This window comes from Camellia sinensis, chromosome 3 (assembly GCF_055761805.1).
Source record: "Camellia sinensis isolate YWXY chromosome 3, ASM5576180v1, whole genome shotgun sequence".
NCBI lineage: Eukaryota > Viridiplantae > Streptophyta > Magnoliopsida > Ericales > Theaceae > Camellia > Camellia sinensis.
This window is the reverse complement of record NC_138963.1, coordinates 14,482,671-14,625,895: the sequence shown is the minus strand read 5'-3', so window position 1 is coordinate 14,625,895 and position 143,225 is coordinate 14,482,671. Positions and strand designations below refer to the sequence as shown.

Below are 143,225 nucleotides of genomic sequence, written 5' to 3'. Positions count from 1 at the left end.
GTCTCGGCTGAGAGCCTTGCCTCTGGACTTCAGGGCTCTTTTGTGCTTTGCCTCGATTTGCGAACCAGGTCCTATTTTCTTTGTTTTCTCTTGCCGAAGGGAGGGAGAGGTCTCGTAGACCATCTCTCAGTGGCCATAGGCTACATTTCGTGGTCGTAGGCCATTTTTCCCGTTTGGAGACTAGTTTTCGATTTTTAGAGCCGTCGGCCGTGTGCCTCGATTCGGGACCGCTTAACTACATCCGTTTGCTCCGGTTTTTGGCACAGACCTTGTTTCCTCTCTTTTGAGGGACACTGTGGCCCGAGAGATCACCTTCGTGGTCGCACGCCACTTCCGGTACCTAACAGCCAATTTTCGAGGCCCCGAGCCGCGTGCTTTGGCCCCCGAACCCTCGTTTTGCATCGGTTAGGATTCATTTTTGGTATGGATCCTATTTTTATTGTTTAGAAGGTGGTAGGATGGTGGGAGACCAGCAATTCTTTTAAAAAACATTTTCTCTCTCCTCCAACCGATTTTCTTGACAGAAAGCTGGTTTTTCTCACTTTTGGACCTTAATTTCTGGTCTCCCATACCACCATTGTGTTGTACTCATCTGGGAGGCCACCAATATGGGTAGGCCGACCAGTTTTTCTTCTTGACCCTTTTGAACCTTGCTAGAAAGCTGGTTTTTCTCTCTCCTAGGTCACATTTTCTAGTCTCCCACCATACAGCTGTATTCTACTCATCTGGGAGGCCACCTTTCTGGTATGGCCGACCAGCATTTCAGCTTGACCCTTTTAAACCCTGGTCGGCCGACCAGGGTAAGTGGTCGGCCAACCACTTGAACTGGCAGGCCTACCTTCTGCTTTTTGGCCTTCCTAAGTGCAACACAGCTGTGCCAGCCGTGAAGCATTTGACCCTCTCTCCGAGATTTCACCCTCTTGTTTGTCTTCTTAAGGAAGCTTTGGTCCATTTGCTTAGCTTCTAGGAGAAGCTTGACCCTTTTGGTTAAGCTTCTTTGAGAAGCTTTGACCCTCTCTTGAGGCTTCTCCAAGAAGTCTTGGCTCTTCTCCTCTATAAAACCAACACTCCTCCTCCATTTGCAAGGGTTAGAAAAACCAGCCAAGGCATATACACTCCAACCTCCATATCTCTCTCATCCAAGCTCAAATACCCCATTGTTCTTGGCCATTACACCACACCTCATAGCTTACCACCTCCACCATCCATTCAATCATCTTGGAGCTATTTTTTAGAGGTTGAAGACTCACCTTCTTGGTCCAGAACTTGCTGCATTGCTGTGCCACAAGGGTAAGTCCTCATTTCCCATTTTTTGCATTATTTTGCTTCATAACTTAGCCCTATTTGCAAGCATTTCTGGATTTTGGTATAAACTGAAAAGTGTCTTATTTTGAGCTTCTCTTTAAGTTTGATTAAGGACACTTTTCTGTTTGAGGTCATATACCTCCTTGTATGCTCTATCCCTCTTTGTAGGCTTATTTGCTTCATATCTTAGCCCTACTTATGAGCATTTTCGAGATGTGTCATAAACTGAAAAGAGTCTTATTTTGAGCCCCTCTTGATGTTTGATTAAGGGAATTTTTCTGTTTGAGGTCATTTACTTCCTTGTATGTTTGTTTGCCTCTTGTTTTGAGCCTTGCATCTAGGCCTTTGTTACATGCTTTGTTTGGCCTTCTAGCCACTAAAATCCAATGGATTTTCAGTGGCTAACACACTATTTTGAGAGACAAAATCATAGGGGGGTGACCCCCTCTCTCCATGTCTTGTTTGTTGGCCCTTTTGGCCTTCCAAAGGGACCCCTACTTGCATGTTGTGAAGTCACATTTCAGGCCCTATTTGGTGAGTTTTTAGGTCTGCCTTAGCTTTGTCCGGAGCCCTTTTGGCCATATTTTGTGTCCCTCATGCATGTGTAGAGCAATCCTTCTCAAGGCCTTTCAAAGGGACCTTTCATTGCATGCTTCATTGACCCATTTCAAGCCCTTTTTCAGTGAGTTTTAGGGCTTTCATAACCTCTTTCCAGAGGTAGTTTTGCCACTTTGTATGTCCATCATGTATGTGTAGAGTAATCCACCTCATGGCCTTCCAACTGAACACTTCATTTTTGCATGCATTGACTGAGTTTCAGTGGTTATTTGGGCATATTTTGGCATGGCATACTTCTGTTTTTGGCTGGTTCGGTGAGCCCTCATGTGCTTCACATACTTGTAGTGTAAATCGTGGTTCACTAGCTTATTTCGCATGCTTTGTTGACCCTTGATTTTAGCTCTTTTTGGCCTTACCTTAAACTGATTTTGTGCATATTTTGGACTGCCCTAGCTCTGTTTTTGGGTCATGTGGTCGAATGATGTTTGTTTTGTATGCTTGTAGTTCAATACCCATGCTTAACTTTGAGTTTTGAGGCTCATTACTGTAGACACCCCATTTTTGACCGACCTTAAGACTCAGATGTCACTGATTGAGCGCTTGGTGATGTTGCATAATGTGCTCGTTCAGAAGTTTCAGAGTTGCGGCCGTGAGCTCTGCCTCCGGACTTCCGAACCCTCTTTTGTACTTTGCCTCGGTTTGCGAACCAGGCTCGATTTTCTTTGTTTCTTTTCCTGAGGGGAGAGAGAGGTCCTGTAGACCATCTCTCAGTGGCCGTAGGCTACATTTGGTGGCCGTAGGCCATTTTTCCCATTTCGGAGTCCAGTTTCCGGTTTTTCGGGACCGTTGGCCGTGTGCCTCGGTTCGGGACCGCCTAACCACCTCCATTTGTTCTGATTTTTGGCATGCATCTTATTTAATCCCTTTTGAGGGACACTGGGGTCTGAGAAACCCACTTCGTGGCCGAACGCCACTTTCGGTGTTTAACGGGCAGTTTTCGGGACCCCGAACTGCGCGTTTTGGCCCCCGAACATTCGTTTTGCAACGGTTTTCGTTCATTTTTGGCAAGTACCTCTGTTTTATCACCGGGGAGGTCACTGAAGAGTGGGAGGCCAGCAATTGTTGCAGCAACCAGTTATACATCCTCCGACGCCCTCCGGCGCCCGTTTTTCGCACTTCCGGGCTAATGTTGAACCCCTTGGGCCCATTTTCTTGAACTTTGAACCACATATTTGTGATGTACACACATGGGAGGACCCTAAAAAATGATGGCCGGCCATTAATGCTACTTGACCCTTTTGACCCCCTCCTTCCGGGCTAATGTTGAACCCCTTGGGCCCATTTTCTTGAACTTTGAACCACATATTTGTGATGTACACACATGAGAGGACCCTAAAAATTGGTGGCCGGCTAGTAATTCCACTTGACCCTTTTGAACCCCTCTTTCTGGGCTAATGTTGAACCCCTTGGACCCACTTTCTTGGACTTTCAACCACAGGGTTGTGTTGTACACACATAGGAGGACACCATCAATTGGTGGCCTGCCAGAAAATCTGATTGACCCTTTTGACCCCTAGCCGGTCGGCTAGGGGGTGTGGCCGGCCGGCCACCTGCAGCAAAAGTACCAGGCCGGCTGAGCTCCTTGTACTGTTCCCTTTACAGCTGTGGGGCTTTATCCCCCAGAAAAGATCTTTATCCGGGGGATATTTTGTGGGGGAAAGTTGCTCTCCTTTTCCCCCACCTTTGCACCCCCTTTTTGGCCTTTATAACAAGCAAACTATATCACATGTTGGGGTTAGAAAAATTCTTCTTCAAGCATCCATACACAACTCCATCTCTATCCCTCTCATTTCCTTGAAAATTTCTAAGCCCCTAAACACCATTCCTTCTACACCACCAAGCTCTACCACCACCACCTCATTTCCAGCAACAAGGAAGGCTTCTCAAAGGCCAAAGAAGCTGCAAATTGGTCCAAGAAGCAACAAAAGTCTTAGTCTTCAAGGGTGAGTAACACTTCTCCTCTTTGATCCTTTTTCTTGATCTATTTGTAAGCCCCACATCCTTTTTGTTTCAAGCTCCGGCCCTAACTGAAAAGGGCCCTCTTTTGAGCTCATCTTCACTTTTCATTAAGGGCTCAACCCTGTTTGAGCCCTCCATGATGCACTTGCTTCATTGATCCTCTTATATGTCATAATCTTGCATGCTATTTTTGGCCCATGAGTAATCTGTTTTTGAGCATGTTGTAAACTGATATTAGGCTTATTTTGAGCCCCTCTTCAACATTGAAGAAGGGCTCAACACCATTTGGGACTTCCATGTTGTACCTACCTTTATACTCCTCTTTTCTTCCCCATTCTTGCATGCAATGGCAGCCTACCATGCTTTTGTTTTTGGCCATTTTACAGTTCTGAAAAAGTGCTTATTTTGGTCCATTATTCATATTTCATTTAGGTCATTTCATGGTTTGGGGCCTCCATATGCCACTTCATGTTATATCTCTCTTTTATTCCCCATTCTTGCATGTTTAGTTAGCCTACCATGCTTTTGTTTTTGGCCATTTTACAGTTCTAAAAAAGTGCTTATTTTGGCCCATTCTACATGTTTTATCAAGGGTCTTTGGCTGTTTGATGATTATTTTGCATACCTCATGTTATAGCCACTTTTGAGCCTCATTTTGCATCACATTTCTATCATGTTTGTATACTGATTTGAGGTTTGCCATATACTGTAAATATTCATATTTTTGGTCCCTCTTCAATGTTTTAGAAGGAAATTTTTCAGTTTGGGTTTTGCTTATATCACTTGCTTCATTACCCCTCTCTTAGCCCCTATTCTTGCATGCCATTTTTGCCATACCTATGCTTGCTGTTTGGCCATGTTTATAACTGTGAAAGTGCCTTTTTTGGGACTTTCTAGCTTCTGTCTTTGCATTGCATGTCCATGTTGTGCATGTTTGGCATAGCTATAGGCCATTTCGGGTGCCTAAATTCGCATTTCGGGACAATTCCATGCATTTCATGTCATTTCGCCTCATTTCGGGACTGTTTTCCCCCATATTTTAGTGCTGAAATTCCATTAGAATGATTGCTATCCATTTCATGTCATTGCATCGCATTCCGCCATTGCCTCGGTTTGCGTGCCCGTGTGCACGCATTTCGAGGCACCTCATTTTTATCCGCCGGCATCCTATGTGAGTGTGGCTGAGGCTCACTCATGTTGGTATAAGCCCATATCATGTTTTCATGTCATTACATCGCATTTTGCCATCGCCTCGTTTGCGTGCCCGTGTGCACGCATTTCGAGGCACTTCGTTTTCATCCTTCGGCATCCTATGTGAGTGTGGCTGAGGCTCTCTCATGTTGGTATAAGCCCATATCATGTTCCCATGTCATTGCATTGCATATGCCATTGTCTCGGTTTGCGTGCCCGTGTGCACGCATTTCGAGGCACTTCTTTTTCATCCATCGGCCTCTTATGTGAGTGTGGCTGAGGCTCTCTCATGTTAGTATAAGTCCATGTTGCGTTCTATATGCCATTTCCATGCCATTGCATTGCATATGCCATTGCCTCGGTTTGCGTGTCCGCGTGCACGCACTTCGAGGCATTTCATTTTCATCCACCGGCCTCTTATGTGAGTGTGGCTGAGGCTCTCTCATGTTAGTGTAAGCCCATATCCTATTTCCATATCATTTGCATTGCGTATGCATTTTCTCGATTTGCGTGCCTGTGTGCACGCATTTCGAGACATCTCATTTTCATAGCATTGTGCATGCTAGGCTGTATCTTAGTTGCATTCATGCATATCATGCATATTGCATCGTGTTCGGGATAGGAGTTAGCCCGGGCACGGGAAACGAGGTGCATTTCGTACTCCGAGTGACGGAACGTGTCTCAATTCCCCAGTCACTGACACTCCGGATTATCCATGATGGAGTTAGGTTTTAGCTGTAGTTTCATGTGCATTCATCCTATATTGAGTTGTGCATTTCGGCCCCTCGGCCATTATGCCTCGGTATGCGTGATTGGTGGCACGAGGATCGAGACATGCATATATCTGTGCAAATACATTGCTATGCCCCTTTCCTGCTCTCTGTTGCAGCAAAACGAAGAATCAGCAACTTTTCGGGGCTTGGCACGCATTTCAAGAACAGGTGTAAATAGAGGCTAATTGGGGCATTCCGGTGGATTTCCGCGCAAGACAACCCGGACATGCATCATCCATCAGAAGCAAGGCAGTCTCTGGCTTGCACACCAGTTTTATTTGCTTTCTTAGTTAATTCATTAATTAATTAGGAATCTGTAATATTTGGACTGTAATATTCTTTCATTCGGGACTGTATATTTATTCGGACACTTTGCGCGAGGGCACAACTGTAATAAGTGTGCGTGAGTGTGATGTATGTCTTCCAACCCCACGTCTTTCTTCCCTTTTATTTATCCGCTTATGATGGTTAGATTAGGGCATATTTAAATTAGCATACAGTATGACAGCATATTTGCATTCATTCATCTGTATTGCATGCACCGGGCTCGGCGCATCATACTAACTGCATTGTACTTTCAATTTCAAAGTTGAATACATGATAGTTGTAACATTTCATATGCCATCTTAGAATAGCCGAGCCTGCTATAATTGCATTTTGCATGTGTTGCATTAGGCATTTCTGTATAGTTAGGATCATGCATGATTTCTAATGAATTCCTATTTTGGCTTGGAGTACTCGGTAAGCTTTATGCTTTAGCATCCTTGCATGCGTGTGAGTGACTGCCATGAATAGCATGCTTACCATGAGGCTATGTGCTTATCTGATATAACTGCCTGAATGCCTGTGGGTAAAGGTTGGGTTACTTAAATTGGAATAAATCATCAAATGTTTTAAAACCTACCTGCGGGTAGCAAACCATTTTCAAAAACAAACATGAAATGTTTCGTTCCAATTCAGGCGACCCGGTCTATATTTGTATGTTGTGCGCATCACATAGTAAACCTAGGCTAATAACCGGAATAAGAACTCACAATGTTTTCAAAAATTGATATCATGGTTAGTAGAGGCCGGTCTATGACCGGGCGAGCGGGGGTGCTCACGAAGTGACCTTCCCCAATCGTACCCAAGTTCCCGAGCCGAGGCAACTTTGGTGATGACGGACACGTGGCCTTTTGGCACCGAGTCAGGGTTTCCTAAATTTCCCAAAATAAAATATTTAGGTGGCGACTCTGTATCTGGCAAAGCAGTCCATGTTTGGCACTTCTTTCAAAAATCTGTTTTCTCAAAACGATTTGCCGGATTTGGACTCTTTGGTTCAGACTTAGAACCGTGACAACAAAAGTCGAGTCCGAGCTGTAGCGAGGCCCCCGCGGGCTTGTTACAATTACATGTATATACTGAGGTGTGTTCATGTTTTGGGTCCATTTTACATCATATTTCAGAGCTTGTATCAATGCCATATTGCCATGTTTTATACTCTTTAAATGCGTTTGAGAGTCGGGCTTGTATGCCCCGTTTACCGACCATTGAATGAGCTCCATTTCGTTGCACTCCGAGCCATCATTTTAGGCCATTTCCCAACCGTTTCAGACCTGCCTAAGGTTTGTTTGCGGTTGATTTTGCTATTGGTGCATTGCTTTGGGTACCTTTAGTGTAACGTACTTCACTAGTTTCGGTACCCAGGCCCCCCCTAGCTTGCATTGTGTGCTATGTTTGCATGTTTCGGGACCATTTTGTATCATGTTTCAGAGCTGGAGTTTGTGTGCTTGTATGCCATATTGCATCCTTTTCCATGCTTTGGTAGAGTGGCATTTGATGCCTTAGGATCGATCCCTTGCATCGTGCATGTTTGTATGTGTTTCGGTTGTCTCATTTCCATCATATGGCCACTGATGTGGGTGTGGCTGAGGTCTACTCATATTGGTGTAAGTCCATCTTGCATTGAGCATGCCAGTTAGTTCATGTTGTTGCATGTTTGGCCTTTGCATTGCGTATGCTAGGTTGTTAGGTGCATTGTGCATGCCATGTCATTCCTCGCATCGTGTATGCTAGGTTGTTAGTTGCATTGAGTATGCCTCAGTTCATAAGCGTTGTGCATGTCATGTAGTTCATAGTATTTATGCATGCTAGTCGTGTTTGCATCACTTAGTCGCATCGCATTAGGGTTGCATGATAGTTTTGCATTGGTGCATGCCATCTCATTACATTGTGTTTGGGATAAGAGTTAGCCCAAACATGGGAAACGAGAGACGTTTCGTACTCAAAGTGACGAAACGTGTCTCAATTCCCGGTCGCCGACACTCCGAATTAATCATGATGGAGTCTAAGCCTTGTTGTGTTTATACTTGCATTCATTCCATTGAGTCGTACAATTCGACTTCTCGGCCATCATGCATCGAGATGCGTGATTGGTGGCACGAGGATTGAGGTCTACACTCCCTTGAACTTGTGCAAGGACGGGGAGAGTGGCCTTGCACACATATGTTGAAAATACCTTGCTTTCTCTCCCTCTTGCCTTTGTTGCAGAAAAACCAGGATCTAGGGGCAGAAAGTGGTCGACCGACCAGGTTTTCTGACAGGCCGACCACCTTTTTTGGTTTCCACCACAAAGGGTGGTCGGCAGGTGTCTCCCAAGCCAATACCTGGTCGGCAGCCTTCCCAAGGTGGAGTTTCAACCTTCTGGAGCTTTGTGCAAGTTTCTAAAATCAGTTGCAAACAAAGGCGAGACGAGGCATCGCGATGGAATTTCCCGACGAGGCGACTCGAGCATGCATGCATCCATTGTCATCCAAAACAGAGCCGAGGCAGTCCATTCTACATAGTTTGTATGCTAGTTTATTGCTTACTTAGTTGATTTGTTAATTAGCTAGAATTGTGTAATAATTAGCTGTGAGTTATTTTTCATTTTGGTTGTGTAATATTTATTCGGATCCTTTGAGCGAGGGCGCAATTGTAATAAGTGTGTGTGTGTGTGTGATATATGTCTTCCAACCCCACGTCTTTCTCCATTTTATTTACCAGCTTATGATGGTAAGTTTAGGACATGTTTCAATTAGCATACTTATGATAGCATGTTTGCATCCATTCATCTGTCTTGCATGCATCGGGCTCGGCGCATCATACTAACTGCATTGTATTTCAATTCCGAGTTGAATATGTGTTAGTTGAAGCATTTCACATGCCATCTGTAGAATAGCCGAGCCTATTTTAGTTGCATTTTACATGTGTCGCATTAGGCATTTCTGTATAGCTAGGATCATGCATGGATTTCTAACATAGCTTTTGTTTTGGCTTGGAGTACTCGGTAAGTTTTATGCTTTAGCATCCTTGCATGCGTATGAGTGACTGTCATAATAACATGCTTACCATGAGGCTAACTGCTTATGTGATATAACTGCCTGAATGCCTGTGTGTAATAACCCTCACCACTGCTTACCGATAAACACTGATTACCGTTAAACTGAACTGATTATGACTGATATAACTGAACTGATAATAATCTGCTTAACGAACTAAACTGACTGACTGAAAACCGGAACTGAATTGACTGAGTATGTATGTTAATTTGCATTCTATCTGTGGATTGATTATTTGATCTGTTTGTGTTTTATGTTTAAACCGTTAATGGAAGGCCTTATCGGCGGCCGAATCCGGAAGTGATTGAGGTTTTCTGACCCTCATAATTAATGTGATTTTATGGTATAATTATCTTAAAACTGATTAGGTATGATTAAATTAGATTAAAATGAGTTAATTATATGAATTGGACTTATTTACAACCTTGCCCTTGAGTGGGCCACTACCTATACACCTTTGAGTTCATTAAATCAAATGTTTTCCTCAGCCTTCTTCCTTGCATTACCGACCTTAGAGAGAGAGAGGAACTAGAGGAGTGAATTTCATCTCATTTGCTTGTAAATTGCTTGGTAATTGAAGGAATTGGAGTATAGGTTGCAAATTAAGCTTTCTCACCTTGTAATTGAAGCTCTAGGTAAGGATTTCAACCCCTCTTTGTTGTGTTTAAGCTTATTCATGCAAGATTCTTGAGCGTCTAGTGAATTAGTCTAGAATTGGTTCATTGTTATTGATATAGAGCATAACTCATGCATGCATGTTAGTGTTGTTGGAGTTTGAGTTGAGTTCATGGCAAAATATTGCATGCATGTTCACAATTATGTTCAAGTCCATGATTTCATCATGTTTTGGAAACACTTGGCTCCTTAGAGCATCAATTTGGAACTTCAAAATGATTTGAATTCATGCATGTGTGCATGTTCATATTGTTCTTGAAAAATGGTTTGAAATTGGGTTTCAATTAAACACCCTTGGGCTTTGATTTCTCAAATTGAGTTTTGAACTATGACATTCTATATGTTTACAACTGTTTTCTGAAAATTCAGCCCAAGAGGATCGGTTTTGATACATTTAAACTTGGTTTTTGGCTTGGAGGTGCAATCTGGAATTCCCAGATTTTGCACTTCCGCTCGAGCGGGGGAAAGTGGTGCTCGAGCGTGGAATCCGAGCATCCAGTATCTCTGCACTGTTTTACAGTACGCTCGAGCGGAGGATTGGGCGCTCGAGCGGAGGATTGTGTCTCAAGCTCGAGCGGGCGTTGAGCGGAGATTTCACCCATCCAGTACTTTTACAGTACGCTCGAGCGGGAAAGTTGACGCTCGAGCGTGTACCTTTGTTGCATGACCGCTCGAGCGGGGAAACCTGCGCTCGAGCGGGACTCTGTTTTTCTGCTAAATTCTGAAATTGCTTTTTGAGTACATCTTTGCATCCTCATCCCATTCTAGGCATTCCTAGGCCTAGTTTAAGTCATCTTCTTGAGAATATAGATGTAGAACACACCGAGGCAAATTAGGGATTAAGTTGTTATCTTTCCCAACTGTGTAGCTTAGTGTGTGTTCAACCTGTGAACTGTGTAGGGCTGGCGACTGGGGAGACACGCTCTAGCATACTGTAGCCCAAACTCTGTGAGTAACAATTGTGTAAAGATATGTTCAAATGATTATCTTTTGAATACTGAACTGAACTGTTTACTGAACTGATATTGTTTACTGAATGAATGTATGTCCTATCTTCTGAACTGTATTGTGGCATCCTTAGCACCTACTGTTTACTGTTACTGTTACAGAGATCTCTGTCGGTTCCCTCGTGGGACCACTACTGTTTACTGATTGATGGCCATCATTACTGTTCGGTCTTTAAGACCTACTGTTTACTGCTATGCTAATGGATGTACCACATATAACTGAATAACTGTTCTGACTGAAAGACTGAAGTATTGTTTAATGAACTGATTTCAATAGTGTAAGGACATTTCATTCTTAACCCCTTTACGCATTATGTTATTCACTGGGCTTTAGCTCACTGTTTATATATATATGTAGGTGCTCAGCCACCAGATCGGAGCTAGGAGCGTGGGTTAGACTCCAGTTTTGTCAAGCCAGCCTTTGTGCCTCACTGAGAGGTTCCGAGTTGCCACGCTATGGCTTTGGGGTGTCTTGTTTTTCCCCCGTTTGTCTCCATATTGTTTGGATTACTGTATAGACTGTTAACTGCTAACCGTACTGTTATCAAGGGATTAGGTCCCTGTACTGTGTGACTGTAAATTTTGTATAGACTGTACTGTTTGTATATATGAATGTATGAAAATCTTTTTGGCATACAGACTGACACAGCTCAATGGACATTATTCATTTACTGTATTGGCTTCTGCCAGGCCCTGTACTCTGTTTTACTGTACTACCGTTCTGCAGGCCTTCGGTAATCTCGGATTACTGGCCGGTTATGGTGCTAAACCCATAGGGCCGGGTTTGGGTCGTGACACTGTGGGTGAAGGTTGGATTATCTGAATTGGAATAATGTATTGACTGTGAGTTTTAAGCCCACTAGATAGTGGCAAAACCATCTTTTTTAAGCCCACCCGAGGGTGACAAAATCTGCATTTTTAGCCTACTTACGAGTAGCAAACCGCTTTCAAAAACCAAACATGAAATGTTTTGTTCCAATTCAAGCGATCCAGTCTATACTTGTATGTTGTGCGCATCACATAGTAAATCTAGGCTAATAACCGGAATAAGAACGCATAATGTTTTCAAAACTAGATTCCATGGTTAGTAGAGCTGATCTTTGATCGAGCGAGCGGGGGTGGTCACGAAGTGACCTTCCCCAATCGTACCCAAGTTCCCGAGCCAAGACAACTTTGGTGATGACGGACACGTGGCCATAGGCAAACGAGTCAGGGTTTCCTAAATTTCCCAAAATAAAATATTTAGGTGGCGACTCTGTATCTGGCAAAGCAGTCCACATTTGGCACTTCTTTCAAAAAAAAATAAAATCTGTTTTTAAAAACGATTTGCCGGATTTGGACTCTTTGATGATCCATCGGTCTTGCATTGCACTCTGCGAGATTAGATACAGGACCGTGACATTTGAGTTCGAACTGTAGTAAGCCCAAATGAACGAAACGGGATTCATTCCTCCCGGGGCGTTCGGGGACGTCTACAGTTTCTGGTGACTCTGCTGGGGTGTTAGAGAACTTGACTCGAACTCATGATATCTGGTTTTGACTACGCTTATGTGTTTCTTTGCATTGCATGTGCATTGGTACGCCTAGGACACCGTGTTTATCGTATGTTATTCCTAAACGGTTTGTCGGTGGCTAGCTTTGAGAAGCGTGCCATAAGGCTGACCGGTTACGGGCTCTGCCACGACGGGAACACACACTCCGGTTTTACCGGGGCACCCTTTTTGACCATTCGACCTAGTACATATTCGGAATCCATAGTGACCATTCCACGCTAGGACAGGTTACTTACCCGATCATAGGTTGTTTGAAACCGCTGCGTGCATAGTGAAACCCTAGCTCCTGACAAAATAGGACAGGGAAACCCTACCCCAATATAGGGGTGTTTTGGCTCTCACTTGCTTGTTATGTGCTTTTAGAGTGCGTCTCTATAGGAATGCATGTATCAGTTTGCGAGTTTGGGACATCAGGCCTGCGAGCACCGGTTCAGTATTTTGGGAATCAGTTATCTGCGGGTATCAGATTCAGTTTTAGGGGCAATGATTTGGGGATAATGATCAGTGTTTGAGAACAGTATTTTTAGCTTATCGACTGTGTGTTGTGATGGCCGACTGTGTGTCGTGTATTTATTTGAAGCCGTTATGCTGTCCGTTTTTTTGGTTGTTTATTTCCTTATTATTGCTTTATTTATCTTTTTGCTAGGGTAGTTTAGCACAATTGCTTCAGACCAAGCAGATATTTCCCAAGCACTCTGGACAAGAGGTCGCCAACTCAATCGATCTGAGGATCTGGTCGACGGACAACCAGTGTTCCACTCTCTACCCCCAATTATCAGACAGAGGTTGAGGAAACGCAGTGTATCTGAGCAAAGATTACCAGATCAATGGACTTTGAACAGTCAGGTTGAGCTTCCTGAGGCTACTCCAGAGTTAGACCTACCGGTAGTTTAGATAGATCAGGGTAGTATGGCAGGAACGACAGGAGTTGAGGAAATGATGCGTCAGATGCAGGAGACCATGAGAGCTATGCAACAGGACGCTGTTCGTCGAGATGAATTTTCCAAACAACAGGCTGAGATCATGGCCCAGCAGGCAGAGTTAATTGCCAGGTTACAACAACAAACTGGGACATCTGCTTCGCACCAAGCTCCTCCCCCACCAGGAATTCCGCTACCAAGGGAGGTGCCAAATGTCCAGGGAGAGACGAACATTCTGACAGGGTTGGCTCCGCCCCCGATTCTACCTCAATTATCCAAGGCACTTACGCTATCAATCAACCGGACTCTCCCTTCGAGTTCGAGGTCGACCCTACCGCGTTGAAACTGAGCAAGCTTGAGAAGTTGTTCAAGAAATCCCAAGGGGTGAAGTCTATCCCGGACATTGAAGACGGGTACACCGACGTGGCTGTAACGCTGCCAGATAGGTTTAAAATGCCACAAATTGACCGCTTTGACGGATATGGGGATCCCATGGTGCATCTCCGGTTGTTCTCGAATGTACTACGGCCGATGGGCCTCACCAGACCGCAGAAGCTTTCATTATTCGGCTGGACCCTGTCAGGTGTGGCCGCTAACTGGTACGCAAAATTAAAAGATGATGTTAAGCGAAACTGGGATGAGATGGTCGAGGCTTTCATTGCACAGTACTCCTATAATACGCAAATTGAGATTACAACCCATGATCTTGAGACAACAAGGCAGGAGCCTAAGGAGAGTTTTTTAGAGTTCGTAGCCAGGTGGAGGGCGAAGGCCTCAATGATGACCCTAAGGCTTACCGATAAAGATCAAATCTGGATGATTGTGCGCAATCTCTAGCCTAAGCTGATACAGAAAATGATCGTGCTCCCCTTCCCTACCTTTTCAGATCTGCACGAGATGGAAGTACAGATTGAGGATGCCTTGAAACAGGGCTTGATTGATAATGATAGAGAGCAACCCAGAAGAACCTTCAATCGCAACAACAATACAGGCACCAGCAATGCCGCAAATACTAGAGCTTCAGAAGTAAGCATGGTCACCACCATTCCCCCTCCAAGACCCATGGCAACTACACCTTTCTCCGGTGCGTCCAGAAGCAACACGCAAACCACCAAATACCATCCTCGAGGCCAAAGAACCTTCACCCCATTATATATGCCCCTGTCCAAGGCTCTAGGGGTATTAATCAGGAAAGGGCACTTAAAGCCCTTAGAGCCGAGGCCATTGCCAAATCCACTCCCTCCCTCTCATAACCCAGCAAAATACTGCGCATATCACCAACAACATGGTCACGACACTGACCAATGTTTTAGATTGCGTCACGAGATTCAGGATCTCGTTGACAAGCAGGTGATTGTGCCTCCAGAAAAACCCAATGTCACAACAAACCCTCTCCCACCGCACAACCAAGCTCTACTCCCCAAACGTATCAACTTTATCCAGACTGGGGTCGCGTCTTACGATCCTAGCATATATATTACCTCGTCCCACCTACCCAAGCCGGAGGTGCTCCTTCTTGACTGCACTAACTTGTGCATGTTAAACATCTCCAGAACCCAACCTGAACCAATGGTGGTGACTGGCAAAGACAGAACAGGGGAGATTTCAAGGCAGAATGGGATTGTTGAGTCAGAATCTGAGGAATCTGGGAGTTTTGTTGAGGCGGTATACAGTCCGAGTGACTACATTCTATCAGTAGGCCAGGTTGGGCCAAATGTGAAATTGCCGGCAGGGGCGGAGCTTTGTGTGATGCAGGGGGATGAATTTGGTCAGAGGATAGATGACTTGTCAGCTGTGGAGGAGGATTTTGCTAACCTCCAATTTTCAATGAACAAGATCCAGAGGGTATGGTAGTCAACTGGTCAGATTTTGAGGAGTCAGCAGAGGTCACCGGGTGGCTTGATGACCTACCAGATATTGTCGACGAAACTCAGTTGGGACAGGGCCTGGCAGGAGCAAGAACATCAATTGTGGCCGGAAGGACCGAAAATCAAAATGCATCGCCGGAGAGCGCTAGTGCTAAGAATTTCGCTCAGGATCTAGGCATTTTAAATACAGGAATTATTTAACAATTAGCTGTACTGACGCAGTTGGAACAAAAAAGATTTGGGGATTCTGAGAGAATCAGGAAAGCTAAAGCCCTCGTGGGGACTGAAAGTGTCGTGTGCACGGGTACAGAGAATGCTGCGAGCATGTGGACGGAAAGTACTATGGGTATAATTGTACCGGAGCTGGACAGGTGTCTGTTGGCTGCCGATGGAATGTGGTGAGAGGGCGATGATCTATGTCTTGCCCACACGGATGAGGATTGGGGGAGCAACCAACCAGACGATACCTGGTACATCGGCGAAGTCGATCATATGACTAGAAGCGGGTGTATTTCAAGCCCCAAATCTGGATCCACCAGAGGCATCTGGAAAAGATAAGGAGGCAGAGAAACAGAAAGAGAAGCAACTCGAAGAAGAGGATGTACTGAAGCAGTTGAAAAAGATACAAGTAGACATCTCCATCTGGGGACTACTTATGGCATCGCGAGTGCATCGACAAGCTGTCTTATCGGCCATGGACAAGGCCAAGCTCTCAATAGACACCATGCCCGAACAGCTAGTGGGCTTAGTTTTTCCGGGAGGGGCTACCCCGATATTGACTTTCTCCGACAAAGAATTGCCACTTAAGGGTGCGAACCATAACAAGCCACTCTACATCTCTGTGGAGTGCAGAAACAAATGGATACCCGTGGTGCTCGTCGACATAGGGTCCGCCATCAATGTGTGCCCGGCAAGAACTGCATATGCAATCGGTTTAAAGACCGCGGACTTTGTGCCGACAGCCCAGGTAATTCGGGCATATGATAACACAAGCCGGGAAGTAATGGGGACAGTGAAAATTCAGACCAAGGTTGGGCCGGGACAGCACGAGGTAGACTTTCATGTCTTAGAAGTTCGTGCAACCTTCAATCTACTTTTGGGACGGCCGTGGTTACACCAAGTAAAGGCAGTTTCGTCCACCTTGCATCAGATGGTGAAATACCCCCATGGGAAGGGAGTAGCCATCCTTTTTGGGAATTCATCAATCCATCTACCGCCGGAGGTGTCTACACCAGTCCTGGAAATTGAGCACGGTATGGAGAATGTGTTCTTATCCGGTTTCACTCTGGCTGAGGCCCGAGTAGTGTAGAACATTTTGGCTGTTAATGAGGGGGCGTGTGTCAGTGCTCAATCATATACCTCATGAACAAGCTGCAACACATCCCCAAGATGGGATTGGGAAAGAGCGGCCGAAAGGGCGTTGCGGCGTTAGCCGAAGTGCCACACAACCCACACACCTTTGGCTTGGGTTATCTGCCCACCAAAAAGGAATGGATAAGGAAAGGTAAGGTAAGGAGATGGCTGGGAGAGCCAGAGCAAAAAAGGCAGGAAAGCCATATGAGTTAATGCACCGGCCCATCCAGGATACCCTAAACGGACGCTTTGTCTGGGAGGGGGAGGACTTTCCATTCTGTGGCTTCCCGGAACCATGGTTGAACGCAGAGAGGAAGCACGTGCCCGGGTTTGAGATCTTCTTTGACCTGCAGTTATCCGGGGATGACGTTGCCAAAGAGCAGACAGTCCCATTAGGTGAGGCTGAGCAGAGCAAGAAAGTGGAGTCTGAGGACGCCGAAAGTGAAATGGGGGTAGCCCTGGCGTGTCTACTTTCAGATCCTCCGATCGAACAGAAGTGCTTGGGGGATAACTTTTCGGTATGCGTGATCGGGAATGAAACAGCTGCAAACCTACCAGCAAACATTTTGGATGCATCTATCGCACCCTCTCTCATTTGGCAGTATGAAGAGGGATTTTTGTCAAGCAGCATCGGGTCAGGTAGTGAGTCGGAATCTGATTCCACCACGTCTGTTGAGTCAGAATCAGGTTCCAGCTCAACTGAGTCTGAGTCCAGTATTCCAGGGGGTGATAACCCAGATATCACAGTCCTGTCCAGGTTGTCTTTTTCTTTCTCTTTTGAGTCTGTTGTAACCGAAGAATCGGACGATTTGGATGTGCTTAATGAGAATGATGTGGCTGTGGTTTCTGAGTACTTTTCTGTGCCGTTGATTTATTGCATTAACTCAGACTTTCAAAATTTTGATGAAAACGACGAGGAAGAAATTCCTCCGGTTTTGCAACGCTTAATTGAACAAGAGCAGGAAAGATTTGTTAAACCCTTAATGAATGAAATCACTACTGTGAATATTGGTACTGAGGAAGACCCGCGACTGGACCAGATCGGGTCCACGTTGTCTTCGGAGGAACGCGAGCGCTTAGTCTCTTTATTAAAAGATTTCAAAGATGTTTTCGCGTGGTCCTACGAAGACATGCCTAGATGTAATAACCATCATCACTGCTTACCGATAAACATTGATTTCCGTCAAACTGAACTGATTATGACTGATAATTGAACTGATTAAAGTACTGAACTGACTGACTGAAAACTGGAACTGAATTGACTGAGTATGTATGTTAATTTGTATTCTATCTGTTCGATTGTTTATTTGATCTGTTCACGTTTTATGTTTAAACTGCTAATTGAAGGCCTTATCGGCGGCCGAATCGGGAATTGATTGATGTTTTATGATCCTCAAAATTAATGTGATTTTATGGTATATTTATCTGAAAACTGATTAGGTATGATTAAACTAGATTAAAATGAGTTAATTGCAAAGTTTGTCGTAATTACCGTTTTGCCACCGAGTGGCCCACTACCTAGTTACGCCAGAGCCTTGCATACTTGACTCTAAACATCTCTTAAGCTCCATTTCTTGCACACAAACCGACCATAGAGAGGCGAGAGTGAGAGATTGAGTTGTTCATCTTGAGTTCTTGAAGATTTGGCTTAGACAACTTGGAGAATTGAAAGTTGATTGTTGATTTGTGGTTTTACACTTGTAATTGAAGCTCTAGGTAAGAGAATTCAACCTTTATTGATGTGTTTGAGCTTGTTCTTGCATGATTCATGTCAAAATTGAGAATTGAGCCGTGATTTAGTGCTAGCATGTTGTAATAGAGCATAATTCATGCATGCATGTTTGTATTGTGAGATTTTGAGTTGAGTTCATAGCAAATTGTCACATGCATGTCCATAATTTTGTAATGGTCCATGTTTTCAACTTGTTTTTGGATCAATTGGCTCCTTAGAGCATCAAATTGAAGCTTTGAATTGATTTGAATTCATACATGTTTGCATGTTCTCCATGTTCATGAAAATGGTTTGAAATTGGGTTTGAATTAAACACCCTTGGGCTTTGATTTCTCAAAATTGAGCTTTGAACCATGTTATTCTATGTGTTTACAAATGTTTTCTGGAAATTCAACCCAAGAGGTCGAGTTTTGAATTGTGAAAGCTTGGTTTGAGCTTTGAGGTGCAATCTGGGTTTTCCAGATTTTTGCACTTCCACTCGAGCGAGGAATTGGGTGCTCGAGCGGAGAATCCGAGCATCTAGTATTTCTCTGCACTGTTTTACAGTTCGCTCGAGCGGAGGATTGGGCGCTTGAGCGGAGTCTTGTGTCTCAAGCTTGAGCGGGCGTCGAGCAGAGATTTCACCCATCCAGTACTTTTACAGTACGCTCGAGCGGGAGAGTTGACGCTCGAGCGTGTACCTTTGTTGTATAACCGCTCGAGCGGGGAAACATGCGCTCGAGCGGGACTCTGTTTTCTGAAAATGCTTTTAAAAGTGCATCTTTGCATCCTCATTCCATTCTAGGCATTCTTAGGCCTAGTTTAAGACATCTTATTGAGGATATAGATGTAGAACACACCGAGGCAAATTAGGGATTAAGTTATGATATTTCCCAACTGTGTAGCTTAGTGTGTGTTCAACCTGTGAACTGTGTAGGGTTGGCGACTGGGGAGACACGCTCTAGCATACTGTAGCCCAAACTCTGTGAGTAACAATTGTGTAAAGATATGTTCAACTGAGAATGTTTTCTGACTGTTTAACGAAACTGTTTTCTGAAGTAATTATTGTTAATTGTTTGAATGTATGTCCTATATTCTGAAATGTATTGTGGCATCCTTAGTAACTGTTGTATACTGTTACTGCTACTGTTACAGAGATCTCTGTCGGTTCCCTCGTGGAACCACTACTGTTTACTGATTGATGGCCATCATTATTGTTCGGTCTTTAAGACCTACTGTTTACTGCTATGCTAATGGATGTACCACCTATGACTGAATAACTGTTCTGACTGAAAGACTGAAGTATTGTTTAATGAACTGCTTTCATTACTGTAAGGACATTTCATTCTTAACCTCTTTACGCATTATGTTATTCACTGGGCTTTAGCTCACTGTTTATATATATATATATATATATATATATATGTAGGTGCTCGGCCACCAGATCGGAGCTAGGAGCGTGGGTTAGACTCCAGTTTTGTCAAGCCAGCCTTTGTGCCTCACTGCGAGGTTTCGAGTTGCCATGCTATGGCTTTGGGGTGTTTTGTTTTTCCCCCGTCTGTCTCCATCCTGTTTGGATTACTGTATAAACTGTCCGCTACTAACTGTACTGTTATACAGGGATTAGGTCCCTGTAGTGTGTGACTGTAAATTTTGTATAGCCTGTACTGTTTGTATGTACGAATGCATGAAAAATCTTTTTGCCATACAGACTGTCACAGCTCAATGGACATTATTTATTTACTGTATTGGCTTCCGCCAGGCCCTGCACTCTATTTTACTGTACTACTATTAAGCAGGCCTTCGGTAATCTTGGATTACTGGCCGGTTACGGTGCTAAACCCATAGGGCCGGGTTTGGGTTGTGACACTAGAATCGATCCTGAGATTGTACAGCACCGGATCCCTCTTGACCCCGAGGCCCGACCCGTTAAACAAAAACTCAGAAGGATCCGCCCAGACTGGGCTCTCAAGATTAAGGAAGAGGTCACCAAACAAATTGACGCTGGTTTCCTGCTGGTATCCGAATACCCAACTTGGTTGGCCAACATCGTTCTGGTGCTGAAGAACGATGGTAGGATCCGGGTATGCGTGGATTTCAGGGACTTGAATTAAGCTAGTCCGAAGGACGACTTCCCCTTGCCGCATATCGATGAGTTAGTGGACTTCACAGCGAGGCATGCTTTGCTTTCGTTCATGGATGGCTTTTCAAGCTACAACCAGATAGTGATGGCACCTGAAGATCGAGAAAATACTGTATTCACCACCCCGTGGGGGACTTATTGCTACAGGGTAATGCCATTTGGTCTGAAGAACGCTGGAGCTACATATCAACGGGTCACGACCACAATATTGCATGACATGATCCACAAACAGGTTGAGGTGTACGTGGACGACATGATTGTCAAGTCCAAAGAAAGAGAGGGCCACTACACCGCCTTGCAAAAGTTCTTTCAAAGGATCAGAGAATTTCGGTTGCGGCTTAATCCTCAGAAGTGTACGTTTGGTGTTACAACAGGGAAAATGCTAGGGTTTCTGATTGCACAGAGAGGTATCGAAGTCGACCCTTCCAAAATCAAGGCCATCTTAGAAATGTCACCACCAAGGACTGAAAAGGAGGTACGAGGCTTTCTGAGTAAAGTGCAATTCATAAGACGGTTTATCTCAAAATTAACTTTGACTTGTGAACCACTTTTTGGCCTCCTGAAGAATGGAAAGAAATTTCAATGGGACGGCCGATGCCAAGCTGCTTTTGAACAGATCAAGGAATACTTACAGAACCCACCTGTGTTGTCACTACAGGAGCCGGGGAGACCGTTGATATTGTACCTTTTAGTAACTGAGACTACAATGGGTTCGATGCTCGCGCAAGAATCAGAGGACAAAGTGGATAGAGCCATCTATTATCTGAGCAAGAAGATGCTAGAGTATGAAACCCGCTACACACCGTTGGAAAAGGCTTGCTTAGCCTTGGTATGGGCTACCAGAAAGCTGCGGCACTACCTGTTAGCTCACTCCGTAATGTTGGTTTCAAGATTAGATCCCATCAAATATCTCTTTGAGAAACCAGCACTTACGGGTAAGTTGGCTCGTTGGTTGCTGTTGCTTTTCCGAATTCGATCTGAAATATGTGACGCGCAAGTCAGTCAAGGGAAGAGCAGTAGCAGAATTCTTAGTCGATCATCCCGTGGAAGGAGGTGAAACAGTTGAGTATTTATTCCCAGATGAGGCCATTTTGCATATCGAAGATGAAACTTGGATGATGTACTTTGATGGAGCGTCAAACCAATACGAGTATGGGATAGGGACGTTGCTGATAGCACCAGACAATTCCCGTATCCCTTTAGCATTTAAACTCCGATTCAAAGTCTCGAACAACGAAGCAGAGTACGAAGCATGCATTGCTGATTTAGAAGTAGCCCTGGAACTAGGGGCAAGACGGTTGGACACCATTGCGGACTCGAACCTTGTTGTATCCCAAGCTAAGGGGGACTGGAAAGTCAAAGAGAAAAAGATGATAATGTACCACCAAACCTTGGACCTGCTGATTCCTCGGTTTGAGAAGCTAAACTTCACTCATCTATTAAGAGAAAACAACAGGTTCGCAGATTCACTAGCAACTCTATCTTCCATGATAGACATCCCGTTTGGAGCCCAGATGCGTCCGGTCATTATCAACCAGAAATTTATGCCCGCTTACGAGTTGATCGCTGCTATAAACGAGGTTCAAGATGAGAACCCTTGGTATTACGATATTTGGAATTTCTTGGAGAAGGAAGCATATCCACCAGGGGTAAATGCCAAGGATAAAAGGGCAATCAGAAGAATGGCCGTTCAGTTCATCATCTGCGGAGGTAAATTGTATAAGAGAGGTCATCTGGGAATGCATAAGCTGTGCATTGAAGCTGAAGAATCAAAACGCCTGATGGAGGCCATCTATGGAAGGGAATGCAGTGCACATATGTACGGGGTAATGCTAACGCAAAAGATCCTCAGACAAGGTTATTATTAGTCCACCATGGAGGAGGATTGTATCGGCTTTGTTCGGCGATGCCACAAGTGTCAGATCCATGCAAACCGCATGAACATTCCACCGTCGAAGCTGTACAATATGACTTCGCCATGGCCATTTTCAGTTTAGGGAAACGATGTGATCAGGGCTGTCACTCCATAAGGGTTGAATGGGCATGAGTTCATCCTAGTCACGAGAGATTATTTCACGAAGTGGGTTGAGGCCCAATCTTATGCGGTGTTGAAGGCGTCGCATGTTGCAAAGTTTATCAGAAACAACATCATCTGTCGTTATGGGATCCCAAACGAGGTCATTTCAGATAATGGTTCCCACTTCAAGAAGGAAGTGATTGACTTGTTGGAAAAATACAACGTGACTTTTCATAAGTCATCCACATACCGACCGCAAACCAATGGAGCGGTTGAGGCCGCCAACAAGAACATCAAGCACATACTGCAGAAGATGGTGGAAACATATCGGGATTGGCCAGATAAGCTGCTGTTTGCTCTGTGGGGTTACTAGACGTCAATTCGAACTTCTACTGGGGCAACCCCGTATTCATTGGTTTATGGGATGGAGGCCGTTCTACCTATTGAAATTGAGGTTCCGTCTTTGCGTGTACTGGCTGAGTGTCAGATAGCCGAAGCAGATTGGCAGCAGAGCATATTTGAGGAACTCATGCTCTTTGATGAAAGAAGACTGAAAGCACTGTACTATGTTCAAGATTATCAGCACAGAATTGCCCGGGCTTTCAACAAGAAGGTTAAGTCCAGGAATCTAAAAGAAGGAGATTTGGTGCTCAAGGACAACTGAGCTCCCATTCATGACCCCAGGGACAAGTTCAGACCTAATTGGACTGGTCCTTACATCATTAAGTCTATCTGGTTAGGTGGAGCTGTTGTTCTGATGGACCTAGATGGCCTAGAGTTCTCCCAACCGATCAACATGGACAAGTTGAAAAGATATTACCCCTGAGAGGCTCGCTAGGTCGAAAACCCGAAAGGGCGACCTAGGCAAGAGTTAGAGCATAAAAAAATTAAAAAATATAAAAACTGAGCTCGTAAGGTTGAAAACCCGCAAAGGGCGGCCTTGGCAAAAGTTAGAGCGTAAAAGGAGAGTGAAAATACTCGAGTGAACCCAAGCCTAAACTACGTAAGGCTTGATTCCCATCTTTGGGATACGTAGGCAACTTCATCATGAAGTTCAGCCATAAACTTTTTCCCGATCAACTTTGTCCATTTGATCATCTCGGCCATCTTTGTCTGTGCAGCATTCAAGAGTTCGATTATGATCTCTGGTGCAGTGCTTTTCAGACTAGGGACAACTTTCCGTTGCTGTGTAGTGCCGCGGTACTATTCAGACTAGGGGCAACTTTTCAGTTGCTATGATCCGAGGTTGTGCATCTCAGAGACAGATTTCAGGCGTGTCCAGTTCTGATCCATATCAAAAATGGTTTTGAAAAGTTTTAATAAGAGTTGACTCTGTTCAAAATTAATCTTTTTACAACTTAGACCATTTTTGGACTAAAGTAGAAAATTTTCAGTACCCACAATCTTCAATTTCATTGATTTCAATACAGAGTTCTCCTGCTCTTGCATACAAATTGAAGTTGCTTTTTATTACATTCGTAAAGAAAACTTGAAAGTACTAATAAAGCAATAAATCCAGGGCATAGATAAGTCAGGTGTTCCTGCGCCCCCTCCCAGAGCTAGTCGAAGCCTCTGATGCCAAAGTGGGCCCTTCATGTGCCTCTTCATTAAGCCAATCCAAGCACTCATCAAACAAGGTGAAACTGAAAGTGGGAGCGGGGGCCAGGAGTTTTCTAGTCCTCCATGCTGTGGCATACCGGGCAAGCTGTGTGCCTCGGGCTGGGAATGCAGCAGGGTACTCTATCCCCTCTGGCGGGCAAGTCTGATCATGCTCGAATTGGCGTTGAAACCGGAACGGAAAGTAGAAGACACAGTGGTGCTGTTTGGTGTAGCTGTTAAAACAAATTATAGATTATAGCTTAAGAGATTATAGATTATGACTTTAATCAGAAGTTGTTAATCTGTTTGGTATAGCTGTTGGATTATAGATTTAAGTTACTGAGTAGTGTTTGTTAAATAAGCTGTGAAGTAGCTTTTTCAATTAATTTTTATTTTTTATTATTCACTATTTGTCTACATTTTTCATAAAAAATAATAATAATATTTAATAGTCTATTTGGGTCTTTTTCTATTTTTAAAAAAATAAAAAATAAAAAAATCTAAGAGTATAACTGTGAATTAACATGTCCACAGCAGAAGCTGATAATCAGAAGCAAGGGGTGAGAAGCTTCTCAAAATCAGCTTTTTTGACTTAAAATAAGTTGTTAGAATCAGAAGCTGTTTGAAATAAGTTTAACCAAACAGTCCAAAATAACTTTTTAAAAGCCAGAAGTCATAAGTTGGCTTAAAAAAGCTCCACCAAACACCCCTAGTGTATCATACCAATCAATTGAATCCCAGGTTGACAGGTCATGTTGTAACTCATTGCCGGCAGATTGAGCCAAGGGCAGCGCCAAGCGATGCGGTTTGCAGACAAACTGCACATCCAGTTGTACCACCACCCCTCATCCAGTGCATCAACCAGGCGTTGTCGAAAAAAGTAGCCGCGAGCTGAGTATGCTGGGCAAGGCTCCACAATCTGTAACTTGTCCATCAACCACACCTGGGGAGGGATGAAAAATGAGAGAATAAAGAATAGAGAGATGTACGATGAGAGAAAAGAAAGAAAAGGGTTTTGTGAGAAAAACCGAGCCTGAGGGCCGAGGGATGTGAGCTATACATATGTGAGATTGGGTAGGAAACATTACCTGCAATAGTAGTGGGCTCCCCGTAAGCCTAGCCGTCTCCCGGCGATGAAAAGCGTCTAAGCCTATCAATATCTCAGCCAACGTCATGGCGATATAACTCTTGCCCTCCTTCAAACCTTGGGCAACCTCGATCAACCAGACACTGAATCCACCGGAGCCCGGGGCAAGCAAGAAGTGAGATAGCAAGCATAGGCAAAGCGCGTGTCTCCGATAGCCCTACCAATGATGGTCGCCGCGGACACCAGCATCAGAAAACCAGCAAACCAAGCTTGGGATGTCCAGCTTCCCGTCGTGAACCAATGATCGAGCATCATGCAAAGTGAGGCCGCACATTCGTCCTAAGGCTTAGACGTGGCTAAATCGGAGTTGAGGCAAGATTTCGTCGTTGCGCTCGAACTCCATCAAAACTCAGAAATTCTCAAAAGTAGGACACATCTCTTGCCCGCTAAAGCTAAAGACGTATGTTACCGGATTCCAAAACCTTGCCGCGGCATGGAGGAAAGGAAGATGCAGTAGAGTACGGCCCAGTGTGAATAGTGCATTCAAGCCGAAGCCCCGGAAGTTCAACTTTTCTGAGCCGTCTAGAGAAGCAATCCAAGCTTTGAGATTTTGGATGAGAAATGCTTCCATTTTGATGCAAAACTAAGATGAAATGAAAGAACCACGAAGCTAGGAATTTTATAGAGGATAAGGCACTGTTCGGGGGGCACGTGTCAACAATTTGGTGGTTGCCAAGCCAAGTGATCGGCCGACCACCTTTTCTGGTAAGCCAACCACCCCTTTGGTCTCTGATGAAAAAAGCTGGTCGGCCAGCTCCCTTGGGTGGTCGACCATGGAGAGAAGTGTGGCTTTGGTCTTGTCCTAGCCTCTAGAAGAGAGTTCCTAGTATTTCCATGCATTGGGAGTGTTGAAGGTGCGAGTTTTCCTCTGTTTCGGATGCGTTCCGTCATCCAGATCGTTCGAAATACATTTTGTTTATCAAGTTGTTGTTAAGTCTTGCTTATCGAGTTGTCGTTTTGTCTATCGAGTTGTTGCTTTGTTTATCGAATCGTTGTTTTGTTTATCGAGTTGTTAAGTTTTGTCGAGTTGGCGAGTTTTGTGTATCGAGTTGTTACTTTTTGTTTGATCAACATTGTTGTGTCTTGCTTATCGAGTTGTATCGAGTTGTTACTCTTTGTTTGATCAACATTATTGTGTCTTGCTTATCAGGTTGTATCGAGTTGTTACTCTTTGTTAAATCAACATTGTTGTGTCTTGCTTATTGAGTTGTAAACTTGCTAAGGTTTCATTGTTTCTTAGTAAGTTAAGTTGTTTAGTTTGTTATGTCGGTTCATTACCTGACTCGGCAATTTTCAGTGCACAATTCCATTCAATCTCATTTTTGTGCAAAATAATGTGATGCGATGCAAGAACATAAAATACAACACTTTTTCAAAAAGCTGTTTCATTCCATCATGCTTCCTTTGTTACAACATTTTACAACAAGTGTACAAGTTTTACAGAAAATAAAACTGCCTAATAATGTACAAATGTGCTACAACTACTAGTAAAAAAGGCAAATAAGGCAAGAACGGCTGCATCAATGCTATCAAGCACAGGAATAAGAGGCCCTCTACCTTTTCTTCTGCGGAACAACCTCTGCACCATCATTATCATTGGAATCGGAGTCGCCGCCCTCGGAATCCTCCTCGGCATCATTTCCACTACTGGGACCAGAACCAGAGTCATCCTCTCTGCCAGCGGATGTCTCTGATTGGGGATGGGCAGGCTCCTCCTCCTCGCTGGACTCCTCCTTTACGACAGGTGCTCTGTGTTTGCCTCGACTGCAAGTCGAACCCCCTCTCCCAACTTCCCGGGAAGGCCTAGATTGTCATGACCCGAACCCGCCCCATGGGTTAAGGACATAACCGGCCAGTAATCCTGAGATTACCTACGGCCTCAATCCCAAAACAGACATAACTCATTAGAGTAAAGGGGCCAATCGGAAGCAAAAATTTAAAACTTTGTCCATAGAGCTGTGCTTATATGCACATCAAAACAAACCATACTCATCTACGTTAATAACCCACGCCAAGAGTACAGTACCAAAAATTCTTTACAGACAGGATCATCCGACTAAGTCAACCCATGACAGACTATATACAAATATACATAAAGTCCTTGCCAGCAAGACGAAATATAGTTACATAACAAAATGGCAAGGATATGTCTCGTGTGTGAGACACAAGGCTGACTTTCTCAAAACTCATGTTGTTCCTGGCAGACTTTACTGGGGCTAGGTTTGGACTTCCCTCGGCTCACCTACAAACACATGAATGAGCGTGAGGAATAGTCCAGTGAATAATATCAAATACGGAATTTACATAACAATGTAGAACAACAAGTTCCAAACAGCCTTGGGCCCAATTCATATTTCCAATTAGCAGATATATATATATATATATAACTATGCGAATTCCAAATCAAGTGACTTGTAGTTTCAACATTCTGGCCTTTGGCCCATTTAGATTTCCATTCGTGTCGAAACGGCCTTCGGCCCACTCATCTATGTCAAAACGGCCTTCGGCCCATTCATTTATGTCAAAACGGCCTTCGGCCCATTCATTCATGTTAAAACGGCCTTCGGCCCACTCATTCATGTCAAAACGGCCTTCGGCCCATTCATTTATGTCAAAACGGCCTTCAGCCCACTCATTCATGTTAAAACGGCCTTCGGCCCACTCATTCATGTCAAAACGGCCTTCGGCCCACTCATTCATGTCAAAACGGCCTTCGGCCCATTTATTTATGTCAAAACGGCCTTCGGCCCATTCATTTATTCATGTCAGATTTTTGTCCACAATCCCAATCAACAATTCATAAAGTTCATAAGGGAATAAACAATTGGACATTGACAAGCTTTCAAATATTGATATTACTCACAGTGATCGGCTTGTGGATTTGCCCTGGAACTTGACCCTACACATTTCATGAGAACAAAAGGGTCACTAACAGTTCAATCCGTTCTTTAATTCACATATCTCTCTTTAGGCTTAATTCACATTTCATTAGCTCATTTACAATGCTTAACATATGCCAAAGAGTGCCTGCAAGTGAAAGAGAACGGGAAAACAGAACACAGAATGCATTTCCAGAACTTCAGAAAACAGGGTCCCCGCTCGAGCGTCAACTTCCCCGCTCGAGCGGAACTCCAAGGCCTGCAAAAGTACTGGATGGGTGAAATTTACGCTCGAGCGTCAAATATAGCGCTCGAGCGGAAGGCCTCTCGACATAGCTCCTCGCTCGAGCGTGAACTTTCCCGCTCGAGCGGACACCAAGCCTGCAAGAACAAAATACTGGGAGCTCAAAATACCCGCTCGAGCGTGAAATGCCCCACTCGAGCGGACATCAAAATTCTGAGTTTTCCCAGATCGTGTTCTTGAGCTCCAATTCAACTTTCCAGCTACAATTATTGCATGCAATGGCTCAAAACTCAAACATACACATATTAACATGATACCAATGCAATATTACAACATTATAGAGCTCAATTTCTTGATCTATCTACATGCATGTCCCAAAATATGTCAAACTCAACACCAACATAACAACTCATGCATTCAAGCTCATATATTCTCAAATTGTATATGCATGTGATGAATTAGCCACACTCTCAACTTAGGTAACACAATGGTGATCAAGACATGAGTTTCCTTTAACATTTCACATGGATTATACACATTTGTGCTCAAACATACAATATTAAGGTGATTTCCTACATGCATGCACATATTAAGCTTCAATTCAGCAAATACAACCCAATTTCATTTTAACCTTACTCTTGATCACCAAATTAACTTGAACACACAAACTAACAAACTATATTCCAAGAATTACTCACCTAGAAGCCTTGATCTCCTAAGCTCTAGTCAATTCTTGAACTAAATCTCCAAGGTTCCCAAGCTTTAGGCCAAATTTGCACAATTTTCTCCTTTCTCACTCTAACAGCCGGCCTTGCCTCTCTCTAGAGAGTTGATCAGCCCAAATGAAGTTAAAAGAAGGGAATTGGGTGTATCATGCCTTTACATAAATCCCCACTCAAATAATAATAATAATACTAAAGTAATTTGGCATTATTCATCAATTTAATCGATTTAATCTAACATGAATCAATTTCTAATTAAATTTCACCGTAGGCTCTAAAAATTATGCCAATCACAATGGCATAAACAGTTTCGGGTTCTGTGGCCGATAAGGCCCTCAATTTAATTTCCAAAACAGATTATTCAGACAGGTATTCCTACGGTGAACAGATAAGACTTCAAAATCACAAACATTCACATAATGGCACATGAAATCATGCTAAACTCATAATCTTACTCGAATTAAGGACCAATTAGCATATTACGGGACATGGGCATCACATAGATGGCCCGGCCTGTGGCTCAGTATATAGCGGAGGCATCTGAAAAGAAAGAGTGCAATTCGAATACATCAGCCAAAATATGTATATCAGATGCACAGACAAGAAAGCTACATAGAGTGGATGTATGCAGATATAGTACATGAATGTGGTGTGTGTCAGATGTGCTCTACGTATACAGTCAATCAATACAGTGAAATGTTCAAGTTCAGCATGTCATCAGAAGTATGATAAATGCAAGAAAATTAAAGAGTACCGAGACACCGAGGATGGACAACTGTGCCTCCCTCCGCAAGACCATGCCCTCAAAAGAGGCCACCAATCCGAGCATCCCCTCCATGTACTCTCTGGGTGGCTGCAGATACAAGCTCAAAATCATCAATGAATAAACGAATGCCTAAGTATCCAAGTGATAAATGAAAAGCAGTGGAGCATGCCGGTGGTGAGTCAGGATCACTAACGTATCGGTGATCAGGCATAGGAGGCTCTATCGGAATCGGATAGGAAGTCCCGTATCGCTATCCTGTCAACTTGATTGGGATATCTGGCCATCCAGCATGATGATAAGTCGGGGGAATCGGGGGGACCAGTCCAGCCCCACCTCTCGATGTGCCGGCCCTGCTGGTCTAAGGAATATCTGCAGCCCAGGGTCGGCTCGATGATGGCATGCCAGTAAGCCTCCTCGTGGGAGTACGAACACCTGTCAACGAAGGCATCAAGTATGTATGACGGTAGGTCGCATAGTCCCCCTCCTCTAAATGTAGCAATACGTTTGTACCCAACATGGCACTAACGACATCCTGGGGAGTGAGCCCCTCAGTAGACCGCATATCGACCGGAGGTGCTGAGGGGATATCCTAAGGTAGCCCATCGTCTGGCGGATAAAGCGTTCCCCCAGGAACCAGGCCCTACCAGCTGGCCCCTCAAATAAGATCCTGCACCGGGTAGCGACCCATCCCCCGGCATACTGAAATCGGGTGTTTCCACCTAAGGGCACCCAAGGATACCATGTGGTCTGCAGATAACCAATGCATAAGCTGATTAAAAATCGTAAGTGTGCAAGATGAATCAAAGATGTAAACACGGAGGACTGAGAGTTCTGAATTACCTCTGTCGGCCACACTGTGTCGAAAAACTGCCGTAGGTAGGGCAGAGTCTCCCGAGTTCTCAATCGATACTGGCCTCAAACACGAGCGAGTAAGGGATCACAAGAGGCACCTCCACCTCAAGCTTCGGGGCTAGTGTGGAAAAGTATGCGAAAACCCATAGCTGTGGAAAACAGGGCAATAGCCATCAGAATACAGAATGCTGAGTGCAGAATGTACAAAGAATGTAGAATGTTGAGAGCAGAATGCAAAGTACAGAATGTGAAGTGTGCCGTGCGTGTAGTGTACAGATAACGAAAAGCAGAAATGTAAATCAAAGAAGGCAGAAAGTACCTCCCGGGCTCTCCAATAATCGCCAACTATGTTCCCCCATCCGCGGGAGGTCGCGCTCATGTAGCAATAGAGGGTAGCTAAGCCGGCGCCACCCCAGTCATACCGATTGACCTATGATAGGCCTACCAGGGCACGTAGCAGATAGAGTCTGATGGTGTTCCCCCTATCGGAGAACAGAGTGGTCCCGAGGAGGAATATAAAAAAACCTCGAGTGTACTGCGCTGTCTCCTCGGGAGTCTCGGGCTCAGTCCCCCTGAAATGTGTGGGGAACCTAGTGTACCGGACCTTGTCCGATGCTCTGTCAACCGGTGGGCGAGCTCCTAATAGATAGATCCAAGCGGCTTCCCACTCGCCCATATCCTCATCATAAGATATCGCCTAGCCTCCCACGTCAAGGCCTGTCAATACAGCAAAGTCGAACGGGGTCATAGTCATGTCCCCGGTGGCTGAGAAATGGAAGGAGTTGGTGGTGTCCCACCATCTCTCTACAAGAGCCCCCATCAATGTCCTGCTAGCAGGATAACGAGATATCCCCATGCAAAAGGGTCCGAACCCTGCCTGGTCAACCCAATCACGAACGGCCTCCGAGAGCTCTGTGTACCAGTCCCTCACAACGATGGAGCCATATCCTCGTGTAACACGGGAAGACACCTGCATTCATAATGAACACATGTATTCAGTTTCAGAATGAAAGGAATAAGCTACGTGCAAATGAAATGTACGAGCTGTGTGAAAACCAAATCAAATACAATGCTGTGAGCTGTGTACAAATACAAGTGCGGCCTGTGTGTTCACCTCAAATTTGGGCGGCGTGTTCAGAAACTCAGAGTTTGGGCTGCGTGTTCGACTTTCAACAAGTGTGGGCTGTGTGTTCATCTAAAAGAATGGGCTGTGTGTTCAGATTTCAAAGTTCGAGCCGTGTGTTCAACGTCAAGTATTTGAGCTATGTGTTCAGATTTCAAAATCAGTGGGCTGTGTGTTCATCTCAAAGTTCGAGCTGTGTGTTCAACGTCAAGTGTTTGAGCTGTGTTTTCAGATTTCAAAATTGGGCTGTGTGTTCATCTCAAAGTTCGAGCCGTGTGTTCAACGTCAAATGTTTGAGCTGTGTGTTCAGATTTCAAAATTGGGCTGTGTGTTCATCTCAAAGTTCGAGCTGTGTGTTCAACATCAAGTGTTTGGGCTGCATGTTCAGACTTCAGAAATTCAAAGTTTGGGCTGTGTGTTCAACTCTCAACAAGTGTGTGTTGTGTGTTCACAATCAATATGCGGGCTGCGCGTTCAGAAATTCAAGTGATTGAGTTGTGTGTTCAAGATGCAAACGGAATACTGTGTTATAGACTAAGTGTTCAGAACAAGCTGTGTGCTAGAATGAGCAGATAAACATAGCGAAAGCATGAAATGCATAGAAAATGCATAATACATTACGGAAAACGTAAAAATGAGGTGCATACCTCCCGTGCCTGATGAGAGAGGTGGGACTCCGGCTCCCATAATAGCAGATCCACGGGTGCTCGATCATCAAAATTGGTAAAATGGTAGAAAACGGCCCAGGAAAGGATATGCTCCTGAGGGTGATACCTCTCGGGATCGAATGGCCAAATCCTCAGGGGTAAGGACATGATGTCTGGATCACCTCCGGCACCGGGAGGACCTCTGCCATAGGAGAAATGACCCGACATCTCAAGAAATCTGTAAAAATGAGCAAAATGAGCCAAAATTGGAAAAAGTCAACAAAAGTCAACTCCCGGGAAATACAAAAGTCAACAACAGTCAACTCCCGAGAAAATCTTCTAAATATTGAGACAAAATTACCTCAAGTGGTGAAAATGAGGGGAAGAGCTCCGAAATCAAAATCTAATCGATTCAAAGTGAAGAAAACTGAAAGATTTTGCGAAACAACTTTGTGTGGGGCGTTGGAAAACGCGTATAGAGCGCAGATCTGAGAAGGAAAATGCTCTAGAGAGGGAGAGGGACTGATTTTGGACTTGGAGTTGTGAGCAAAAGAGCTTTGGCCGAGTGTATTTAAAGAAACAAGTGTGAAAAGTACCAAACAGCCCCGGATTTGGGCTAGGTGGTCGGCCGACCACCTTTTCTGGTAGGCCGACCACCCCCCTTTACCAAAACCTGGTTGATGGCCTCCAATAGCCTCCAAACCTGGTCGGTGGTGTTCCTAAGGGGGTCTCCAAGGTCTCTTTGAACTCCCTGCAAATTTTGGTAGTGATCGGAGCCTCCGGCACTCGAGAAAGTACAAAGAAAGTGCACTTTTCGTCGCGAAATCCCTCCGTGGGAACTTCAACTCCAACTTTCGATGCGTGTTTCATCGTTACTCATCAAGAGCGAGATGTGTCCTTTTTGAATATGTTGTGACCCTTCCGGGAGGTAAATCGGAGGCCGCGATTGAGTCGCCCTCGTCGAAACTTGCATTTCTTTGCCCGTTGTTTTGTGTCAAATGTGCATTCGAAGTTGTACTTATTCTGCATTGTTATGCACGTCACTTGCATTCTCATGCACACCACTTGCATTGTTGTGCACGTTTCATTGGTATTGTCATGCCTCCATGCTTAACTTGCGTTGTCACGCACGTTTCTTCTTGCATTGCGATGCACTCTCTCATCGGCACCATGTTCGTTTGCGTTCAACATAATGTTGAACATATGTTGCTAACTATGTTGTGCTTGTTAAGTTTCTCTCTTTTACAGGCACGATATTGTATGTATGGTTCATTTGAGGCTGGTGCGACCAGACGAGCCGCGCAGGTATTGTATCTTCTCCGTGTGAGACGTGGCGAGAATTGAATAATTCTCCGCATTCTTAAACTGCATGAAATGTAGTTGTTGCTTTGCATTCTTGCTTAAAACTGTTGCATCTATTGTAAATACTTGCCTCATTACAGCTTGCTGCTTTGCATGATCATGAGTTACGTCCGGCTTGGTGCATTTCATTCTGCATTTTGCCCCCGCCTGCGGGCATGCCTACAGGCACATCTTTGTTTATCTCGCCTGTTTGTCTAAGTCTTCGGCCTTGTCAAAAATGGGTCGTCTCTAGGCTTTGACATTCACTCCCGTCATTTATGACTTCCGAGTTCTGTCAAAGAGGGGCAACTGTAGACACCCCATTTTTTGACCAGCCTTAAGACTCAGACGTCACCGATTGAGCACTCGGTGATGATGTATATTGTGCTTGTTCTGAGATTGCGGAGTCTCGGCTGAGAGCCTTGCCTCCGGACTTCGGGGCTCTTTTGTGCTTTGTCTCGGTTTGCGAATCAGGTCCTGTTTTCTCTATTTTCTCTTCTCGAAGGGAGGGAGAGGTCTCGTAGACCATCTCTCAGTGGCCGTAGGCTACGTTTCGTGGTCATAGGCCATTTTTCCCGTTTGGAGACTAGTTTTCGGTTTTCGGAGCCGTCGACCGTGTGCCTCGATTTGGGACCGCTTAACTACATCTGTTTGCTCCGATTTTTGGCACAGACCTTGTTACCTCTCTTTTGAGGGACACTGTGGCCCGAGGGACCACCTTCGTGGTCGCACGCCACTTCCGGTACCTAACAGCCTGTTTTCGAGGCCCCAGGCCGCGTGTTTTGGCCCCCGAGCCCTCGTTTTCAATCGGTTAGGGTTCATTTTTGGTATGGACCCTATTTTTATTGTTTGGAAGGTGGTAGGATGGTGGGAGACCAGCAATTCTTTTGAAAACCATTTTCTCTGATACAGATCGAGGGAGTGAACACGAAGGAAGAGGTGGATTGGTACAGATAGGTGGATTATTAGATAGGGTGGCTCGGGGCTCGTTCTCGGTTGGGTAGGATATCTTGAGGTGGTGAAGGAGGTATGGGAAGGTCTCTTTGAAGCAAAGCATTGATTAGGCCTTGGTTTTGCTCGGCTAAGCGGTTGATGCTGTTGGTGAGTTCTGTAAAATACTGCGGGGGGTTGTTTGGGTTAGGAGGGTCGGCTTGGGGGTTGGCAACAGTGTGTTGAGAAGCCATGGATCTAGTTATGACCATCCACCTTGGTGGGTGGCAGGTAGGAATATTGAGAATGGGTCTCCAGCGACAATGAGCACAGTTGCCGCACGGAGCAAAAGGTTTTCCACAGACGGCGCCAACTGATGATACTGAGTGTTCCAGATGGAACGGGTCGGATTGATCTACGCTTCTCAAATTGTTGCCTGAGCATTGAGCTCGCAGAGAGACCTGCACAAGAGTTCAACGGGCAACGGGGAGTCCCCTAGCGAACCCTCTGACGATCAAGTTAGAGAAGGGAGAGGATGATGGAATGTAGAGATAGAATGGTGATAGAGAACTTAACATTTTCTTCGTCTTAGAGGCCTGCTTACATCTTTTGCTCATCATTTCCTTATCCACTCTGAGCCGTCATGTTGGCCGAAAGTCTATGTTCTAACTTACCTTGTTCATGGTGAAGCTGTCATGTTCCAACGTGAAGGGTTATCGTAATAAATACTGCAGGGGAGCTCATTAATAGCTGATGTGTGGTGCAATAACTTTGTAGGATCTTTGTCTGCTGATATGGCTGGTTCTGCACTTTCTAGGTGTTTAGATGTCATTGGCGCTTGGTGTAGCGTCGAGTTCCAAGAATATTGAGTTTTAATATTTGAGTCATGGATTGGGCCTTAAATGGTGGGCCATATCCTTAATAGGCTTACCCATGTCAAGTTATAAATTATAATTTAATAGATCATAGATTATGATTTTAATTAAAAATTGTTAATTTATTTGGTGTAGCTATTAAATCATAAATTTAAGCTACTGAATAGTATTTATTACATAATTTATGAAGTAATTTTTTTAATTAATTTTTATTTTTTATTATTTATTACTTGTCTATATTTCTCATAAATAATAATAATAATAATCTATAATCAATTTAAATTTTTTTTAAAAATAAATAAATAAATAAATAAATCTAAAACTATAATCGTAAATTAATATATCTACTGGAGAAGTTAATAGTAAGATTTCAAAGTTATAAGTTAAAATGAAAAAATAAATAAATAAATAAAAATAAAAAATCCCATATCTACACCCTAGTATCCTCATCCAATATATCACCTACCTATATAAGCCTCCAAACTCTCGAATTAGGGTTTTGCGTCTCTCTTTCTCTCTCTCAACTGTGTTTTGCAGCTCAGAGAAGAACAATGGTGAAGGGTCGCCAAGGAGAACGTATCAGGTCCGATTCTCTCTCTCTCTCTATATATATATAGATTTGATTTTCATAATCGTTCATTAAATTCGTAATTGATCCAAACATTTCTTCAAATCTCATCTTTGTTCATTTGATTGCATTTGTTCACACAGACTCTATGTTCGAGGAACGATTCTCGGGTACAAAAGGTAAACAAGAGCTTTGAATTTGCCTACTTGGTGGTTTTTTTTTTTCTTTTTCCGTCTTTAGTAATTTTTTGTAAAATTTTCAATTTTTTTTTTTTTACTTCTAGATTCAACTCGACGAAACGATTGGAAAAATTAAAAAAATTGAAAAAGAATTCAAAGAAAGTCCAGAGGAGAAAAAATTTGGAAAAAGAGGTGGCTTTTGAATGTGTTGTGGAGGTTTGGTGAATTTGGGGGGTTTGATTGCTGATATGGTGGATGGGATTGTGTTTTTAGGTCGAAGTCAAACCAGTACCCAAACACGTCTCTGATACAGATCGAGGGAGTGAACACGAAGGAAGAGGTGGATTGGTACAGAGGGAAGCGAATGGCGTACATTTACAAGGCTAAGGTGAAGAAGAACGGCTCTCAGTACCGTTGCATTTGGGGAAAGGTCTCTAGGCCTCATGGAAACAGTGGTGTTGTTCGCGCCAAGTTCAAGTCCAACCTCCCTCCTAGATCCATGGTATTCTTCTTTACCAGCTCAATCTTATTGTGTTAGTATTTGTTTATCTATCTGGGTTAGGTGTGCTGATGTTGATTGTTTTTGTTTCTCAGGGAGCTAGGGTGAGGGTTTTCATGTACCCTAGCAATATTTGAGGTACAATTACTATTTCTTGTAATTGTTTTGTTTAATTTTGGGTTCAATTTATTTATTTTCTCAAATGGGATACTGGGTTTGGTTTGTTTGTTTGTCGGTGCTCTATTTGGTTCGGTTGATTGAAATGATTAGTAGGCTTTTAGGCCATTTTAGGTGCTTTCCATTAATGATATTGTGGACATGGAACTCTAGAGTAGATGGTGCTACCTGTGAAGTTAATTGATTGATAATGTGGTTATATTTTGTAGTTAATTCCTATGTGCACTGCAAATCATTTTCTGTCAGGATTTGAAGCTTTTAGGCAGTTAATTAATCTTGTAAGGTTATAATTAAACATCATGTTAATTTTCATTTTATAATGAGTGTTGGCCAACTTATGTCATATTCTGTGTTATTCTAAAATAAATTTTCCAAATGAAAATTTTCTTGGGTGGTGAGTGTTTGCATTAGTACCATTTGGTTTTTGGAACATGCAAATAGGATTGGAACTTTAATGAACTCGTGAACGATCCAGTGAACAGCTTCGGCTATGTGTGGCTAATGTAGTTCTAGTCACTTATGCAGGCTGTATAATTAATTTAAACCTTATGGTGAAATAAGGATTTATTCGCTAGTATGGTTTGTTCGTTTGACCATTTGGAGCTTATAGTATTATATGCAAAAATCACTTTTTGCCCTATTCGTACCAAGTCCAGGTCCTACTTTTGGGGTCATGGCATGGGCTTCTTTCATATCCCAACATTTACTACTTTGGCCTGTAGTTTTTGTGCCGTTTCTATTCTTTGACAGTGTATTCCTCTTGAATTGTTTTAATATTAGTATCATCACTGTTATTTGTTAATCATTTTTATTATATATATATATATATAAAAGCAAGAAAGAAAACAGTTTCACTCAAACTCTCTCTTGCATCCCTCGTGCTATCTTCGTCAAAAAAATAAATAAAGGAAATAATTTGAGTTGAGGGATTTTGATCAGCCGTTCTGAATCTAGGTGAAAGAATCAAGTCACTTGCCAAAAAAAAAAAAAAAAAAAAAACTAGGTGAAAGAATCAAGATTTGATTCGACTCCAGTTGATTATTTTTTCAGTCTACTTTACCTTCCGAACTTGTCACACGTCTGTTATTTTTTATTTCGGTTGGGGGTGGGAGGGCTTTTCTGGTGATAATTTATCAGTATCATTTACTTCATCTTTTCAGTATGTCTTTTTGAGCTATTAAGGTTTTTGTTATATGTTTCTCACATAATTGTTGTTTTTTCTCATTGCAGTGCTTGGTTCTGGTAGAATCTCAATTAGGGCATTTTAAGTGAAGCAGAGTTTTCAGGTTTTTCTAATTGTTGAATCTAGTTCAAAGATTTTGTACTCTGAAAATGTTAGCTGGTTATTTTGGTATTGGTGCTTTAAGTTACGAAAGTCAACGGAACATCTCTGATGATGCTTGTAGTTAGTTTTTGATGTTGCTACTCTCTTTTCCTACTTGCGAAATTAAAGTGTTTCAAATTATAATATATATATTTTTATTTTCATCATCTTTGATGTAACATGATATACCTTTAGTCTTAGTTTATCTGTTGGATTATAAGCTAGCTTATGAGCTGTAAATAGTACAACTACTAGAATATCCCATATTTTCAATATGGGTGGTGGACTTTAACTCTTGACCTCCTAGTGAGGTTCAAGGATTTTAGCCAGTTGGGCTAGCCCCTGTTGGTTAGGATTTTGTTAAGTTGTGCCCGTTAACAAGTTTCAAAGTGTGTGTTCTAATTAACCAATGCCTTGGGGCATTCGTTAACAAGACCCTAGATTATAATTGAACTAAATGGAACTGATATTAGTATTGTTGAATTCTATGTGATATGGACAATTATGGAGCCTGAGTGTGTGTTCACCTAGGGATGGCCTTTGGTCGTGTGGAACGGCAAGGGGGTGGGGGTGGGGGTTGAGCAGTGAGTGGGCTTGTCCCTAGATAGTGTTGTATATTTAACAAGTGGATGATACAGTTAAATCTTTTAATCTATTGGTTGGCAATGTGTGCTTCATTCCAACTATTCTCTTTGTTTAGGGTCCAGTTAAAGTTAGTTAATCTACCTAGTTAGTGTCTTGAGTGTTGAGTGGTTTGAGGCAGCAATGAATCAGTAGGAGCGTTAAAGGGGTATGAGAGTGGGGAGCTCCATCGAGCTCATGACAGAACACTGGAAGGAACAGGTGCACCATTTGTTTCTTGCCCAAACCATAAATCAGGTCACATACAAGCTATACCTATAACACCCAAATCTGTAAATTCTGTGAAGCTGGTTATCTGAAAATGGCCGTGGAGCTGCTTTGCAAGCCTCAAAAGTTTGAGTTTGCATTGCAACTAATTTGTTCAATCTAGCAGCTCTGTGATGTTAAAGGCTGTGTTTGGATCATGAATTTGGGAAAAGATTTAGAAAAAGAAAATAAAGGTAAGGTAAATATGAAAGAAATATAAGTTCAATTTTTCCGTCTCCCTCACATTTTCCTTTCCATTTTTATATCTCTGCTCAAATCTATGTTCTAAACACAACCGAACCTAAGTCTGTGGGATGATCCAGCTATTGTTTCTAGTGGTTTTGAAATCGACAGCATTTAAGACTCAAACTTGTTTTTATATATCTAAGTTGTGGAGATTGTTTGAAAGGTTTTCAACAGCATTGCCAATGTACTCTTGAAAGAATACAAGAGCTGATTGTTTGATGAATTGACAGAGATTTTTGGTTTACAGAGGTGAGGTTGGTGTTTGTATATGCAGATTGCAATTGAAAATTTTCATGGAAAACCCATCTTATTGCAAGGTAATTTGTCATAAAACAACTCAAGAAAACTAGTTGTGTTACCAAACAACTTCTATAAAAGCTAACAAAACAACAGGTGAACAAGAACATTTCAACAAGTTACCAAATGTCTTAACACAACTGTTTTTTATTGGCTTGCTTTTCAACTACCTCTACAAACAAAATTCATCAGAACCAAACAGGTCCTATGGGAACCCTTCTGTTTTATCCAATTTACCTCTTCAGCTTTGAGGTGCTTGGTGGGAACTCAAGCGCCTCAAAGTAGATCCAACTATAAAGTAGATCAAGCCTGAAATGGTGTACTTGGTAGAATTGGCTAAATTGGCTTGTAAAGCACCCAACAAATTCATCAACATTATAGCATGTAGAACATTCCATGTGTCACTGGCCAACGACCAGTAATAGCAACCATTCAGCAGGTTTGAAATTTCTCAGTTTCCCACTTAGCCATAGATGGGTGAACATGAATCAGATTCTTCCCAATTAGGCGGCTGGCTAACTGGCACGTAGCTTACAGTAATCATGCCCTTTTGACATTAAGGCCAAGTTTAGCAATTCAAAAATAATTTATCTTTTTAATTTTTTTTTATCACATCACCTTTTTATTTTTTTGCATATTTTTTTATAAAAAGATAAAAAGTACACTTATTTAGGTCATCTCAAACAATCCTTAAGCTTTTGTTTGGGTTGTGGGTTGACTTTTGATTATTTTAGTTTGGAGTTAAAAAGTTTCGTTTGACGTAGATTTTTTTGATTTTTTTGACTTTTATAAGAGAAAAAATGAAATGATTATAAATTGAATGTAACATTTTATCTTATTTAATTAAAATAATCAATTTTATCCAATATAACTATTTTCGCCTAAAGTAGTATCCCAAGAAAATTTGGAAAAAGCAACACTATCTAGAAGAGCACATACCATGTATTTTTTAGGATAATTTATTAATATATATACATCTCATCTTTGTTGAAAAAAAAAAATGATAAATTATACTTGCTTCTCGAGTTTTAAAAATAAATATAATAAATTTTATAATTTTAATATAGTTATACTAATTTCTCTTTTAGTAAGGTTAAAGAGGATAAAATTAACGCAAATAATACGAAAATATAAAAATATAAAATAAAATATACATTTAAATATAAAAGAGATGACGATATTATTTTTATTTATTTATTTATATAACTAACAAATTTGTGACAAAAAAGTAAGCAAACTTTTATACGAGTCTAAACCTTAAAAGAGCTCAATATAATTATGCTAAAATTTTAGATTTTACTTTTCTTTTTTTTTTTAAAAAAAAGAAGAAAATCTTAACTCGGTGTAATTTATGTTATATGAATTTTTATTTTTATTTTTATTTTTGGTGATTTGTTCTGTGAGTATTGTGATGTATTGGGCAATTCTGGCCGACAGACGCGCACTGTGCCAATAAGAAAGTGATACAAAGGGTGAAGGCTAATTTTATTATTATTATTTTAAAAACACCACCCAATTCCAATTTTAAATTCATTTTGTGTTGTTTAAAATACTATAAAAAAAAGGGGAGGGGGGGGGGGGGGGGGGGTTTCATGCTTTTTGAATGGTTGGTATGGTTTGAAAGTCAAATTTGAAGTTTTTTTTTTTTTGTTGGCAAGTTTGTTTAATTTTTGGTGAAATTTAAACAATTTTAATAATTTATCAATCTTTATCCAATTTATCCAAGTTATCACAACGTCTATATGATGATCAATTGTCAACAAATTCAGTTGAATTAATCACACTTTCTCAAACAACTTATTTTTTCATCACCTCTTAAATCCCTTTCAAGTCATTATGTTGAATATAATAATGGTGATAATAGTTTGGGCTAAACTCATATTTAACTCATTAAAATCTCATTCGAGCTTGGTTTAATAAGTGAACAAGTCTATTTTAAACACATTTTGGTGATCGTTAAATTTTTCAAATTAAATTTAAACAATCAATTACATTTAGTTCGATTCGATAATCTTAAAAGTATATAAAAATATCAAATTATTCAAACTCATTTGACAAAAACTCTTTTGGGATCAACTCGAAAATTTTGAAAAAATTTTGAATTGTCTATTTTAAAAAATATATTTATCTTTTATTTGTATAAAAACAAATACAATAAAATAAAAAGTTATGATTCTTAAATCGAACTTTTTTTTTTTATAAATGATATATATACTAAAGGTTTTACAAAATAAATAATTTATATTATCAAAATGTGACTCGTGAAAGGAAATTTGAGATAAACTAAACCCATAAATCAAATCAATAAAATGAAATTCATGATGAACTTAATATGTTATGTTATTTTTTACAATGCCTAAAAAATTAAAATAAAATAGAAAAAAATTATTTACTATTTTCTGGAAAATCATGATGGAAGTCATTAATGCTATAGAGAAATGCCAACAGCCACAGTGATTATGTACGCATACACTCTCTCTTTTTCTTTCCATTCACGTCACTCTTTCTAACAAGTTAGGGTTTTGCTGATTTGTATACACATATTATATATACAGTTACAGACAACTAAATTATATGTGTATATGTATCGTAATTCGTCACTACGAAGCCAATTCAGGTTGAGAATTCTGTATCGGAATCGAGAATTCCTTAACTACGAAGGTACCTCTTCACTTACTATGTTGTTACTATGTTCTTGATGTTGATTGAATTTATTAAAACTTCTTTCTTTGTGCTGCTGCACAGAAAGAGTTGGAGCATCTCTAATTTCATCGATTCTTTTGTTAAATTCAAATTTGATGAACAAAGAGCTAAAAAAAGTGAGCTCCAATGGTTTTATCAAACTTATATCAAATCAAGAGAGAAAGTTATATTTTTACTCGTGTTTGGTGAGGTTTTGAAAAGAGTAAAGATTGGAAATGATTTTCTTTCATTAAAAATGTTTAAAACAGGTTATTAGGATAAATTTAGAATTTTTCGAAACGATTTGGCACACCAAAGATCAAATTTTTAACCAAATTTTCACTCATAGAATGGTTATGAGTCGCTTAAATTTTCAATTTGTTCATCAACTCTGAGCATTTCGAGTCGAGTATTTCACTCAAGGTTTCATGATATGTGTATCAGTTGGGTCTGATTTTCCTTGAAATCATTGTATAAGTGGTGATTGATTGATTTTTTTGGCAGTGAATTAATAGTATGTTGCATTTAATCAACAGGAATAAGCTAATTTCTGATATGATTTGGTGATTTGAAAGGTCTGTTCAGTTAAAGATGTATTAAACTGAACAAGATTCAGATATTTATTGGATTAGCCTAGTGTCAAATTTGCTATTTATATCTGAACTCATTAGATTTGTTATTGGATATTTGGAATTTTTAGTTTCAGAATCTCATTGAATATTTCTGCATGTAAAATGATTTCAAGTTGGATTTGGATTATAAGTTGACAAACTGATTAATTGGGACCTTTTGTTGGTTTTTTGTCTTCCGATGTGTAGTTTTAGCTTACTAGTACATGGGTTAAGACTCTGTTAATCTAGTCAAGTTGTTTCATACAAGTCCAGACTTTCTCTTCCGAGGGGAAATGCCTCCTCTTTGTTCTTTCCTTTAGAATAGATTCATATGCATAAGGTTTCTGATCATAGAATGCCTGAATGTGAAACCTGACTCTGCTATTTTTCTTTTGGAGCTTTCAGTTAGTTTCTAATTTTCAATGCAAAGGACTTCAATAAAGGGTGTGCAAGAATGGTTCTAATTAATATGTAGCTTCAGTTTTACTCACAAAGGTAAATAATTCTCATCCATATCATTACTATTATACCCTCAAAAAATGTCATCTTGTTCTCAATTGACAAAAGCTTAACAAGTGCTCACATGGATTGTCTTTTTCTTTGGCAAAGGATGGAGATAATTGTATGAGGGATAGCCCTTTTTTTGCAGGGGCATTATGGTGATGTTTTCCCTGTTATCTGGCTTTGTGGGGCGAAGATCATTGACAACTATGTGGTTGTGGGGCTTCCTAGTATGCATTATGATACTTAACTGTGGGAAACCACTATCAGCATCCACTTACTTGATTGGCCTTGGAAGCTATGACATAACAGGACCTGCGGCAGATGTCAATATGATGGGATACGCAAATATGGAACAAACCACTTCCGGAGTTCACTTCAGGTTGCGAGCTCGTACGTTTATTGTTGCAGAACCTCAAGGAAACCGCATAGTGTTTGTGAATCTTGATGCCTGCATGGCCTCGCAGCTTGTTACGATTAAAGTTCTTGAAAAACTAAAAGCAAGGTAGATAAATCTCATATTACGTTTTTGGTGACATGTATGATTTTTCCTTTGTGTGTAACTAAGACAGAATAGAAGAAGTCTATCTGGATCTGCAAAACCTTTTCAATATCTGAAAGGTGTTTAATAATCTTTTCGATATTCCATAGTGATTCATCTTTAGGTAATTGAATTCGGTATTCCATGCTGATTCACCTACTGGATGGTTTCAAATTTGGGATTGAATTTTACAATTTTAGAGTGCCCCAAATTCTAGCTAACTAATACTTATTATTCCTTTCTTTGAAGGTATGGAGACCTTTATAGTGAACATAATGTTGCTATCAGTGGCACTCATACTCATGCTGGGCCTGGTGGTTATCTCCAATATGTGATATATCTTGTAACATCTCTTGGATTTGTACGCCAATCATTTGATGCCGTTGTTGATGGAATTGAGAAAAGCATCGTACAAGCTCACGAGAATCTTCGCCCAGGGTCAATTTTTGTGAATAAAGGTAAGGAAGATGATTTATAGTTCATGTAATCTCTGTTATCTGCATCTCACCTCAACAGGACTAAGATCTAGCTTTGCATAAAATCCCTTAGTTCGGGATGGATTGATGTGGTTCCTCTCTGCCAATCAAATGATTTACTGGCCTGCATACCATACCATATGCTGGCAAAGAAATCCAATAACGGAGAATCTGAACCCAGGAAGAATGAAATGTAAACATGACCCTAGAATAAGCTCTGAGACTAGGGCAAATCCTGGTGGAAGGTTTTTAATCATTCTTTGGGATTAGCTCAGAGGAAGGCGGCTTTTTATGTGACATGTTCGCAGAATGAACCGAGACTCTATAGATGGCTATTTCCCTTGTGGAAAGAGCCATTATTCAACACTTACAATACAGATAAGGCATATTAAAAGCAACAAAGTCTTATGAACTCTGGTGTTTTATTAATGTCATCAGAATATCTAGTATGAAAAGAAATGCCTGAAGCTTTATATTTCAAATCTAGCAAATCTCTTAATTTTGCGTCCAACGTTTACATGCTTAGAAGTAATTCTGCATTGTTTTGAGGAGTATTTCCCTCGTGGAAAGAGCCATTATTCAACACTTAGAATACAAATAAGGCATATTAAAAGCAACAAAATCTTATGAACTCTGGTGTTTTATTAATGTCATCAGAATATCTAGTATGAAAAGAAATGCCTAAAGCTTTATATTTCAAATTTAGTAAATCTCTTAATTTTGCATACAACGTTTACATGCTTAGAAGTAATTCTGCATTGTTTTGTTTGGTGAGTGCTCATTTTCTTGAATTCATTCTCATACATTGTCTGAAGAATATCTCATTTTTTTTTATGATCTAGAAGTTTGCTCCTTGTCATGGCTTGATATTCTTTTATTGCGGAGTCATGTTATGACTAAGGAAAATGTGTCAAAGCAGAATAGGTCTTTGGGGTTGTAATTCAAACCAGCCTGCCAAGTGGGCTAGATCTGATCTTTCTTTTTCTTTTCTTCTTTATACATCCACACAAAAACTGATTTTTTTCTTTTTGTTTGTTATTTTATAGCTATGCTAATCATCCATCATGATTCCACAGGAGAGCTCATAGATGCTGGTGTAAACCGTAGTCCTAGTGCATATCTCAACAACCCTTCAACAGAGCGGAGCAAATATAAGTACAATGTTGATAAAGAAATGACTCTTTTGAAGTTTGTCGATGATGAATGGGGCCCAATCGGAAGCTTCAATTGGTTTGCAACACACGGAACTTCTATGAGCCGTACAAACTCATTGATTAGTGGTGACAATAAAGGAGCTGCTGCACGTTTTATGGAGGATTGGTATGAAAAAAATGCTATTCAGAATGACAATGGAAGACTGAATCCTGAGAAACGCGAAGTTGTCAGAATCCCCCGAAGAGTGTCCAGCGTGATACCTAGCCTTCATGAAAACCGTAAGTTTAACGCCTTTTGTCTTGCATTCATGTTTACAACATCTAGTTCAGGAAACTTGTTTGGTTTCGTAGTTATTTTGTCTATGTTATTCTTGTTGGGGAAGAGTTTGGTTTGTGTCTACAAAATTGCGATGGAGTGTGAACCTAGGGCAACTTAATTTACCAATAAAATTTAAAGTGAGTTATTTTAGGCTAAAGGTTCCAACTATTATAGGTAATTTTGTTACTGTTATGCATATTTTACACCATTTTCAATCCTGTTCAGTAACGATATCATATTCTGATTCCAACCAGAAAACCATATAATGAGAAGAACATATACAAAGAAGTAGATGTATTAAAACCGAGGAGGTTGGCACTTTGAGTAAATTACCACATGAATTGTTGGATGAGCAGTTGCACAGTATATCATCTTAGAAATTGCCTTTTCTTTCATTGACAAAATTGATTACTCATTTGTAATTTAGATCTTACCTTACAGGTAAAGAGTTGATGGAACTTGCATCTTCCTTCCAGTCTTCTCCAGGAAAACCCACAACAAAAATTTCTAGTGTTGCAGGAAGGGTCAGAAGTGCCCTTAGGCAAGCCGACAGGCCTCAGTTTGTATCTGCATTCTGTCAGTCGAATGTTGGCGATGTCAGCCCGAATGTACTCGGTGCATTTTGCATAGACACTGGGTTGCCTTGTGATTTCAATCACAGTACTTGCAATGGAAAAAATGAATTGTGCTACGGCCGTGGCCCAGGGTACATACTATCAAAAAATTTCTAATTTCTTGAAACTTAACATTTGGGCATTTGGTACTATGTATGTAGACTTAAAAACTGTAAAACAATGTTTATGTGGCAGTTTCCCTGATGAATTTGAAAGTACACGTATCATTGGAGAAAGGCAATTCAGAAAAGCTGTTGAACTTTTTAATACAGCATCTGAGCAAATAAAAGGGAAGGTTGGTTACCTACATGCGTATGTGGACTTTTCCAAACTTGAGGTCATGATCCCAAGGGAAGGAGGAGGGGGTTATGAGATGGTGAAAACATGTCCAGCTGCAATGGGCTTTGCTTTTGCTGCAGGAACAACTGATGGACCTGGAGCTTTTGATTTCAAGCAAGGAGATGATAAGGTTAGTTGGAAGTTTTCATTGCATAAGCAAAACTTTGAATACACTCTCGAACTGCCTTGTGTAAATCATGCATTCTGTTTTCTGGACAACTTCAGGGAAATCCCTTCTGGAGGCTGGTGAGGAATTTACTAAAAAACCCAAGTGAGGAACAGGTCAAGTGTCAGAATCCAAAGCCTATTCTTCTTGATACTGGTGAAATGAAGGAACCATATGATTGGGCGGTGAGTTGCAACAATTCATTTGGATTTACTATATGTGCATAGAATCTAAAGTCGGAACCTCTAGAACTAGATTATATAGATATTATAACTGGATTATATAGATTATGCTGAATTATATCCAGTGTTTTAAGTTGGATAAATGTGTTCAAGATATAAATGTGGAGCTCCAATATCCTAATTGTTTTTACTCGCAAACAAAGTCCTGTCTTGCATCACATCCCTGATACTGGTAAACATGAAGGCAAAAAATAAATTGCACCTGCTGGAAGTCTTTTGCTGGATAAATTAGCTTGTTTGATGATTCTCTCTCTCTCTCTCTCTCTCTCTCTCTCTCTCTCTCTCTCTCACACACACACACACACACACACACACACACACACAAACACACATGCATGCATGCATGCTCACACACATGCACGGTCTTATACTTGTGGTAGTACGCAAAATCTAGTTAGATGGGCTGAAAAAGAAGAATTTACATGCGTAGGAATTGACACCAGGGTGATGTTTGGTTTGTTTTCTGGCCCAGATAATGGATTGTAAAGTTCCAATTTTCAAAATGATTGCTTGAAGCGTCTTAATTATTCCCTAGTGTACGATTTGACCAATGCATTGAATTTCTGAATAATTACCTGGTAGTTTGATGCAGATACTGACCAACATTTCTATAATGATTTTTGCAGCCCTCAGTACTTCCAATTCAAATCTTGCGAATTGGGCAACTTGTCATTCTCAGCGTACCTGGAGGTTAATGCAATCCCTTTGTGTTGTTGCTAGCATCTTTTTCACTCTTAATTCTGCCCGTTCTATTTAAAAGCCCCCACATTGTTTAGTAGCATTATTGCTGGTAATAATGTAAAATTGGAATCTTATGGACTTCGATTCTTTCTCGGTAAATTGTTATCACCATTAGTTAGCAAACTACTGAGTTTTGTTCACTGGTCTTTGACTTTTTGATTGGTATTTCCATGTTCCTCTCATTACCTTCCCTTCTAATGCTTGTACCCCCTTGCAGAATTCACAACCATGGCTGGCAGGCGCCTCCGAGCTGCTGTTAAGATGGTTCTGACTTCTGGGGGCAATAAGGAATTCAACAGCAATATCCATGTTGTTATTGCAGGGCTGACAAATACATATTCACAGTATGTGACCACTTTTGAGGAGTACCAGGTGCAGCGATATGAGGTCTGTATCACAAACTCCCCAAAATCCATTATTGAATGAAGTTTTGCAACAGAACCTACTTTCACCTTTTTTTTCCCATTTCTAGTGCATAGTTTAAAATGACTTGTGTCTGATCAAAATTTTGGAATTGGATCTAGGAGCAATGTTAATGAATGATCAAAGGTCAAAACTGCAGTGTCCTTTTCATTTTGAATTTCATTATTTGAACCCTTGCCTCGGCAGAAATTGCACAGATAAATAACTCTTATCGATATGGATGATTTTGATTTTCAGGGAGCATCTACTCTTTACGGTCCACACACACTCAGTGCCTACATTCAAGAGTTCAGGAAACTAGCTGTGGCTCTTGTTACTAGTCAAGCTGTCGAAGCTGGCCCACAACCCCCAGACCTCCTCGACAAGCAAATCAGCTTTCTTACACCAGTCGTCATTGACATGACCCCTATTGGTGTGAACTTTGGTGATGTTAAAATTGATGTCCCTTCAAATTCCACCTTCAAGAGGGGAGACACAGTTACTGTCACTTTCTGGTCTGCTTGCCCGAGGAACGATCTCATGACTGAGGGCACATATGCATTGGTTGAGATTCTTCAGGGCGCAGACGAATGGACTCCATCATACGATGATGATGACTTTTGTTTGCAGTTCAAGTGGTCAAGGCCTGCTAAACTCAGCCCTCGAAGCTATGCAACTATGGAATGGACAATTCCAGATTCTGCAGTTTCAGGAGTGTATAGAATAAGGCATTTTGGTGCTTCGAAAGGGATTTTAGGTTCAATCCACCATTTCACAGGTTCATCTAGCGCTTTCGTAGTGGCATAAGAATATTTGACCTTATAATTCGTGTTTGATATATCATTAGATGACTATGCTTTTAGCATAAGCAGACCTTGTCAGAGTCAATAGCGTGTTGTATCAAAACAGGAAAGCAAAATGGAATAATATAAATATCCTGTATTTTTTTTTTTTTTTTGGTGGGTAGAAAAACACTACAGAAGACTGAGAGTCTCATAAACCAAGAAATGGGGAGATTGATTTGGCATGTGAGATGTGCCTAAAACTGCTGACTTTTAAAGTTATAAATGAGGTGATCCCTGAATGGTTCAGCCCAATCACTGTCTATTTTAAAAAATTGAGGTCAAGAGTGGGTAGTTGCCTAAACGAGGTCAAAGTGGCCGTGCCAGCAATGACTTTTAACCTCTCCTCGTGTATGTGTATGTTGCATTTCCTGGAAAGTTATACCCAAAGGTGAACATGATATGTTGTGGGGGGCAACTTATGTCACCATGATCATTTATACATACATGTATGTATGTATAGCTGCAAGGAAAATTGTTTCAAAATATCATGTAGCATTTTTAATATTGTTGATATAGTGCTCTAAACTAATCACCTAACAAATAAATTTTTTGATGGGATATTGTTGATTTATGTTTGTTGAATTGTTGAAAGACGGAATAATTCACTTTGTATGTTATGATCTCTCATCTATCAAATGTTAATGTTATTTATCATCATATAAGGCCTAGTTTGGAAAGACTAAATAAGTGTATTTTTTGATTTTTATTGTATTATGTGTAGAAAAAGTAAAGAGGAAATGTTGATTGATGTGACCCAAAAAAGATAAAAAGATGAAATAAGTGCACTTATTTTGTTTAGCCAAACTTAAGTATCAAATAATTTTTCCTTATCAGCGTAAAAAATGTGTGACATCAATATTTTGATGCTTGACCTTAATAACAATGGCCTTGTTTGGTGGGGTTTATTTCTAGCTTATTTCAGCTTTTAACTTAATTTAAGTTATTTTGATGTGTTTGGTTTAGCTTAACAATACAGATTATAGCTTTTTGTAAGTCAAAAATTAACTTATTCTTTGAGTGGGGGAGGAGAAACTTAATTTATAAGTCAAAAATCAGTTTATGTTCACAGATATAAGCTATAATTTATTAAGTTATATAATCACTTTCTCACACCTTTATCAAACGGGGCAAATATATAAGTTTGGAAAATGAAAGGTTAGTGTGTATTCAATGCATAAAATTGTATGGAAAAATTACCACAGTGCTACATCTGAAAAATTATTACGAGTACATGAAAAAACTTATGATTTTAATAATTATTAATATTTATAAAATTTATCACCTATTTGTAATTATATTTTAGAATTTGAACTAAATTAAAAAAAAATTCAAATTATATTGATCACATAAATTTAGTTAAATTTTAGTATAATAATTATATCACATCATCTTGGTTGACATATAGTATATCAATTAATAAATATAGGGAAAATTAGTTTAAGGTCTCTCTCTCATTTTTAATAATAAAAAAGATTTTCAATATTATTTTATAATATCTAAGGTCTCTCAATCTCACACTCATGTATCACAGAGAAATTTGATATATCTCACGACTTCAAACCCTTACCCCTCTCTCTCTCTCGTCGATCTCAACAACCAGGTTGACTTCACCTTCCCGTCGATCTCTACCAAATTTATCTTTATCTACTAGTTCAAAACCCTAGATCTTTCTCTCTCTCATTCTCTAGATCTATCTCTCTCATCCTCTCCTCTTATCTTCGACTTCTCACCACCGCCGCCGTCTTCATTATCGCCTCAAATCACCATAACCATCATTGCCTCAAATCGTGATCGTCGTCGCCGTCTCCATCATCGTCTCTTCTTCTTCTCTCTTCTTTAGCCATCACCAACGTTCTTTACTGTTGCTGTTTGCATCTCCATCATCGCATCAAATCTGAGATCGACCAAACCCCTCTCTCTCTCTCTCTGTCTCTTCTTCTTCTTTATATCTGACATGCGATGAAAATGGTCAAAGTCGTCTAGATTGTGACTATCACAGAGCTTCTTCTTCATATCTGACATGCGATGAAAATGATCAAAGTCGTCCAGATTGTGACTATCACAGAGAGAGAGAGAGAGAGAGAGAGGGAACACACCTTCAGTTTCTGAGCATTCAACAGTCATGGCAATTGAGCTATGTGTGTGTGTATGTGCGTGAGAAAGAGAGAGAGATGAGATAAGAGGGTTTTAGTTAAAAAATTAGCAAGAACTCAAGATGTGGTTCAATGTGTGTGGCATGGCGATTGACGATCTCCGACTTGTTAGTATTTTGTTCTGATCAATTTTCTTTGCGCAATTTTCTCTACCCTGTTTAATTTTCTCTGTGTTGTTCAGTTTTCTAAATTTCTCTAGTTTGAACTTAGAGAAATTTCAATTTTCTTTAGGTAATTTTCTTTGCCCTGTTTAATTTTCTCTGCATTGTTCAATTTTTTTTGGATTTCTCTAGTTTGAACTCAAAGAAATTTTAATTTTCTCTATCTTATTTAATTTTCTCTGTATTGTTCAATTTTTTTTTGGATTTCTCTGGTTTGAACTCAAAGAAATTTTAATTTCTCTGGATAATTTTCTCTACCTTATTTAATTTTCTCTGTATTGTTCAATTTTATTTGGATTTCTCTTGTTTGAACTCAGAGAAATTTCAATTTTCTCTGGTTTGAACCCAGAAAAATTCTTTAGGAAGTCCAGAATTTCTCTGGATTGAAATTTCTCTAGATCAATATTGAGGGACTTTAGATATTATGAAAATATTGAATGTCATTTATGCTATAAAATCTTAGTATCAGGAACCTTAAAAAAAAATCCCATAAATATAATCAACAATTTAATAACTTCAACATCTATATAATAGAATTAATTACAAGGTAGTGCTACATATACCAATTAATGTACTAATTAGTATACTAACACTAGTTATGATATTGTTATTGACCTCACTCATTAATCACATTGTAAATCTCAAAAATTTCTTAAATTATATCACATCATCAATTAGTACACTATCAATTAGTACACTAATTAATACATATAGCATTATTCTTAAATACATCTACATAATAATTTATTATTAAACAGTTAATTAATAAATATAATTAATAATTCAAAAACTCCAACATCTATACAATAGAATTAACTACATCTCCATAATAATTTATTATTGGACAGTTGATTTTTTTTAACATACAGTATATATTGTTTAATAAATTTGGATGATTATGATGTTGTTGAAGATGTCGGTGGCCAAAATAGCCGGGAAAATCAGTGATTGTAATTGCAGTTGGAGGCTAATCAAAAAAACATGAACTTATTTCTCGCACGTGGCGAAAAAGCGATGCAACAAGGGCCGGCAATTTGGAACTCACGTACGAAAGTTTCTTAACACGTGTCTGATATTGGTCCAATGTCGGAACGTTCACGGCACGCGCCACCGTGGCGAGTGTTCACAATTAATAAGAAAATTCTTCTGATCAAAAGTCATTTAATTAATTGACAGCAACCCTTTAGATATCTAATGACCTTGTTTTGTCGACATTTCAAATGTTGTTTTTTTTTAAATAAAAGTTAAAACTAGTTTTATATTAAAAAAATGATTTTCAATTTTTAATTTTTTTAAAAAAATTATATTAAAATGATGGGAATATTTTTTTAAATTTTTTTTAAGGCAATACATTGACTTTTATTTTTTTATATTTGAAGAAAATATAGTAATTTTTATAACTTTGACATAGGTTCTATTTGGTGCAACTTATTAAAAGTTAAAAGATTGATAATTAGAAAATTAAAAACACATTTCCCTTAATTTTTGGATAATTAACTTTTTTCGCCAATCCTTAAATCGTGGGACGAAAAGACAGAAAAGTGAGTCCATTCAATTATGCTATAAGTTGTAAGTAAAAATTGTATCAAACAGTTTAGTACATATTTTTACATTAAAATAAACTATAATCACATTTTTTTAATTTTTAACAAACGCCTCCATAAGTACACTTGCATCTCTTTTAATAAGTTTAAAGATAAATAAGAAAAAATATATATTTCAATAAAATAATACGACATTATCCTTTTTTTTATTCATACAATAAACATGAAAAGAATTTAAGTGTGATTTAAATTAAAACCCAATATAATTATGTTTAATTTATAAAAAAAAAATTATATTTTCTTCCAACATTAAAAGAAAGTTAATTTTAAAGTTATTTTTTTAATCAAATTAGTTTAAATTTAGGAACAAAACATTTTCTTTTTTAAAAACTCAATACTTCATAAAATCCAATCCAACGGTCAATCTTAACCTAACGACACTATAAATCAAGTAGACCCCACAAAAAAAATTATTTTTTAAGTGGCCCCCATCCAATAAACCAAATGCAACTTGCGTGAGTCCCCCCCTCCTCCCCCTATTTGTCACACGACAGGTACTTTCCCACCACCGCCGAAACAGTTGCAGACACCGTGTTTCTCTCTCTCTCTCTCTCTCTCAACTTTTCCTTACCGTTAAGTCCTGAAAACGAGTTTTGCCTCTCTCTCGCGCTTTCTCTCATACAAAAGAGCTTTCAAAGTGTTAAATTTGACTTGTCTTCAGATCCATCAAAGCCTCTAAAAACTATAACCCCACATTTCTCCAGATCTAAACTCCTAAATAAATTTCTCGAATTTCGATGAAGGGCTCGAGCCAGTGGTTCACGATCGGGCTCGTATCGGCCTGGTACGCATCGAACATTGGGGTTCTTCTTCTCAACAAGTACTTGCTAAGCAACTATGGATTCAAGTACCCGATCTTTCTCACCATGTGTCACATGACTGCTTGTTCATTGTTCAGCTACGTTGCTATCGTGTGGATGAAATTAGTGCCTCTGCAGACGATTAGGTCTCGTGTTCAGTTCGTGAAGATCGCCACTCTGAGTCTCGTGTTTTGTACTTCGGTCGTGAGTGGGAATGTTTCTCTACGCTACCTTCCTGTGTCGTTCAATCAGGCGGTTGGGGCTACGACGCCGTTTTTCACGGCGGTGTTTGCTTATATTATGACGGTCAAGAGGGAGGCTTGGCTCACCTATGTCACTCTCATTCCTGTGGTTACTGGGGTTGTCATTGCTAGTGGGGTAAATTTTCTATTTTTATTATTATTTTATCTTCCTAGTGTGAATTCAATTGAAATTTGATCTTGTTTGAGCTTGGTTCTTGTAATCGGGGATTCAATTCATGATTGAAATCTGTTTGAATTACAGAATTCATTCAATTTTTTACTTTCCTGACTAAGTCAATTTGGAGAACTTGTAGTATATATATTGGGTCGTAGGTGGGGGGATGACTATGCAGAACTAGAACATTTTTTTTGTCCTTTTATTTATTTATTTTTTTTTGATAACTGGGTGTTCGGGTCAGCTTATGCACACCTCGACTAATGCTAGGGCCCTGATGTTAATGACTAGGCAAAACTCCAGTGGCCCCTTGGGGTGACTCGAACTCAAGACTTTAGATCTTATACTCAAGTCTTTATCACTCAGCCAAGCCAACCCCTTGGGTTTGCAGTACTAGTAAATTAAGAGGATACATTTCTTTCCAATTTTGTTTTTTTAAATAAACAGATCTCAAACCGATAGTTCTTAAATCTTTTGTGTGCATACTATAGTTAAAATCCTTCAAATATGTATTTTTGTTAATCGCTCTATCTTATATGAGGAATGGAACACTGCAGAATTGTAGAAATTGTTTTAGATTTGTGTCAAATTTTCTCATGGCTTTCTTATGTGTACCATTGTTAATTTATTTTTGATGGGAAAAAGGGGAATAGGTAGAAAGTTCAGAAAACATCTGAAAAGTATCACAAACATGCTTGAGAGCCAAAATTTATCTGCAAATAGTGCTTGAGTCTAGGAAGTGTTGGGCACTCATGCGTCTATGAGTCTCCTAAATGTATTGTTTATTTCAAATGCATTACTCCTACTTAGTTAGAAGTGCATCCTTGCTCCATAGTTCAGAACCAAAGCAAATGGATAAGAGTCTAATGTTGACCCTAATGGAAGCGGTAAGCCCCTATCATGATTCAAAACTCTCTTGTCTTGGCTCTAATTGTTAACGTAGATCTACAGGTCCATGGATTTCATTGACCATTTTAAAATAAGTATCAGATCCTTTTTTTGAGGCAAGTGGTAAACCCTTATTTTATGTTTCTTTTGTCATGAGAGAGAAAGTTTTGTTTATCTAATGACTAAGAATTCATATGGTATGCACAGTGAAGACGAGAATGTTTAGATGTAGAGTGGGGCTGTGCACTGGCTCTAATTGTGCACACATTCAGCTAAACCTGGCCTTAAATAAGAAAAAGTGAACAATTTTAGGATGGTTTGGTCATTTCTATCTTATGCCAGTAACAAGATTTCAGTTCATAGAATCATATTGCATAAGCTGGTTTGGAGTGGAACACAATATTCAGTTCTTTTTTTTCCTTTTCTCTTCCTTTGGTGGGGATGATATGCGTAAATGTCAATAGTGGTTCCTAGCCATTTTGAGAGGAAACACTAGAAAGTAGTCTTATTTATCTCTTTGTTATGTGACTGCAGGGTGAACCAAGCTTCCATCTATTTGGGTTTATAATGTGTCTTGGTGCTACAGCTGCAAGGGCATTAAAGTCAGTGGTTCAAGGGATTTTGCTGTCCGCAGAAGGGTAATTAACTACTCGTGTTCATTATTTTTCATTGTAACAAAATTGTATAGATGTAGAGGCCATCATTTTGGTTACACATTTATGTATCTACTTTCCTTGCTCAAAACCCGGACTGAACATTATTATAATATATTTTTCAGGGAAAAATTGAATTCTATGAACCTTCTGCTGTACATGGCACCAATAGCTGTTTTATTCTTACTTCCCGCGACACTGTTTATGGAGGAAAATGTGGTTGGGATCACAATAGCTCTTGCCAGAAATGATATCAAAATAATCTGGTATCTACTCTTCAATTCTGCCTTGGCATATTTTGTGAACTTGACCAATTTCTTGGTCACTAAACACACCAGCGCTTTGACTCTCCAGGTATGCCCCTTTGTTCTAGCACAGCTTCTATCTTGTTTTAGTTTGTTTGTATGTATCCGTCATGCAGTAATTTTAGTGATATTTATAAAGAACAGAGGACCTTTTCTTTATAATTTGAATAAATAAATAAATAAATAAACTTTCTTCGACTCCTTTCACTTTTGAGGATGGATGCTACTTGAGTAATTGTTCACATGCATGTCCAACTTTTCAACATTGCCTTGTCCAGATAACTTTTATCAAACTCGTCTTCAGTGATTTGTTAAATTGGGTCCTTCAAGTTCTACCAGAAGCGGGAAGGAGACGAAAAAAAAAAAAGATGGTAAGGAAGGAGGTGAAGGTGGAGGGATGGATGGGAGGTGGTGGTGGTGATGGGGTGGTGGGTGTATTGGGGTTAGGGTTTTGAAATGGGAAGAAGATGAAAAAGAGAAAATTTGTCCGTTTCCTATGGAATTTGACTTTCAATTCTCAAAGTCAGCTTGTATTGCACAAATTCTGTCAATTTTGACAGAATTAATAATGGTAGGGAGGCTAAGTGTACAGTGGTCAAAACCATATGGGGCCTCTCTGGCTATTTTTACCCTAAAGTTTATTTCCTCCTCAAGTCAAAGAAGCACATATATGGTGACAACACTGGACATGGGGGGGACACACCAATCGTCCATAGCAAGAAGTATCTCTGTCATTAAAGCATGAATAGTGGATAGTAGGAAGCTCAAGAAACTTAAGGTAGGCAAGTAGCTGGGTGATCATGGATGATACTTGCGTCCAGGGTAATACTTGAGGTTGGGTGATGTAGTTGGTTTTGTAGAAATAAATAATAATTTCATCTTGACAAAAAAGTAGAAGATGAATTAGAGTTACCAGGAAAACTAATTAAAAGCAACTTCACATTGGCAATTCCAAGTGCGTGCTAAGATTTCTTGTTGACCTATTCTTACATGAAGAAATGCTATTGAAGGCATGCGTTATGTGACGAAGTTATGCAGATAGTTCCATTTTGATTTTGTCTATTTTTTTCCCACTGATGTGTATATCCTTGTTGACAATTTACCTGCTAACAACTCCTCTGAACTTGTGTACTTCAAAACGATTGAAATTTGACGATGTTTCCAGGTCCTGGGAAATGCAAAAGGTGCTGTTGCTGTGGTTGTCTCCATTCTAATATTTAAGAATCCCGTCTCAGCAACAGGGATGCTGGGCTACATGCTTACTGTCATTGGAGTCATTTTGTATAGCGAAGCCAAGAAGAGGAGCAAATGAAACTCCTTATCCTCAAGTGAAGAACTTGCCGTTAGACCTTTTTAGAGCCAAGGTTGTTGTAACACATGCTTGAGCCAAATCATTATGTGGTTACCCTTTTATTCGTTTCTTGGAAACTGCAAGGAGAGGTGTTTCTACCTGTTTCAACGCTTCGAAGTGGAGAAATTTCCACGGAAGAGGTTGTTGGTCTTTCTGATCGCAGTATCAGCCATTCTTTTGGGTTAGACTTGGATTCAAGCCTATTCAACCTCTCTCTCTCTCTCTCTGTGTTTTTAGACATAGTGCCAATATTTTATTTATTTATTTTTTTTTTGTGGTCAAATCAGGAAAAGCATGCCAATATATCTGTACCATTAAGTGATCATTAAAGAGATGATTATATACTGTTGTATAAGAACTATATAATGTTTATCATTGATTGATCATATATAGCATTAAAATGTTTCCTCCTCCATACTTACTAGGTTTCCCTTAGATAATTTTCCTTTTGAAATCATTGAATTGTTACTTGATTTAATCACACTATGAAGAATTCTCATTTCAGTCTAGAAATGCCCATCTTGTAATAGGAAGCACAAGAAACTTCTCATTTAAAGAGCTTAACGAATCTCTCTTCAATTGCACATATCTTTAATCATCTGCAAATTATAAGAATTAGTTAAGCTCGAAAGACACTAATGAGGATTGAACTCGAGATGTTCAAGTTTACTGCTTGCTCATATCTGAGTTCGCAATTATCTATGTGGGTTATAACATATGTTAATTTTGTAAGAGGCGATAAAATAAGCAATCATGAATCTAAAACCACAACCTTGTCTTTTGTCTTTGGAACCTGACAATGTGACCACTAGGCCTATCAGAAACTGCAAGAGAAAAAATTTCTAACAAGAAACTCGAAATTATTATTAAAAGATTCTTTCTTTTAATATTTCTCATCCTACAGTTTCAATTTTCTATAATTTCTGGACAACAAAAACAACAGAAAAAGGGTTAAAAGATCCAAGAAAGAAAGGGTAGAATAGAGAAAGGACAAAAGGTGGCATTGTTGTTGATGCATTGGTGACTTGAGTCCCACCAATGGAGTGGTGGCCTATTGTTCCCCCACTTTAGTGTATAGGGTATATAATTCTCTAGAATCAGGTGCTCCTATTGCATTTACTATCTTCTACTCAAATCACATGATGATAAGTCTATACTTTTTACAATCGATATAGGCAGAGACGGAATTAGGAGAAGGCTATGGGGGCCCATGGCCTTCTTGTTTTTGTGAAAAATATGATTTGTCATAACATTTTAAAAATAAAATGACCTCCAGTATAAGAAAATACATATATCATTTTTCTCGTATATTGCACTTTCTTTTCATTTTGCACCAAAAAAAATTTCATCCTATTAGAAATTACTTGTATGATATTTGTATTTTTTTGTGTATATACATAATTTATATATCATATTGTATATACATGCATGCATATGTATATGGTGAAGTTTTTTATTTGTCTTTTGACCCCTCCAGTGATGTAACTCTGGTTCCATCCCTGGATATAGGGATGACAACAGGATGGATTTGTCATCTCCTGCCTCTGCCTCCGTCTCGTTTTATATTGAGGACTGAACAAATCGGATAGATAGTAGAGACAAGACATGAATGAATTAATTTTGTAATTTAAAAATTAATAAAAATTACGAATAATGATTTATAATTAATGATAATTAAAAAGATGTTTAAAAATGATGAATAAATGAATGTTAAATGTTACATTTTAATATTTTTTCTTATTAATTTTAAAAAATTAAATTATATATATTTTATATCCATATATATATATATATATATATATAAATAATAAATAAAATAGGGACAAGGGCGAAATGGAACAATACAGGAAAATAAAATTCATTCACACTTCACTTTCTCAATAAGATCAAGAAAATTCGCTTCACTTTCTCAACAAGGTCGAGAAAACCCGACTGAGACAAGGCGCAAGATTGAGGGCTTTAGGGGTGGTGGTGAGAAAATTGTCACCACTGAACCCAAGCACAATTAGGATTACAAATGAATCGAACTGTTTATGAAAGAGATGGTGATTGTATTTTGAGCTTGACTCGTTTACTAAATGAACGAGTCCGAATTTAATTTTTAGGCTTGTTTATTAATCGAGTTGAGCTTGAGGGGTCCTAAGTTTGACTCTATAAGGCTCGTAAATATAAAAATAAATAAATTAATATAATTTTTTAATAATATATTAAATAAATTTTCAATAATTCGTTTCATTTTTTATTTATATTTGGTGTTGGTGTAAATTTATATATTTGATTAATAAAATTTATTATTAATATAAGTATATTATATATTTTACTTATAATTTTGTATTTTTTTATCTTAAAAAGTAAATTAATTTAAATTTAATTTTTTTTTCAAGCTTGAACTCGGCTCGTTTATGTAATCGAGCTCGTTTGAGTTCAATAAATGTTTGACGAGCCGAACTCGAACTCGATTTTTGAATTTTGACATAGAGCTTAGCTTGAGCTCGATTAACTCTTAATAAATAAGTTTGAATATTCAAAAATTTGACTTGACTCAACTCCTTTATAATCTTAATATATTTTTTTTGGGGGTGAATAGCCCTGAGTACATTACAACATGTTTCAATCCGTATGACTGTGTGACATTGCAAAGGATAATTTATAAAAGTCATCACATCTATCTTTACAACAATGCTACAGGGCCCGAATTCCTCCGCCCCGAATGCCCCTAAACCACGAAACGACGTCGTTTCGTGGTTTTAATTTTTTTTTTTTTTTTTTTCAGCAGAAGAAGGAGACGAAGACGGAGAGGGGGAGGGGGAGACGGAGGAGGGGGAGGGGGAGGGGGAGGGGGAGGGGGAGGAGGGGGACTGGAGGGGGCCTAAAAAATGGGCTGGAGGCGGAGGCGGGGGGCGCGGCGATCGGCGATGGCAGAGGCGGCGATCGGCGATGGCTGAGGCGACGAGCAGAGGCATGGCGAGCAGAGGCATGGCGGAGGCGACGGAGGCGGAGGCGCGGCGATCGGCGACGGATCGGAGACGGCGGCGACCCCTCTCCCTCTCCCTCTCCCTCTTTCTCTCCCTCTCCCTCTCTCTCTTCCTCCGCTTCCTCTGCGTCGAAAATGGCAGAAAAAAAAAAAAAAATTCGAGCCACATTCGAGCCAAGCCATTTCGGGCCCTCAATCATTTTTCCTATCTTTATCCTTTCTCAATTTGCCAGCTTGGGGTGATGTGGCTCTCCACAATCGCACCAGGTTTTTTTTTTTGTTTTTTTATTTTTAGATTGGACTATTGCACAGGTTTTTTTTGGAGGATGAATTTGGAACAAGTCTCTACGGATTGAGTTTTCCAATTTTTTTTTTTAATTTTAAAATTAATTTAGTAAAAATAAAAACATCCATTATATTATTAATACAAGTTTTGTTTCTTTTATTCTTAAATGATTAACATTCTTTCAGGAATGTCAGAGAAGAAATAGAAGAATGAAATTCTTACTTAATTTCAAAATGTAATTTATGTAAATCATTTATTTATTTCAGTTCATTCCAAATATTAAAACAAAATATAAAAAAAAAATCAGAATCGCTTATTCTCTTTTAAGATTCCTATTACCCGAAACCTAATCTTTAAAATGTACCTGTTAGTAAACTAGAGCCTGTAAGAAGTATTTTTATTTACTAGTATCCTTATTACTTCATTTTATTAATTTTTATACAATATTACAAATTAGGGGTGAGCAGCGGATATACTGATCCGCCAAAACCGACCGATCCGCTGCATTTTGGACGGATGCGTGATGACAAGCGTACGGTTGCGGATTGATTTTCTCCAATCTGCCAATCTGGCAGACGGATAGCAGATTTGAGATTTCTTTAGCCGCAACCGAACCGCCAAACCCCAAGCACCCCTAGTAATTTATAAGACTTTGTATTTTCAATTTGTTTAAATATTCTGTTTGTATTTTCAATTAAAAAAGAGTTTAAATATTTTGTTGAAAAAAAAATTTCAACTTGAATATCTTTTTTGAATTGAAAAAAATAAACGTATTATTTATCTATATTTTTTGGTTTTTAAATCTATCTCTAAAAATAATAAATAGAAAATATGATATATGCTGGTTGGTTTTTGTTTTAAAAAATAGATATAGATGTAACAATATAGAGACATACAATCTCTACTATTGCTCTGTTAATAATTTTGGTGGTTTGAATTATTTTTATATTTTAAGAACTACATATTGTAATATTTTATGTGGATAAAGCATGCTGTAATTGTAGTATGTGGATGAGACATGCAATGATTGTAATATTCTAAAGTTTCAAACTTTCTTTCTTTGAATGAGGCATGCAATGATTGTAATATTTTTTAAGTCATTAATCGTAATACTTTATTCTTTTTTTTAGGAAGTGCACAAGTTGAATTATGTTAAAAATTTATAAAATTTTAAATCGCCAAACCGATTCACATCTATCCGCTAAACTGTCAATCCGCTCAATCTACATCTGCCGGATTGGCAAACGGATACGGATTGATTTTATCCAATCCGTCAATCTGCGCGGCCAGATGGCGGATTGAAGGTTCTGTGGCCGCAAGCAACTCGCGCCCACCCCTATTAGAGATATATCCATTTCCATTTGGGCTACGTGGGTCCCATTAGTATTCCTGTGGACTCAATTTTCATTAAAAATAGACAATAAAACAAATGCAACAGAAAAATAAATGTTTCTCCAAGGTAACTCGAATAAATTTGATCAAAATCTCATTACTTAATTGATTATTTTCTCTGGACAGCTAGTCGGCTAATCTATATATTCATTAGATCCATGAGAATATCAAAGATTTAAGATTTGAATCGATAAAGCCTTTCTAATATTTTCTTTGTAATCAAATTTACTAATCAACAAATTTCCCATCATTTGTTAACAAAATATATATTAAAAAAAAATTATAATTATTTTCCTTGAATAAAATGTCAGGGACACCAACAAAATTACTAACACACTTAGGCCTCGTTTGGGAACAGGCTAATTTAGTAACTTTTTGGCTATTTGGCTAAAAAAGTAGGTAAAAAAAACTTGTATGTTTGGGATGATTTTTTGGCTAATTACGAAAAGATGTGCAAAAAGTAGAGAGAAAAGAGAATCTTTGACTTTTTGGTATGGGTTGTTGGCTTTTTGACTAATTTAGTAATTTTTTGACTAATTGACTAAAATAGCCTCTTGCCAAACGAGGCCTTAGCGTGTGTTTGGTAAATTTTTTTGATAAAAACCAAAGAGGAAAGAGGATTTGGAGTCGAGAGTAGGGTATCAAAACCTCTGAAAATGTAGAAAACGAATAAATGCGGGGTGACGGTGCACAGAGACGCGAAGACCCAATTGCGCAACCTCCGTTTCGCTGTTTTTGCTTTTCCCGAGATTCGCAGTTACTCTCTCTCTCTCTCTCTCTCTCTCTCTCTATATATATATATATATGTGCATATATACATACAGTCCTTCGATACATGACGCTTTAACTTGATTCTCTTCTTGTTCAGAGCTTCTCTCAAATTCTTTATCTGTTTCTGTTTGAGCTTGGTAAGATGAGTCCTCCAATGGCTGATCACAAGCCTAAATCGGACATCTCCTTCGCCGGAACGTTCGCCAGTAGCGCATTTGCTGCTTCCTTCGCTGAGGTATGTATCAAATTTCCAGATCGTTTCTATTGATTTTCATTTTGATTATGTATATATATATGCATTTTGATTATGTTACTCTGAAGTTTAATGTCCACTTCGGTTTCATGATTTCTGCTTTTGAAATTCAATTCAAGGTTGCTGAATTAGTGCTGATTGACCAAATCGTTTTTGAATAATCAGTTTTTTTTTTTTTAAATGTCCTGCAGATTTGTGATCATAAAATTTCAGATCGTTTCTATTGGTTTTCATGTTGATTATGTATTATTATTGTATTTATATATATATATATATATATATATGCTTTTTGATTATGTTACTCTGAAGCTAAATTTTCACTACGGTTTCATGAATTCTGCTTTTGAAAGTCGATTCAAGTTTGCTGGATTAGTGACGATTGACGAAATTGTTTGTGAATAATCAGCTCTTCTTCCATTTTTTTTAATTATATTTTATCTACATGTAACATGGTTATATCATATGTGGGTTTGATATTTTGCTATTGTGGTCTGATACAGATGAAGTGTTTTCCTTTATCAACACATATTTGATTTTGTGCAGCTGTGTACTATTCCATTGGATACTGCTAAGGTTAGGCTTCAGCTCCAAAAGAAATCAGTTGCAGGGGATGCACTGACTCTACCAAAATATAAGGGAATGCTAGGTACAGTTGCCACCATTGCAAGAGAAGAAGGTCTAGCTTCTCTCTGGAAAGGCATTGTACCTGGATTACATCGTCAATGCTTATTCGGAGGTCTAAGAATTGGCTTGTATGAACCTGTAAGTTTCATATATTTTTCCTATGCTGGAACAAATTACTTATGTGCCTTTGTGCTTGTGAAGGCATTGGTTTTCGTGCATTATTTGCATTTTTAGCTGCAAGGGCAGATCAACATAAGGATAAGTGAGGGCAATGAGTTTTTTTTTAAGAGTATTACACTCCATGTAATTTTGTCAAAAAAAATTTCGAGGGAGGCAATTTGCTCCCATTTGTTGTCTCAAAATGAATGGGGCAACAACAATTTTTTTTCTCTCATGTTACTTGCCATCTTTGAAAGGTGTGATCTCTTTCATGCGTCGATTATTTAGTTTATTTCTTTCCATTGTCAATTGGGAAAAAAATGATTTTAGGTTAAGTTTTGCCCTTGCTTAACAGGTTAAGACCTTTTATGTGGGTGATAATTTTGTTGGAGATGTTCCGTTGTCCAAGAAAGTACTTGCTGCACTTACAACTGGTGAGTATTGTGTTAAATACTTTTGCATGCATTTTATCATCTTCTTAATTAGAGTGTATGAAATTTCCATAGCTTATGCTAGTTCCTCTTATTGATGCATGCAGAATTTTGACTGATAACTGGGATATCTTATCCATGCATAGTGATGATCTTGTAGTCCTTTTTCTCTTTTTTTCCTTTTTCTTTTTTCTTTTTTTTATTATATATATATATATATATATTAAGTGGTTGTTTATATTTCAAACAGGTGCCCTTGGAATCACAATTGCAAATCCTACTGATCTTGTGAAAGTTAGACTTCAAGCTGAAGGAAAATTGCCTCCTGGTGTGCCAAGGCGTTATTCTGGTGCACTGAATGCTTATTCTACAATAGTGAGACAGGTTAAATTTCTGAACTCTCCTCCCAAGAAAATTTGATGCCCATCATTTGGTTCTTTTACCCAATATAGCTAACCCATATCTATAATGTAGGAAGGAGTTGGGGCTCTATGGACTGGGATTGGGCCTAACATAGCTCGAAATGCTATTATAAATGCTGCTGAACTAGCTAGCTATGATCAAGTGAAGCAGGTAAAATTTCAAGGCTGGATTTTTGTTTGTTTAATATGTTATAATTAGTGATGTTTTGAATCTCACTCTTTCCTCACCATGCAGACAATTCTAAAGATTCCGGGGTTCACAGATAATGTTTTTACTCATTTGCTATCTGGTTTGGGGGCTGGTTTTTTTGCAGTCTGCATTGGCTCTCCAGTTGATGTGGTATGTTATTTACTTGACCATCTCTGGTTCAGGATTTTTCTGGTTACTGATAGAGATCCTGCTGTTAGTCTTCTGAAATTTGTAGCTTAGGGGGTGAGGACATGTAGCTTGTAGACGAGAACCTTCCTCCTGGTTGACATGCTTGTTTATCTACTGTGACTGTCATCCTTTAGCGCATGCAATCAGTTCAATGTGCTCAAAAACCACAAGCTCTTAAATTGTGAATGTATCTTGATAGTGGAAGATTTCAAACCAAAACATGGTCTGAACTTCGAAATACCTCTTGGTATATAGTTGAGATAAATCAAACCAAACGAAACTAAGCCTTGTTTCCCAATCAAATGAAGTTGGTAACATAAATCCTTTTCTGCTACTCCGCTCTGTCAAGAGCTATATGCTCAGTTGAATTAAACAAGTTCATTTTCCCCCCCTGCTACTCTGCTCTGTCAATTTCTGCTGCAACACTCTTTCAAAGACATTGGATTTGGTAGTTATCTGTTCACTTTTTTACCCCTTTGCATATGCCCATTTCCATTTACGGTGATCATATCACTCTTCCTTGCTGTTGAGATAAGTAGATAGATTTTTATCTTGTTTCTTAACAATCTTAAGTGTGAAGAGTTGATAATTTTCAAGTTAGATGGTAAGAAGTTGTTAATATGATTTTTTTTTTTTTTCTTTTTTCTCTTTTTGTAATCATGATCTGATTTGTCTCATTTAAATGAAGTTGAAATAAAAGGAAATATTTATTCAGAAGCATTGGTCTTGCAATCATGGAGAAACATATGTCAATTCCATATATTGTAACCTTGTAGGTTGTTTTGCCAAAATATCATAAATTCTCGTTGGCATCTATATCCTGTTGAGCAATGCTTTTAATTATAGACCAGTGGAATGGAGGTTTACTCAAATTTTGCTTCCTTGAAAGTATACTTGGATTGAGACTGGGTCTGATCTGCATGTGGCTTAACAATGCAAATCTACATAATTAAATGCTGCAGGTTAAGTCAAGAATGATGGGGGATTCTTCTGCATATAAAAGTACTCTTGATTGTTTCGTCAAGACTTTGAAGAACGATGTAAGTTCATCATCTTTCCACCCTGTTTTGATACATTGTTCATCATTTTTCTTCAATATTTATGAAAGAACATGATGATTTGACAAGATGTTTTCTTTTGAAAGCTTTTGTGCCTTTCTACAAATACCTAATATACTCAGAGAGAATAAAATGGATTGTCATATATATATATATAGTTACTTTCCTCCCCTGTTTACGACCAACTGTAATTAAATAAAGAGAAAAATATTTTACTGTAAGGTAATGTCTATGCTCTTGTTTGTCTCTTAGTTAAGATAGAGTTGTTTTAGTCTAGCATTTTATTGGAACCTATCTTGAAAATGCAATATATTGTATTTCAACTGTGTCAATATTACTTGAAAATGCAATATATTGTATTTCAACTGTCTCAATATTACTTGCTATGTTACACAGGGGCCTTTTGCTTTCTATAAGGGCTTTATCCCAAATTTTGGACGGTTAGGATCTTGGAATGTGATCATGTTTCTGACCTTGGAGCAGGTAAAAGCTACAAACTCGAGCGATGATAGTTTTGTGGTTTTGCTTCATTTCTTTTTGGATTGCAATTCCTTTTTTCTGAGATGTACAAACTCTCCAAGCCACTTTCTAAGAAACTGTTCAATAGTAGGTTTATCGTCATATTTAATGTGGTCATTTTTGGCAGTGTCAAGAAAATGAAGCTTGATTTCCTTTGTTAGGTTGCTAATTTTTTTCTTTTTTGTTCTTTTTTCTCATAACAGGCTAAGAAGTTTGTTAGAAGTATAGAGTCACCTTGAGTTTAGAGGATAGACAGTGAAGCCAGCCGTGAAGACATTTTGGATGGTGATTGCTGCCATAACCCGATGAATGTTTAGAGAAAAATAAAATGCATTGTTGTTGTTTTTGTTTTTGTTCCCATTTTTTGATGCTTAATAAAGGGTCCTGATGGAAAAAACAATTGGAAGGATTTTGGCAACTTGGTGACATGTATGCAGTTATGATTTTTGCATTCCTCTGGTGTGAATATGTAGACAAGGCTTTCTTGGGCCGTAGTTTATGGAAATCTAAAGGGTGAGGATCAACTCTGGTGACACGACTGCATTGGTTCCGAGACAGTCATTGCACTGAACGGTTACTGATTGGAGAGAAACTAAACCCTGACAAATTCAATGGTAAATATGTCACCTGCAATTTTCTAGTCAAAACTCCGAAGCAATTTTCCTCTGTGCATGGACATGATTATACAAAAAAGAATAAATCATTATGAAAATAATAAAATAAATAAATTTGAGTCTCCTGCCAAACAGGACTTAGCACAACTTCATCACACTGTCAAAAGCAAGCAAACTTGAAAAATGGAAAAAGAGCTCAGCTTAATTTCTTCTTCTCCAAAATCCATTTCTGAACCCTAGCAAGACACTCCACATCAAACCTCACATACAACTGCTGCAGTTTTCTGCACCCCATCAATATATATCTATCTATGTAATCTTCATACCTCTCATAGAGTGCTGGAATTGTAAGAACGATAACAAGGCCTGCCATGAAGGAAATCAAAAATTATAAGAAAAGAGAATCATACTCATGGTAAGAAAGTTGAGGATGCTAAAACCAAAAGCCTGTTTGGTTCTGTTTCATTTTCATGTTTTCAGAAACAAAACAATAAAAAGTGGGTTGTTTTCAGAAATGTTTCCAAAAACTGTTTTCGAAAACATTTCACCAAAAAAGTTGAAGGAAAGACTTACTGGTGTAGCCCAATGTAAGGAAATCAGTCAAGCCGCCTATGATAGAAATTAGACACAGATATGCAGCAACTTTGAAAAACAGTCTTGTGTCCTTTCCCAGAGCAACATCCTTGGAGGTTGAGAGCAATGCATTTATGTAACCGCGGACAAGGGCTGCTATGTCATTTACTGCTTCTTCTGAGAGATACAAATCTGGTAGTGGTGGAGAAGGTCTGTTGAGTACAATGATCAAAATGATTTTGTTTAATCCCAAATATATTTTTGGTTCTAAACGAGATCAAAAAACTTTAGAGGAAGAACTTAGATGATGCAGGAACAGTTTTCAAAGGTCCATGTTCAATCAAACATAAAAACTTATGTTCCAAAAGTTTCCATAACAAGAGATACAAATCTGGTAGTGGTGGAGAAGGTCTATTGAGTACAATGTGATCAAAATCATTTTGTTTAATCCCAAAGTTCTTATATATTTTTAGTTCTAAACGAGATCAAAAAACTTTCAAGGAAGAACTTAGATGATGCAGGAACAGTTTTCAAAGGTCAACGTTCAATCAAACATAAAAACTTATGTTCCAAAAGTTTCCATTTACATGTACAACTATGCATGCATTTTGTTTGTGAATGAAACCATTGCTTTGAAGCAGAGGTCCTAAATGCAATTTTTCTTTCATTTAAATAAAAACCATGAAGTAATAGCTACAGCATTTTGGTTGTATAGTTGTTATTGTTTCTCTTTGTATATGGGCTGTGCACTCCCTTGGTCCCTCTTTTTGAACGTATTTACTTGCATTTTTCTTATCAAAAAATAAAAGTATAACTACATCATGTAAGCTTTGAAATTATTTATCTTATTGTTTCTCTTGTATATATATGGGTTGTGCACTCATTTGTCCCTCTTTTTGAATAAATTTACTCGCATTTTTCTTATCAAAAAATAAAGTATAACTACATCATGAAAGGTTTGAAATTATATAACTTACTACATCATGAGAAGGTAGACCAGCAACAAAAGTCATCAAGTTGGACTGGAAAGCCAATTGAACCTAATTAGTTATTCTTAACCCCAAAATATATATATATATATATATATACATATATTAGCTATCACGCATGCATACATTCCTCATATTGAATTTCTTTAATCTATGTTTGATTTTCTTCCTTAAAAGTTTTCTACCCATCGCGCAAGTCATCAAGTTGGACCAGGAAGTAAAATTGAACCTAATTAGTTATTCTTAACTTAAAAAAAGCCTTATTAGTTATCATGTATGCATACTCCCCCTCGTAACTTCTTTAATCTACGCTTGTTTTTCTTCCTTGGAAGGTTTTTTACCAAGTTAGCACACAAAATTAATAAAAATGACAATAACAGAGGCATTTTCATTAATAAATTTTCCGATGAATTACACTACAAGGACCTAATATCCTGATCCGGCCTATAATGAATTCATGCAATCCAAAATGGTGATAGCTTAAGGCCTATAATGTAAATTTTGGTACCTCATTTAAACCTCAGAATGTATATTCAATTTACAGTCAGAAGAAGCGAATGAAATATATTCTTAGATCAAATCAGTCAAAAACATATTTCAAACCATGAACAACGAACAAATTATTTAGGGATTGAATGAAAATCAACCCCTTAAAGCAAAAACAAGACATGTAGCACACAACAGATTATCTTGAATTGCTTAGTTATCATATACTTTATAATTAACAAAAACACCGATAAATCTAACTATAGCAAAGAAGAATAAGAATGATTGAAGATTACCGGTTTAGAATAGCCGCGGATTTGGCCCAGAGGAAAAAAATGGTAACCAGGAGCAAAAGAACACTAGAGACAAGTGATAGAAGAGTGTAACCAGATTTCTCAAACACTAACCAAGCAGCAAGAGTTACCACTAGAATCCCCACTGTTACATTCTTAGTCCTCCACAGCATCACATCTGCAACTGTTTTGATTTGAACAAAAAAACAACCTTGAATGTAAAACGAATTCGCCATTTATAGCAATTGAATCAAGACAAATGTGATAAAATTAACAAGAATTTGACAGAGCAATCAGGTCTGGAACAATCAATTGCGGATTCTGAGATGATCTGATTCTGAATTTAGATAAAGTTTTTGCTCTGATCTCGATCAAATCAAAGAGGCTCTCAATTTCAAGTTCAAATACATATATATATATATATATATAGACAGAGAGATAGAATTGAAAACGATGAATCGATTGTCCTTACCAAATCCTCCTCCAAGGATCTGATGAACTGTTCTCTGCCTGTTAAACAATCGACCCGATGAACACATTTTTGAGAAATTGAAGTACAAACAATTCGAATGCGATTGATCGCTTCTATAAACAACCAAACACTTTAGTTTAGATATTGATCTGCTGCTTACTGCAGAAGATTATGTAACTCACACCTAAATGCTTTCTTTATGAAAAGTAAAGAGCAATTTTCTTCTGTAAAGCTTTCTGCCTAGCTTTTTTCTAGCCTTAAGGAGATATATACATATTTATGCATATATATATATATATATATAGAGAGAGAGAGAGAGAGAGAGAGAGAGAGAATTGAAAACGATGAATCGATTGTCCTTACCGAGTCCACCTCCAAGGATCTGATGAACTGTTGTCTGCCGATTAAACAATCGATCCGATGAACACATTTCCCGGAAATTGAAGTAGAAACAAAACTTGAGGCCTCAAAAGAAGAGTAGAGACGATATACGAAAATTCGAATGCGATTGATTGCTTCTATAAACAACCAAAAACTTCAGTTTAGATATTGATCTGCAGCTTAGTGAAGATTATATATGTGTATATATGTGTGTGTATACATACACTCACACCTATATGCTTTCTCTTTTTGAAAAGTAAAGAGCAATTTTCTTCTGTAAAGCTTTCTGCTTAGCTTTTTCTAGTCTTAAGGAGATACACACACACATATATATGTTAGATTTACAGGTATATACATGTATATCTATATTGTATAGAGAGATGGGGGAGAGAGAGAGAGAGAGATGAACGTGGGGAGAGGCGGGGCTAATGGTTCTCTTTCAGCTTAGAAGTGTGAAAACACACACTACTACACTGGTGTATAATTTGCATATCTATCTATGTATATAAGCTATATGGGCTGTTTGATTCTAGATATAAAATGTGGGATCGGATATTATGACTTAATCTGGCAATATGTTATTTAAAAAAAGTCAATTTTTTGTCAAAAAAATTATAAAAAAAATAAAAAAATTAATTTTTTACCAACTTTTCAAAATACTCCTTTGTGTTTGTAATTTTTTAGAAAGGATATAATATATTATGAGATTGTATATTCTCAAAATTGGTGGATATACAATACCACCCTCCCCCATTGTATCATATTCCCTATGTTTGGATATGATTTAAAAAGTGTAATTTATCTTCTTGTCTATCTAATATATACGCACTAGGGTTCAACAAAATATATTCAGCTCAATACATCCAACAAAAAAGAAGTGCTCTGGTTTTGTAAGTGTAGATCTACTCAATTTTCTGGTTGACAAAGCTTCTTTCCAATGATAATCATCATTTTTCTCTATGTGGCCCTTCCATTGAATAATATATATTCAATCATATATCAAGTTAACAAATATGAATTAGGAAATATATTATCTAATGTATATATTTTATTTGTTATATATCATGGCTAAATCTCACATCATATTATATTTTCTATTTTATATCGGATAAAACAAACAAAGTCTATAAACATATATACCGTTTGGGAAGCAAGATTTGAGGTTTTTTTTTTGCTATTTTAACCACAAAAAACAAAATAGGCTACTTTACCCAAAATAAACAAAATATCACATCCAACCCATAATCATTACGTTTTTCTCTTAAAAAAAGTCAAAAAAGTCAAAAAGTCCTTTCCAAACCAAGCTTTTTAGTCCAGACTAAAATAGTCAAAAAAGTTAAAAAGCCAAAAAATCAACCCAATTTCCAAACCAAGCCATATATGAGAGAGAGAGAGAGAGAGTGAGTGTGTAAGAAGAAGACATTCCTTCTCATGCGAGAATGACCGCTTACCTGCTCAGCATATGGGCTGCTGTTATTTTATTATTTATTTATTTTTAAAAACAGAATTTCAATATTCAAAGTTTTTTTTTTTTTTTGAAATAACGATACAGATAAAGTTTGAAAAAACAAAATTAAGGTAAAATTTATAAATTTTAATAATTAAAATGTTAAATTCTTTCATGAAACTATAATTATTTTAAGAACTGATGTGTAAATTTTTTTCTAGGTGGTGTTTGGAGGAAGGATAATCTTGACACTGGACAATTTTTTTTTTAAATTTATTTATTATCATTTTGAAGTTAGAAAGAGTCACATGTAGGTCTCAGGTGAATTTATTATTTGATAGAACTTATGATAATTAGGGAGTGTTTAGAGCGAGGTTAATCTTGACACTGTAGAATTTTATTTTTATTTTTATTATTACCTTAAAGTTACATATGTGAGTTGACATAATTGAACCAAAAGCAATGAGAATCATTCAAATACCATTCCATTTACAGTAAATTCATTGGCTAGAAAAGAACTCTATATTTCAATAAATAAACGGACAAGAGTTTATTTCCCTAATTATTATATACATTTGTAATGCGAAAAATTAAAAACAAATCTGCACAAACATCTTAAGAATTTTGATTAAACAAGGTAACCTGTTTCATGTTCTCTATTCTTCTTAAATCAGACCTTTAATATTTATGCTCAAACTTTCAAAATAAGGAATTCACAATCAAAGAATAATCATTAAGTATAACAACCATACAAATAACCAAGCAATCCTGTTTTATTTCTCAAATTTTAAAAAATAAAATAAAAATAGCTGTAACCTGAAACTGCCATTAATCCTCTATGAAGTTGACAAATTATTATTTTCTCAATTTAAAGTTTTTACAATGTTTAATTGAACAAGACTAAGATATAATTTTTTTTTAAAAAAAATAACTAAAAAGGAGGAAAATAAAGATGTATACACTGCAAATTCTATGGAAACTAGCATAAAAATGCAAGTTCATGGTGTGAGTTCAAACATCAAACTTGACACACATCATAGACCCCTTGACCTGTAAACATAAAAATCTAAAAGAATATTTCTTCTCATACATCATCTCCACTATTTTTCTTATCTTTTTGTGGAGTTTCAGCTTCAGCACCTGCAGGAGCAGGGGCAGGAGCAGGAGCAGGAGCAGGAGCTGGAGCTGGAGCTGGAGCTGGAGCCGGAGTACTAGGAGTAGGAGTAGGAGTAGGAGTGGGAGCCGGAGCAGGAGCAGTCGCCAGCGTAGGAGTAGGAGCCGAAGCAGGAGCAGGAGCAGGAGCAAGAGCTGGAGTAGGGGCAGGGGCAGGGGAGGTATCCATCAAGCTGGCAGCTATTGCAGCATTCAAAGCAGCCTCATCCTCTGCGTCTAAGAGCATTTCTGCTTCCCCATACTGATGAAACGGATCGGAAACCTGTTGATTTTGATTGGTCCTGTGATTAGGTCTCTGTCCAGAGTTGCAAGATTTAGTTATCCTCTCTGCATCTTCAGGCAACAGCCACTGTCCGTAACCATTGGAAGCTTCAGAGGATGTCATTGGACACTCCTTGGGGAAGTTTCCCCTCACAAGGAAAATGCTCCAGCCAAAACCCTTCAGAGTGTCCAGATATGCCGAGAGGTAAAATTTGGATAGGTGCTCGGGGGCTGCATAGAGACTGTCAAAGTTGTACCACTCTCCATTCACTTTCCGGATACAGAACCAGTGGTCTTGCAAATGACAAATGAATGCATTTTCAAGTTGCGGGTCAATCTGAGCAGGTTCGGCAACAGGGCAGTTGAGTGGAATGACTTGCAGATCCCACACCTCCAATGCTTTCTCTAAAACCTGCAAACAGAATTTCACTTTATGTACAGGGAAAACAAATAAATTAAATAAAAGAAAAGAAAATTTTCACGTTAGTAAAAGGCCCAAGTCAGTGATGGTTTCCATATTGACACCAAATTATAGTCAGTGCAGAAAGGAACAAATGCAACCATTCATTTTATCGAACAGAACAAGCATTTCTCTTGTCCAGCTGAGTCTACATTCAAGAGAAAAGTTATGGAACTAAACCATATCTAGCATGTAATAAAATCGATTACCTACAGTTAACAGTATGAGATAACATCTCTTTAAAAAAATAAAATAAACAAACAAACAAACAAAAAAGAACTGGGAGAGCTAGTATATAGCACACTTACTGTTGTGCTTAAGAAACAAGAGTACAAATTGACAACCACCATATACACTCAATGAAGATAAAAAGGTTCTCTATATCTATCCTTAAAAAAAAAAAAAAAAGAAGAAGAAGAAGAAGAAGAAGAAGAAGAAGAAGAAGAAAAGAAAAGAAAAGAAAGAAAGAAAGAAGGATGACAACCCCTTTTCCCTTTTTTAAATTTTTTTTCACTTGGTTTGGTGGGGAGATGGTGAGGGATTGTCACTTTCAGATATACCAGCAAAAATATCACTAAAATGCAATTTCAACAACATGGCCTACCAACAATCCAAACCATAGAGCATGGTTTTTTTCCACGAAATAAAAGCAGCCCAATATAATCACCATGTTTTTCTGTGCAACATATCTTTTGTTTGTTCATATAGTGAATCCTCAAGAAACCCTTTATTTTTATCCACTTTTTACCAAATAGTATAGGCCTTAAAAATTGCAGACTACAAGATCTGCTAAACTCCTCTCTCTCCCTTTCCACACTTTGGGGCACATAATTTTTTTTAAGACCAAAAGAAGGATATTTGATCGAATATTTAAAGTTTTACCACTCACATCATTGCCTGGCACTGTAATGCCTCCAATAGCACAGTGCCTCCAATCCAATACTAATAACAGTAAGCAAAAGAAATTCAGTCTTGCAGATAAAGCTCAACTTAAAGACATAAGATCATCACTATTGGACCTGTTATATAGAATGTACTATAGATTCTCCTACAAGATGAAAGTATCTGAGTATCAATGTAGCTGACCCCAATTGGTTGTCAGACAAGGCTTGATTTTATTGTTAAGTCCTAAGTAGAATATTTAACAGAGAACAATGACAGATCTTATATATATTACAAAACTAGCTCTTGTTTGCTTAAACTTCTATTGTTTGTAAATGATGTCTAATTTAACAAACATGGATAAGAACAAACAGTACTCTTCCTCTGCCAGAACAAGCCAGAAAATATTACCAGCTCTGGTAGTGGGAAGGGGAGACAAAATGAAAATCATAGTGAAATAGTGCAATCCAAATCAATTATGCAAAACACTACAGAAATGGGCAGAGATATCCAATGACACCATGTCTAAATACAAAGAAAACAGTGCCAAATGGTACGTCAGTCTAAAAGTATAGGGAATAGCATTTATGCAAGACTCTGGTTCCTTCTAACGTATAAAAAGAACAACCTTTTAACAAAAACCAAGATAATTTAAAAACTGAATACCAGAATCAAGGAAAGCATGATGTTATGTTATTTATTTATTTATTTATTTTTTATACGTATGATGTTTTGTTATTTTAACTGTATGGCAAATTGGCAATCATAGAATTTCGTAGTAGGAAGCAATAGAAGTAGAGTAAGATTTCAATCAAGTGGTTAGAAATTCATGCTCATTTGTATAATTTCAACGTTAGTGCTATGATTTCGTTTCACCAGGATGCTGATTCTCCCTATTCTGTCCCCTTCTTTTCAGTTTTCACATAACATATTCAACCAATCAAAAAAATTACCAGCTAATGTCCATGCACAGAAATCAAATCTAATCTTAAATAAATGAACAGAAAAATATCAAATCAAACCATTTATTTACATTTGGTCAAATTATTTTAAATAAGTAGAGAAATATTTATAGAACCAAAAAAATGTGATAAGCCTAAAAACAAGTAACACCACACTCGAAACGTAAGTTTTGTTTAAGTTTGGACTTATGTATCATTTGCAAAGGCAGAAGAAAATGAAAATTTGTTATTTTAAAAGGGGTTAAAAAAAAGTATTGTTAGGCTCAATAAAACATCCTCACCATAAGTTCTCAAGAATTGATGACCAAATTTTTTATACATAATATAATAATATTTTACAAGGGTATGGAAAATGATCTTTGAAAAGGGCACATAAGTTTCTATACCAACAGGCAGAGCCCAAAAGGGTTGGGAGGAGTTGATCTTGCCATAAGGAAATTCACTCACTTAACTTGCCTTTTGTATGCCCAAATGAAAGCATTTTAACATTGGTTCCTGACAAAAGGTGTCCAGCTGGCTGACCCACTACTAGTTAAGGATATATCAGAGACTATTAAGTGAGACTGTAAGTATGAGCAATCATACTATCACCTTTCTTTTGATCAAATAAATTCCACATACTATTATTTAGAATGTTTTGCAGCACAAATTTCTAAAAAAACAGTAAAGGACACATCTCTTGCTACCAATGTTTTCCAATGCTGATAAATATGCCTTACAATCCATAGAAAAAACAATAATTCATACTGGATTAAATCATATGAAATAGTTCCAACCATAAGCATTCCACTTCATTGTAAAAGTGACAAATAACATGTAGACTTGCAGTTGTGTCACCTTAAATAACAGATTGCCTTTGCCTCATAAGAAACAACCATGTTACATATTTCGATAAGACCTCCTTTCTCAAAATGGTGAAAGTCATCAATACATAAGCATTCCATTTCACTCTAAGGGGACAAATAATATGTCGACATTTTGTCTTAAAGATAGACCACATCCTATCAAATTTAACATCTGTGCATATCTTTTTTTCAATATGAATTACATGGATATCTCCTATTTTTAATAAACACAAATACTCTCCAACATTTGTTACAAAATCAAGCAATAAACGCACAGGTCAAATTAAATCCTTACACGAATTAGTTAGCATACAAAGTAGGAAATCTGATCTCTAGCTGCACTACAAGTATCCAATCTGAAGAAATTTAATGTATAAAGAGAAATAGAGAATTGTATTATTGATTGATTGTATATTGATTTGTTATATTTATTACAATGATTCATGATTCCTATATATAGAAGAGGGTGAGTGTGTAGTAGGTAAGGAGTAGGTGAAGTGGAGGTGGTAGTGGTGTAGTGGGTTAGGTTTAGTGGAGTAGGTGAGGTGGTAGTGGTGTAGTGGGTTAGGTTTAGTGGAGTAGGTTTAAGTGGGTGAAGTAGGTGGAGAGGTGAAGTGGATTTTAACAGCCCCCCGCAAACTCAAGGAGGATAGGAACTAACCAACTTGAGTTTGGAGAGAGTAACAAAACAAGAAAATACACTGACAAATAAAATTAAAAATGGGATAGGAGACACTGTATGGTCGTGTCGGACCGTTGTAGCAGACAGTTTACGGGGTCATGTCGGACCGTTGTAGCAGACATTGTGTGGTCGTGTCAGACCGTTGTAGAAGACAGTTTACGGGGTCATGTCGGACCGTTGTAGCTGACAATGTTGAGATAGTTGTTGTGACAGTTTACGGAGTCTTGCTGGACCCTTGTAGAAACTAACCGAAATCAATGTCGGGACAGTTTACAGAGTCTTGTCGGACCCTTGAAGGAGCTAACCGGAATCAATGTCGGGACAGTTTACAGAGTCTTGTCGGACCCTTGAAGGAGCTAACCGGAATCAATGTCGGGACAGTTTACAGAATCTTGTCGGACCCTTAAAAAATACACTGTATGATGGTGTATATAGGCTGCCCAAATATATATATATATGGATATATATAGTGAGCCTTCAAAAGTCGCGCCCTCAAAAGGCGCGCCGACTTCATCAAAAGGCGTGCCCGACAGAAAGCGTCGAGCCATCAAAAGGTGAGCCGGAGACGCGGCGAGGCACGTGAGCGACAGAGTGGCATGTCGGCCGCGTCGTCAGTGTCGATATAAACCAATGCGGAGGCGGTGGAAACCAAACCAGACTGAAACCTCTGAACTTGTCATTTTGAAACAATCTGTAAATACTCTGTATCCAACCCTTCTCGGAAACACTCAGCAACCCAAAAAATATGGCATCTTCTTCCCGTTCAGCTACCCAGAACATGGCCTCATCTTCCCGTGGTCTGCTAACTCTCTTTCCCGACCTCAACGAGTCAAAAAGAGAGATAACTGGTGCGGTGGCACTGGAACCTCAACCAAGCGCCCCGGAGTTTGCTCCGTTGAACTTTCCTATGCGGTCTGTGGAGCAAAGAATGGCAGTGCAGTCGGATGTGGAGGCCAATCAGTATACATTGAAGTCATGTGTGGAAACCATGACTGCAGTTACAAATTTGTCGAACCGGCTGCAGAGTAGGACAAATAAGGTGCAGCAGTTAAACGCCCAACTGGCTCTGCTCCAACGCATGTATAAGGATGCGCGAGCAGAGTTAAGTGTGCTAAAGGCGGAAAATAAGGAGCTGAAGCGGAAGGCCACCGTGATGTTCCGATTTGGAGGTCCGCCATATGCTGTAGTGGAGGAGCAGGGTGGAGTGATCGTGCCCAGTGGAGTGGGAAACACGGAGGCAACACCGTCAAGGGCCACCCAGGACGGAGGAAAGAAGAAGAGACCTGCAGCAGAGTAGAGAAGAAAAATCCCACTATGGGTGTTGGGTGTGTTATGGTGGTTTTTTTTTTTTTTTTTTTCGTGTAAAATTATGATCGGGGTTGATCCTGACATGAATAAAATAAGTGTGTTTGGCAAACTCGAATGGTAGGTGTGGTAAGGCAGAAAAATCAACTGGAATGAATTTTTTTTTTTTTTTTTGTGAAAAATAATAATAATAATAATAATAATAATAATAATAATAATAATAATAATATTAATATGGAAATCATGGAGTGGGCGGTGGTACAAAAATATTGTGTAGAAAAAGAGGGAGATGGTGGAAAAGAGAGGCCACTCATGTTATTAAAATAAATTAAGGAATTAAAAAAAGTGGTATTGGTTGGCGAAATAAATATATATATGAAAAAAGGAAAAGGATGAGAGCATTGGCGGAGGGACAGGCCCATGTGGCTGGCATGAAGTTGGGTCCATTGTGTTTTCATCATAAGAAGTGAGTGGGTGATAAAATAAAAGAAAAGAAAAGAAAATAAAAAGAAAGTTGGGTGGTGGAAAATTATTGTTTAGACAGAGAGAAGGCATGTGAGGTGTAAAGTGGAGGACTAACAAGAAGTACTCCTTTAGGGATACGAGCCCCAACTGCAGTGAACCTCTCAGGCTTCTTCAGAAACTCCACCACCTCCATGAAATCTTGCTTTGCTTCATCTCCACCAGCAACATCATCAAATGTCACTCCAGTATTAGGTTCCATCTGAAACTTGGCTTTTGACTGACCAAAGGCAAGAGGAAATCCAGGTCCACCAGGACCTCCTATTCCTCCAGATGACCGCCTTGAGAGAAGGAACAGACCCCCAATTAAGATTGGTGGGAAGGCCAAATTTCCAATTAAGTTGAACAATAGAGAACCTGAGTCCTCTTGAGCATTGTGCGCAGCAAAGTCAATGTTCTTCTCCCTGAACTTCTGAAGGAGCTCCTGGCTGAGTCCAGGGAGTTGGACCCAAACTCGTTGCACCCGATTCCCTAATTCTGGAGAAACAGCCTCAACAATAGCTATGGTTCCATTCTCAAATAAATCTACCTTTTTCACTTCCTTGTCCAAGTACTCCAAGAACCTAGAATAAGACATCCTGGAGGAAGAAAACCCTTGGTCATCAGCATATGCATTCCCACCACCAAGTAAGGCAGGTACACTAAATCCTGCATTTCCGAGTAACAACTTCAAAAAACCTCTTCTTCCTTCATGGTGCCTTTGGTCCAGAGATGCTGTTACATAATTTCTTTTTAATAACTTACCCAATGACAGAAGGCTAGAGGAAGAAAAAAGGCGCCTGCCATAGATCTCTTTGCCCAAACTTGGTTTAGTACTATGGGTAGATAAACCACTTCCCACTAGGCAAGCTGATGAGGCTGCCATCTACAGTATTATCACCTGGAACAAGGTGCACAATAAAGAAGCAGATTATGAAGAAGAAGTAGCTTGAATCAGATGATTTGTTAACTGTGGCGGTGGATAAGGGCAATATGAAATGGGTGGGGGTGTGGAGTAGCGCAGAGGAAAACTGGGAGTGAAGGAGAGAGAAAGTTCTGCAGAGTTTTAATGGTACTACAATGCCAAATACCGAGCAAACTTTCCGCCTAAATTGGGCAACCTTCAACGCAGGTGCGGCGCCGCCAGCGGGCAGCGAAGGCAAGGTTGCCGGCCGGCTGCCCGCCGGTGAGAAAACAAAATACGGGCCTAAATCTTATGGCTCTGATACCATGAAGAAATTTAATGTATAAAGAGAAATAGAGAATTGTATTATTGATTGATTGTATATTGATTTGTTATATTTATTACAATGATTCATGATTCCTATATATAGAAGAGGGTGAGTGTGTAGTAGGTAAGGAGTAGGTGAAGTGGAGGTGGTAGTGGTGTAGTGGGTTAGGTTTAGTGGAGTAGGTGAGGTGGTAGTGGTGTAGTGGGTTAGGTTTAGTGGAGTAGGTTTAAGTGGGTGAAGTAGGTGGAGAGGTGAAGTGGATTTTAACACAATCCAAGATGGTAAACAAATCAAGCCATAAATGCACAATTCAAATATATAACCTACACCAATTAGTTAGCATAAAAATTAGGAAATATGATCTCTAAGAATATTGAAAGTCACTAGGAAGTTACAAAATCACAAGCCAAGATCTTAGTTGTGTTAACAGCACACAAAACAAGTACAGACAGAAGCTCACAATACATTCTTGCAGCCTCTTACTCCCCTTCTCGCGAAGGTCAAAATTTCAAAGATGATACATACCTTGCCATATGGGAAGACAAGGATTCATTACAAGGTATCCTAGAAGAACTAAAGCATGGTGAGAAGCCGTGCATGCATAATCATACGAAGCCTAGTTGAAAATGGATTAGGTCAATGGTTAATGTATTATAATCTAAGTCGACCACAAGTGATTGTAAATGAAGACCTATTCACTATATTTAAAATCTACAGACGACAACACTAGATTTGAAAGAAAGAGGTGACAACTGGAGATCATGTGTCTTGTATAAATCTCACACTTATCTACAGGGGGGCTTACGTGCTTGTAAGCAGTAGACTTACTGTCTTGTCCAAACTACAGGTCCTCCATTACAATCCCAAATCAATTAACATAGGTTTTGGCCATGTGCATATAAGCCTCTTGGGCACACTCCCCTTGCAAGGCGGTTTTCAAGAGTTAGTTCTACCCAAGGGTTCGTATCATTTGATATCAGAGCTAGCCACCACGTTGAGTATGTGATCGGACGAATGGGATCGAATGAGTGAATATTTGTGGTTCGAACCACGGGGGGGCAACCTATAGGCTGGATTAAGATACCCAAAAAGGTGTTGAATACTGATAGTTGAGTGAAACTGCCAGAAAGGAAAGGGAAGGGAAAGGGCTACCACCGGTTAAACGTCGATAGATTGCCCATCGTGGAAGTCAGTTGCGAAGCATGGTGGTATGTTACAATCCCACGTCAATTAACATAGGATTTGGCCATGTGCATATAAACTTCTTTCTCAGGCACCCTCCCTTGCAAGCCGATTTTCAAGAGTAAGTTCTTCCCAAGGGGTTCATATTATCCTCACAGTGCTAGCCCAGCTGTTTGACCCGTGTCTTATTTTAGTGATTAATAAAATTAATGTCAACAATACAAAAGTGTCAATTTTGTGGGTCAAAACACAATTAATAGAATGATCAAACTTCTATTTGGGCTTAAAGTTTAACTTCATAAAGTGGTAGGGAGGAAAGCATAATTATCAAAAGGTATTGCACGTTTTTCCAGGTGTTCATTTTGTGTGCTGGCCTTGTAGCTTGACCTATTAGACTATAGAGCTATATATGTATATAGTAAAATAGGATACATATTTTTATGGTATTTTGTTTAGATTTTAGAAGAGAGAAAAATAAATAAAAAATAATAGATAACTCTCTCATGAAGTTAGATAGAAGAAAAAAGAAAGGAATTGGAAACCAAGATGGAGAAGAGGAAAAGAGCAAATGGAGCAGGAAAATTGGGAAACTATCTATAGGTAATAAATTCTGGTGTTAAAATTTCTTTCATTGAACTCAATTGCTATTTAATTTGTATTCATTTGGGTATCAAGTACTATCATTAGATATTCATTTGGGTAACAAGTGCCATCATTAGATGTTCAATGAAATATGATTTCATAATACTCTATCTTTATAAGTCAAAAACCAGTACTTTGAGATGGGTATTAATACAAATTACTTTGATAAACAATTCTTTGAGCTGAAACTATTCTTCTCTCTGATGAAATTATTTGTAATTTTTTATTCCTTTAAGAGAAGCATGTAATGACAAAACTCTGTACCAAATATTTCTTAGGAATTATTTCAACTGAATTTTAGTGCTAAAAGGAGGTTGAGTTGTGATTGAGGTAGAAATTTCATGGTTAGATTGGGGTTGAAGCATGTTATCTGCTGAAATGAAAATCTACGTGCTGAAATTAACATTTAAAGCTTAAACAATGTTATTACGTGCTGAATTTCTTATTTAAAAATGTCAAAAGTTACTTGGAAGTTAAGCACTACGATTGTAATTGCTGAATTTGATATTTAAGTGATAAAATTCATGTTTAAAAAAATTATTACCATGCCTTGTATTTGCTAAAAAATTGGATTTATTTGCTGAATTAACTTATTTAGGCGCTAAATTAGCATCTAGAAGATAAAATAGGAAACCTAGGCGTGGGCATGTCTTAGTGAATCAGTGTTGTCAGTGTTGTGCTAATGCGGAGTCAGTGGATCATTTGTTTTTGCATTGTCCAGTGGCTTCGCGGCTATGGGATTTTATTTTCTCTCTCTTTGGGATTGTTTGGGTTCAGTCCCAAGGGGTGTTGGCTATGCTGTGGGCTTGGCGAGGTGCTCGGATTGGTCGTCAGAGGCGGCGGGTGTGGCTGTTGGTGCCGTCTTGCTTGATGTGGCTTGTATGGTTGGAGCGAAACAGCCGAACCTTTCAAGAGGTTCATCATGGTGTTCCTTGGTTAGAGACTCAGCTTCTTGGTGTTTTGTATAGTTGGTTGAAGCGATCAGTTCATTCAGATTTGTTTGTTTTTCTAGATTTTCTAGATGATATAATTGGGTAGTGCTTGGTTTTAGGGTTTCCTTTGTGGGTTGCTGCGTTGTATTCTTTGCATCATCTTGATACCTTTTCTAATAAATCCTTTATTTATCCGAAAAAAAAAAAAGAAAAGGAAATCTAGTTGCTGAAAGTGAACATCAAATGCTGAAGTTCATATTTAAGAGCTAAACTATTGATTTTATTTTTATATATAATTAAATACATTCTAAATATGGCATCCTCTTGAGATTATGGTCAAGAAAAGGGATTAGAATGGATCAGGATTGGAATTAGCATTATCATGCATTTTTATAAGTATTTATAGGCAATATCTTAGGACTTGATACACACGCTGTTTTCATCACTCCATCTACCTTCTCTTTTGTCACAAAAACCCTAACTTTTCTACCTCTCAAATTGAACCCTCCTTCTCAAATATAACACTCGGATCTGATTGAGAAGGGCTCAATTTAACCCAAATCCCCTACCCGTGTCATGTCGACATGGATACTCCCTCCAAAACAATCGAATTCATGTAACACAAACTGATTAAGTGTATACAAATGATGCACATTTTCGTATGGCATCAATTGGCATTTTTTTGTGTTATGACATTACACGTGGAGTCTATATTGGAATTAATATTGTAAAATCATGAACCAAGGGTAAAATATACATTCACCCATTGATGTGCATTGGCCCTTCCCATTTGTCCATTTTATTTATTTAAAAAAAGGAAAGAAATTCATACTCTATCAATTTTACATTCATTATTCTTGATGAAGAAGAAACTCAATGGATGCTAAATCCAGAGTCTTAGAATGAAATGTTCCACCTTGGTTTCAAACGTTCCATGTTTTGAATTGTACCCTTCAAAATTAGTTGAATTTGTTACAAGGAGGAGGAAACTAAAGATTGTATATCCATAGAAAAAGATGAAGAAAGTAAAGAAAATGGCATTGGTTGCATAAAAAATAAAGATATAGCAAATTCCTAGTTTCCCATAATATAATTCAAGCATGATTAAGAAGAAGCAACAATATAAGTGATATTAGCAACCCTGCTTTTGCCTCTTTCTCTTTAATTAAGAAGATCATTCTATTGCCCTCTTTTGAAATCACTCAAAGAACACAACCATGTTGCTAATCCACTCCAACAATCCTTTCAAGAAATTATGCCTAACTCTATTTACGCCAAATATATTCAAAAATGCCCATAAATATAGAACGGAAAGTACACATCCTTTCAAGAAATTATGCCTAACCCTCTTTTGACGTGATTAACTTCTTCTATATTAGCTTCACCAAAAAAGTACACATACTTAAAGTTGCCCAATTGCTAGAAATCAGGTTGCCCAATATCAAAACTTCGTCAATTACTACCAACCACACAAAGAGAAACACTTTAGAACCTTTTTTGTTCCAATAGCCACATTCCTTCACCCCACCTGTACCAGATCAGGACAACATAAAAGATCCACACAAAACTACCCCCACCTGTACCAGATCAGGGCAACAAAAACGATCCACACAAAAGTACCCCCATATTGTGAAAGTAAGTAAACAAGAATGAAGACAACAAAATCACCTCATTGTGATTCCCAAGTGTTCAAAGACCATAACTTTCTCTGAACAAGACCTTTAATAAACTTGATGGAGTTGACACATTGTAGGAGCAAACAGATAGCTAAGTAAAGATTACTAAAGGTATTTCCAACTGGACTTCATTAAATAATATCACAAATTTCAAATTACAAATCTTTGTGAAGATACCGTGATGAGAATAATATCTTTCCATAAGAATGACCAACAATAACAACAAAATTAACCACAAGAACAAATTCATACTCCACTAATAGTATTACTGTATTACTCATGTAAGACACTATGGACAATAGAATGTTTCTAGTTGATCAGAATTCCATTACATTAAACTCAACCCCAATCATTTGAGTGTACAAAGCAACCAAAATAGTGGACTTAAAATCCACAAACCCTATTTCAAATTCTATTTAATTCAAAAATCATATTTTTACAGTAAGATTGTTTTTTAATGTAGATAACATGGGAAAGACTATGGACACCTTATAACTGCAGAATACTTTTTGAGTCATAACAAAAAAAAAAAAAAGTCATAACCAACCATCTCAAAATAATGTCATCACGCAAGTAGAAAACTAGTCATAACTAAAGAAGAAAATGGCATAACTAAAGGTGCATATGATAACGGGTGCGTATTGTAGAATTCTCCAGATAACATAAAATTGCAACCTCAAGAATTTTCAGGAAAGGAATTGAATTAACTGCCAGAGCAGAAAGTTCTACTGAAAATCCAACAATCCTTCAAACAAAGACATTCATCATACAAACCAGTCCTCTTGTCTTCAAATTTCCTTCTCAAACCGGTTTGTACAGAGATACCAAACTCATAATCAACCAAATTACAAATTGACATTAAAATTCAAAGAAAACAAAGCTGAATACTAAAGAAATGAAAGTATAATCAAACCTGAATACTGAAATCACCATCGAGCGAGACGTTGTGAGACTCCTCAGGAACGAAATCGTCACCGCCTTGACCTTCGAGCATCATCTGACGTTCCCTCAGATCAAGATCGGAGGCCAGAGCAGCCAAATCAAATTCCGAGAAGAAGGGACCCTGTAACACCGTGTTCACGCAATGCACAGCACAAAGCTTCGATTCTTGTACCTCGTGATACAACATTCCTCCATTGCTAGGACCTTCCATTTCCTTTTTCTCTCAAAAACTCTCTTTCTCTCTCTAGAAGAAGAACCTCCAAACCCTAGAATCTGTCTGTCCGTCTCTTTCTGGACGAAGTGTGTTTAGCTTCAGCCTTTGGTGAAGAGAAGATGAAGAGCGATTAAAAAAACTTTCTTTTTTCTTTTTGTTGTGCATTTAATTTTTCAAAAGTTATTAAGGTAAATTATAAATGGACCTATTGTTTAAAGTACCAATCCGTTTGGTTTGAATTTACGGGATTTATTTTTTAGAAAATTAAATTTTTTTATTTTTATTAATTTTTTTAATATTTTAAATAATATTTTTAAATTTTAAGATATATCTAATATAAATATACTTAAAAAGTATAATATTTATAAAAAAAAATAGAAAATTCACTAAGTATCAAAAATATAAAAATAAAATTAAAAAATAAGTTACATTTTTTATATCCTTGTGTGTTTATTAATTTTTTAAATATTTTTTTATAACACATTTTACTTTTTAAATATATTTAAATAAGGTGCATCTAAAAAAAAATATTACTTAAAATTTTAAAAATATTCACTAAAAACAAAAAAAATAAAAAAATAAAAAAAAATCGAAAAAACTCAATTTTCAGAAAATGAAATGCAAAAAATTGAAACAAAACACATTGAATTGTATCTATAATTTAAAAATTATATTGTATCTCTTTAAGTTTTTAATTGCATAATAAATGATATTCTGTATTAATAAATTATCAAGTTAATCAATTATTTTTAATAAAATTTATAAATATGTTTTAATTAATAATTTAGATAATTTTATTGTTGAATAGAATAATAGTTAGAAATTTTATTTTTTCTATTAATCTTATTAAATAAAAAAATATGCTAAAAAAGTATTTATAGTTTCTAAAATCATATAGAACAATCTGTATTTTAAGTAAATCTCAAAAAGTATATTTACAATTTGGTAATTTATACTAACACCCCCTGAGATTTCTATTTAATAGAGATCCCCTCACATTTGAAAATTACACTTATCTCCCTGTCAAATTAAAATGACATATTTGTCCCTTAACTTTTATGTATATAAAATAATAAAATAATATAGATATTTTATTCATATCATTTCAAAAAAAGTAACAAATTTTCTTTGGTTTAACTCGGACAAAAAATTGAGTTTTTAATTTTTCGTATTTTGTTTATTTTTACTAAATTTTTTTAATATTTTAAGCAATTTTTTTTTATCTTTTAAATACACCTAATCTAGATATACTTAAGAAGTATAATATTTTGTGATTTTTTTTTAAATTCACCAAATACAAATAATTTAAAAAATACAAAAATTCAATACATTATCTTATCTTGTTATATTCAATAATTTAAAAAAAAAAAAAATTGGTACAAATTTTGTACTTTTTTAATATATCTAAATTAAATTGATTTAATCTAGATATAATGTTAGAAATAAAAATAAAAATTCATATATACAAATTTATACAAAAAATATCATAAAAATATTGTGATAGTGACATTGTTGTAAATATAAATCATATTTATGGGTATTTTATTTTAAAGTGAAAGGTTATTAAGGTATATCATTGTGTTTGAAAATTTTATATATAATTTGTGTCTGTATATCATCCCTCAATAAGAATATATTCAAATAAAATTTAATGATAGAAAGTTATAGAACGCAATCATGATGATATGAATAAAAAATTGTAGAAAAAAAGATAAAATGGTCATTTATAAAATTTTAGGACATGACATCGGTAATATAGAAGATAATTTGTAATGAGATTATAAACCTTAGGGAAAGAAATGTAATTTTTCAAATGTAAGAAAAGAATCTGTAATAAACAAAAACATCAAGAGTGTCAGTGTAATTTACCTTTTATAATTTATCCGAGTTATTAATAGTATGTTATTATATCCTTAATTTTATATGAATATTTTTTAATATTTTACTATGAAAAATTATATTAATGTCCGTTTATTTGTTTAATAAAGGCGAAAAAATAAAAATAACTGCACAATTCTTAAGAGGCATTATTGTAATACATTTAATAATTAATACAAAAAAATTAAACACAAAATAAAATACAGAATACACGTAAATAATAAAAAACTTATTAATAAAATTCACTTTTAAAATAATCTATATTTACAAAAGTAAGCAAGCATAACATGGTCCATCATATTATTCTTTTGTTATTTATTAATTTATAATTTTATTTAATGGATATTTTGATGTTGTGTTTTAATGGTGTGAAATAGTTCTGAGTTAGCATGTGAAGATGAGTTTCAAAAAAAAAAAAGACTATGGTCTTGTTTGGTTGTATTTCTCAAAAAATTTTGGAAAAAATTCTTTACAAATAAGTTTTTAAAAATAATCAAACCAAACAAATTTTTTCAAATTTTTTTTCCAAAACTTGCTTGGTTTACAAATTTTCCAAACAAATCTCTCTCTCATACACATCAAATCAATCACTTTTTTCAAAACTCTCTCTCAAAATAATTTTTCAAAACATCTTTTGAAAAAAAACCAAACCAAACAAATTTTCGTACTTTTTATCTCAAAACATGTTTCAGCAGGAGAAGTCGGATGACTATGTGGTGACCAAGAAGGAGTCGTATACTGTTAAGGAGTTTATGGAAGTGGCATTTGGGTCTGTTGGGTTGAATTGGTGAGACAATGTTGTGATTGATAAGAGGTATTTTAGGACCAATGAGATTGATAATTTGAAGGGCGATGCGAACAAGGCCAAGAAGGTTCTAGTTTAGAAGCCTAAGGTTGGCTAAGAGAGGTAAAGTACTTGTTGATGATGGGTTTATAGATGCTCAGTAACAGCCTTGATTCAGCCATTTTGTCTTTTTTTTTTATTCTCTAAATTATGGTTCAATTTTGTTTTTAGTGTTTTGAATTTTTGTTTTTATAGCTATGTTCCAGGGATAATATAATTTGATTACAATGTGCGTACTGTTGTTAAATTTAAACTTTTGATGTTAATGGGTTGTTTGATTGTCTTCAACCCTCATTCATTTGATATGAATGGATATGGAGCCTGGCCCAGCTCTGGATCTGGCAGGTAAAAAAAAATCCGAAAGTGATTCATAATTCAATAATTATCGTATGTATTTGAACAAAGTCAGAGAAATTTGTAAACATAGTTAGAAAAATTTCTATTTCTCTACATTTCTCTGATTTGAATTCAAAAAAATTTCAATTTTCTCTGGCAGTATGAATTTTCTCTAGTTGTGATCACCAAAGTGTATTGCACATCGTGATTGGAAAGGCAGAGAAATTTTTTAGTTTGAACCCAGAGAAATTATTGTAAAAATCAGAGAAATTCTCTGAATTGAATTTTCTTTAGATATTCTCTAAGAAGTGTAGAGAAATTATCTGGATCGATGTTGAAGGAACATTATGAAAATATTGAATGTCTTTTATATTATAAAATCTTAATATTAGGACTCTAAAAAAATTCCCATTGAATTATGTGTTTGATTATGATTTTAGTATGGAGTTGTGTTTTGAGTTTAAAATATTAAAATTAAAATATTTATAAAATAAAATAAAATATTTAAAATAAAAAAAAAATTAAATAAAACTTATAACTATTTTCTTCATTTTTTGTTTATGTAATATTTCTCCAAAATGAATTACACAACAAAAATTAACATTGTAATGCAATTATGAAGTATTCATATAGGATTGGTGGAAGCACATGCCTCATTTTTAATGCACGAAACGAGGACCTAGATAGGCACTTTTGATCACATATGTCAATCCAAAAACAGTACAATTTCTTCCAAGAAAGAAGCGGAATGCTGTTTGAATCTGGGCATCTGTTTCATAGCAACCCATGAGAGCGAGAGAGAGAGAGAGACCAAGTCTAATCCAAATAACCCAAAATCTGTGGCCAAAAAAGAAGCCAAAAGTTCCAAGTCTCTCTTTCATACATACGGGTAAAGAAATAAAAGAGAAAAGGAATAGATAATGTCAATTTTCTATGATTACAACACAACATAATACCACTGTCTAACTTCTCTCGCCCTATAATGACTAATACTAATTTCAATGTCTTTTTTAAATACAAAATTGAATCAATGAACATGAGCTTTCAGACAAGTAGATCATAGTGGTTCTTACCACTATACACAAGCCTCACAACTTTCCTTGATTTTCCTTTTCTTGAACCCTTACGAAACTCAGTTCCATACTCTGCAATGGGAATAAAACCAGAGCCCCATCCACCTTTTGTATGCTGCAATTTGATACAAACTGTAGATTGTTAGGCTGAAACAGTAAAACTAATCAGTCACCAAAAGCAAGAATGAATTACTATGTGAGCACAACTTTTGTTATATTTATTTTTTTTTTTTTTAAATGATAGAAGGTTAAGAGCAATGCTATAGACCACTAATTTGCCATCACTAATCCCACCATTAGTGAGGTGGCAATTGAAAAAAAAACAAAAAACAAGGCATAAACACAGTGGGTGGGACCCACTGTCACATCTGGGTCCCACCCACTGCCATTATGCCGTGCTTTTTTTTTTTTTTCAATTGTCACCTCACTAGTGGTGGAATTAGAGATGGCAAATTAGTGATCTATAGCATTGCTCAAGGTTAATTTAGCCATGACATTTCACTGCAATGCTCACTAAGCTAAGGCCACATTCCAATCCTCAGTGCACAAGTCAGACGAAGAAATCTAGAAAAAAGCCTCTCTCCAAAAGCCCAATGTGGAACCGCTGCACCTATGGATCCCATCCATCTAGCATACTATGTTCTATTGATCCAAAGAAAGAAGAAATTCCACATAATGTTTAATGCACTTGATGGTCACGAGAACTGCTTATCTTCCAAATCCAGAATTATGACAGCTTACAGTCCCTTATCAAAATCATTTGCAATTCAGCATAATGAATACCACTCCGGAAATCAAGTCCATCAACACATCTAATTTTTCCTTTTTTTCCCTTTTTTTTTTTTTTTTTTGGTTGTTGATATGTAGGTAATGGATTTAATCTTCCCAGCAATGCATTTAAAGAGTTCCAATGACTAATTAATCATGTATGAGATGCACATGTAATGAACAAAATATGTCAATTAAATATATATTTTCAATGCTAACATCCCAACATAGTAATATGTAACTAAGAGCCCAGACTAAACAAAAATACAGCTAAAGCTATTTATTTCTCAACTTTTTGCTGATTTACAAGTATCAACATGAAATAATTGTTCATAATCAAAATACCTCGTGTTCTGGTATGTATACAATGATCGGCTGGCAACACAACTTTGATAGCACCTAGTGGAGAATATGATCATTGGTCAGCATATAGAATTAGAAAAATCAAGAACATACACGGTGAACTCAACAATCTAGGTATTGTCACATGTGATGCACAAAATACCTACATGTAAGAATAGAAGCCATTTCCTTCCTTACCTTTTGGGTTCTTTTTAAGGGGAAGTGTGACATTTAAGAACTTTGTCCTACTTTTTTTGGTCTACTCCAATGGCAAAGAACATGAGACATGAAACAGATATATACATGCCAATTAAAGATTAGAAAGGTTCAATGCACTTTCAGATAAATCAGCGAAGGATATTTGAAGGACACTCAAATTTAGTGACCAGTTGATTTGAGTTAATACACAATTTCGGTTCACTAGAATTCAACTGCCATAATATTTCTCATTCCTCATGCACACCCACTTTTAAGGTTCAATATACACTGCTTTCATATTGATATGTGTTTGGTTTCAATTTTCTGGAAATTAAATTTTTTATTTTTTGTATTTTTTTATTTTTAGTGAATATTTTTTAAATTTTAAGCAATTTTTAAAAATTTTTAGATACACCTTACTTAGATGTATCTAAAGAGTAAAATATTTGTAAAAAAATATTTTAAAAAATCAATAAATACACAAAAATACAGAATATGTATTGAATTCTCAATTTTATTTATTTATTTATTTTTAATATTTAGTGAATTTTCTAAATATTTTTTTCACAAATATTATACTTTTTAAGTGTATTTATGTTAGGTGTAACTAAAAGTTAAAAAAATTTCTTAGAATATTAAAAAAATTCAGTAAAAATAAAAAAACACGAAAAACAAGAAATTTCAATTTTTCTAGAAAAGTGAATCCTGAAAATCCAAACCAAACGATATCTTCTTTTCACATTGTGTTGTATTCCACTTATTAGTTATATTATAAATTATCCTCTCCATTTTATGTTCAAAGACTGGTGAGCTTTAAGAAACAGGGAGGCAACCTAGATCTTGGAGGAGTAGAAGGCATTCAACAGATTGTAGAAGAAGAATTGCCACACTGAACACATAGAAGTGAAGAAAGAAGGGAGACCTACAAGAGAGAAGTGTTTTGCTGGAATCATCAAAGCAAGGTGCTTTCTCACAGAACCTCCAGTCATACTGTTTGTTTATTCTACTTTCCATTTAATTCTGCATCAATTGTCTTTCCTGTGTTTGTCCTCATGGGAAAAGAAGGCGGCGCAAGCGATGCACAATACATCCCTCTTGTTAAGTTACTAATTTTCCCAAAAGCTTAAACTATTAGGAAATGGGCCCAACAATGTATATCAAGCTATCTAACACCCTCCCTCACGTGCAACCCCGTCTTACACGTGGAGAGAAACAAAGAAGTAAACAACCAAACAAAGAGAAAAAAACCAAACGGGGACGGAATACCAAATGCCAACGGAGAGACTTGAACCCAAGACCTCTCTCAACCTAAGTTCTGATACCATGTTAAGTTATCAATTTTCTCAAAAGCCTAAGCTATTAGGAAATGAGCCTAAGCTATTAGGAAATGGGCCCAAAAATGTATATCAAGCTATCTAACAACCACCCACCCCCCCCCCCCCCCCAAAAAAAAAAAAAACAACCTTCTTCTGTTGAAAAAGGATAACAATGCCAAATCATGTGTTACGTCTCCTCTCATTTCTATATTGAACCTCAAAAATAATGGAGGAGTGTGGATGACACCCCCCCCCCCCCCCAAAACAACCTTCTTCCGTTGAAAAAGGATAACAACGCCAAATCATGTGTTACGTCTCCTCTCATTTCTATATTGAACCTCAAAAATAATGGAGGAGTGTGGATGACAAAGACTGTAAGACACCAATAAAGCAACCATTTTGCATAAATTATAGCCAATATCAAGGATAGAAAACTCAACTCAACAAGTCTTAATCCACTATAATCCATCATCTCCAATTGGAATTTTGTAAAGCCATATCATTGGCCAAATTCAACTCAAGATTAGGAAGATAAAAAATAAAAAATAAAAAAAGAAAAGAAAAGAAAAGAAAAGAAAAAATTAAATATACAATGGTTGAAGTGCCAGAACAAGGCAGGTGTGTTAAAAATACTCTACTAACCAGAAGCTCTGACTCTCCTCCCCAGAAATCAGGCCGTCCAATGCGTTGGCAGTAACTACACATGGGTAGTTGTTAGAATAACATGAATCACAGCAACTAAAACTTGCAGAACTTTTTTTATATAAGCAAAACCAATAGAACTTTACAACCGGTGCCAAGTTAAAGGGCCTCACCGTTTCAAAGACTCCTCAACAGTGATTGCAACCAAGGCCTCTTCATACTGAAGGCGTTCTTTATCATTATCACATAGAACCTCCTTTACAGCCATTCTTAGTTCATCTGCAGTATGTGCCATAGTGAGTTGCCTACAAAAATCATGGCAATGCAACCACACAACTCTCAAAAAAGCATCTCTTTTGGGTGACTCTCAGTTGCACAAGATTGGAAATGATTTCCCATTAAATAAATAAAAAATAACATGTATAAAGCAAATCTAATAGGAAGGGGGGAAGAAAGAAGGGAAAATAAAATAACAAAAAGATAAGCCTAGTAATTTTTTAGTTGAACTGCTAAATGAGAGGCCTTTGGAGTTCCACAGATTCAATTACAAACACACACCATAAAACCTTGCTGCCTCATGTGGCTGAGTTCCTGTCTCACATGTGTTCGCTTTCAAATGATTTTAATCATCACATGCATGAATATTGTGGAAACCGAAAGGACCTAAATGCAAAAAAGTGAATTATGCAGGACTGCAATGCATACCTGCATTTTCTCTTTCTTCTCGCGGATTAAGTGCAATTCCCTTGTTGAAAGCCATTCCTTTGACCTGATTTCATAAAATTAGAAATGCAGTACTAACAGAAATAATGGAGAATTGTTGAGTTACTACAAATAATCCATAGAAGCTCATCACCAGGAGAGGAGAACTTCCACAAGTGGCAAAATGCATTTATTTACACCCAATAATGTTCTACATATATTTATGTCAATTAACTGAAGTTAGTGTAGCTTTAGTTGTAATATCTACACTGGATAAGCATTTGCTCACTGCAGGCATGTACATGCTTCTAGTTGTAATTAAAGTAACCTTTACATTACAATGTCATTTGTTAGTGGTTTTAAATAATTATAAAGAAACAAATAAAAACAAAACAAGGAATTAAGTGCCTCCGTTTCACAATCATATTTAAAAAAAATTCCTTTAATTGCTATTTTTTTCAATTAAGACCACCAATCATAACAAGCAAGTTAGTCAGCGGAATTAGTAAAAACTTTTAAGAGGTGTATAGTCAGGTTATGACTCCACTCTAGCTATGGCATCCCACATCTAAACATTATCATTATTACTATAAATGGGCATAAAACTACAAAAAAGCATTGCCGAAGCACCACCTAAATGGTGGGGGGCGGAGCAAACCATCAATACCAATGCACGAAATAGACAGCGTCCATCCCCGGTGACTTTCTGAACTGCATAGCGCTCCAGCTTCTTCATTGCTGGTGAAGCTCCACCTCTAGAAAACAAAATCATGGAGCGAAAAAGTTGTTACTAATCTAGACCACAAAATATGAAATCGAGGATTCATTATTATTTCAAGTAAATTTCAATCCAAGTGCTGATAACATATATATATATATATATATAGTACGAAGTTAACAGCAAAAGAAAGCAAATCATATTACTAAAAAAGAGCAGTTTTTTCATGCATAATATTATGGAAATAACATCAAAATCTAAGCTTGGACGATGATTTACAGAGTGTAACAGTGATTTTCATAGACATAAAAGAAAACCAGAACTGTACTGAGCAAGTTTGATTTTCATTGCCCAAATAAATCAAAATTTGGAACTATGGTCTTCAATAATTGCTAAGAAATCGCAAAGTTATGAGATGGGTCAATTAGGTATTTGAAACATGGAACGATAACAATAAAAACCCATTACAAAAACCGGGTTTCAAATTTGGGTTTAGGGTTTTGAAAACTAAATAACAAAAGCTGTGTGGCCAAAGAGGGACTTACAGAGACGATCCGATTCTAGCGAAAAATCGATGAGTGTTATCGCTGAGAAGCGAGTTGGGACGGAGTCTGATAGGTGAGTTAGGCTTGTGACTCGATATTGAAAGAACTGGAGAGGAAACGAGTTCGAACTCAGCGAGTCCATGTTTCAATTGCTGAAGCAGAGTCTCTGTCAAAAGACTTTGATTGTTAGTACAGAGAAATGAAAAAGAAAACTTACATAGAAAATGAATGTATATATAGAAGTGAAGACTGAGTTACCATTGGAAAGCTTGCCCGCCATGAATGAAATCTGCAAAAAGCTTTAGCTACCCGCGAAGCAGAGAGCTAGCTGAGAGATAAGGGCTGAACCTGAAAGACGTCGTCGTTTCAAATTGCACACCATATCATTTCTTTATTTTAGACCTGCAAACATCATTTGTTTTATTTTATTCCGATATAAACTTTCAAACGAGCAAAATAAATTAATGAACGCAAAAAAATTATTTAAATATATATTTTGTTTAATTATTTACATTCAAATGATTACTTTTTATTCATAAATTTATATTCAAATATTTAATTTTTATAAAAAAACATTTATATTAAAACAATAAAAATAGTGTATAAATGGAATTATTCTTTCCTTTTGTTTTAGGATAAATTATACTTTATTCTTTTTATGTTTAATCACTTTTCACCTTGATTTAAAATTTATTTTTTCCTATTTTGACTCTTCATGTTTTAACTAAAATTAAATTATGTTTAAAATTAGACAAAAAATATCACGATAACTACTATATAATATATAATATATATTATTATATTAGAATTTGAGATGCGAGTTCTATATAATAAAATATTTTTATATAAAGTGATTGTCAATATTCATTTTGAGTCTAATTTTGAACATAAGTTAATTTTAGAAATAAATTAAAAAAAAACTTGAAACACATAAAACCAAAGCGAGAAAATATAAAATTTAAACGTCAAAAAAAAAAAAATAGCCAAATAAAATGGGGACAAAATGTAATTTAATCTTGGGCAAATTACACAAATAGTCCCTATAGTTTGGGACTTGTGTCACTTTGGTTCCTGACTTTTTAATTGTGACACATTTGTCCCTAAATTTTGAATCTTGTTCCAAATAAGGACAATTGAAAATATCATTAGATTTTTCAAGGGTAAAATTGTCAATTTGATAAAATATAAACTAATTTGATAAAAATAAATGTCAAAAAAATATTTTTGAATTTTTAAAAATTATTTCTACCTACTAAAAATAAAATTATGTAAAAATGATAAATTTTTTAGACATTTATTTTTTTTTACCAAATTAATTTTTATTAAGTGTTTGGATGATGATCATGTAAAATTAATTTTAAAAAATTAATTATATAATTTTTATTAATTTTACATAATTTTATCATTGGTGGATAAAAATAATTTTTAAAATATTAAAAATATTTTTTTGACATTTATTTTTATCAAATTAGTTTATATTTTATCAAATTGACGATTTTACTCTTGAAAAATCTAATGATATTTTCAATTGTCCTTATTTGGAACAAAATTCAAAATTTAAGATTAAATGTGTCACAATTAAAAAGTCAAAAATCAAAATGACACAAGTCTCAAACTATAGGGACTATTAGTGTAATTAACGCTTTAATCTTTGTTTTATATTGGGTAAGCGTAAGTCACAAAAAGCCCAAAGGTTTGCATAATATACTTGTAATTACTTAAAATTTTAGAAGTTATATCCACTAGGCCAATGCAGCGTCATAACGGAGAATGAATTTTTTTCAAATGAGCACTTTTTCATTGTACCGTAAAATTTGTTTATTTTAGTAACATTTACAATTTTAACTTTTTTTTTTTTTGTAAGTAAATCATAAATTAAAGACAAAGGAATATAAATAAAAGGGGCATACCACAAATCCTACCAAACGCTATACAATAACGAAAGAAAAAACAAAAGACAAACGGGCAACACCATGGCACACCTATCCAAAAAAAGCAAGAGAAAATAGGCCCACCTGATAAACAGGACAAAACGTATAGAACAGAAATAATGCACCAAAATGATATGTTCATGGTAGCCTAAAGAAAAGAGAACAAATAACCCTACACAACCCGCTAAAGAAGTCCCCAAAAGCTTGAGAAGTTACTCAAGTTCTAAACAGATATATACATGTCACAAACCCAAAAACGTTTCTAGCAGCCATACACCAAATTTATCATACTTCCAAAATCTGATGCATAGACTACTTCCATGTATTCCAGCAATCACTAAGCCTAACACCATGCTTCCCCTAACCAGGTTGTGGAACTTTAAACAGGTTCAGGAGACTCATACAGACAATATGAGGACCATGAACACATGCCGCAACCACAAGAACCTGGTACAAAAAGGAGGCAAATAGATTTCCCTTGCACAGCCCGTAAAAGTAGGCAAAACCAGCAAAATTATACAGTTTGAATACAAGTGTTTTCCACAAATGGGTCCAAAAAAACACCAAATTGCATGCTACTAGCATCCAGAAAACCGTAGATTTGCCAACATCCACAGCAGTTGCAACACTCATCCACAAACTCGGATGATTAGTAAAACCTGTTCAAGTGTGAAGATAAATTGAGAACAACCAAACAGAGAACTACATATGCTTAGGATACAATAGTATGATATATATAATATGGGAACTAACATCACTCAACCCACAATATATAACCTCACACCACTTGGTAATAGATAGATAGCACACAATATGTAACCTTACAACACTCAACCCATATATATGGTCTCCACCATGCACTGGGAAACTGATTAGACACCTGCAAAAACAATAAGAAATATATATACAGATATATGTAAACATTAGAAGATTCTCTCACTTTGGATAGTAAGAGGGATAGTATTTGTTCCTCACAAACTCAACCCACAATGGTATATAGCAATCCTCACACCAATTACGAAGAGACTGTAACAATAACAAACAATTAGAAATACACAATATATACTCACTTCCACTCAACCCACATTTTCTGAACTCACAACACTCAAGCACCAGTTGCATCCACCAATAAATTATCCTTGACCTGATTTCAGGATAGAGTTTGGGAGTGTCACGACCCAAACCCGCCCCTGTAGGTTTAGCATCGTAACCGGCCAGTAATTCGTGGATTACCAAAGGCCTCTTAACAGATAAGCATATAATAAGGGGCTGCAGAGGCAATTATACAAAATAGACAAGGTCCAATGAGCTGTGATAACATACATGGGATAGAAGATTTCAAAACTTATATATACATAAGCATGTCAGTCGAAGGACACCAATATTTACAAACATTTACAAAAGTGTAATTCCCAGGACTCGACTTTACAAAACAGACAGAGACTAGCATAAGCACAAAAGCAGCCATGTAACTAGACTTCGATCGGAACCTCCTCGGGAGGCACAACGGTTGGCTGACAAAAACAGAAATGAAGGCCGCCCTGGTCACGCGCCGGCTCACTTACATACATAATATAAACTGTGAGCGAAAACTCAGTGAACAATAACAGAGTAAAGGGGTTTCAATGAATAAGTCCGTACAGATTCAGAAATCATAATTTAGTTTCGTATCAAATTCATAATTTGTCTAGATCGTATATAGAAATCATTAGGTATGCTTAAGTTTACGTGATACATCCATTAGCATTAACAGAGCAGATACAGAACAGATGCAGACACGTGAGGGTTACGAATAACCAGTTCCATAAAGGAACTTTCGGATCCGGGTAACAGAGAATAAACACGCTGAGCCCCATGATGGGGCCTCCGGTACGGGTAATAGAGTGCAGACAGATTAAGTTCCATGATGGAACCTCCGATACTGGGTAACAGCCAACAGATATCACATGATGCTAAGGATGTCACGAATACATATCAGAAATCGGACAATCATTCATTGTGCAGAACATAACATTTCAAAAAACGATTTTTTTTTCATCATACAGAAAATAAATAAGGTTGAACATAGCTTTACTATGTTATTACTCATAATTGGCCTTGCGACAGAAAGACGGAGCAGATTGGTCAACGGTATGCGGCACGTGACCTACATAACACATAACAGACGCACACTTGAAACACACGTTCTAATTGTACATAACTTACTTCGTTGGCTCTTAGTGTGTTTCTAACCTTTAATCCTCATTATGGAGTCTTAAACATGGCCTAGGAATGCCTAGGATGGAATGGGGATGCAAGAATGCATTGGAAAACATTTCTTAAAACTTGCTGAAAATGAGGTCTACGTTCGAGCATGGATTTCCTCGCTCGAGCGGACATGCAGACAATGAAGCTCTGCTCGAGCGTGGCTTTCCCTGCTCGGGTGGACTGTAAACTCTTTGAAAAAGTACTGAATGCATGATTTTCACGCTCGACGGGCGCCCGACCTACGCTCGAGCGTGAGACTCAGAACCTCGCTTGAGCGTGAATTCCCTCGCTCGAGCGGACTGTAAAACACACAAACTTCTGGGTATATGCATTTCACACTCGAGCATAAATCTCGACGCTCGAGCGGAGTGCATGTACTCAGAGTGCACACTTGAGGGTAAAGTCTCATGCTCGAGCATGGATCAAATTTCTGGAATTTCCAGATTTGATCACCAAGCTCAAATTCAACCCCAAATACAACAAACTCAATTTTCTGGGCCCCAAAACTTGAGAAAATACATGAAAACTCATAAAACAACATGTTTTGAAGATCATTTTACAAAATCGAAGCCCAGAAGTATGCCAATTGAGCAATATTCAACTTGAAACTTGAAATTAATTCATGAACATAACATGCATGTACATTTTTAAGCTAAGGCTCTCCAAAACATGATCAAATGCTACTAAATAACATGAAACTCATCGTGTTTCCAAAATTAGAGTGAACTCAACACATGCATAAAGGAATTCTTGAAAACCAATCTTCAAAATGCTATGAAACATGCATGCATGCATGGATTGATCTACTTCCTTACTCCTTAAGCTTGATTCTCACATCTTATAGCTCAAATTACATGAATTCATGCATGAACGACTTAAATCCACAATTAAAAGAATGAATTTCCTACATTAAGTCTTGAATTCCAAGTATGCTAACTCAATTTGCAAATTCCCTTCAATTCTTCTAACTTCCAAAGCCAACTCTTGTTGAATCAAAACTTTTCTCCTACTCTCCCTCTCTCTCTCGGTTGGGTCTTGTGGATGGAGAAGAATGGTGAATCAAAGTGTATGAATTAATCCTCAAACAATACTTTTGAAAGTGGCCCACTAATGGCAGGAATGAAATAAACTCAAACTAATGTAATTTAACATTATTTATTCTAATTTAATCATTCCGAACCAAATTTTGATTAGACCTACCATACAATTCTATAAATCGTAATTAGCACATAAATCAAGTCAATTTCTGATTCGGACGCCGATAAGGCTTTCAATTCGCAAATTGAAACTAAAACATGAATAGATCTTTCTACACCGAGCAGATAGAGACACAAAAATAATGCAATACACATGAAAATTAATTCCAAATCCCTCATAGATTACTGTTAGGTATAACTAAGCACGGATTAGCATTAATCATGGGTCGGGGTTGTTACAATCTTCCCCCCTTAAAAGAGTTTGGTCCTCTAAACTCGAATTACCTTCATTCTAGAACAACATGGGGTCCAATGGGAACAAATCCGGGTATCTCTTCATCATGTCTTCCTCTGTTTCCCAAGTTGTATAGGTTCCTCCGTGGTTTTGCCAATCAACTTTTACCAACGGTATCTCTTTATTTCTCAATCTTTTGATCCTGCGATTCACAATCTGGATAGGTCTTTCCTCATAAGTGTAGTCGTCCTTTAAAAGCACATGTGTTGGTTCAATGACATGGAGCGGGTCTCTCAAGTACTCTCGAAGCATCGATACATGAAATACATTGTGCATATGCTCAATTACCGGTGGTAAAACTACCCGATACGATACTGGATTGATCCTCTCAAGGATTTCATATGGTCCAACATATCTTGGCGCCAATTTGCCGTTAACACCAAACCGAGTTTGACCCTTCATCGGGGTCACCTTTATGAACACATGGCCCCCAACTTCATATTCCCTATCTCTTCTTCGGACATCAGCATAGCTCTTCTGCCGACTCTGTACAGTTTTTAGACGTTGCTGGATCAGTTTCACTTTCTCGGTTGTTTCTTGCACAAGTTCCGGTCCCAACAAAGGTCTATCACCTATTTCAGCCCAACATATCGGAGAACAGCATTTTCTTCCATACAAAGCTTTGTAAGGAGCCATTCTAATGCTTGAATGGTAACTGCTGTTGTACACAAATTCAGCTAATGGCAAATAGGTCTCCCAGCTTCCTTGGAAGTCCAATACACACATTCTAAGCATGTCTTCTAGAGTTTGATTGGTTCGTTCGGTTTGTCCATCTGTCTGTGGGTGATAGGCATCACTCAACCTTAGTTCTGTCGCCAAAGATTGTTGCAAACTCTGCCAAAATCTCGACACAAACTTTAAGTCCCTGTCAGACACAATAGATACTAGTACACCATGCAGTCTCACAATTTCATTCACATACAAGTTAGCCAATTTATCCGCATTATAAATGGCTTTGACAAGCAGAAAATGGGCAGACTTAGTTAAATGGTCTACAATGACCCAGATAGAGTCCATACCTCAAGAAGAACGAGGCAATCCCACAATGAAGTCCATGGTAATGTGCTCCCATTTCCATTCCGGTATTGGGAGTGGTTGTAGCAAACCAGTAGGTCGTTGATATTCAGCTTTAACCTGTTGGTAAAGTAGGCATCTAGCCACAAAGTCTGCAATACTCTTTTTCATTCTAGGCCACCAAAAATTCCGTTTCAGATTGTGATACATTTTCGTGTTCCCCGGGTGCATGGAAAACTTACTACTGTGAGCTTTGGTTATCACACGTTTTCTCAAATCACAACAATCGGGTACACAAAGACGGTTTTGAAATTTCAGCACGTCATTCTCAAACACGAATCCCGGCCTCGGCTTTGAATCAAATTCCTCTATGATCTTTTTCAAGTATTCGTCTTCACATTGCTTATGTTTGATCTCATTAAGAATTGTAGGTTGAGCGGAAATAGCAGCTAAAATCCCACCTTGCTCTCATACGACAATCTCAATCTCCTCTTGTTCCAGGTCATGTAGCAGTTCTTTTCGATTGGACAGTAAACATGACAAATTTGTACTGGACTTTTGGCTCAAGGCATCCGCTACGGTATTAGCTTTCCCTGGGTGATATAAAATCTGCAAATCATAATCTTTGATTAACTCTAACCAATGCCTCTGTCTCATGTTCAACTCCTTTTGGGTGAAGAAATATTTCAAGCTTTTATGATCGGTATACACCTCACAAGTTACCTTATACAAGTAGTGACGCCAGATTTTCAAAACAAACACCACAATTGCTAATTCAAGATCGTGCGTCGAGTAATTCTTTTCATGAAGTCGGAGTTGTCGAGAAGCATAGGCAATCACTTTTCCGTTTTGCATTAATACACACCCCAAACTTTTGTAGGAAGCATCACTGTAAACTTGAAACCCGTCAGTACCATTGGGCAAAGTTAAAATTGGTGCAGTCATTAACCTGGTTTTTAACTCTTGAAAGGCTGCCTCTCTTTGTTCATTCCAATCAAATGACACATTTTTCTGAGTTAACTGGGTTAATGGCATGGCAAGCTTGGAAAAGTCTTTCACAAATCTTCGGTAATAACCTGCAAGTCCTAGAAAACTTCTAACTTCTGTCACATTTGTCGGCTTAGGCCAGTCCACAATAGTTTCAATTTTCTGAGGGTCAACAGAAACACCATCCTTGTTGATTACATGGCCCAAAAATGCTACACTGTCAAGCCAGAATTCACATTTAGACAATTTATCGTATAATTTCTTTTCTCTCAAGGTCTGTAGAGCAATTCTCAAGTGATTCTCATGTTCTTCCCTGCTTTTGGAGTAAATCAGGATATCATCAATAAACACAACAATAAACTCATCCAGAAATGATTTAAACACTTTGTTCATAAGGTCCATAAAAGGCAGCAGGTGCACTGGTCACCCCAAACGGCATTACTAAGAATTCATAATGTCTATATCTAGTTCTGAATGTAGTTTTCTCTATGTCTTCAGCCTTACCTTTTAATTGGTGATACCCAGATCTGAGGTCAATTTTGGAAAATACTCGGGCTTCCTGAAGTTGGTCAAACGAGTCATCTATTCGGGGCAGAGGGTATTTGTTCTTGATAGTTACTTTGTTCAGTTCTCGATAGTCTATACACAATCTCAAAGATCCATCATTCTTTTTGACAAACAGGACTGGAACACCCCAAGGCGAAGTGCTCGGACGGATAAATTTCTTGTTCAGCAGTTCCTGGAGTTGAGTTTTTAACTCTTTCAGTTCCGAGGTAGACATTCTATAGAGAGTCTTGGAAATAGGTTCAATAGTGAATTTAATTTCTCTATCAACTAAGTCCCCAAGTAAGTCATTCGGAAACACATCGGGAAATTCATAAGCAACAGGAATAGTTTCTACATTAGTACCGTCAGATGGTGCCGTCAGTATACAACACAAGTAACCCCGACATCCCTTCCCAAGCAGTTTTACAGCTTTCATAGCCGAAATCAGATATGGGAGAGGAACTACCCCATTCCCAGTAAAAATAAATTCAGGCATACCCGGTGGTCTAAACACAACGGATTTACTTGCACAATCAATGGTAGCACAATATTTAGTCAACCAGTCCATTCCCAAAATGCAATCAAAATGATCAATGTCTAAGGGCAATAAGTCAACATATAGCATTATATCGCCAATCATAATATCACATGCTGGATAAACATGAGCACACATCATAGAATCCCCAGATGGTGTAGACACAGATAACTCATATGTCATAAGTTCTAATGGTCTAGTCAATTTTCGAGAGAAAGCACGCGATACAAAGGAATGTGTAGAACCAGAATCTATTAGTACACATGCATTTTGAGAACATACAGAGAGTGTACCTGGCACCACAGTATAGGTGTTTTTTACGTCACCAGGCACTAAGGCGAACACTCGACCTTGTCTCAGAGGTTCTTTCCCAGTATTGGCTTTTGCATTTACTTTGGCCGTAGAGGCGGATCCAGCTGAACTTGCCGCAGAACGTCTAGTATTCTCAGACCTGAGTGGGTAATCTTTCACTACGTGACCTACCTGGCCACATCGGAAACAAGCACCGGACACTCGGTAGCACACACCCCTATGCCTTCTACCACAATCAGAACAGACTGGGATAGACCCACTACTCTGGCTCGAGCTGCTTGTAGACCCCGTGTTCTGTTTCTTATTGACATAAGACTGGCCTCTTCTAAAACTAAACCCAAATCTTTTTCCTCTCCAATCAGTTGTTGTAGCTGTTGGGGCTTTACTTTGTTTCATAGCAGCTAGGGTGGCTTCTGCCATTAGGGACCTGTCTAAAACTTCCACATAAGTAGGCAATTTCAGTACGCCTACTCGATCAAACACCTCTAAATCCAGTCCACCTTCAAATTTTCGTGCTTTCTTGTAATCAGTATCCACCATATGTGGAGCAAACCGTGCCAGTTCGGTGAATTTGGCTTCATACTCTGCCACAGACATTCTTCCCTGTTTAAGTTCTTGAAACTCAGACACTTTCCGATCCCTGAAACATTGGGGAAAATATTTATCATAGAAGATGGTATTAAACTGTGCCCACGTCATATTCCCATTGCCACTTCGAATCAGTAACCACCACTTTCGGGCTTCATCCTTCAGAGTATAAGGAGCTGGGAGGACTTTCTGGACTTCAGAACAAGGAAACACTTCATATAGCTTCTCCATTTCAAGTAACCACGTCTCTGCTTTTAACGGTTCAATTCCACCATAGAATGTCGGCGGTTTTATTTTCATGAATTTCTGTGTCAAGTTGATGATGTCATCATTATTTGCTTCAGCCTATGCCGGCGGAGGTAGAGGGGGTAAAAGGTTGTTGTCTTTGCTGTTGTGATAAAGTTTCAGTCAATACTGCAAGCATTTGTTCCATTCGGCCCATGCGAGCCTCTGAAGATTCATTTACATCACTTCCCGTTGCATTCTCCATGTTACTATAGAGACATCAAACGATAATAAACATAGGCATAATCTTATTCGTTTCTTTAAATTTATTTGCTCAAATTTACATTCAGTCTTCACATTCATTTAGATTACCACACACTCACACATGCAGATAGAATGCCCCTAACTCTTACTAGGACTTCCTAAGCTCATATGGACTTGTGTATGCGGTAGAACACGTGCTCTGAAACCACTCTGTCACGACCCAAACTCGCCCCTGTAAGTTTAGCATCGTAACCTGTCACGCCCCAAAATTTGAGACAAAATATATATATATATATATATATATAGTACAACTCAAACAAGAGAGATAACCACAATATTTTAATATACATATACAAGTAGAGTTATAACATAGATAACTGATTGGAGTTCCACTAGAGGTTTACAAACATTGTCAAACCAAAAGGTAAAAGAAGAGAGAACACAAAAAAAAATTACTAGTCCAAATTTTCAAGTGAACCACGGCTCTAAAACTTCATCTTGATTGTCTTCGAGATAACCTTCCTCGTCGTAAGCTGCTTCTTCACCTGGCATGACACGCCATGAGCTTGGAATGCCTAATAAAAACACACACACCCCCATATCTTCTATCAATCAATCAACCATACACAAAACATTCAGGTAACATAACATACTTACAATAAGGTTTTATGAATTAGTAGTTAGATTAGGCATCTAGAACCCCCCAAAGAGATCCTTCTACCCAACCACAAGGATTGAACACTGGACTATTCAGAACTCCCCCTTTTGCTACTTTGCAGACCTTACCACCTATGCCCACCTTCCGATTATTTACCTGTCAGTGGCATTGATGGACCTCAAAAGGGACAGCCAACAAGTGGGCTCGCTTACACCCAAATCATGCCTCGGGCTCGCTTATACCCTGCAACCAAAAGGCTCGCTTACACCCTGAAACCACCGCATAGTCTGAATACACCCGGGTCAACCTAGGGGCTCGCTTAAACTGCTTACGCAAGACTTAACTCATTTGGTATTAATCCCATTATAATTCATGTCATGCATATGTATAAAATTGTTCTAAAACACTAAGATGAACATCACCCATTACCAACCCCTTATCATTTCCCGTTTATTAGATCTTTTGCTAGGTAAGTTAGTCACATTCGGTAATTCGGTCATATAAAAGAGTATGAGAAAAACACACGAGAGGAAATATAGTCCATGATCATCATACATAAGTCTAGTAAGGCAAGAAAACAACATTAGAAATGCTTTGAAACACTTAGAGACAAATAACATAATAGAACACAATTTCCAGCACTGTTCGGTTCTGCAGGGCTAACAAGAACGCTTTGATAAAAGTACTTCTAGGCCAAATTAGGGGCTGAAATTGCACAGAAACAGTATTCAATCTGTCTAGTTTCAGTTCCAATTTTCAGAAGTTGCACAGCCCCTCCAAAAATTCATCTACAAACTATATTCGAAAACCTGTCCAGATTTGTCACCCTTTGGGAAAACTAGCTGTTCTCTCAATCTACTTGATAGTTTTCACTGAAATAAAATCTGTTGGAAAGAGGACTCAGAGTTCTAAATTTTGACAGAAGAACCAACATGAGATGATTTTTCTAGAGTTTTATAAAATTGCTAAAAGTGGACTGTTTTTCAGAGATTCAGGACCAGATTTTTTAACAAATTATCCAAGCCCTAAAAACACACAATTAGGAGCTAATAAAATTGTCACAAGCTCTAAACACATAAAATATCCTACAATAAATTCAGATTTGGGAATTAGATAGATTTGATATTTCTTTTAAATTAGAGAAGTTGCAGCAGTGCCTAATTTCATAAATTTGCAAGACAATGACACTATATCATACCCATACCTTCACACACACCAAAAACCCTATGTACCATTAATTTGTAACACAAGAGGCATACTAGACAATAGAATGAGATGATGAAAGGATTGGAAAAAATAGGGAGAGGTATGTTCTTACCTTCAAGAATTCCTTATTTTTTTTTCTTCTTTTTTTTTTTTCTTACTTCTCTACTTCCCTTGAGCCAACTCTCCCTCTCTCACCCTCTCCTTGGGCTGTGGAAGTGGATATTGGTTCTTGACCGTCACCCGATTGAGTTGCCGATAATCTATGCACAATCTTAGTGTTCTGTCATTTTTCTTTGCAAATAGAACTGGTGCGCCCCACGGTGAGGTACTTGGTCGGATAAATCCCTTTTCCAGTAAGTCTTGTAGTTGCGTTTTCAATTCTCGAAGTTCAGCAGGAGCCATACGGTGGGGCGTCAGGGATATCGGTGCAGTACCCGCTTGTAACTCGATATTAAAATCTACTTCACGATGTGGCGGTAATCTTGACAATTCCTCAGGAAAAACGTCAGCATATTCACAAACTACACACGGAAGATTTGATTCCGATTGGGCTTCTTCATTAATGATCAAACTTGCTAACCATCCAGTAAATTGTCAACGCCACTGCATTTTACGATTTGTGGTGCTCAGGGAATCCTCTTTTTCCCCCTTAAATTGGAAACACGTTCCACTAGGTGTGCAAACCATCACCCTCTTGTGGTAGCAATCAATTACTGTTCGGTGGGTGGATAACCAATCCATACCCAAGATTATGTCAAAATCGGACATGTTCATGACCCGAAGGTCATAACTCAAGTGTAACCCTAACACTTCTAATTCACACCCTCGACAGATTAATCCTACCCTAATACTTCTTCCTAATGGTGATGCAACACATAAAGTAGTTTCTAAAGGTTCACATTTAAGACCTAATGATTTAACACATGATATTGATATAAAAGAATGTGATGCGCCAGAATCGAATAGAACGTGAACCCAAGAATTATAGAGTACAATGTTACCTTTAATTACTAATGGATCTTCATTATCTTCCTCTTGGAGAGCAAAAACTCTTCCTGTGGCTTTTTAATTACCGGTTGGTCCAACCTTTCGGTTTCCTCCTGACTTGTTCGTCCATGGCCTCTGCTCGCCAATATCTTGAGCATTTGCCCTTGAACCCCCTGCTTGATTTCCCATCCCAGAAAGTTGGGGACATTCCGACTTTTTGTGCCCTATCTGATGACAGTGAAAGCATTGGATTTGTGTAATATGCTTGGTTTGTAAACTTCCTTTCTGGCTTTGCTGTTACGGTTGTTGCGACGGTCTAGTGTATGGTGTCCGTACCACATTCCTTCGGTCATTTCTTCTTGGCCCTACAAAGGACTGACCCCCTTTCTTCGTTTTCATCATCCAAATCCTTTTTGAGTCTGCCCACTCTCTTTCTGCATCCAATGCCGTATCCACCACATCAGCAAATATAGGGAGGCGCAAGGGTAACACTTTACCTCTGATAATAGGGTCTAAACCCCACTCGAATTTTCGTGTTTTCTCTCCCTCATCTGCGACGTATCGGGCTGCGTATCGAGCCAGCTCTTCAAACTTGGCTACATACTGAGTCACTAACATCTCACCCTGTTTCAAAGTTTGAAATTGCCAAATTCGCTCTTGTCTAACTGTGTTTGTGAAATATTTTCTTAGAAACAATTCTTTGAACTAAGCCCAAGTCATGCTTGTCGTGTCTCGAGAGTTTTTCATCAAGGACCACTGTAGACACCCCATTTTTTACCGTCCTCAAGACTTGGACGTCACCGCTTGAACACTCGGTGATCATCCATGTTTGTGTTCGTTTGGAGTTCCTGAAGGTCTCGGCTCGCGCACCTTGCCTCAAGATCTCCGAACTCGACTGTTTAGTGTCTGGTTTTGCACCAAACACTTGTGTTTTGCCTTGGAGGGGCAGGGAATGCCTTGTGAGGCATCCCCATACACCACCGGCAGTGGCTAGAGGCCACCGGCTAGTTTTTGCTGCCACCGGCAATGTATATTATTGCCGGTCGGCACTATTTGTTGCTGGTCAGCACTATTTAGTGCCGGTCGGCACTATTTTTTGCCAAGATGGCAGTTTTGGCCGGCCGACTACTGTGCATCTGCTTTTGCAGATATTTTAAGACAGCTGTCTTGCTTTTTGCTCCCCTCCATACACGTGTATGGAGGGATCTCCTCTTATGAAGCTTGTTTTGTAAGCTTTACAAGACAAGAAGTTCCATAAAGGGAGGGGCTCTCTCTTGTTGCAAGAGGTTAGACACTTGAGATATTTTAGAGAGCTTAGACAGCCATTTTCATGGTTTGAGTTCTAGGGTTAGGGTTTGATACACATTATTTCTCTCTTTTTCCCTCTTGTGTGTGTTAAAGTGTGTTTGTGTCTTACTATTGCACACAAACACATAGTGTTTCACCTTCTTATAGCTACTGAGGTTCTAAAGGACTGGTTTTAGTGTTTTGGTACTGGATTCAAGCCAAAGAGGGCCATTGGAGTACCATTGTTGAAGAGGTCTTCAAGGGTGAGAATCTTACCCCTTTTTACCCCAATCTTGCATTGTATTTTTACCTGTCTTAAATTCGTTTTTGAGCTTGGTGTATAATACAAAAAATTTCTGTTTTTAGACCCTCTTGATTGTTTATTAAGGGTGTTTTGTGGTTTGAGGGTGTTTGGCCCCTCTTAGGCCTTGAAAGGCCTCATTTTGTGCCATTTTGAGCAAGCTTCGAGACTTTGGTATTTGGGCCTCTTCACCACTGAAATCTTGAGGGATTTCAGTGGTGAAGATGGTGTCTTGAAGTCTCTAAAAGGAGAGGGCCACCCCCTCTCCTTGTTGTCCTTAAAATGGACCATTTTTGGCCTCTTGAGGGAGCACCTAGCTAGGCTTCATGTTGACCATGCCTTAGTTGTTTTTTGTGCTTAATATGTCATATTATGCCTCTGTTTTTTGTTGGTTTTGGTACACCATGCATGCTTAGCATACCTACCATGTGATGCCTTGTTATTGCCTCAATGTGCCTTAGGTTGTTAGCCCTTGTTAGAGCATGTTTTAGGCTTAGTCTTGTGAAGATTTTGTGCATATTTTTCCATGTTCTAGGTCTGTCCTAGGTTGTTTGGGTCAGATTTGGCATGCATCATATAGCCCCTTTGTATTCCGGCTTGTTGGCCTTAAGTGTATGAGTGTGTAGCATGACATTTTTGCATTGATTTGGTGATTTGGCAACCATCCACCATGTCATTTCAGTCCCATTTGCACGCCTATATGTTTACCTTGGATGCATCTTTAATGCTTTGGAAGCTTGTGTAGTATGCTCCATGTTTTGGCACTTGTGCATGCCTTTGAATTTGAGCCATTTAGATGCCATCTAAGTGGTCTTTTAGGCTTCATTTTATGTGCTAAAACTCTGTTTTTGGTCAATAAGTTCATGCCATGTTTGGTCTTGCTAAGTGTAGTTCAATACTCCATTGGTTTGCTTTGAGCATTTGGGCTATTTGCATGCTAATGTTTAGCTTATCTTGTTGCTTGGTATGACATCATCCTAACATGATTTATAACGCTTACTTTGCATGCTAATTGTCCATGATATGCCTCTTTCAAGTGTGCTTGAGAGTTGTCCAATTTGTGCCTAAGTGTTGGTCCTTGTGTGCATGTGTGTTTGCATGCCATTTAGCCCTCATTTTATAGCACTTTGGCTACTGTTTTAGGCCTATTTAGAGTTGCTTAAATCATGTATAAGTCCATCTTTGCATCCATTTGCATGGCCCCATGTTTGCTTGTATGCTTGCATAAGTTTGTTGCCATGCCATGTTGCATCCTTAGCTTGCATGCCTAGGTTGCATTGCATCTTGCATGCATGCCTTGTTCCTTGACTTGATGATAGGAATTGGGCCTTAGTTTGTTTGATTGGTTTGCATTTCATTTGACATGAAAGTTGCATACTTGATTCCTTGGGCCATCATGCATGGAAATGCGTGATTGGTGGTCTGAGAATCGAGGCACATGCCCCTTTGAGTCATTACCATGATAAGGGACGTGGTTGGTGCATATATGCCTTGAATTGTGCTGCCATGCTTTGTCTTGCCCTCTGTTGCTGTGAGTTGCAGGTTCTGCAGACTTTCTTTGCCGACCGGCAATATATATTGCCGACCGGCAGTAAATCACCGGCCGATAGCTTTGTTTTGTGCTGGTGACAACACCACACTGCCGGTGGCAATTCCATTCAGCTAGTGGTGATCCCCATTGTCCAAGGAAGTAGTCCTGAGGTTTTGGTAGCCTCCTGAGGAGCCGAGAAAGGAAAACAGAGGCAGCCTATGCATGGCGGTGCATTTCCGAGCAGGACCGAGCGCGCATTGCATCTGGCTCTCCTCCCGAGGCGGTTTACTGCTTTTCCTAGATTAGTTAATTTGTTATTTAGTTAATTAATTTGTAATATTTAATTAGCTTGTGTAGTTAATTAATATGTAATATTTATTTGGTCCCTCCGGGCGAGGGCAAATCTGTAATAAGTGTGTGTGGGTGGTGTGTATGTCTTCCAATCCCCACTTCTTTCTTCCCTTTTACTTACCTGCTTTGATGGTTAGTATTAGGGCACATTTAATTTAGCATACCTTATGTTATGCATGCGTGCATTCATGCATTTATATTGCATGCACTAGGCTCGGTACATCACGCCAACTGCATTTGTACTTCAATTCCAAATTGAATACATGCATCAATTGATCGCATTTCACATGCCATGTTTAGGATTAGCCGAGCCTATCTAGTTGCATCTTGTATGTGTTGCATTAGTCAAATTGACATGAACTCGGACATGCATGTTTGCTAACTAGTTTATTGTTTTGGCACGGAGTACGATGTAAGTATTTTCCTGCTTTAGCATCTCGCATACGTGTGAATGCTATCATGACAGCATGTTTACCATGTGGCTAGATGCTTATGTGATAAACTGTTTTAATGCCTGTGGGTGAAGGTTGGATTGTTTGAGTTGGGAAAACTCGTTGAAATCCGTGTTTTAGCCTACTTGCGAGTAGCAAATTCTAAAGCACTTTTCGAAACAAACGGATATGCAATGCTTATTTCCAAATTAAGCAATCTAGTCTATACTTGTTTGTCGCACGCATAACATAGTAATGCTAGGCTAATATTTGGTATAAGAACACATAAAGTTTTCAAAATTAGATATCACGGTTAGTAGAGGCCGATATTCGAACCGGGCGAAAGGGGGTGCTCATAGCTGACCTTCCCCGATCGTACCCAAGCTCCCGAGCCGAGACAACTCTGGTGATGACGGACATGTGGCCTTCGGCATCGAGTTAGGGTTTCCTAAATTTCCCCATTTTAAAATATTTAGGTGGCGACTCTGTATCTGGCAAAGCAGTCCATGTTTGGCACTACTTTTTCAAAAATCTGTTTCTCAAAACGATTTGCCAGATTTGGACTCTTTGGTTTAGATTAAGAACCGCGACAACAAAATCGCGAGTCCGAACTATAGCACCGAGGCCCTCACGCGGGCGCGTCTACAAACCACCAATGATCCGCTTCTCCTTATAGCTGAAAACTTGCTAGGGCGATCTTGTCTGTATGCACAGTAATACCCATGGTTTCCAACACCTTTTCTATTTGACGAATCCAGCTCTTAGCGACTATCGGGTCAGGTTCACCTGTGAACACTGGCGGTCTTTGCTTTCTGAACTCAAATAACAAATATATCCGCTCATTTGGTTACGTTCTTCTAAGCCTTCCTAACTCTTCAAGAATCTAGTTTCCGACTGGTCTTGGCAACTCCTCAGCAGGTATAGGTCTACCACGATTAACACCTTGATTGCGAGCTGGATGTCCTCGTTGGCGTCTTACTTGATCGTTTGCTTCCACATTGTCCGCCATCTGCCAAGTTTGTAGGTAATATAAGCTTAGGGTTGTTGTGAAGGCGAAGAGGTGCTCAATAAATAGGCTAATTTAATGTGGTCCGAGGTGTAATTAATTTTTTCTTTCTAAATGGATGATGTAATTAAACCAAGCAAAATAAAATAAAATAACATACAAAACACTAGAATAACCAACTAGATATTTTATATATACATATATATCTTCTTCTTACAAAAGGTTACACTATCTAGGTTAGCGTGTAGCGTGTATACACCAAAACAAAACACGCTTCAACCACACAAAACACTATTTACAAAGGTACACAAAAAGGTTCGCCCCATGACTACTACAACCCTAAGTTAAACGATTCCTCTGGGTCTTCTTCGGGATCTTCCTCGAGATCCTCCTCGGGATCCTCTAGTGGTAAAGGAGCATATGTTGGGGAGGCTGGAAACTGCTAAGCCGGTGTAGGGGAGTATTCTGATGACACCTCTATAAGGAATGCAGGGGAAGCTCCGGGAAATACTGAGACAAAAGGAACCTCTAACTAAGGATGATGAGAGCCACAGCTCTCAGGTCCAACGTGACGCATCACTGGACGTGGATCCTCAGCCAATACCTCTGGCCTAAGCTCAGCAAAAGTCTGACCATTCCTCACTATTTGTAGAGCGAACCTAAGCTCCCGGTATTTGCACTGGAGGCGTCGGCGTACCAACGCTCGTCTTGCTTGCATGGTGTAGTATGAAAAATCCTCCTCTGTTTTCCGAATAGCTTTCTTTATCACGCGCTCCGCTCCTAATTGACACCGTCGGTTAAGTCTTTATGGACTAACAGCTACTGCCCGCCTATTCTGGAAATGAAAAACTCCCCAGTCATCAATGCTTTCTGATGTAGAATCCATCCTACGGTTGGTAAACAATTTTTTTTTAGTCCACCTTTAATATGATATAGTATAATGTTAACAGAATATAGTAATGTGAAAGGCAAAGATATCTAAAATCACAAATCAACACGCGTGGGTTAAGGGTTGAACCTAGGGCTCTGATACCAATTTGTCACGCCCCAAAATTTGAGACAAATATATATATATATATAAAGTACAACTCAAACAAGAGAGATAACCACAATATTTTAATATACACATACAAGCAGAGATATAACATAGATAACTGATTTGAGTTCCACTAGAGGCTTACAAACATTGTCAAACCAAAAGGTAAAAGAAGAGAGAACACAAAAACAAACTACTAGTCCAAATTTTCAAGTGAACCACGGCTCTAAAACTTCATCTTGATCGTCTTCGGGATAACCTTCCCCGTCATAAGCTGCTTCTTCACCTGGTATGACACGCCATGAGCTTGGAATGCCTAGTAAAAACACACACCCCCCAATATCTTCTATCAATCAATCAACCATATACAAAACAATTCAGGTAACATAACATACTTACAATAAGGTTTTATGAATTAGTAGTTAGACTAGGCATCTAGAACCCCCCAAAGAGATCCTTCTACCCAACCGCAAGGATTGAACACTGGACTATTCAGAACTCCCCTTTTTGCTGCTTTGCAGACCTTACCACCTATGCCCACCTTCCGATTATTTACCTGTCAGTGGCATTGATGGACCTCAAAAGGGACGGCCAACAAGTGGGCTCGCTTACACCCAAATCGTGCCTCGGGCTCGCTTACACCCTGTACATACCATACCAAAGGGCTCGCTTACACCCTGAAACCACCGCATAGAGTCTGAATACATCCGGGTTAACTTAGGGGCTCGCTTAAACTGCTTACGCAAGACTTAACTCATTTGGTATTAATCCCATTATAATTCATGTCATGCATATGTATAAAATTGTTCTAAAACACTAAGATGAACATCACCCATTGCCAACTCTTTATTATTTCCCGTTTATTAGATCTTTTGTTAGGTAAGTTAGTCACATTCGGTAATTTGGTCATATAAAAGAGTATGAGAAAAACACACGAGAGGAAATATAGTCCATGATCATCATACATAAGTATAGTAAGGCAAGAAAACAACATTAGAAATGCTTTGAAACACTTAGAGACAAATAACATAATAGAACACAATTTCCAGCACTGTTCGGTTCTGCAGGGCTAACAAGAACGCTATGGTAAAAATACTTCTAGGCCAAATTAGGGGCTGAAATTGCACAGAAACAGTATTCAATCTGTCTAGTTTTAGTTCCAATTTTCAGAAGTTGCACAGCCCCTCCAAAAATTCATCTACAAACTATATTCGAAAACCTGTCCAGATTTGTCACCCTTTGGGAAAACTAGTTGTTCTCTCAATCTACCCGACGATTTTCACTGAAATAAAATCTGTTGGAAAGAGGACTCAGAGTTCTAAATTTTGACAGAAGAACCAACATGAGATGATTTTTCTAGAATTTTATAAAATTGCTAAAAAGTGGGCTGTTTTTCAGAGATTCAGGACCAAATTTTTTAACAAATTATCCAAGCCCTAAAAACACACAATTAGGAGCTAATAAAATTGTCACAAGCTCTAAACACATAAAATATCCTACAATAAATTCAGATTTGGGAATTAGATAGATTTGATATTTCTTTTAAATTAGAGAAGTTGCAACAGTGCCTAATTTCATAAATTTGCAAGACAATGACACTATATCATACCCATACCTTCACACACACCAAAAACCCTATGTACCATTAATTTGTAACACAAGAGGCATACTAGACAATAGAATGAGATGATGAAAGGATTGGAGAAAATAGGGAGAGGTATGTTCTTACCTTCAAGAATTCCTTCTTTTTTTTTTCTTTTTTTTTTTTTCTTACTTCTCTACTTCCCTTGAGCCAACTCTCCCTCTCTCACCCTCTCCTTGGGCTGTTGAAAAACGTGGGAGTGGATTTGGACAAACTCTCAATTTATAGAGTACAAGAGTAGCTTAATAGCTAAGGGAACTAAATATCTAGATATTTGTTTTTTTACTTTATTTTATTTTATTTTTGTTTGTTGTTATCCAGTCAACTTTTCCACCAACATATTATATATATATATATATATTTAAACTATGCATATATTCAAATAAACAATAGTATTCTATTCAAATAAATAATAAATGAAAGAACAAAAAAAAAATAAAAATAAAATGTGTGAATTAATTTAGAAATTATAAGGTAAATACAAAAGGGCATCAACTCTGGCCCTGGTCATGTGCCGGCTCACCTACATACATAATATAAACTATGAGCGAAAGCCCAGTGAATAATAACAGAGTAAAGGGGTTATATGAATGATGTCCAGCACAAGTTAGAATCCATCACTTAAATAAGAGCATAATCAGACTTCAAAACAGAAACAGAAACAGATTCATATACATTATCATATTCAGATTTTGCATAAGATCATACGTGGTACACCCATTAGCTATCAGATCAGATTGGTCCAGAGACCCACATATATAGTTGGTACCAACGACCAAGTAGCCATGGTATTGTTACCCCCAAGCAAGGGCCACGTGCAAATTGGCCGCGGTATTGTTACCCTCGGGCGAGGGCCACGTGAACTAAGGGTGCCACAAATACTTTTCAGAAGATTGGACATTCATTCATATTTCGTAAGATAGCATTTCAGAAAACAGATCATACAATACTAGTCAGAAAATACTTAAGTTGAACATAACTTTACAGAGTTATTACTCACAGTGGGCTTGGAGACAGACAGAGAGAGCAGATCGATCAGACAGGACGTGGCACGTGACCTATACAACACATAACAGATGCACACTTGAAACACACGTTCTAATTGTACAAAACTGATTTCATGGCTCTTAGTGTGTTTCTAATCTCTTACCCACACTAAAGAGTCTAAAACATGGCTTAGGAATGCCTAGGATGGAATGAGGATGCAAAGATGCGCTTTAAAACACTTTTCAAAATTTTGCTGAAACAGGGGTCCCGCTCGAGCGTGTCCTTCTACGCTCGAGTGGACATGCAGACAAAAGGAATCCGCTCGAGCGTGGATTACTCCGCTCGAGCGGACTGCAAGCTATAGTAAAAGTACTGGATACAAGAAATTCACGCTCGATGGGCGCTCGATACCCGCTCAAGCGTGAGACACAAGTCCTCGCTCGAGCGTGCATTACCCCGCTCGAGCGGACTGTAAACACAAGCAAAGTACTGGATACACAAAATTCCCGCTCGAGCGTCATTTTCCCCGCTCGAGCGCACTTCATGAACTCAATATGTACGCTCGAGCGTGGAGTTTTTCGCTCGAGCGTGAGTCCAAAATCTGGAATTTCCAGATTCGAACCTCAAGCTCAAAACTCAACTACAATGCATCAAATTCGATCCTTTTGGGCTAATTTTCTGGAAAACACTAGTAAACTCATAATATGACATGTTTCAAAGATCAATTTGCAAAATCAAGGCCCAAAGATAGTTCAATTAAACACAATTTTCAAATAGACTTTAAGAACATGAAGAACAATGCAAATTCAACACATGCATGGTTTCCTTGAAACTCCAAAGTTCTAAAACAAGATCAAATGCAAGATTTAACTTCAAAACATGGTGAGTTCATGGACTATAACAAAAATGTGGACATGCATGCAAGAATTTCTATGAAAACAACCTCAAACTTCATGATATACACATGCATGCAAGAATTCCTACTCAACTCAACATTTAGAACCAAAACTTGACTCTAAACTCTAATTCACCATGAACCATGCAAGAAGTAACTCAAAATCACAATGGAGAAGATGAATTCTGTACCTTATGTCTTGAATTATAGGTGAGGAAGCTCAATTTTGCAATTCTTCTACCAATTCCTCAAGTCTCTAAGCCAAATCTCAATAGAAGGTAAGTTTTCTCTTCTCTCACTTTTTCCTACGTCTTTGGTCACAAAAATGGCTGAGGAAATGTTATGAAGTGTATGCAATTGAGTTCCAAGCAATGGTACCTAAGTGGCCCACTAATGGCAATGTCGTAAATAATTGAACTAATGTAATTTAACGTTATTTAATCTAATTCGATCGCTCCGAACTGAATTTTAATTAAACCTACCATAAAATTCTATAAATCCTAACTAGCACACAAATCAAGTCGATTTCTGATTCGGACGCCGATAAGGTTTTCAATTCGCAATTTAAAGTCAAAGACATGAACATATCATTTTATCGCAAACAGATAGAAACACATAGATAATGCAATACACATGCAAATAAATCCCAAATCCTTTATAAATCACTAGTAAGCATAATAAATCGTGAATTAGTATTAATCGGAGGTCGGGGTCATTACAAGAGTGCAGACAGATTAAGTTCCATGATGGAACCTCCGATACCGGGTAACAGCCAACAGATATCACATGATGCTAAGGATGTCATGAATACATATAAGAAATTGGACAATCATTCATTGTACAAAACATAACATTTCAGAAAATGATTCTTATTTCATCATACAGAAAATAAATAAGGTTGAACATAGCTTTACTATGTTATTACTCACAGTTGGCCTTGAGATAAAAAGATGGAGCAGATTGGTCAATGGTACGCGGCACGTGACCTACATAACACATAACAGATGCACAATTGAAATACACGTTCTAATTGTACATAACTTACTTCGTTGGCTCTTAGTGTGTTTCTAACCTTTAATCCTCATTATGGAGTCTTAAACATGACCTAGGAATGCCTAGGATGAAATGAGGATGCAAGAATGTATTGGAAAATATTTCTTAAAACTTGCTGAAAATAAGGTCTACGCTCGAGCGTAGATTTCCCCGCTCGAGCGGACATGCAGACAATGAAGCTCCGCTTGAGCGTGACTTTCCCCGCTCGAGCGGACTGTAAACTCTTTGAAAAAGTACTGGATGCATGATTTTTACGCTCGACAGGTGCTCGACCTACGCTCGAGCATGAGACTCAGAACCTCGCTCGAGCGTGAAGTCCCTCGCTCAAGCAGACTGTAAAACACACAAACTTCTGGGTATATGCATTTCATGCTCGAGCGTAAATCTCGACGCTCGAGTGGAGTGCATGTACTCAGAGTGCACGCTCGAGCGTAAAGTCCCACGCTCTAGCGTGGATCAAATTTTTGGAATTTTCAGATTTGATCACCAAGCTCAAATTCAACCCCAAATACAACAAACTCAATTTTCTGGGCCCCAAAACTTGAGGAAAATACATGAAAACTCATAAAACAACATGTTTTGAAGATCATTTTACAAAATCAAAGCCCAAAAGTATGCCAATTGAGCAACATTCAACTTGAAACTTGAAATTAATTCATGAACATAACATGCATGTACATTTTTGAGCTAAGGCTCTCCAAAACATGATCAAATGCTACTAAATAACATGAAACTCATCTTGTTTCCAAAATTATAGTAAACTCAACACATGCATGAAGGAATTCTTGAAAATCAATCTTCAAAATGCTATGAAACATGCATGCATGCATGGATTGATCTACTTCCCTACTCCTTAAGCTTGATTCTCACATCTTATAACTCAAATTACATGAATTCATGCATGAACGACTTAAATCCACAATTAAAAGAATGAATTTCCTACATTAAGTCTTGAATTCCAAGTATGCTAACTCAATTTGCAAATTCCCTTCAATTCTTCTAACTTCCAAAGCTAACTCTTGTTGAATCAAAACTTTTCTCCTACTCTCCCTCTCTCTCTTGGTTGGGTCTTGTGGATAGAGAAGAGTGGTGAATCAAAGTGTATGAATTAAGCCTCAAACAATACTTTTGAAAGTGGCCCACTAATGGCAATAATGAAATAAACTCAAACTAATGTAATTTAACCTTATTTATTCTAATTTAATCGTTCCGAACCGAATTTTAATTAGACCTACCATAAAATTCTATAAATCCTAATTAGCACATAAATCAAGTCAATTTCTAATTCGGACGCCGATAAGCCTTTAAATTCGCAATCGAAACTAAAACATGAACAAATCTTTCTACACCGAGCAGATAGAGACATAAAAATAATGCAATACACATGAAAATTAATTCCAAATCCCTCCTAGATTACTGTTAGGCATAATTAAGTACGGATTAGCATTAATCATGGGTCGGGGTTGTTACAGGAAGGGACCACTTCACCATAAACCAAGCATTTGTCACCTCCTCTTTGAAACTTGAGATGGACAAGATCCTGTTTCTCACAAGGCTTCTAATTTTAGCTTGCACAGCCACCTCAGTGGATTTTGAGCCTTTGAAAATCCTGCAATTTCTCTCAGTCCAAATACAGTAAAGAGAACAAGTAAACACAAGTTTATAAATAGTGGCAGCCAAAGATTTGTCCTTGATATTCTTGGTTAACCAATCCACCAAATCTATCCAGTCAAGATAAGGAACAATCAAATTGCACATACCCTGCATAACATTCCAGACTCTGTAAGAGAATGGACATTTAAAGAACAAGTGATTATGGTCCTCAGGCCCAACCCCACAAAGACAACAAATAGAAGAGTTACTAGTACCAAAGACAACAAGCCTATCAAGAGTGTTCAGTCTATTATGGGTAGCAACCCAAACCACAGTACTAATTCTAGGAAAATGAAACTTGAACCACAGGATCTTAGCCCAAACAACTCTAGAACCATGGGTCCTTCACTCATCCCAAGCAAACTTAATGGAGAATTGCCCATCAGAAGATGACAGCCACACCACCTTATCATTCACTAAAGAAGGCTTCATATCCGTCGGGACAACAACTTTAATCTCATTCAACTCCCAATTATGACACACAGGCCATTTCCACCTAGAGCCATAGATAACAAACTCCACTCTAGCAAACTTCTGGATCCCAGAGTCAGAAATAACTCTGTCTCCAAATCTATTAAAAAGAGGCCCAAGAGGGAGCCAGTTGTCAAACCACAAGAAAATTGTCTTCCCATTACCAACATTATATTTAATCAGGGGAGCAATAATACTCCTCAAATCAAGAAGCTTTCTCCAGACCCAGGAAGGGTCACTAGGAACTTTGAGGCACCAAAAACTTATACCCTTTAACAAATAAGACTTAGCCCATTGACACCACATGGATTGCTCACCCCCTGACAGCAAAAACCAAACATGCTTGGCAATAGCAGCTTTATTCCACACCTCAATAGATTTAAACCCTAGACCACCCTCATTCTGAGGGACGCAAAGGTGCACCCAAACAACTTTTGCTCCGATCTTTTTCAAATCAGGACCATTCCAAAAGAAAACCCTCAAACAAGATTCAATCTCCCTTACCACTTTCTTAGGGAGAATGAATAAAGAAGCCCAATAATCCTGCATAGAGAACAAGATAGATTTAATCAATTGGGCTCTCCTTGCATAAGACAACACTTTATTGGTCCACAATTGAATCCTCTTGGTAATCCTAGCCACCAATTGATCACAATCTATTTTACGCAGCTTAGTTGAGAGATTTAAATCAAGAGATTTAACTTGACCTAATACTATTTTCAATGTTTTTTTATTTCTATTAGTATACATGTGAAGCCGTCATATTTAATTATTCCTAGACAAATGCAAACAACAATAAGGAAAAATGTTGGAACTCCTTTTTTGGAGAATTTCTATCATCCCAATACATTGTGATTGGCTAATTTATTTATTTATTTATTTATTTCCTCCTGTCTTTGGCTGACATGTGCTTGTGGAGGGTTGTGGGGGTAAAAAAAAAGGAGGTCTGTATCATTTCTGTAACAATAAATATGACAAATAAAATGGTAATTAAATTTCAATAATAGAATTTTCTAATTGAGAATGACACATTAATAGAGACATCCATATAATTTTTTTATTACTTAAACCTTTCTTTATAAGAACAGAGCTGCTATAGGGCCCGAAATTCTCAAACTCGAATTTGCCTCGAATCCAAAACGACGTCGTTTTGGAAATTTTTTTTTCTTTTCTTTTTTCTTTCTCACTGTTTTGAAGATGATGAAGAACAAGCAGAAGCAGACGAAGAAGAAGAAGAAGAAAAAAAAAAAAGAAAAGAGAAGAGGAAGAAGAAGAATCAACAACAACATCTTCATCAACACATCAACAACAACATCTTCATCAACTAGGAAAAAAAAAAATCAAATCAGATCAGATCCACTAGAGAAAAAAAAAGAAAATAAAAAATCAACATCTTCATCAACACATCATCATCAACCCAAAAAAAAAAAAGAAAAAAAAGAATCAGATCCGACTCCGATCACCGCTATCACCGTCGACCGCCATCACTGTCGATCTTCCTTTCCGCCATCACCGTCTTCTTCTCTTCCTCCTCCTTCTCCCCATCTTTTCTCCTTCTTCTCTCTTCCTCTTCTTTTCTCTTCTCTTCTCTCCTCTCCTTTCTCTTTATCGCCTCGCCTCTGTAACAGGTAAAAGAAGAAAAAGAAAAAAAAACAAGAAAAGGAAGATGAAGAAAAAGAAAAAGAAAAAAAAATAAAACCCAAAACGACGTCGTTTTGGGTTTCGAGCCATTGATTTCCGGCCCTCAAACAATTTTCTTATAAGAATCTTTCTTCTTCTTCTTTTTTTATTTTATTTTATTTTTTTGGGTGCAAAATGTTAAAAGCTTGTGATGAGTGTGTTTATAAGGATAAATTACATAGTATTAGTGGTATTATGCTTTTTTTTTTTTTGTAAATATATTTTAGAAAATTATGTTGCCAGTGAGGAACTTCTTTAAGGTAAAGTCACACTCATCTTTACATAACAAATTCAGATGCACGGAATTACTTAGGTGTATCAAGTAAATCGGAACACATTATTGTCCAGAAACAATACCCTAAACATCCAAATTTACTTACTTCTTGGAGTTAACAATAAAATTTTGCAAATATATCCAACATATTATACTTTTTGTTTAGAAGGAGTAAAATAAGTGAATAAGAAATTATATATGACGTGGTTAGGCCTACAAAAGCCCATCACTTAGAGCCCAACACATAACCTAACTGATGAGATCCTGAATAGCTGGAAGGCAACATGGCATGAAGAACCAATGATATTCAGACATGTGGCAGGTAAAGGACAAGCCACATCAGCAGACAAAGATCTGCAAAGTTATTGTCACTGCACATCGCCATTAATGCAGTCAATCACAGCATTTATTACGACAACACCTCTTCGTCAGAACAACACCCCCTCACCCTGAACAAGGTAAGCTACAGCATAGACTTTCGGCCAATGTGGCAGATCGGAAGGGACGGCGAAATGATTACCAAAGGATATAAGCAGACGTTGAAGACAAGAAGAAGGTTAAACTTTCTATCTCCATTTCATATCTCTACATTCCACTTCTCTCTTTCTCTAACTTGCTTGTCGGAGGGTTCGCTGGGGGACTTCCCGTTCCCCTGTTGAACTTGTATGCAGGTTCTCTGGTGGGTTTGAACACTCAGTTACCGGTTGAAGAAGCGTGGATTAGTCCGACCCATTCCACCTGGGGCCCGTTGTATCGTAACTGTATCATCAATATATATAGTGGTAAGATTCGAATTTAGATATCACATTTAATAAGTGGGCGTCTCATTTTCTAAAATTAATTTCTTGATTTAAAAATTTAACTGTTGGATCATGTGCTGATGTTAACATGGTATCACCGTTGCAATAAATTATTTCTCAATGTAAAACTCAAGTGCAACAGTAATATTACGTCAGTATTGACATGTAATATCACAATTGTATAATAAATTCCCACATAAAGGATAAATTTTACAATATTAGAATAACTACATTCCAACTCATCCCACTAACTTACCACATCTACATTGTGAAATATATTATACTTATAGGTCATGTTTGATTTACAAGACTAATAGTGAAGTATTAATAATCCTATTAAATTAGTGTGGTATTTACTATCCAATTAGATTAATATTCATTGGATTAATAACTTCACCCCTACCCCATTACTAATAATCCTACCAAATTGTTGGATTAATTATCCATTGGATTAATAATCCTAAACCAAAATGTTAAAACAAACATAGGATAATTGGGCTCACAGATTAATAATTCCAATCCCATGCCCCAATCCACCCAATCAAACGTGCCCATATGGTAACATCACGCGGCAATGCTAACACGTGATATCATTGTTGGAATGAATTTTTCCTCTCATTTTTGAACTCGTTTGGAAAGTTAGTTATTTTAATTTGTTTTTTGATATTTTAGCTATTTTAGTCTGGCTAAAAAAATTATGTTTGTAGAGATAATTTTTATTTATTTATTTATAATTGATTTGATAGTTATGAAAAAAATTATTATAATTTAAATATAATATTTTAATATATTTTATCTTTATTAATTATTTTAGTCCAAAACCTTCCTCCCAAATAGTTGTGAGTGAAATTTGGTGTCCCATAGGTTGGCCCAACTGACTAAGAGCATCTCCAACGGTTCAGTATTTTTTTCATCAAATTTTAGTAAAAAATGGCTCATTTTCTTAATCTGATATCAGTTGCTTCAACGATGCATCAAAAGAAGGGTCATCCCATGGGTCAACCGGCAAGGTTAATTTTTTTTTTTTAAACATTTTTGACTTGTTTGAACCTATCTATTTGAACTGTTTGAACCTGTTTCCGGTCGACCGGTGGGTCGACTGGCCGGACGTCCTGTAGGTTGACCGGTGGGCCCCACTTGCAACGTTATAGCACAGTGAATTGGTGAAGACTCACGCAGATTCTCAGTTTGGTGAAAAATTTGATCCGTTCTCAGTTTGATATCAGTTTGGTGAAACCATTGGAGCAGAAAAAGTGACTTTTTTCATCAAATTCAAATTTGATATTGAATCTGATGCAACGTTGGAGATGGTCTAAGGCCGATTGCTTGTCATTGTCTGTTTAGTACACTAATCAGCTGGTTTGTTTTCAGTTTTTTAAATTTACTTCTCATGAAAATTTTATCTTTATATTTTTATTGAATTTTTTAAATATTTTAAGTTTTTTTATTTTTTATTTTTAGATGCACCTAACATAAATATACTTAAACAGTATAATTTTTGTAATTTTTTTTAAAAAATTCACTAAATACAAAAAATGAAAAAAAAAATTAGTTTTTTTTTGGTATTTTTGTGTATTTATTAATTTTTAAAACATTTTTTCACAAATATTTTATTTTTTAGATATATCTAAGTAAACTGCAACTAAACAAGTAAAAAAAATGCTTAATTTTTAAAAAATATTCACTAAAAATAAAAAAATACGAAAAATAAAAAATTTAATTTAAAAAAACTGAATTTAGAAAAATTAGAACCGAACACACAGAGGCCTCATTTGGCATGCAACGCTTTTAGCGTAAAACTCAAAAAATTATTAAAAAAACAAAAAAATCTATAACTTATACCAAAAAATAATTTTTTTTCTCTACTTTTACACATCTTTTTATAAAAAATTAAAAAAAATTAAATATATTAATTTTTTTATCTCATAATTTAATTAAAAAATTATTAAAATAGCATAGACTCAAACGGGCCCTGAGTAAAATCGTCGGAGGCAAGCCCAACAAGGGAGACCCTAGAAGCCCACCGATGCCCAAACACGTGCGCAATGTTACATTACAGCACGCACACACCACACCACACCACAGCAAGCTCCAGAACCGTGCTCTGTGTGCCAACCCCTCAACCCTCTCTCTCTCTCTCTCTCTCTGTCTCTGTCTCTCTGTGTCTAACGACCAAACCGAAAAAAGCTGGCTCTTTATGACACTCATCTCTTCTCGCATAAGAAGTATCGACGCCACTTTCTTGCTATTTCTCTCTCTACAACACGCCAAAATACCCACCCAAGCAAAGGCCTCTTTGACGGTCTTCTCGATGCTCACTCTCTTTCTTTCTCATTCATTTGCTTCATAATCTCTCTGTCTCTCTCTACTCTCATTCGAAGGGGCAACACTCGAAGAGGTCTCTCGATCGCGCTCTCAGATACTCTCTCTCCGGCGATCTCGACACTCAGGTAAATCATCTACTCCGAATCTCGAGCTCTTTATTTACTGTTTGATTTTTTATTCGTATCAATCTTCATTGCATTTTTATGTTTAGGTTTGGTTTGGAACGATCTCTCAAGCTTGAATTCAATACGTGTTGAATGTGTTCCGTAGTTTTCAGATTGTATCTGAGCTTTTTATTTTTGGTTTAGTTTTCAAATATATTTGTGATTTTTTTAGAAAAATTTAAAACTAGTTTGATCAAATCAAATGAATTTTTTAATTTTTTTTTAAAAAAAAATCATCATTTTCGGATCGTTTTCAAATTAGTTTGCCAAACTAGTTTTAGTATTTTCAAAAAATGAAAATAAAAAATAGTTTTCAAATCTATTTGTTAAAATTTTCGGGAAAAAATTAAAACTAGATTGGTGAAATAAAATGAATTTTGAAAATTTTTAAAAAAATTGAAATTTTTGTATCGTTTTCAAATTAGTTTGCCAAACTAGTTTTAGTATTAAAAAAAAAAAAAATCTGAAAACTTAAATAAACTGATTGTCTTATTGTTTATCCAAATTTTGAAATTGTCAGCTTCTATGAAATAGCTGAGATTTAAGTTTTGTTGATTATGGAAAAAATTAGAGCTTCCGAACTTCAATTTCTTTTCGTTTCATTTACATTCTCAGCAACCACCGTAGGTTTACTATAACTTATTTTAAGAAATATATATATATATTGAATTGAAGATCTGTTTGGTGGAATTAGTCCGGATTTGGAGAATGGCTTCACTTTCTCATTCACCGGTAACATTTACTGGAAACCTGGCATCTGGGACTTCAGCTTTGGATCATCTTCATAGCTCAATTAATGGTGTTACTGGTGTGCCTTTGAAAGCCCTAGGGAGGGCACGGTTAGGCGCAACAAGGAGGGATTTTACGGTCTCTGCGAAGGTTAGAAAGGGAAAGAAGCACGAGTATCCGTGGCCAGATGATGCAGATCCTAATGTGAAGGGTGGAGTCCTCAGTCATCTTTCGCATTTCAAGCCTCTGAAGGAGAAGCAAAAGCCAGTTACTTTGGAATTTGAGAAGCCTCTAATGGCTCTACAAAAGAAGATAATTGACGTACGCCCTTTTGACAAATGTAATTTGTTATGAATAGAGAACATGTAAGAGTTTGCCCCAAGATTATATTTTTGTTTGGTTGCAGGTACAAAAGATGGCGAATGAAACTGGTCTGGACTTCACTGATCAAATTATCTCACTTGAGAATAAGTACCAACAGGTTTGACAATTCTACATGCCTCTAGTCTCTATATTTGATTCTTGAGTTTTGCTATATTGACATTAATTTACTTTCAGAATCCTATTTGGACTGTACTGTTTGATTAATTATTCTCTGAATATTTATCTCTATTGACTGTACGAAATACTTTAATAATAGAACTTGTAACTAATAGTCCTATCCTTAGAGCATCTCCAAAGGGATAGTTAAACAAGGCTTGTTAGGCATTTTGGCCAATGTAAGTCTAATTTTGAGCTCCAATGGGCTAGCTATTGGGCTAGTTACTTTACCATCCTATTTTTTTGGTGGTTACAATTGAAGAGCCCCAGAGGCTCTCCAAGCAATTATGTATGTATATATTTTAGAGTTTTGTATATTTATGTCTTGGATTTGGGATTTTATATATTTTATATATATGTGTGTGTGTAGCAATTTTATATGTTCTTTCAATTCTGTTTGATGAATTATGGAATAACTTATTTTGTATTTTATATTTTTTTTTCTCCTCATTCTATAGGTTTTGTATGTTTGTATGGGCAAATTTATTATTATTGCAAATTTATATTAGTAAAATATCAACAATTAGTATTTTTTTATTTTAAAAATTAATTAAGTTAGTTTAAATGATTAACTAAAATAAAGAGCGTGGTTGGAGAACACAATAGCTAAAATAATTAGGTAAAATAAATAGTTTACTTTTTTTGTACTTTAGTTAGTGAAAAGTAGAGAATGTGGTTGGAGTTGCTCTTATATTAGGAAATTGGTTAGGCTTGCATCTTGTTGCGCATCCTACAATGGTATTCTTCCGTGCTTGTTCATGAATTGGTAGTGGCATTCAAGTATTTCAGACATTTATGATATTGTTGTAAATTTCTTTGTGATATTGCTGTAAATTTTATTTTATTTTTTTGATAATTAATAATACTTTATTGAAAGAGTATCAAGACGATACAAAGAATACAAGAAATGATATTGCTGTAAATTTGTATCCAAAATTCATCCAGGGCAGAGGTATGACCTTTCACTTGCTTGGATTTGAAACCTTATTCCAGGGCAGAGGTATGACCTTTGTTGTTGGGTACTTCTAATCTACACTGGGATTTGAAACCTTGTAAACCCTTCTCCAACCAAATTTCAATGTCCTATAAAATTCAACATGCTGAATCTAATTTTTATTTTTAAATTTTTTAGTTGGGAAAGAAGAAGGGTTCTTTGAGTTCACATTAAGATTTGATTGGGTATTTTTCTTTGTTTCATTGATCCAAACCATCTACCTGTACCTGTGGTTGAAGTGATAGAGGCATGTTAAAGGCTTGTAATTTTCTCGTATTAATGTTAATTCCTTATTCCGAAAAGGAGGGAAGCAAAAACAAAAAGGAATCCACCCCCTCTTACAAAGGGAAGTAGTATTTGAAGATAACTAGGAAAAATGGATGTGAGTTTCAAATTTATTTTAGTGCTTTCAGATGGCGACATAATTGTTTTAGACAGTCATTAGGAATAAAAAAAATAGCTCAAATATTAAAATAAAAAAAGGAGAAGAGACAATTTCCTTGGTAACTCACACACAGCTCTCGGCTACGGAACACACACATATAGAGAAAGTAACCGACACACTTAGTGAGTACAACCAACTAAATTGATTTAAGGACAAAAGCTTGAATGTTTTATTCATTCATTTTTAACACATGTTCATTTCTAGCAGCTTCTCATTAAGTCGGTGGGTTCTCATATAACTTTGCTCCTCTTTAGTTATTATTTTACCAATGGCAGCTTTTCTATTTTGTTGCCATATGAAATCTACAATCTTCTATTCTTTTATTTGTTTATTATTTTGTCTTTATAGGGATTCTACACATTTTTTCTCTTATTTTTAAATATATATTTACAAAACATTATATTTTAATATTAAAATACATAGTGCATCAAAATGCACCAACACATAATTTGTGATTTTTTCTATTTCGTTGCTCTTAGTGTAATTTCTTGGTATAAACTTTACTTATGTCTTCTCAATGTTAATTTCAGGCTCTAAAGGATCTATACACACACCTGACTCCCATACAGAGAGTAAATATTGCTCGGCATCCTAATAGACCAACTTTTCTTGATCATGTGTCAAATATCACTGAAAGGGTATATTACTCTTGGTCTTTCTACCTTATTATATTTTCAATTTCATTAAATCTATTAATTGTCCTTCTTGATACTAAAGAAACAACCTCTCAAATTTCATTATGTCCAGTTTGTGGAGCTTCATGGAGATCGGTCTGGCTATGATGATCCTGCTATTGTCACTGGTCTTGGAACTATAAATGGTAGAAGTTACATGTTCATGGGTCATCAAAAGGGTAGAAATACAAAGGAGAACATTCAACGCAATTTTGGGATGCCTACTCCCCATGGGTATGTAGTTTAAGAGGTGATTTCTTAATTCTGGAATGAACATGCAAACCTTTTTAAAATATAATTTACTGAGTTTGGAAATAAAATCAATCCCTAAAGGCTAAAGCTATCCTTCTGAACAAGGTTATGTTTAGCATCTGACTCTTTTGTTTTCAATAGTTACCGCAAGGCATTGCGCATGATGTATTACGCAGATCACCATGGATTCCCAATTATTACTTTCATTGACACTCCGGGGGCATTTGCCGATCTTAAATCCGAGGAACTGGGTCAAGTATGTGGGTAATTGTATCTTCAAGCTTGTGCAATTCTCATGTTTCAGGCTTACCAAGTCGCTTGTTTTAACTGATGCAGGGTGAAGCCATAGCTCACAACTTGAGGACTATGTTTGGTCTGAAAGTACCAATTGTTTCATTTGTTATTGGGGAAGGTGGTTCTGGTGGTGCTCTGGCCATTGGCTGTGCTAATAAATTGTTAATGCTTGAAAATGCAGTTTTCTATGTTGCCAGGTGAGTTGATATTGGCAGTTTTGCAGTTGTAATATTTTAAATTGCACAAATTTACTGTTGGCATTGTGGTTATTGTGTATTGTCGCCAAGTGCATGGGGGGTGAATCTCAATTATGTGGTGCATTAATCCCAGTTTTGTAGATTATTACTTTCATGGCTAATGACTTGCAGGACAAAAGTGCGCTTTCAACTTGTTTTCAAAGTAATCCCACTATCATCTGACATTGCTTCAAGAACATAAGGCTTAATATGTTGAACGAATTTTACTTCTTGCCGAGCAAGTTTTAAGATGTGCCTTCCATATCTTATTTTAAACACATTTGTAATTCAATATTTGTAGGGCACTTGACTTGTGCTCTGACTTTGAGGAATGTGCCTGTCATTTTTCATCATACCATCCTTAGGTCCCTTGCCATTGATCTGCATGTTACTTGACTACTTTTTATTTTTCTTTTCTTTTCTTTTTTTCTTTTCTTTTCTTTGTTTTTTTCTTTTTTTGGGTGCATTTTATTTTCCTGTTTATTTGGGTTTTATACATATCCTTAAAGACTAATGAGATTGCTGTAAATATGGATACAGTAAGTGATGCATTTATTATCTTTAATACCCTGATCTGTCTCCCCTTCACACATCGGACAATGAAGTGCATTCATGTTCATATGTTCACACTAAAGATGTGCAAATTGATTAGTCATGGACAAAATATTTTGACTGGAAGTCTTCATTTAAGTTTTCAAAAGTGAGGATGACTGTAAAAATTAATACATATAAAAAGAGAGAGAACAAATTATGTATATAGAGAATTGTATAAAGAGAATTATTATTATTGATTGATATGTATTGTTGTCATCTTGATATTACAAGGATTCCTATTATATAGAAGAGGATTTGGGTAGTAGGTGAGGAGTAGGTGAGGGTAAATTGGTGGTAGGTGTAGTAGGTGTGGTAGTAGGTGATGGTAGGTGTAGGTAAATTCTAACAGCCCCCCGCAAACTCATGGAGGATAGAAACTAACCAACTTGAGTTTGAAGAGAGGAACAAAACAAGAAAATAAAAAAAAAGGATAGGAGACACTGTATGGTCGTGTCAGACCGTTGGTGAAGACACTGTATGGTGGTGTCATAACGTTGTAGAGGACACTGTATGGGGGTGTCATAACCATGTAGAGGACACTGTATGGTGGTGTCATAACGGTGTAGAGGACACTGGATGGCGGTGTCAGACCGATGTAGAAGACAGTTTATGGGGTCATGTCGGACCGTTGTAGCAGACACTGTGTGGTCGTGTCAGACCGATGGAGAAGACAGTTTATGGGGTCATGTCGGACCGTTGTAGCAGACAATGTTGTGACAGTTGTTGTGACAGTTTACGGAGTCTTGTTGGACCCTTGTAGAAACTAACCGGAATCAATGTCGGGACAGTTTACAGAGTCTTGTCGGACCCTTGTAGAAACTAACCGGAATCTATGTCGGGACAGTTTACAGAGTCTTGTCGGACCCATAAAGGAGCTAACCGGAATCAATGTCGGGACAGTTTACAGAGTCTTGTCGGACCCTTAAAAAGTCGCACCCTCAAAAGGTGTGCCCAATCTTTCAAAAGGCGTGCCATCAAAAAGCGTGCCCAATCTATAAAAAGGCGTGCCATCAAAAGGCGTGCCCAATTTATCAAAAGGTGTGCCGGACATGATGGCGAGGCACGTGTGTGCCTTGGTTGGCGCGCCCGTGTGTCGGCTGGTGATAAGAGGCGCGCGATGCGCGTGGCTGCCTCGGCTATAAGACGGAGGCTGAGGCTGAGGCAGAAGCTGAGACAGAAAAACTGAGAGAAACCTCTGAACATTGTCATTCTGAAACACTCGGTAAAGACTTTGTATCCAACCCTTCTCTGAAACATCTGAACAATGGCTTCTTCTTCCCGTTCAGCTACCCAGAATACGGCATCCTCATCCCGAGGTCTACTCACTCTCTTTCCCGACCTCAATGAGTCAACAAGAGAGATAACGGGTGCGGTGGCACTGGAACCTCAACCAAGCGCCCCGGAGTTTGCTCCGTTGAACTTTCCGATGCGGTCTGTGGAGCAAAGAATGGCAGTGCAGTCGGATGTGGAGGCCAATCAGTATACTTTGAAGGCATGTGTGGAAAGCATGACGGCGGTCACAAATTTGTCGAACCGGCTGCAGAGTAGGACAAATGAGGTGCAGCATTTAAACGCCCAACTGGCTCTGCTCCAACGCATGTATAAGGATGCGCGAGCAAAGATAAGTGTGCTGAAAGCAGAAAATAAGGAGCTGAAGCGGAAGGCCACCGTGATGTTCCGATTTGGAGGTCCACCATATGCTGCAGTGGAGGAGCAGGGAGTAGTGATCATGCCCAGTGGAGTGGGAAACACAGAGGCAGCACCGTCAAGGGCCGCCCAGGACGGAGGCAAGAAGAAGAGACCGGCGGCAGAGTAGAGAAGAAAAATCCCGCCTGTGGATGTAGTTGTTTTGGTTTTTTTTTTTTTTTTTTTTTTTTGGTTTTGTAAGTGTGATCGGGGTTGATCCCTGAAAGGAATAAAAGAAGGTAAGGTTTGGTGTGCAAATCTTTATCACACGGATTGGTGAAAAACAGCAATGGTGTTTGGAAATGTTTTTTTTTTTTTTTTTTTTTTTTTTTAAAATAAGAATAAGAATAATAATAATATAGGAAGATAGAAAGCATAGGCTGCAAAAGTTTACAGAGGGGGAACGTTGGGTAAGAGAGTAAAAAAAAAAAAAAAAAAAAAAGATACATATATATATATATTAAAATAAGAGAAAGTGGAGTGGGGTAATATAATATAATAAAAAGTAATAAAAAGAGAGATATATATATATATATATATATAAAATAAAGGAAGTGGGGGAGAGTGGGAAGCATAAAAATGTGGTGTGTTGGGTATGGGAATCTTTCTTGGCTATGTGTTCAATGTATCAGTATCCATCGGGTAAAATAACACTCTCAACAGAAACATGTGGGTTCCCATGTGTTAAAGCACTAACAACTTGATCCAAGTAGATTGGTGCAAGTGTGGTGTTAGTGACCACAAGGACTCTCTTGCCATGAACATGCTGTTGAAGAAGATGAGGCTGATCAAGTAGTCCAGATCCGATGTAGATCGGGTAGCTCCGGTCGCCCAAATCGACATCGACGATGGTAGGAACGGCGGAAGTGGCAGTACTAGGCGACTGGGCCACAACCTGAGCTGCTGAAGTCGCCGACACCTGCATTCGACAAGCAGGAGCACCGTTCCGGTTCAATTGCGAGGACAGAGAAGAGCATCGATGAGGTACAGAATCGGAGTTTCGGAACCGGAGGAAGAAATCGGCGGCCCTGTAGGGCCGCTGTGCTTCAGAAGAAACCCCGGCGTGTGGAAGCCATGTATTTTTGTAAGTTGAACACGCCGACTGAATATTTGGGTCCTATGTATGCAGTGCTTGTTCGGAGGAGGGCTCGAGTTTTGAAGGAAGAAATGCAGGAAGGGTCTCCATTATTCACTGTGCATGCCTATGTGCCTGTTGCTGAGAGCTTTGGATTTGCAGATGAGCTGAGGAGATGGACTTCTGGGGCTTCAAGTGCTCTACTTGTGCTTAGTCATTGGGAAGCACTTGCTGAAGATCCTTGCTTTGTACCAAAGACAGAAGAAGAGATTGAAGAATTTGGAGATGGTTCTAGTGTTCTACCTAATACAGCAAGAAAACTCATTGATGCTGTGAGACGGCGAGGATGACGACGAAGTCCGACTCGACGGCTACGGCCTCCGGGGGTTGCGTCGCCGCAGTGGCTGAGGAAGAGGAAGATGAAGATGAGCTGACACCGCCGGGGTATGGAGGTTTTGCTCTAGCGAGGTATGTGTAAAAAAAAAATCTTAGCGGACTAGGTTGAGGTCCGGCGGGCGGCTAAGGTGAGATTGCCGCCCGCCGGGGAAGCGAAAAATACCAGGTTCTAAACCAGCTCTGATACCATGTAAAAATTAATACATATAAAAAGAGAGAGAACAAATTATGTATATAGAGAATTGTATAAAGAGAATTATTATTATTGATTGATATGTATTGTTGTCATCTTGATATTACAAGGATTCCTATTATATAGAAGAGGATTTGGGTAGTAGGTGAGGAGTAGGTGAGGGTAAATTGGTGGTAGGTGTAGTAGGTGTGGTAGTAGGTGATGGTAGGTGTAGGTAAATTCTAACAATGACAACTATAATAAGTGATTCTGAGTTTAGTTATTGAATGGTTGGAAATAATGGGTGGGAATACAGCTTAGGGGAAGAACGTAAAGTGCTCACGTTATTGTTTTTATTTTTCTTAGAAGTTAGGAAGTTTCTGTGTAGAATGTGGAAGGGAGCCTAAACACTGAGTCTCTGACATTATTTGGTGGGTGTAAAATTTTCAACATGGCTGTGCTTACTGCTATAGCATATGGTTTATGCATGATTAACTTCTGCTTTCTACGTGTCATTTGCATATACCTCTTGCAAAGCTGCAAAATTACCCTCCACCAACAATATATGCCATAGTAATTGGAATATGAGAAATCTCTTATATGATCATTAGATGTTATTGGCAAAGTCTTTGTTTGTTGCTTTCCCCTCCCCTCCAATTTTTTTGAAGGGTTATCCGAACAAAGACATTGGAAATTATTACCAGGTTTAGTTACCGAGAGCCAGATTCTTATCTTCTTATGCTAGCTATAGTTACCTGCTCTTAGTAATGGATTATTTCACATTCTTTGTAGCTTAAATTTGAACTACTCCTTTTCCTATTACATTTATTTTCAGCTGATAATTGAGTGTGATAAGATTCTGCTTAGCTCAGCTTAATATGCATATATTCTTTCGTAGACTCCTTTTTGCTTAAAGGATATGGCTTTTAACCTTCCTCAAATATTTTGCGTTTTTCCTTTCTGTTATTGTTTCCATTTGCTGTTCTGCACCCCCCCCCCCCCCTTTTCTTCCTTTCGCTATTGACTCCTTTTTGTTTAATATCATGCAGCCCAGAAGCATGTGCAGCAATCTTGTGGAAAAGTGCTAAAGCTTCTCCGAAGGTTTTTGTTGAACTTTTGCTGTTTGGCTTGTCTAAGAGATTATACTATATAAATAAATGTAACTATCCTGTGCAGGCTGCTGAGAAGCTTAAGATAACTGCAGGAGAGTTGTGCAAGCTACAAATTGCAGATGGAATTGTACCGGTAACATTCTTCTCCACTATAATACAATTTATGCACCCCCTAGTCAAAAACTAGTCAATGCGTGAGGAGGCAATGACTTGTTGATATTTTGCAGTTATATATGATCAGCTTCTCTATCCAAAACTTTCCTAGACATTAGATATTTAATTGGACTTTGGGGCTTCTTGTAGGAGCCACTGGGTGGTGGTCATGCTGATCCATATTGGACTTCACAACAAATAAAAACTGCTATTGTTGATGCAATGGATGTGAGTATATTGACATAATTTCCTCTGCAACAATCATGTGTTTCCATCGAAATCCTAACACACATCTTCGTTTGTACAGGAGCTTATAAAGATGGACACACAAGAACTGTTAAAACATCGCATGCTAAAGTTCCGAAAACTTGGTGGATTCCAAGAAGGAATTCCAGCAGATCCCAAAAAGAAAATCAACATGAAAAAGAAAGAAGAACCCATTCTCAATCGTGGAAAGACTACCAACCTGGAGTTGGAGAATGAGGTTGAAAAACTAAAACAGCAAATTCAGGAAGCCAAGGAATCAACTACTGAGCATCCAGAGTTGGGTCTGAATGAAATGATAGAGAAGCTGAAAAGAGAAGTTGATCATGAATTTTCTGAAGCAGTTAAAGCCATGGGCTTGAAGGACAGGCTGGTGATGCTTCGCGAAGAATTTGCAAAATCAAGGAATTCAAAGGACCAGCCCATGAATCTGGCTTTGAAAGGCAAGATTGAGAAGCTTAAGGATGAGTTCAACCAAGGTTTGTCAGCAGCTCCTAATTATGCAAGCCTGAAACATAAGCTTGACATGTTGGAGGAAATATCTAAAGCCAAGAATCTGTCTGAGAAGGACAACAAAATCGGCACATTAAAACAGGAAATTAATGAGAAATTCACGGAGGTTTTGGATCAGCCTGATATGAAGGAAAAGATCGAGGCACTAAAAAAGGAAATCGAAGACTCAGGGGTATCCACATTTGCAGAGTTAAACCAGGATCTGAAGGAGAAAATTTTGCAGGTGAAGGAAGAGACGGAGATAAAATTCGCCGATGTTCTAAAATCTTTGGGTATGCATGTTGAGCCGCCTTCATTCTCAGACGTCAAGGTTAAGATAGAGGAACTTAATGATGAAATTAACGACATCATTGAAGATGTTATCAATTCATCGGATTTAAAGAACAAGATCGAGCAATTGAAGTTGGAGGTTGCTAAGGCAGGGAAGACCCCAGATTTGGAGTCGAAAAGGAAGATTATGGTTTTGGAACAACAAATAAAGCAGAGCCTTGCAGAGGTTATGGATTCCACTGTATTAAAAGAGAAGCACGAGAAGCTGAAAGCGGAGATCTTTGAAGCCATGGAATCTTCGGGAGGGTTGTATGGGAATTTGATTAAAGGAAATATGAAAGATGGAAATTCCAAGTATGAGGGGTTGAGCGTCAAGGTTAATTTGGAAGCAAACCGCAGCATGGCTTGATGTAAGTTCATTCTCATTATTCAATATGTCATTTTGTTCATTCAATAAATTTGAATCAAAAAATTAAAAATAAAAAATTTTTGTTGGCAAATTTCATGGAGTTTCAGGGGGCTGCAACTCTTATTTGTGACCAAGTATGCATATAAATTTGTTGTGTTAGGTTGTGATTGCTAGAGTGCTGATTCTTTTGGTGGGTTGATAATTTCAATTTATGTCTTATTTCATGATTTTTTTCTCTTTATTCACACATCACAGGTGAAGGATGGTTTAGGAATGAATCTCGGAATTGATTTTTTCAAAAACCAATGACTTCAAAAGCAAGACTCATTTCGACCTCTATTCCTCCAACCAGCATACGGTATCATCTTACTCTCTCCTGGAGTTGACAAGTTTTTTGCATTTGCATGGAACACTAGAGAGTGGTACCGGATATCTGCTTATCTATAAAACTGGAATTTTCCCACTTCAAATTAGTTCATCCCATTTTGTTGGCTGTTTGTTCCTCTTCTCTCTTTTTCTTTTTTCTTCTCTTTTTTTTTTTTGTGGTTTTAATTTAATTGGGTAGATTGTGTTTCTCATTTTGTTGTTTAGACACACAACTATGTATAAATTATGCTGAGTGCAAAAACAATCTGAAAAGCACGTTTTCAAGTATCTGGAAGAGTAGAAATGAGAAGTACCTTTGCCTTCTGTGTATTTATTTATTTATAAATGTATTTCATGAATCACATTATCGAATAATATTTTAGAGCTCTTATGCAATTCTAATGATGGGGAGAGTATCCATGTGAAGGTGGGGTCCATACTCCTCTCTCTCTCTCTCTACTCTCTCTTTTCCACTTCACCAGAGCTCTAGTATTAGAGTTATGTATCATTATTGTAAATTTCTCTTGAATGACTTGTTATTGCATGAATACTATTTGGAAAACGACATTTCTATTTAGGATTTGTGAGACACAAAATAACAAATAAGAAAATTAAAACAAATTGAATTAATCACACACAAAAAATATGAGAAAATGTGGTTCATCTCATAATAGTACTACGTCAACGGCTGCTACGATTTTTACTATAAATGAAAAAATGATTGCAACTCATTCATAATACAAGACATGCCTTCATCTATTTATAAATATAAAAATACAAGACAAGCGGTTCATCTATTTATAAATATAAAAATTAAGACGAAGCAAAATTAACAAAAAAATTATCGAAGTACTCAAAAAATCAAGCCCAACTTTGAGGAGAGGTCTCTCCAAACCCCTTATTAAACTCTTCATTAGATTTAGGGTTTGATATTCAGTACTTATCAGACTCATAATATTCAACAAATACGACGTTCTTAAGATGAAAAAGTGGAGAAAAAATAAATCATTTCATGCAAAAATTGAAAGAACTTTTGGTGGTGGTGTTAAAATCAATCACATGTCCATCAAAGAGAGAATTCGTATTGTTACACTGGAGACTGAAAGTGAATTAATTGTTTTAAAATCACACCATGATATGTATGTTGTTTCCAAATCGTTCAAATAAGACACCTCAAGAGGGCAAAGTTGGACCAACTTTCAATCCGTCCCAATTCAAAATTTTCTTAAACAATCCTCCCCAAAAATGGACAAAATAAACCTCTTCTTGCTTTTGTAATTGTAGTCTCAACCTATATAAATATAAAATTGGCATGTTATTTTCAGTTGTAAATAGAATATCAAAATATTATAATTTGACAATTTTGTTCCAATATTACAAATAGTTTTATTATGAAAGAGAAAGAGATAGAGAGAAGAAATATGCTGAAATTTGTTAGTAGTTTGGATGTATCCTTGAAAAGTACAAAATGAAACAAGAAATACTTCTTGTAAGCCTTATCAAGTTAAGAAACACACACAGAAAAATAATGCTGAAATTTGGTGACAGTTTGAATGTATTATTAAAAAATATATTTTCTCAACTCCTTTTTAAATTTTAACTTCGAGAAACATTTATCAGGACTTGAAACAACTAAAAATTTTAGGAAATTACCAAAAAAAGGTTCCAACTTAGAATTGGTTACTCAAATTGCTTCATCACAAAATTCTTTGATCCCAAATTTATGTTCTGTGTCACCTTATACTTTTTATATCACAATTTGATATAAAAAAAAAAATTAAATACAAAATTTTTTAGAATCTCTAGACATATTTATACGATTAATTAAAAATACAGAATAAAAAAAAATTAAGTAAAGACTCATCATCATTTATTAATATTAATCAATATCCAAATGGAGCATCTAAAAAGTCCTCAATATACAAATGGGATGACAGCTTTCCTATTCTTAGGATAATCCTCCCCAAACTTCTCCAAATACCACTTGTGATGGGCCTGTGCCCTAGGCATCAAGTTAGCACACGTGTACAAAAAAAACCCAAGCCCAGCCCAAGACCAAGTCATAAAAGCCCAGCCCGACCACTCCACAATCTCCCCCAAATAATTTGGACAACTCACAACCTCAAACCACCCTCCTCTGGGCACCTTATACCCACCTCCACCCTCACTTTTCAAGCCCACCAGAACCATGTCAGACCACACATTCACCGCAAAACCGCTCACAAAAACCACCATTCCACCGGCAAACCGCCACCAAAACCACCCATCATTTTCGTAGGTGGCATAGTGAGAGACCCATCTGGCTTGCAAGTAGGAATTCCAGAAGTTGAAGAAAAAGGCCATGGCGGCGACGGAGACCGGAAAACCGGAGGTGGTTTTCCGGTGGTGGGTTTGGAGGTGAAGGCGGAGAGGGTAGAGGAGCGTGCGGTGGAGGTAGTGGAAGAGGAAGGGGGAGATGAGGAGATGGGATTTTGGGTTGAAGTGGTTTTGGCCTAAAGGGAAGAGGAGGAGGGTGAGCCAGAGGGTGGGGCTTTCCATGAGGAACCAGGCTAGGGGTGGGGAGATGGTGGTGCCCCACCCTGGACGGATGTGCTTGCCGTAAGGAGCTTGGAGGAAGAGGAGAGAGAGGGCGGTGAAGGGGGCGGCGATGTAGAGAGAGAGGAGGCTGTAGTGGAAGAGGGTTTGATCTGAAAACATGGTGGTGGTGGTGGTGGTTTGGCTTGTTTTGTTTTTGGGAATGTGGAGGGACTGTGAGTTGTGGAGATTGGGAGTGAAAGTTGATTTTGTATTCTTTGGTTTGTACTTTTTGATCAATCAAAACATTAAAACAACTTTGTTATTTGTATGAAAAGAACTTGGAAAAATATTTTAGGCTCCGTTTGGTGGAGTTTTCAAAATCTAGTTCCACACTCACTTTTGAGTGTGGTGTTTGTTTAGGGTTTTCAAATCATAATTCTACACTCATTTTTCAAAACTCAATTCAAAACATAATCATTACTTTTCAAAACTCATAACCAAACACATAATTCAAAAACTCTATTCAAATCAATATTTTAAAAATATTTTAATTTTGTTAAGATTTTAAATATTTTAATATTTAAATATGTTATGATTTTTTTAATTTTTTAATTTTTTTTAATTTTTTGAATATTTTTAAATATTACGATTTTAATTTTTTAAATTTTAAAATATTTTATAAAAATAAATTCAAACTCTATTTTATAAAAATATTTTTAAATATTTTAATTTTTTTGTTATGTATTTGGTTACGATTTGAGTGTAGAGTTGTGAAAGTAGTATGGAGTTTCGAGTTATGCGTTTGGTTATGAGTTTTAAAAATAATTTTTTAATTGAGTTTTGTTTTATGTGTTTGGTTACGATTTGAGTGTAGAGTTGTTTTTAAATTTAAAATATTAAAATTTTAAATTATTTTGATTTTTTAAATATTTAAATTATTTAAATTTTTACGATTTAAAATTTTTGAATATTTATTTTAATTTTTTACTTATTAAATTTTTTAGATTATTTAAATTATTTAAATATTTATGATTTAAATTTTTTGAATATTTATTTTGAAAAAAAATTATTTCCTTTGTAGTATTTTCAATTAAAAAATTGATTAATGTTATTTTTTGTTAATAATAAAATTTTTTAATTGAATTTTAAAAAGAGTTTGGTTATGAGTGTTGATCAAAATTTTCAATAATGTGAAAGTAATGTGTTTTGTTATGAGTTATAACAATTTGAATTAAGTTTTGAAAATTCTTTTCAAAACTCATAACCAAACAAATTTTCTTACTTCACATGTCAAATAAAGCTTTCAAAACTCAATTCTACACTCAATTCCACACTCAATTCAACACTTTATTCAAAAATCATAACCAAACAAATTTTTTACACTCAAATCATAATTCTAAAACACACAAACTCAAAATACAACTCATATTCTCAAATCATAGTTACAAAGCTCTACCAAACGGAGCCTTAGACTTTTAAATTGTGAGTTTTAGAAGGGCTTTAATTTGTGAATTTTCATGTATGACTTAATGTTTTAACTTTTGCTTTGCTTTGTTTTGCTTGGTTTGTTTGTTTTTTTTTTTTTTTAAGGTTGTCATGTCATTAATACTCTTATTATAGTTCTATTATTAGAGTTCTTAGGACATTTTTAATGAGGTAGTCAAAATTATTTGTTAAAGTGTGTATTATATGATAAAAAGTGATAAAAGTGCTATTACAAAAATGTGGTATTTGATGACTTTTGCAGGGGGAGCTGTGGCATGGCAATCTAAATTACAAAAATGTGTTGCTCTCTCAACTACCGAAGCTGAATTTATTGCCATTACAGAAGCTTGCAAAGAAGAGTTATGGTTAAAGAAATTTTTGCAAGAATTGGGTTTGAAGCAAGAAAAGTATGTGCTTTATTATAATATTCCCAACTTTTCATCTAGAGCCAAACACACTCCTATGTTAAACTCCATTTAGGATATCTAAACCCAACTCCAAACTTGATGGTAGGTGTAACCAAACACCCCATTTCAACAAAAAAAAAAAAATTAGAAGTGCAGATTTTTTTTCTTCATTCTTCATTCTCTAACTTCTCTCTACTTTCTCTCTCATTTTCCTTTACTTTCTTGGAGGCCAAACACCACACCTTTGCTCCACCCTTACACCACCACCTTGACCCACCATCTCCACCACCTCCGGCCACCTTATCTCGCCGGAAAATGGGTCCGGTCGGCACTCCTTGAATCCATCCGAAAATAACACAATAGAAGCACAAACTCTAGATTTTTCTTAATCTTTTGAAGAATCAAAGCATGGGATTTATTTTCTTGATGGATTAGAGGCTTGTACTTGGTAAGAATCTTTCTCTAAAAGTTTAGTTGAAGGTTTTACATATTTTGAGTTAGAGATGATGAAATTTTTGTGTTTTAGATCTATTATGATTTGGGGTTTGCTTGTTGAATTTTATACTCTCAATTAGTTTCCATGAATGTTTTACATGTTTAAAAAAAAAAAAAATGGTCAATTTGATGGTTGATTTGGAGATTTAGATTTTTGGGTTAATCTAGGGTTTGAATGTGATGTAAAAATTGGGGATTTTGGTGTTAGGGAATTTATATGTTGAAATTGAGTTGATAAATGATGGATTGGGTATCTCTATGTTCTATGGAGGAATTTTATAAGTGATTGAAGAGATTTTACTTAAGTTGTTGAGTTTATACAAAAATGTTGATTTTTGACTTTTGTAGTAAATTGATGGTGGTATTGTGCATATAAATTGATTGGATATTTAAAAAGTTACTAACTCAAAGATGTTCAAAGGATGGGTGTTATGGAGATTGGATAAGTTATTTGTTTGGGTGATTTAAAGTTGGAGGAGTTCTTTAGCTTGCCATTCCTTAGCATAATTTTATTTAGGATCATTTTTGTAGATGTTGTAATTTTCATTGAAAGCTTTTCCTAATTTGAGATCCTATTTACTAATTGTTAGGATTGGAGGAAGGCATCTCTCCACCTCTTGGAAATTAATTTGTAGAGTTTCAAATCTACACTTTTGCTATTTTTGGAGGTGAGTATACTTACCATGGAAATTACCTTACCTCTATCTTTATTACAAAGTTTGAAAATAATTTTTGAATTAAAGGAAGTGAATGATACATTTCATCATGATATA

The 143,225-nt window shown here is 37.6% G+C and overlaps 10 protein-coding genes across 19 annotated transcripts; 5 read left to right on the top strand and 5 right to left on the bottom strand.

Moving 5' to 3' along the window:
- The first annotated feature begins 35,989 nt into the window (after nt 1-35,989).
- LOC114270252 (large ribosomal subunit protein eL33y) lies at nt 35,990-38,491 on the top strand. Its single transcript, XM_028211701.2, has 5 exons — nt 35,990-36,160; nt 36,289-36,324; nt 36,598-36,826; nt 36,919-36,961; nt 38,231-38,491. The coding sequence occupies exons 1-4, from the start codon at nt 36,129-36,131 to the stop codon at nt 36,958-36,960; spliced, it is 339 nt and encodes a 112-aa protein (XP_028067502.1). The 5' UTR covers nt 35,990-36,128; the 3' UTR covers nt 36,961; nt 38,231-38,491.
- A 3,665-nt stretch (nt 38,492-42,156) lies between these two features.
- On the top strand, nt 42,157-49,496 carry LOC114270219 (Neutral/alkaline non-lysosomal ceramidase). 4 transcript variants are annotated; one of them, XM_028211682.2, is made up of 11 exons: nt 42,157-42,416; nt 43,454-43,543; nt 43,684-44,054; nt 44,340-44,548; nt 45,643-45,999; nt 46,481-46,745; nt 46,849-47,122; nt 47,218-47,343; nt 48,027-48,090; nt 48,359-48,528; nt 48,802-49,496. In XM_028211682.2, exons 3-11 carry the CDS (start codon nt 43,705-43,707, stop codon nt 49,348-49,350), a joined length of 2,364 nt encoding a protein of 787 aa, XP_028067483.2. In that variant the 5' UTR covers nt 42,157-42,416; nt 43,454-43,543; nt 43,684-43,704; the 3' UTR covers nt 49,351-49,496. The 4 variants fall into 4 exon arrangements, with proteins under 4 accessions (XP_028067483.2, XP_028067476.2, XP_028067471.2 ...); XM_028211675.2 differs by having other exon boundaries at nt 42,178-42,416; nt 43,698-44,054; XM_028211670.2 differs by having other exon boundaries at nt 42,178-42,416; nt 43,658-44,054.
- A 3,119-nt stretch (nt 49,497-52,615) lies between these two features.
- LOC114270242 (putative sugar phosphate/phosphate translocator At3g11320) lies at nt 52,616-58,135 on the top strand. Its single transcript, XM_028211692.2, has 4 exons — nt 52,616-54,484; nt 55,946-56,049; nt 56,190-56,418; nt 57,535-58,135. The coding sequence occupies exons 1-4, from the start codon at nt 54,044-54,046 to the stop codon at nt 57,679-57,681; spliced, it is 921 nt and encodes a 306-aa protein (XP_028067493.1). The 5' UTR covers nt 52,616-54,043; the 3' UTR covers nt 57,682-58,135.
- A 4,831-nt stretch (nt 58,136-62,966) lies between these two features.
- On the top strand, nt 62,967-67,439 carry PUMP1 (plant uncoupling mitochondrial protein 1). The gene is made up of 10 exons (XM_028211636.2): nt 62,967-63,128; nt 63,241-63,378; nt 63,940-64,158; nt 64,535-64,613; nt 64,861-64,994; nt 65,085-65,183; nt 65,268-65,372; nt 66,374-66,451; nt 66,866-66,952; nt 67,192-67,439. Exons 2-10 carry the CDS (start codon nt 63,286-63,288, stop codon nt 67,225-67,227), a joined length of 930 nt encoding a protein of 309 aa, XP_028067437.2. The 5' UTR covers nt 62,967-63,128; nt 63,241-63,285; the 3' UTR covers nt 67,228-67,439.
- A 237-nt stretch (nt 67,440-67,676) lies between these two features.
- LOC114270195 (Reticulon family protein) lies at nt 67,677-71,656 on the bottom strand. Of its 3 annotated transcripts, XM_028211653.2 has the most exons (5): nt 71,029-71,303; nt 70,779-70,933; nt 69,947-70,127; nt 68,176-68,387; nt 67,677-67,968 (listed from the first exon to the last, which is right to left on the bottom strand). In XM_028211653.2, the coding sequence occupies exons 2-5, from the start codon at nt 70,843-70,845 to the stop codon at nt 67,799-67,801; spliced, it is 630 nt and encodes a 209-aa protein (XP_028067454.2). In that variant the 5' UTR covers nt 70,846-70,933; nt 71,029-71,303; the 3' UTR covers nt 67,677-67,798. The 3 variants fall into 3 exon arrangements, with proteins under 3 accessions (XP_028067454.2, XP_082775263.1, XP_028067458.2); XM_082919137.1 differs by having other exon boundaries at nt 70,779-71,656; XM_028211657.2 differs by lacking the exons at nt 70,779-70,933; nt 71,029-71,303 and adding an exon at nt 70,416-70,679.
- Nucleotides 71,657-73,071: 1,415 nt separating this feature from the next.
- Nucleotides 73,072-86,333, bottom strand: LOC114270174 (Josephin family protein). Its single transcript, XM_028211625.2, has 2 exons — nt 85,892-86,333; nt 73,072-74,089 (listed from the first exon to the last, which is right to left on the bottom strand). The coding sequence occupies exons 1-2, from the start codon at nt 86,129-86,131 to the stop codon at nt 73,328-73,330; spliced, it is 1,002 nt and encodes a 333-aa protein (XP_028067426.1). The 5' UTR covers nt 86,132-86,333; the 3' UTR covers nt 73,072-73,327.
- A 3,676-nt stretch (nt 86,334-90,009) lies between these two features.
- Nucleotides 90,010-95,933, bottom strand: LOC114270165 (Cysteine proteinases superfamily protein). Of its 4 annotated transcripts, none has more exons than XM_028211598.2 (8): nt 95,755-95,933; nt 95,497-95,662; nt 94,892-94,988; nt 94,237-94,300; nt 93,705-93,810; nt 93,532-93,586; nt 91,379-91,432; nt 90,010-90,380 (listed from the first exon to the last, which is right to left on the bottom strand). In XM_028211598.2, the coding sequence occupies exons 1-8, from the start codon at nt 95,774-95,776 to the stop codon at nt 90,237-90,239; spliced, it is 708 nt and encodes a 235-aa protein (XP_028067399.1). In that variant the 5' UTR covers nt 95,777-95,933; the 3' UTR covers nt 90,010-90,236. The 4 variants fall into 4 exon arrangements, with proteins under 4 accessions (XP_028067399.1, XP_028067410.1, XP_028067418.1 ...); XM_028211609.2 differs by having other exon boundaries at nt 94,901-94,988; XM_028211617.2 differs by lacking the exon at nt 93,532-93,586.
- A 25,072-nt stretch (nt 95,934-121,005) lies between these two features.
- Nucleotides 121,006-121,894, bottom strand: LOC114269667 (putative mitochondrial protein AtMg00310). Its single transcript, XM_028211030.1, has 2 exons — nt 121,880-121,894; nt 121,006-121,674 (listed from the first exon to the last, which is right to left on the bottom strand). Exons 1-2 carry the CDS (start codon nt 121,892-121,894, stop codon nt 121,006-121,008), a joined length of 684 nt encoding a protein of 227 aa, XP_028066831.1.
- Nucleotides 121,895-125,932: 4,038 nt separating this feature from the next.
- CAC3 (acetyl Co-enzyme a carboxylase carboxyltransferase alpha subunit) lies at nt 125,933-137,878 on the top strand. 2 transcript variants are annotated; one of them, XM_028211575.2, is made up of 12 exons: nt 125,933-126,335; nt 127,069-127,424; nt 127,510-127,584; nt 129,613-129,720; nt 129,830-129,990; nt 130,150-130,264; nt 130,345-130,499; nt 135,511-135,562; nt 135,638-135,706; nt 135,877-135,954; nt 136,034-137,183; nt 137,438-137,878. In XM_028211575.2, the coding sequence occupies exons 2-11, from the start codon at nt 127,083-127,085 to the stop codon at nt 137,180-137,182; spliced, it is 2,304 nt and encodes a 767-aa protein (XP_028067376.2). In that variant the 5' UTR covers nt 125,933-126,335; nt 127,069-127,082; the 3' UTR covers nt 137,183; nt 137,438-137,878. The 2 variants fall into 2 exon arrangements, with proteins under 2 accessions (XP_028067376.2, XP_028067384.2); XM_028211583.2 differs by having other exon boundaries at nt 125,957-126,335; nt 127,050-127,424.
- A 1,518-nt stretch (nt 137,879-139,396) lies between these two features.
- DET2 (3-oxo-5-alpha-steroid 4-dehydrogenase family protein) lies at nt 139,397-140,388 on the bottom strand. Its single transcript, XM_028210812.2, has one exon. The coding sequence runs from the start codon at nt 140,243-140,245 to the stop codon at nt 139,463-139,465; it is 783 nt and encodes a 260-aa protein (XP_028066613.1). The 5' UTR covers nt 140,246-140,388; the 3' UTR covers nt 139,397-139,462.
- Nucleotides 140,389-143,225: the final 2,837 nt, after the last annotated feature.

Bases quoted from the DNA above. Each gene is read 5' to 3' on its own strand.
- LOC114270252 (XM_028211701.2), top strand. From the start codon at position 36,129: ATGGTGAAGGGTCGCCAAGGAGAACGTATCAG. The intron at 36,325-36,597 runs GTAAACAAGAGC...TTGTGTTTTTAG, and splicing joins ACGATTCTCGGGTACAAAAG to GTCGAAGTCAAACCAGTACC. The intron at 36,827-36,918 runs GTATTCTTCTTT...TTTGTTTCTCAG, and splicing joins ACCTCCCTCCTAGATCCATG to GGAGCTAGGGTGAGGGTTTT.
- LOC114270219 (XM_028211682.2), top strand. From the start codon at position 43,705: ATGGTGATGTTTTCCCTGTTATCTGGCTTTGTGGGGCGAAGATCATTG. The intron at 44,549-45,642 runs GTAAGGAAGATG...ATGATTCCACAG, and splicing joins GTCAATTTTTGTGAATAAAG to GAGAGCTCATAGATGCTGGT. The intron at 46,746-46,848 runs GTACATACTATC...TTTATGTGGCAG, and splicing joins TGCTACGGCCGTGGCCCAGG to TTTCCCTGATGAATTTGAAA.
- LOC114270242 (XM_028211692.2), top strand. From the start codon at position 54,044: ATGAAGGGCTCGAGCCAGTGGTTCACGATCGGGCTCGTATCGGCCTGG. The intron at 56,050-56,189 runs GTAATTAACTAC...TATATTTTTCAG, and splicing joins ATTTTGCTGTCCGCAGAAGG to GGAAAAATTGAATTCTATGA. The intron at 56,419-57,534 runs GTATGCCCCTTT...CGATGTTTCCAG, and splicing joins CCAGCGCTTTGACTCTCCAG to GTCCTGGGAAATGCAAAAGG.
- PUMP1 (XM_028211636.2), top strand. From the start codon at position 63,286: ATGAGTCCTCCAATGGCTGATCACAAGCCTAAATCGGACATCTCCTTC. The intron at 64,614-64,860 runs GTGAGTATTGTG...TATTTCAAACAG, and splicing joins ACTTGCTGCACTTACAACTG to GTGCCCTTGGAATCACAATT. The intron at 65,184-65,267 runs GTAAAATTTCAA...CTCACCATGCAG, and splicing joins GCTATGATCAAGTGAAGCAG to ACAATTCTAAAGATTCCGGG.
- LOC114270195 (XM_082919137.1), bottom strand. From the start codon at position 70,845: ATGTGTTCATCGGATCGATTGTTTAATCGGCAGACAACAGTTCATCAG. The intron at 70,128-70,778 runs GTAAGGACAATC...AAATCAAAACAG, and splicing joins GATCCTTGGAGGTGGACTCG to TTGCAGATGTGATGCTGTGG. The intron at 68,388-69,946 runs GTAATCTTCAAT...TGTACTCAACAG, and splicing joins TCCGCGGCTATTCTAAACCG to ACCTTCTCCACCACTACCAG.
- LOC114270174 (XM_028211625.2), bottom strand. From the start codon at position 86,131: ATGGAAGGTCCTAGCAATGGAGGAATGTTGTATCACGAGGTACAAGAA. The intron at 74,090-85,891 runs GTTTGATTATAC...TTCTGTTTGCAG, and splicing joins ATGGTGATTTCAGTATTCAG to GTTTTAGAGAAAGCATTGGA.
- LOC114270165 (XM_028211598.2), bottom strand. From the start codon at position 95,776: ATGGCGGGCAAGCTTTCCAATG. The intron at 93,811-94,236 runs GTATGCATTGCA...CACATACTGCAG, and splicing joins AGAAGAAAGAGAAAATGCAG to ATGAACTAAGAATGGCTGTA. The intron at 91,433-93,531 runs GTTAGTAGAGTA...ATTCTCCACTAG, and splicing joins GAGGAGAGTCAGAGCTTCTG to GTGCTATCAAAGTTGTGTTG.
- CAC3 (XM_028211575.2), top strand. From the start codon at position 127,083: ATGGCTTCACTTTCTCATTCACCGGTAACATTTACTGGAAACCTGGCA. The intron at 127,585-129,612 runs GTTTGACAATTC...TGTTAATTTCAG, and splicing joins TTGAGAATAAGTACCAACAG to GCTCTAAAGGATCTATACAC. The intron at 135,563-135,637 runs GTTTTTGTTGAA...TATCCTGTGCAG, and splicing joins GTGCTAAAGCTTCTCCGAAG to GCTGCTGAGAAGCTTAAGAT.
- DET2 (XM_028210812.2), bottom strand. From the start codon at position 140,245: ATGTTTTCAGATCAAACCCTCTTCCACTACAGCCTCCTCTCTCTCTAC.